Here is a 144,179-nt window from a genome sequence, read left to right as displayed (position 1 = left end):
AGCTCTGAGGATTAGGAGTGGGAGGCACTGTGTTTCAGTAGTTTGGCTCCTTCTTACAAGACTGATTCAAGAAACTGGCCATGGGAGACTGCCTTACAGTTATGCCATGGAGTGCCACAGAGTTCCAAATTGTCTCCAGTACTATTTATCACCCATATGAAGCCATTGGGAGTGGCCACTGGGCTATCTGGAGTGAGATGTCACCAATAAGAGGAGGGCACTTGATTATATTTCACTGTAACATATGAGTCCAATGAAGCTGTGCAGGTCCTAAACTGGTGCTTGGGTGCAGTATTGGGCAGGATGAGGGCAAACTGAAAATGAAGCCTAGTAATAATAATAATAATAATAATAATAATAATAATAATAATAATAATAATAATAATTTATTATTTATACCCCGCCCATCTGGCTGGGCTTCCCCAGCCACTCTGGGCGGCTTCCAAAAGAATATTAAAATACTATAATACATCAAACATTAAAAGCTTCCCAAAACAGGGCTGCCTTCAGATATCTTCTGAAAGCCTGGTAGTTGTTGTTCTCTTTAACATCTGGTGGGAGGGTGTTCCACAGGGAAGGCGCCACTACCGAGAAGGCCCTCTGCCTGGTTCCCTGTAACTTGGCTTCTCGCAGTGAGGGAACCGCCAGAAGGCCCTCGGTGCTGGACCTCAGTGTCCGGGTAGAACGATGGGGGTGGAGACGCTCCTTCAGACATACTGGACTGGATAGTTAGATGGAGCCCTTATGGCTGAGTGATTCCAGTGATTCCTTATGGGCTGAGTGATTCCTGAGTGATTCCTTATGGCCTGTTCTGGATGGGGTTGCCCTCCCTCTGAAGGAGTTATGTAGTCTATGAGTTCTCCTGGATTCATCATTCTTACTGGAGGTGAGAGAGAGAGAGAGGGTGGGAGGGGCAGGATAAATGACAGGTTCTTGGGTAGCTGCTACTTAGGTTTTAAAATCTAAAGACATCAGTTTCAATCTTGTCACACCTAGTTTGGCCCTTAGCTGGTGACCTGAGTAAGTTGCTTATTTTTCTAAGTTTAAAGGGTTGTGTCTGACCGGCAAAGCAACCCAGACTGCTTCTACACTGAGCTGGAGGGACAGGGTGGATTGAGTAGAGGTGTCCCTCCACCAGCCCTATCTTCCTCTGTTGGCCTCCCATTGGCCGCCACCTGATGACCAGTGCCACTATCATTCCACTGAAGTTCCCTCTTCTGCCCAACAAATGTGTAGATAGGAAGAAGTTGATGCCATCAGGCTTCTGCAGCTAAGCTGGCCTGGGATCTGTTGGGTCCCAAGCTGGCCTCACTGCCATCCCATCATGGCAGCAGGTTCCATTCAGCCATGATCATTGTGCCAGTTCCATGACTACCTGCAGTCCAGTCCCCCCCCCCCCATGGCTCTTTTCTATGTCTACTTTGAATACAGCCCAAAGTGCTTTTTTAAAGCATATTTAATGTCAATATCTAAATACTGAAGCACCAGTTTCATGCGCATGTTTGTCAGTCTCTTTCCATTCATCATTCCACTAAGAAGTTCGACACTGAGGAATTGTTTAAAATGGGAACGTTTTGCAAAGCGGAGATGACTAATTGTATTGCTACGAAATACAAGGTGGCTGTTCTTAGACTATAATACCTATTTGCATGAGAATTATGGCTGCCTTTGGCAGACTTGCTAAATATTACAGCTTAAATCTATTACTGGGAAGCACAATTTTCTGTAATTTAATTTACTAAGCTTAATGAACCTAGTAAATTTGTTCTCATGTCTTCCCAAGTTAATATGTTAAATCCAATTTATTTGGCAAAAAAGGGACAAATTTATTCTTAATTGAATTAATCTAGAAATGAAAATACATGTATTGTTATAGAAATCTGTGATTTATAATTCACAGATGTGGAAGTCCTTCATTGTTGGTTCAACGTCAACTTCAAAGTAGCTGCTTGAATTGGTTTGGTTCTTAGCACCTTTGAGAAGTTTGTTAAGAGGTGTGGTGCTATGTTTTAAGTGCTTCATGCTTTTATGAAATCTTGTAACCCAAATGACTAATGTGATCTTTCCTTCTGATGATGATGCATCACATTCTATTACACGGTACAAATTTAATACAACTCTATAGCACAGGGCTTTCTGTTTACTCTTAAGAGGCTATTGATCTGGCTCCCCCTCCTCACTTGAAAACTGTATCAAGTGCAATAACAGTCTTAAAACCTCATCCATGGAGCTCAGAAATAGAGTTTTTGACTGTTTCAATTTAACAAATGGAAACAAATGAAGTAAGATTCTATGATTCTAACCCAGTTAAAAAGATCATAGGTTAGAGGTCTGGAAAAGTTTACCAGCTCCATCTGGTACGCAGGCTGAGACCCTACCTGCCCGCAGACTGTCTCGCCAGAGTGCTGCATGCTCTGGTTATCTCCCGCTTGGACTACTGCAATACGCTCTATGTGGGGCTACCTTTGAAGGTGACCAGTAAACTACAACTAATCCAGAATGCGGCAGCTAGACTGGTGACTGAGAGCAGCCACTGAGACCACATAACACCTTGAAAGACCTACATTGGCTCCTAGTATGTTTCCGAGCACAATTCAAAGTACTGGTGCTGACCTTTAAAGCCCTAAACGGCCTCAGTCCAGTATACCTGAAGGAGCCACCCCCATCATTCTGCCTGGACACTGAGGTCCAGTGGCAAGGGCCTTCTGGCGGTTCCCTCTCTGTGAGAAGGCATGTTACAGGGAACCAGGCAGAGGGCCTTCTCAGTAGTGGCACCCGCCCTGTGGAATGCCCTCCCACCAGATGTCAAAGAGAACAACAACTACCAGACTCTTAGAAGACATCTGAAGGCAGCCCTGTTTAGGGAAGCTTTTAATGTTTGATGGACTATTGTTGGAAGCCGCCCAGAGTGGCTGGGGAAATCCAGCCAGATGGGCGGGGTATAAATAAATTATTATTATTATTATTATTATTATTATTATTATTATTATTATTAGAAAGCTAGTGCTGGATCAGGCTGATAGCCCATCTAGTCCATCATCCTGTTCTCCCAGTGGCCAACCATATGCCCAGGAGATGCCTGTAAGCAGGACCTGGTTGCAACCAGCACTGGATTTAGGGTGGTGGAGGTTGTTCCTCCCAACAGGGCGCTGAGCAGAGGGGGCACAAAATTACAAAGCCCCATAACTGAGAAATTCTGTTTGGAAGTGCCAGATTTTGGCCTCACAAGGGTGCCATATTGCAAAAGATTACTAAAGTCCTCTCCTGTGGTTTCCAGGAACTAGTGTTGAGTGGCGGTAGAACATAGCCATTGATCAACTTATCTTCCATGAATTTAGCTAATCCTTTTTTTAAAGCTGTCCAAGTTGGTGGCCGTCACTGCTTCTTGTTAGGGCAAATTCCATAGTTTAAGTGTGCACAAAAGAAAGCCTTTCTTTTGTCTGTCCTGAATCTTCAAACATTCAGCTTCATTGGATAAACATGAGTTTTATTGCTATAAGAGAAGGAGAAAAACTATTCTCTATTCACTTCATCCATGGCATGCATAATTTTATACTCTTCTATCATGTCTCCTCTTAGTCACCTTTTATCTGAACTAAAAAGTCCCCAAGTGCTGCAGCCTTTCCTCCCAGGGGAGGTTTTCCATTCCCTTGATCATTCTGGTTGCCCTTTTTCTCAACACTTTCCAACATCATAATATTCTTTTTGAGGTGAAGCAACAAAGGTCCGTATAGTAAAAACTATGGTTTTCCCAGTAGTGATGTATGGAAGTGAGAGCTGGACCATAAAGAAGGCTGATCGCCGAAGAATTGATGCCTTTGAAATATGGTGCTGGAGGAGACTCTTGAGAGTCCCATGGACTGCAAGAAGAGCAAACCTCTCCATTCTGAAGGAAATCAGCCCTGAGTGCTCACTGGAAGGACAGATTGTGAAGCTGAGACTCCAATAATTTGGCCACCTCATGAGAAGAGAAGACTCACTGGAAAAGACTCTGATGTTGGGAAAGATGGAGGGCACAAGGAGAAAGGGACGACAGAGGACGAGATGGTTGGACAGTGTTCTCGAAGCTACCAGCATGAGTTTGACCAAACTGCGGGAGGCAGCGGAAGACAGAAGTGCCTGGCATGCTCTGGTCCATGGGGTCACGAAGAGTCGGACATGACTAAATGACTAAACAACAACAACAAGAACAATACACAGTATTAAAAGTGAGGTCATGCCATAAATTTGTACAATGACATTATTATATTGGAAGTTTTATTTTCAATTCCTTTCCTAATGGTCCCTAGCATGGAATTTGCCATTTCCACAACTGTCACACACTGGATTGACATCATCATCAAGCTATCTACTACAGTCCCACGGTCGTGCTCCTGGTTAGTCTCTGTTTGCTCAGTTCCCACAAGCATATCTTTGAAATTAAGATGTTTTTGCCTCAACACTTACCACTTGTTTACACTGAATTGATTTTGCCATTTTACCACCTGATCCACTCATCCTGTAGAGGCCCTTTTGAAGCCCTTCACAATCATTTTTGTTTTAATGACCCTAAACAGTTTAGTATCATCAGCAGACCCTAATTCAGAAATGAGATCAAGCAAATAATAAATAAAGTGCTATACAGACATGCCCTTCGGGAAAAAGGACACAACCTTCTCCCATGTCACACCATTTGTGCATTTAGCACAGTTCTGGCTCATCTGACTGCAGTAGAGGCTGACTAGGGAAACTGAAAGTGTTGGTGCTGACCTTTAAAGCCCTAGTTACAGGTAGGTAGCCGTGTTGGTCTGCTGTAGTTGAAACAAAATAAAAAAATCCTTTGAGTAGCACCTTAGAGACCGACTAAGTTTGTCATTGGTATGAGCTTTCATGTACATGTACACTTCTTCAGATACCATCTGCACACTTCTTCAGATACCATCTGGAGAAGTGTGCATGCACACGAAAGGTGCTACTGGAAGGAATTTTTTTATTTTGTTTCGACTTTAAAGCCCTAAACGGCTTCAGCTCTGTATACCTGAAGGAGCATCTCCACCCCCGTGGTTCAGCCTTGATACTGAAGTCCAGCTCCAAGAGCCTTTTGACAGTTCCCTCACTGCTAGAAATGAAATTACAGGGAACCAGGAAAAGGGCCTTCTCAGTAGTGGCACCGACCCTGTGAAGGCCCTCCCATCAGATGTCAATGAGATAAAGAACTACACAACTTTTAGAACACATCTGAAGGCAGCCCTGTAGAGGGAGGTTTTTAGTGTTTTATGTTTTGGTGTATTCCTTTATACTTTGCTGGAAGCCGCCCAGAGTGGCTGGGGTACAAGAAATGCTGCTGCTGCTGTTGTTTTACTGAAGTGGAGGCTGGTCCATTAGGTGGATTCTCCTTCCTTGGAGGCTTTTAAATAGAGGTCGGATGGCCACCTGTCATGGATGATCTAACTGAGGTTCTACATTGCAGAGTTTGGGCTAGATGACTCTTCCAACTCTACAATTTTACAATTCTATGGTTCCATAACAAATGGGGTAGTTCCCCACCAATGTCAGCTAAACCAGCCCCTGCCTTCCCACATTCTTACTTACAACCAGAGCAGAGGGTGACCCTGGCTGTAGCTTCCTCCTGCTTGGTCTCACTCACTGTTGCCCTTGTAGCAGGGCAGGGAGGTTGATGGAAACAAAGGTAGAAGTTAGCTCCACCTGTTACTGGCTTTAGTGCAATCTGCTGTTGGTCTCCTTGTCTTCCGCCCTACCAGCTGCAATAGGCAACAGCTGCCACTGTCTGACTGCCAATGGCTCTTTTGGGTTTCAGGCAGGGTAGTTGATTTCCCTTCACCTGCTATCCGATTCTTTTCACTGGAGATTGATTCACAACCATTCTGTATGCAAAAGCATGTTTTCTCCCACTGCTCAATGGTCCATCCCCTTAGACTGCAATCCTCAATTTTTTCTCTCCAGACATGCCTCAATAATGTCACTGGAACTCATTTGAAGAGACTACAGGCATTCTAAACTGAGCCAAAGAAAACCGAATCCTCCGTTCTTGTTCTTAAATCTCACATTCCCTCCCACACACCCATCATTCCCATCCCGCTATCCTTCCAGAAGAGTAGCTCTAGATCAAATTATTTTAAGAGGTAATCCAGAACCAATAAAATGAAAGGTAAATGTCAGCTGGCTGTGGGCTGCAGCTCTGAGCTTTAATTTGAAACCAGGCTGGGACTATATAACCTGCAGGTCAATACAGAATCAAGATCTGAATATTTGGCACAGAAATTTTGTGGAAGTCATGCATTCAAAAGGCTATCAGCAGCAATTCTTGAGATCATTTAGGAACACACCAGGAGTTTCCCTCTTGCCAGCGCACGCCTAGATTTTATATATTTTCAGGAGAACAGCAATCGGAAGGAAACATGCAATATGAAGGTCAACAATTTTAATATTAAAATCAATTTATGTTTGCTTGATGTGTACATAAATTCAAAGATACACTATGTACAAACAGAATGGCTGATTCTAACAAGGCACTCCAATATAATTATAGCTATCCACCCTTGGTGACTGTGTGTGTGTCTCTTAAAGCTATATCTGTGCCTGGTGATGCAGCAGCAACGTATTTCTGCATGTGCCTGCAATTGATTGTAAAATGTTAAACCTAGCAAACATACATTGCTAACATATTTTAAAACTGTATAAATAAAATCAAATGGACTGTAGGGGGAAGCAGTGTTTTTCTTTTATATTTTGGCAGTAATACCATCCATCTCACAGTACCAAAACCCTGTTTGCCTTTTCTGGATTGGAAACCAATATCTCTCAAAGGTTGTGTTTCAAAATAGTAAATTACTAGTAGGCAATTACAGAAAATCATCAATTGGTGTTTCTTGCAAACACCTCATAAAACATTAAAACATTTATATGGCAGTGGAAGCCAAAAATATTGCCACATAATGTACCAATACAGGTACATGTCCTTTCTTTGAAAAGAGATATGTGTTTCCCATGTGAGATTACTACGTATACTGTTGTTGTGTTATGTTTTATGTTATGTTTTATGTTATGTTATATGTTATGTTATGTTATGTTATGTTATGTTATGTTGTTATGTTGTTGTTATGTTATGTTATGTTATGTTATGTTATGTTATGTTATGTTATGTTATGTTATGTGTTATGTTATGTTATGTTATGTTATGTTATGTTATGTTATGTTATGTTATGTTATGTTATGATGTTGTTATGTTATGTTATATTTTATGATTAACAGGGCATAAGCTTTGTCAAGCCATAGCCTACTGGAATTGGCTATAAATTATTGAAGTTTAGTTTAGTTTTCCATGCCATACCATATCATACCATACCATTAACTCTATGGATTTTCAGGGGCAAGCATAGGCTCAAAATGAGGGAAGGACTTAAGAACCCTCTTTCTAACCTTCTGCCTATACGGAATAGCAGTAATGGGCTGCCACAATCCGACTAAGATATCGGGGTGGGAGTAAGATACAGAGAGCTGTGCTAATCTTTCAAAGTTCAAAGTTGTCAAACTCACTTCCAGCAACATTCAGGCAGGCACCATTGCCATTCTAAGAGATCGAAGGAGGTGTTCATGGAGAGTTCCAGCACCTCTTTTTCTAGAAAAATAGCACAGGTCAAACAAAAGCCAAAGTTTAGCTTCATGGAAGGATTATGTGCACATTATCCACGGGGCCTTCTTATTATCCACATTAAGCAGTGAACCTACATTCCACTGAGCTTATACAAGTGAAGCTGGCAATGCAGCCAATCAGCATAAAAGCTAGAAACTAGAAAAAGAAGCCACAACCGAGAGTATTGTAGAAGATTCAGACTCCAGGGACAAAAGCTGAGTTTGAAAGCAAAAAACCACACCATTGCTGATAGAGCCTTTGGTGAGATGAAATTAGTTTTGTTGCAAGGTTTGTAAAACAACAACAACATCATCAATTTATTACTTATATCCCGCCCATCTGGCCTGGCCTTCGCAGCCACTCTGGGTGGCTCCCAACAGAATATTAAAAACACAATAAAACATCAAACATTAAAAACTTTTCTAAACAGGGCAGTCTACAGGTGTCTTCTAGAAGTCAGATAGTTGTTTATTTCCTTGCAATCTGATGGGAGGACGTTCCACAGGGTGGGTGCTACTACTAAGAAGTAGGGCAATATATTAGATTCAGATAGATGTGTTTCCCATGATGTTTTCATATCCTGCTAGCTCTTATGGTTAACTGCTGAAAGTGTTTTAAAAACTCCTTCCCCCTCTGACAACAATATCATTACAGTAGTGTTTTCTGCTTTGTTAAACCATTAGTAAAAAAAACAACATTTGTTGCTGGTTAAATCTTGTGCTGATGCCTTAGGTCTCATCCAGCTTCCATTTGTCTCATACCTTTTAGGCATAGGTCTTAGCAGTTTCCCCTTGCACAGAGAAAATTCGCTCTTTGTTGATAAATCAGAACAAACAGCAATCCACATTTGCTCTGATTGAATGCTAAAGAGTGATTTTCTCCAGGGGAGAGGGAAGTGGCAGGACAAGAGGAAGTTTGGATAAGCCCTTAGTTTTCACTCTGTGCCTCACTGCACTACTGGCGTCTCCAGTGCAGTGCATTGGCTAGGACAGTGACAAAATGAGAGAGGATCAAAGGCTGTTTTAGTTGAAGGAACGAGTAAAAGTGAAGATGCTCACTTGATGGCAGGGGCGAGGTAAAGGCCACAGGAGATGAAAACAAACAGGGATCTAAGTTAGCTAGTTAACCAGCCTGTTCTTTCACTCAAGGTGCAGGATATATACCCTGTGTCATCACAACAACAACACAGCAGGCAGAGAAGAGCCTCCAGCAATATGTGGTAGTAGAGGGGTGGAATTTTCAGGCAGAGATTTCTAGTGTTAGATGACACAAGACCGTCCCTCATTTTGCCTTTAAAAATTGGAGGTTATCTTCTACAACAGGGATGTGGAAGCTGTAGGCCTCCAGACTCTGCTGGAATACAAATACTATTACCCCTGAACATTGGCCATACTCCCTGAGGCTGATGAGAAATGTAACGAAACATCTACAGGGCTTCAGCTTAAAATACAAGTCAAACTGGCTTCCTGTGTTCAGGAAATTGTCCAGAGAAGGGGTTCAGTTGAATGTCTATTTTGATTGCCTGCCCCCCTTTCTAATTCCAGAAATGAGTGCAGCACATGAAATTAAAAAATGGTATCCCCCCCATAGCTTCCTTAGTTGTTGACGACTGTATGACAAAAGAACTGGAAATGTAACCTAATTCTGCAACGTTGTTTTTTTTTTTGCATTCATTCAGTAATAATACTTCTATTTTTATTTTAATAATAAAATAATTATTATTTTATTTATACTCCATCCATCTGGAAATATATTGTGTTCTGGCAATTTTTATCTTCAGCTTGTGATATATCCCAATCCTTCAGATGTTGCCGTAAATAAAGGATCAAGTTCTGTTCTGTGTTGATATCAGTGCAGGTTGGGAGTAAAATCACTGATATCTATAATGAAATGGAATATAAGGTTCAGTTCAATTTTTCGCCTCAGAATTCCTTTCAGATTGTTGTTTGAACACAATTATGTGAGAGAAAGGTAAAGTGGAACAGCAGACTTTCAAATTATATGCTTTTTATCTGTTTGTATCTTGGTATTAAAAAGGGGGGGATGTTAAAGTTTGAAGTTCTCTTTGTATTTTTATACCTTTTTCTTTTTACTCTGGTAGCCCCAATTTCTCATCTTAGTTGAAAGAGCACCATTATAGTGCTATTTAGAAAAAATGTCTTATTTGGACAGGCATTGTGGACGTTTTAATAATTGCAAAACTGTACCTGAAATTTTTGTCCCATTTCTGTGAGTTGGCAATGGCTGGTTCATACCTTTGCATATAACACTGGATTGCTTAGCAGGGAGCTAAGAAATAAATAGGATCATGAATTCTGTTGCACAACAATGTTGATGTGCATCCCAGTCCTATTCATGCTTAGGCCATGACAGATGTCCCACAATGTCCTATGGGGGTTGGATTGTAGGAGATGTGCTTAGGATTGCAGCTTTACTTTCTCAAACTACTCTTCTCTTTTCTTCTCCAGGAGAGGACCCAATATATATATAGGAAATGCTTTAGTAGCATCATTTCATCATATAGAAACTTTATTAATAGTGGGAGTTTTTCTTTTGAACTTGGGCGTGTGCATAACCAGGTACAGTACCACACTAAAGACATCCAGGATGATGGAAATACATAGGAAATTGTTCAGACCATTGAGTCATCTAGCCCAGTGTTTCCTGGCAAGAGAAACCTTTCTCAGTCCTACATGGAGATATTGAACCTGGGACCTTTTCCATGTGCAAACATCTGCTGTACTGCCAAGCTCCAGCCATCCAACAAGAATCTAAAGCATATCTTCTTCTTTTTTACAGAAGGTGGAATATCACTGATATTGGATAACTGCCCCCAAGCATCCACTCCCTATGAGAGCCAGTGTGGTGTAGTGGTTAAGAGCTGTAGTCTCGTAATCTGGGGAACCAGGTTCGCGTTTCTGCTCCTCCACATGCAGCTGCTGGGTGACCTTGGGCTAGTCACACTTCTCGGAAGTCTCTCAGCCCCACTCACCTCACAGGGTGTTTGTTGTGGGGGAGGAAGGGAAAGGAGAATGTTAGCCGCTTTGAGACTCCTTAAAGGGAGTGAAAGGCGGGATATCAAATCCAAACTCTTCTTCTTCTTCTTCTTCTTTTGGTACAAGAACTGATGGAATTTTCTGAAAATCTTGCTTTCGATCCTATCTGCATAGTTTTATTTTCTAATTCCCATCCCCTGATCTTGATGAAAAATTAGCTCTTTTTTACCAGGTTTGCTAAAAGACAAACAATTTTCACATATTATATTTGTTATAGTATTCATTATCATACATATAATATTTTATGCATATACACTCCAGCACATAAGCAAATACATGCAACAATGTATAATTAATATATATTCTGCAGTACTGCATGGGACCTGTGAATAATTTTGCATACAACTGAACTTTTTTAAAAAAAGAATGCACAAACAGCTGAACCATAAACAGGCCCTCAATGCAAGAGACATTCTAAAGCTCAGTCAGGTGAAAACCACCAAATTGTGTATATAAATCCATTTACAAGTGATTCTTCATCCCTAGCTATAGGCCTGTGTTAACCCCTGCAGGTGAATTGTCATTCAAACCATGAAAATAGTGCTTCTGTACTGTAGGAGGCTATAACAACATTCCAGATGCCTGTCTGCCTGTCTGCCTCTGTGTCCCGGAACTGCTTGGCTAGCCATTGGCAGGAGAGAACTGCCAGAAGAAAGCTGAGAGGGATGGGAAGGCAATAAGACTGCATTTGGGGGGATCTGTGCATTTCAACTGGGTGGTAGCCCTGAGATATTCCATTACTCTAGGAACAGCAGTAAGGAAAAGTCTGTCTCAACGCAGAGTTACAGGTTGTTGGGACATCGTGCAAGTTGGCCAACCATCCAGGCTAGTTGGGCCATTCTGCAGACATCACACATCATTGATCAGCATCTCATTGGTGAGAACAGCAATTTTCTCAGCTACAGTGAAACACCCATGGCTTGCCCAACAGAAACAATTTTATCCAGGCCTGTTTGTCGGATTCCGGACATTAAACAGACGTCTTCTGCTTCCTCTTCACTTGTTTATTTCTTTAAGTGGATAGCTTGAGCTACCAAAGGTTTTCGTTTACCAAATCTGTACCAGGAATATTGGGCCTCTCCATAATTTCTCTGGTTGGAAAAGAAGTCCTTTTTAAGCAACAACAACAACAACAACAACAACAACAACAACAACAACAACAACAAACAAACAAACAAACAAACAACAAAATGGTTTTATGGAGGGGATTCCAGCATGTTTTGCATGCTGTCTGACAGCAGCTGACCATCAGTACCTAAATCCACTAATCCTCTCTGTAATCATGCCTTGGCGTGCTGTGCAAACACTCAGAAATAATTTTCACAACCCACTTTGTATGGCTCGGAGCACGTATAGCAAAGGGCTGCATGATACAAAATGACTAACAAAATGTTAGGCTATTTATATGTCAGAGCTAGTAACAACTGTCTTTAGCTAGGTTTTTTTTTTTCCTTCTTCTCCTCCCTTCCGCCAGCCTCAGAGCAAAATGATGCAGACAATGAAATGCTGAAGAGGGAATGAATGGCATCCCATTGGAGAAATCTGTAGGGGTTTTTGACATTTGACTTTTCCACCATCATTTTTAAAGATTCTGCCTTCTGTTTACTTGTCAGTGAGTGGGTTTAATTCTTAGGTTCTGCAAGGAGTTTTTCCATGTTAAGATATTGATATAACAAATTGCTGGGAGATTTTTTATTTTAAAAAGATTGATTGTTGGGCTTTCAGTGAGGGGAAAAAACCCCCACGCTTTTCCTTATCACTACCCCAATCCCAGAAGACACCTGCTGAGAGACACATCTGACTGCCATATATGACTTCTAGCTAGCAATTTGCAGATCTTCTCAAAAGCGGATTCCCCCCACCCCATTCCCAATGAAAATTACATTAAGGGTTTAGTGGGATAACCTTGCATAAAACGGACTTGACTATCCACTGTCAAATGGTATATTAACATACTGATTGGCTGTTATTCCTGTCAGTCTTACTTCTGCAAAATCATGACAGGCCACACAGCAGGAAGCAAATGATCATTAATACCATATCCTCTGAGACACAATAAAATGCCTTTCACTTGCATACAAATAAAATACATGAAGCTTGTCAGGCAAGGTGATGGAAGGAGAAAGATGCTTTAAAAATGTATTTGGGATATGATCATTGATTTTGTCCAGAAATATGTAATCTTCCAAGCAGCAATCCTTAGTTTTTTTCTACTAATATATATACACACACACACACATATATATATATATTTAAAAATTCATTAAATACTGAGAATCGCTCTCTACTTTCAAAGTACATCTTGACAGTATGCATTTTTTCCCCTTCTGCAGAGGGAAAAAGAGAAATCTATAAGGATTAATGTCTTTTACCATAAATGCAGCAAAATGTTGGCCGATCCATCAGTTCAGGCTTCATTCTCAAGTACAACAAAATTGGGAAACCAAAAGTGAAACTGGAGACAATGCAAAAGCATAAAATAAAATGGAACAGACAAAAAAGGGAAACATCACAAACAGAAGAGGTAGCATATTTGGATTTATAGTCACTGTTCTCTGATTTTTCCTAATGCTAAACACATTGGATTAACAAGTCTCTTTCTTGTCTACTCCACTTTTTTGTTTTGTTTCCATGTACATATTGTTTAAAATTCTTAGAAAGAAAACCCTAAATTAGTTTTCTATCACTGGTGCTGTTCAAAAAGAGTTAAATCCTCACAAAGGATATTGTACCTCCCCTCTTTCAGTGTGATAGTAATTACTCTATATCCATAGTTTTGTGTTTTTTCTCTGTTTCAGGGAATCCTTTCCACACCATCTAGCTTCCAGAGAATTGTTGTCAGAAATATAGACTATGGGTGACTGGTGAGGTACAGTTGCTGAGAAGGAAGAGAGAACCAATGCATTTATGATAGAGAAGTTTTGCATACCCAATCCTTATACAAGAAGGGTGTGTGTGTGTGTGTGTGTGTGACACTCATGTGCAAAACCCCCCCCAGAAGAGCTTTTCATTTCAGAAAAAGCAAAGGAGGAAGATGATTAAAATGATGGAAGCAGCAAAAGGGACCCAACAGCTATAAAATATAGGCAGACAAACAAACGTTCTAACTGTGTCAACAAAAGGCATCTTGACGATGCAATCTTACTGAAGCTTACTCAGAAGCAAGTCCCACTGTGTTTAATGTGACTTAGTTCCAAGTAAGTGTGCATAGTATTGTACCCTTAATACACTCAATAGCTCATCAGAAGAGGTTGTATCTCTGTGTTGGGAGTTGTTATAGTTAAAGAAGATTTTGGAGATAAAAACTAATGGCTATTAAACTGCCGGCAAGATGAAATTCTGAAATCATAGCCCTGTGAGGAAAGAACCCCACTGGTTCCAAGACACCACATAGGAAGTATTTATCATCCCCTTTATTTCCAAGGTACATACAGTGGTACCTCAGGTTACATACGCTTCAGGTTACATACGCTTCAGGTTACAGACTCCGCTAACCCAGAAATAGTGCTTCAGGTTAAGAACTTTGCTTCAGTATAAGAACAGAAATTGTGCTCTGGCAGCGCGGCGGCAGCAGGAGGCCCCATTAGCTAAAGTGGTGCTTCAGGTTAAGAACAGTTTCAGGTTAAGAACGGACCTCTGGAACGAATTAAGTACTTAACCTGAGGTACGACTGTACAGGAGTGTGGATACTTATGCAGTCAAAACCACCACTACACAAGAAAGAGTAATCAGCAAGCTTGGTGGAAACTCCAAGGTTTGCAGAAGTACAAATATAATTTTGATTAAAAAATCCAAAATCAGGGGATAGGCTAAGCACAGCCCATTGAGAAATGATCATTCTCAGAGTCCAATGACACTGTTGTCATAGGGATATAAGAATCTGACAATTTGAGCTTCCCATGTTTTAATTATTATTATTTTATTATTTATTGAATTTATATACCACCCTATATCTGGAGGTCTCAGAGCGGTTCACAGAATAATTTTTTTCCATTCTTAAGTCCAGTTCTCTATATTTCCACATCAGTTTCTGATTAGTAAAAAAGAAAGTCCTCATGAAAATTAATCTGCATTTTAGTGTGAATTTCTCCAATCTTCACAATGTTCCACGCAACCTTGCCCAATCTACATCTTTTTGCAAAGTGCTTTTCCTTATTGTCTCCTGAACCCCTGACACTTATTATGACATTTTTGTATGTTTTTTTTTCCCATTAATACATGCATTTACACACACACTTTAGCATAGTAAAAGTGAAGAAACGCAATGTGCCCCTTCATGAAGAAAATGCAATATGAAATTCATTTGTCAAAGTCATCATTTGCAAGTCATCCCAAACATGGCAAAATTGTGGATTGAGTGATGGTTCCACCTGAACACAAGCTTATGGACAATGGGGAAAGATCCAGTGGCACAGCACATGCTTTACAGATTGATTCAACATAAAAAAAAATAGCTAGTTTCTCCACGCAGTCCCCATTCTCATGCATAGGAGTGCATGGCGAAGTATTTTGTACATTTTCAGAACTGCAGTGAGATATTTTGGAGAAGCTGGAGCCATTGGAATCTTCACAGTGTGAATGTGCACATCAACAGTGTGCGCAATAAATTTTCTTTGCACTATGCTACTCATGGGGAGTAGACACCATGAAAGGGGGGGAACCCCTAAACTACATGAGTTGGTCTGACTTGTAGATGGGTCTTTAAGAAACTCTGAAAACATGGCTTGTAAAAATATGTAGCTTGAACTGCAATAACCCATTAGGAAAATAGTGTTCTATTAGTCTGTTGAGCAACACTATATCCTGTTTTATGAGAAAGACAGAGACTTCTCATGAGAATGTTTAAAATGTCACGAGGTTCAGTGTTGAGTTGAGTGCAGGTGGTTCTACAAAGCATTCATTTGGAGGGATATGTGTTTATACAGTTGTTGCAGGGAAATGGAACTGATTGGCTGGACAACTACTAAAACAAGCAGGTCTGCTTTGATCTCCCTGCCTTCAATTCTTTCCGAAGATGGAAAAGATAGTTTTCATTGTTTATTCTTTTATTCTGCTTATTTTAATTTCTCATGCAACCACTTGCCTCTCCCCTTACTTTGCAGCCACAGAGACATCGCACTGTTAAGGAATAAAAAAATTCTTTGTAAATTTGCTGCTAGTCTACAGCTGTAATTGATCAGTAGAAGTCAGGATGTGCTGACACCTGATTCTTCAGAGATGGCATTTTGTCTTAAAGACAGGAGTTTTTAGAATAACATCACTGGCAATGCATCCATATGTGTTTGCCAAATAATGCTAGTCACTGGAACCCTCAATGTTTTGGAACAGGCAATAATATCCCAACAGCTTCTGTGGGTCACTTTGCCTTAAAGAGAAGGAAGCCCCTGACCTTTCTTATTGTATGATTCATGTGACTACAGTACTGAGATGTTTGTGTGGCAAGTTCCCACCTCCCACCAGTAGAAATAAAGACACACGACACCATTATTTTAGGTTGATGGGCTAAAATTGGCCACAACTTTATTGGTTACAGGTAAGGAGCGGTATTGGCTTAGGCATTGGTCCTATCCAACTATCCGGCTTCAGCCTGTTTGCTTGAAGACCGGGAAGGGTTAACACCAGCAGGAGGAGCCCTGCTGATGCACATCAACTAGGGACTCCCCCGGGGTCACCGCTCGGGGGCACACTGCTCAAACTTGTCAATATACCTCCTGGCGTGGACTGACCAAGGCAGAATGGAGTGGTTTTATTGGTTCCCTTGATCTGGACACTAGATGCATCCTAGAATAGTGTTAGCTTTCTTTGGCTGCTGCATCACACTGGTGACTCATATTAAGCTTGTGGCCTACTAAGATGCCTAGATTGTTTCCATATGTACTACTGGCAAGCCAGGTGTCCCCCATCTTTTAATAGTGCAGGTGGTTATTCCCGCCCAAGTGCAGAACCTTACATTTGTCTCTATTTAAATTTATTTTGTTAGTTTGGGCCCAGTTCTCCAACTTGTTAAGGTCATCTTGAATCCCAATACTGTCTTCAGCAGCGTTGGCTACCCCTCCCAGTTTAGTATCATCTGCAGATTTGATGAGCACCTCCTCAATACCTTCATCCAATTTGTTTATAAAGATGTTGAACAACAACAGACCCAGGACAGAACCCTGTGGCACCCCACCTGTCACTTCTTCCTAGGATAACGAGGAACCGTTAGTAAGCGCTATTTGGGTTCAGTCAGTCAAGAAGCTACAAATCCACCTAACAATTATCTCATCCAACCCACATTCCAGAAGAATATCATGACTTTGTCAAAAGTCTTTCTGAAATCAAAATACACTGTGGCCACAGCATTCCCCTGACCCACCAACCTTGGAACTCTATATAAAAAGACGAAGAAAAACACATTTTCTGGCATGACTTGTTTTTGAGAAGCCCATGCTGTGTCTTTGTAACCACACCATCCTTTTCTAAGTGCTCACAGACTGACTGCTTAGTGATCTGCTCTATGACTTTTCCTGGTATTGATTTCACGCTCACCAGTCAATAGGTACCCGGGTCTCCCTTTTCCCTCCTTTTTGAAGATGGGGACAATATTTGCTTATCTCCAGCCCAAAAGGACCTCAGCTGTTTGCTAATAATTCTCAAATATTCTAGACAGAGGCTCTAAAATTACATCCACACACTCCCTAAGTACCCTTAGGTGCAGCTCCTGAGGCCCTGGAGATTTACCTCCTGGATGTAGTCAGTCAGTCAGTCAAATTTATTGCTTATAGCCAAAGGCTTCACCACTGTTTGTTTACAGAAAGTCCTCCTAAAAAGAGCTGATCCTTATTGATACACAGTCCTCCAGAAAATAGTTGAAGAACATAGATGGAAGAAAACTGAGGACCTATACAGCTTATAAATATGCCATTATGCACAGATGGTAATACATTTTAGTTCCTTGCCTAAATATTGACCTTACTGTCTAAGAGCCCTCTGGGAAAAGGCAAAAATGAAACAAAAGAAAAAGAAAGATTGGAGCCTCCAAATACCTCAACTTTTGGCCCCAGGGATAAAAACCAAATGGGGAGGGGGCCTAGGAGATTTATTCCTGTTTCTGAAATGGCCAGATCTGGGGCTCACACATGCAATTCACTTGTGGCTATATCAGGTAAAAGTTAAGAAATATGTTCTGGGCTGAAGAGGAATGTTCAGCTGGATTGATAAAAGGAATGTGGACTAAGAAAAGCACAAGGTTTCAAAGGATGGTGAGAAAATTCTCCCTCCCTTAAAGAAGATTCTTTATATTCTAAACTGTGTAACCTTAAAAGTTTGGGAAATGTTATTAGTAGCAAACATAGCATAGGGAGCAGACATTTCTAATGTTGTTGTTGTTTTATTCATATACATGTTCACAATTTCCAGAAACGGGAAATAAAAATACTATTAAACCATAAAATCAAAAATGTCTTTTACTACATGGATAATGAGAAGTATGTGCTACTCCATTAACTTTCCCCTAGCTTTGAACTTTCAGGTGTGCATTTTCTATCTTAATATCTCTTCAAATAAATGTTATATGCCAAGAGAGGGAACGCCAGGGATGTGTGCTTGTGCAGTTGAAGTTCATGTTACTAAACAATGGTAAGAGAGCTTTAGGAGTTTTATAAAACTGATACCAAACTGGCTTTTTGTGGAATTTCTGATAATGCTGGCTGCAGAATCTGTGCTGAAACTATGTCGTACGGTTAATAAAATTCAGGTGCTGAACCACACTAAAAACCATTAATGGCGCATACCCAACCACTCACAGAGATTGTTTTCTGTCTCCCCAAATGGGAGAGGTCTGCTGCACATCTCGAACTCTCCTACCTACAAGGATATTTGCATTCTCTTCAATAGGATAGCAGCTCCATATGCAGGAGGTGATGTGTACACAAGGTTTTAAGAAAAGCCCTCCTGGATCAGATCAAAGGCCTATCTAGTTTAACATTCCATTTTCACAGTATCCAACCAGATGCCTATGGGAAGCCCACAAGCGGGACATGAGCACAATAGCATTGCTCATGATCCCCAACAACTGGTATTCAGAGACTGGAGATGCTATAGACATCACAACTACTAGCTCCCATTCAGTGAGGATGTTTGCTCATTTCAAAGTTCCAGGTACCCATATGGTCTTCTGAAAGGGAAGCCATGTTAGGTACGCACAAGGTAAGCACATATGAGCAAAGGTGGGAACCAGAGTCTTGCCTTGAAAAGCATCATTTCCTCCTGTTCTGCTCCAGTTTGATCAGAAAATATGAACAACACTTAGGAAGCGCTGCCTATTCATTTTATTCATTTATGCTTTACTCCATCCATCTTGAAGCTTTCTTTTATCTAATTCTTCTGCTGGCATCATGCAAATGATTAGTTGCATGCAAGAGGAACGAGTGCATCTGATTGCAGAAGAGACCCACGCTTCTCCATCTCTCAGAAAAATAGACTGAAACCCATGTAAATGAGGCATGCAGTTTATAATGAATCAGCCTGAACATCATGATCTATCTGTTCATGAGCATTTCATTAACTTTATGTACTATACAATAGAGAATTGTACCATGTCTACAATTAAAGCGTGATTTTTCAGATTTTTTGGGGGAAATACAGCAAAAACAAAAAAGACCAATGTTGCCCCAGATGCTAAATAAATAAATAATAAATAAATTGACAAAAGCCAGTCACCTAGTTCCTTGCAAAGGTTTACAAATTAATAGGACTCTTGATAAATTAATTTATTTTGTTTAGATTCTGCCGTATATAAAACATACCAAAATGTTTTTTTTAAAATATCATTTGTTTCACTGAAGCACCAAACACACACACACGTCTCTGTAGCACAGATAGAACAGGGACTTTTGTTTAAAGCTCCATAAATAATGAACAAATCTAGAGGAAAATATAGATTTATTTATTTTTTTAAAAAGAAAGAACACTCAATGTACTGACACCCAGCAACTTAAATGAGAGTAGATAGGACTTGAAACAATACTTGACCCTGTAGATGCTGCTACTACGACAGTAAAGGTTGAATGAGTGAGAGCAGCCCACAGTAGGCTCAGAATAATTCTAGGGTTAAGGCTTTGTTCTGCTTTGTGCTCAGTGCTTATTAACAAAGAAGTGGATGGAAATTGAAGAGATAAAGAGTATATATTGTGAGGCACCATGAGGCATTATATAGGAGATGTCATTTCTGAAGCTATAATCACTATTTGTTTGCCTACCCTGTGGTTCATTTTGTATACCCCTATGTATTAAGGAAGCAAAAGGAGACACTCTGACACATGCACTGGCGTACGAAGTTATATTTGTAGAAGAGTCTTAATTGAGAGAAGGGGAAATATATATGTGGATTGGGGAGAAGAATTTATTTTAAAGTCAAACTACAAACAGGTGGTCTGTACACTCAAACAAGGTTGTTGTTTGAATTTTAAAAGGTCTGATGAATTAATTGCTCAGGGTGGCTCATTAATGTATTGATCATTGATTCAAAAATAAGGTTTTCCATTGGAATAGCTCTTTGTGAAAGTGTGTTCAGCAAATACGCTGTTTTAGACAGCTTTTGATCTGCACATAACCTCATTCCAGAACCATCTGTGAACAGAGCCTGGGGTGCGGGTGGGGGGGGGAGAGAAAGAATATGACTGAAAGTGAGGATCATTTCCTTTACTGAAAGGTGAATGGTACAGCCCTTTTAGATCTGGAAATGCCATGTGTATACCAGAGATTTCATACCTGTGAGAAATAACTGTATCAGGAGGATGGGCTGTAAGGAAGAATATGTGTGCATCATGTTCAGTGGGAATATGGCTATCCCAGCCCCCTCAGGAGCAGTCAAAAACATAATATTCCAGTTCAAGTTACTTTTGAAGTCAGTGGAGTTCCCAAAGCACTTCAGATGCAACTTGACAGTGACTGGGAATTGCATTCTATGTAATGCATTCTATGTAATTTTTTCTGCACGTACAGTATCTAAAGGGTGTTGCTAGCTTGAGATACTACTTAAGGACCTACGAAGAATGCTGCTAGATCAGACATCATCATCCTTATCAACAACATCATCATATATTGCTTATTCCTCCCCCCCCCCATCTGAATGGGTTGACCCAGATGCTCTGGGCGTAATAAAAACACAGAAAAACATCAGACATTAAAAACTTCCCAATACAGGGCTGCCTTCAATCAAGTTCACCATTCAGTTATTATAGTGTCCAGCCAGATGCAACTGGAAGCCACAAGCAGAACATAAGAACAAGAACCTTTGCCCTCTCAAGATACCCAACAACTGGTATTCCGAGGCATACTGCCTCTGAGAGCCAGTGTGGTGTAGTGGTTAAGAGTGGTAGACTCGTAATCTGGGGGACTGGGTTCGCGTCTCTGCTCCTCCACATGCAGCTGCTGGGTGACCTTGGGCCAGTCACACTTCTCTGAAGTCTCTCAGCCCCACTCACCTCACAGAGTGTTTGTTGTGGGGGAGGAAGGGAAAGGAAAAAGTTAGTCGCTTTGAGACTTCTTCGGGTAGTGATAAAGTGGGATATCAAATCCAAACTCTTCTTCTGATATCAAAGGAACTATATAACCATTGTGACTAGTAGCCAGATTTCCTTATTGTCTTATCCCCCTGTAAAGCCAGCTAGTGTTCATGGTTTATATCTGATGTATCTTCAGCAGCTGCTTGAAACTTGGTTTCCTCCGCAATGGATCCATGTCTATAGAATTCCCTCTCTTAAGGACCCTGGCAAGTGCCTGCCCACCCTTCCCTAGGGATGGCAGGTTAAACAGTGCACTTCTACACATGTCTTCTCAAAAGTAAATTGCATTGAGTTCAGAGGGACTGTAGGAGGATCTAAGGCATTTTGTCTTCTCTAGTCATTGGCCAAGGACAATGAGCACCATTAAAGTTGGAAGGCGATGCACAAATACGGTAGGCATTGTTGTGGGGAGAAATATATATGCAACTCCATAGGGGAAGAGTGGAATAAATGTGTTCTCAGTAGAACACATGCGTTCATAAGTGTGCACACAAACACACACAGTGATCAGAAAAGTTAAAATGTGATTGCAAATGCACCTTTTCCATCAACTGATTTAGAAAACGGAAAGTGCATTTAAAATTGCATTTCTTTCTTTCACACATGCACACCAGCAGCAGGAGAGAGGCTCAAAAGTGTTTTAAGTGGCACGTGTGAAATCTGTCTAAAACAGGAGCATCTACAATAGTACTTTCTTAAAATGTCTGCCATTATATGGGATGCCAGGAGACCACCCCCTGCTGCTCCCTATACAAATGAATGGGAAACCCAAAGATAAATTACCACCCACAGCGCATGATAGCGGACATTGTAAGCAGCTGTCACGGCAACTCTATAATTATGCATGTATTCTTCCAATATTATACAATTAGATGGCCCCATCTCTCTTTCTTCCAGTTGATAATGTTTTCGTAGGTGTCAAGAGCACTGAACTATCTACTTGTTCACTCACTTATGGATTAGTGGAATACACCCAGTGTCTTGCGGGATCCTACCACTGCTGACAAAAAGGCTATTTGATGAGGGGAAGGGAGGGTGTTCACTCTCCCTTTACCAATGTCAAACAACAATTTAGAGAATGGCATTCCCTTACTAATTCATCTCTTTGAACATGTTTTATGTTCATTCTAGGGTGCAAATAATCGAGTCCAACAAAGACAGTCCCTTACTTTTTGTCCCCTCCCCACAAGCTGCTTGTTTAATATAATATAATATAATATAATATAATATAATATAATATAATATAATATAATATAATATAATAATATATCATGTTTTGCATTGAAAGCTAGGCAACAAACTGACTGTTCCATGGTTAGTCTTTGAGTCTGGTATAGTCAAGATTCGAGAAATGGAATTATCATAAACTGCATTTTAGACAGCCAAATTTCAACTTTATCACAGAGGGGGCAGGCACAAGTATGAATAACCACAGAAGAATAGCAGTGAACTATCATCTTGTGCTGACATTTTCTTGCCAAAAAGAGTCATGCAAACTCAGCCAAGCTCTGTTGGTGGGACTAAATAGGCTCAAAAGATATATAAGGCTCCTGAGCAGTAGAAAGGTAGCTCCTTGATGAATGTGAATTGAAGCTAACATGTTCGTACAGAGATCATCTGGGAGAAGACCAAGAGCTTGTCCATACCAAAGATTACTGCTGATTTAAAATAGCATGGGGTGTAGATTCAAGATGATCTATGAGCAGATACGTACTTTAGCACTAATCTGAAGGAGGAAATTTCTTTACAATTCAAGCACACAGAGAAAAATAGCCACTTGTGCATGCTCAAAGGGGATTAATAAAATGGAAGTCTGGTATTGGGCAGAAACATTAAAAAAGATGTGTGAGAGCAGGTAAGCAAAAGCCTACATGCACTCCCATTTTGTGCTGCAAGAGAAGGAGTGGAATTAACTAATGAGAAGGTGTGGCCAAACACACAAAGGGCAGACAGACAAGGAAACATTCATAGAGATGGGCAACAGTGGATTGGGTCACATTCAAATGTGCACGTATGGGGACTACTGTGGCCAAATATGAACCACAAAACTGGATTCTCAGAGAGCATACAGAAAGGATGAGCTCTATGGACCAGAAAATCAAATCTAAATATAATCAATGGTGCTTTTTGTGAGCATGCTCTGAACGTTTTCCTTGGCCATGCTAGACTTTGGAAGCCTTGAAAATAAGATTCAGTCACTACAATGGGTGTGTGAGAGAGAAATGGATTATTAAAAAAACACTATGGCCTCTTAATGCCCCATATGGTTTAAGATGGCATATACAGTATACAATTAGATCTGGCAACCACAGTATACTTTTTATATGTGTTGTGCTTTGACTCTTTTAAGTCAATCAAATTTATATGTCCTGCAAATCTATATGTCCTAGCATCCTGTCTACCTTAGCATTGTTAAGTTAAAATGCTCCATTGTTCCACTTGATCTCTGACGATATGATTTCTGGGCTTGAACCAAAGGACTAGCATAGTCCGCTCAACATGGTTACGTCAAAAAAATGCAAGCCCTTACTTCTACCCTGTTAATTCTCCTCCAACACAGCAGACATGATATCTTAAAGCAACCACTTGGTGGCATCATTTTGCTTAGGGAATGGAAACACAGCTGTATTTGACTGCAGAAATTCTAAAATTTCAAGACAAATTTCAAGCTTAGACATATTTGTATCTCAGGGCAGTCCAGAACAGGATACTGTTTTGTGCCTTACTCACATCTAGGTTTCCGCTCTTTCCTTTGTTTTTCCCCCATGTGCTCTGCCAATAAACAGTCTTGCCTTTCTTCGAAACTAAAATAAATAAATAAATAAAAATGGCAATATTTTGTATTCCTATATTGTCTGACAAAGCAGGGCGGCAGGTTGACTGGAGATAAAAATGGGCAGAGCTTCTGTACCTTTAAAAAGTCAATAGACAAGGGAAGGGTGAGATGGGGGCCACACAGTTGCACTGGTTGGACCTCTGCCGCCAACCTGGTACTCCAGCCAGTGCACCCTGCTCCACTCCAAAACCATCCAGGTAAGATGCCGAGAGGGCAGCCCTGCTCTATCACATGCAACACTACAGGGCAGCCTAGAGCAGTGTTTTTCACCCTTTTTTGGGCAAAGGCACACTTGTTTCATGAAAAAAATCACGAGGCCCACCACCACTGTGTGCGGAGAGGGAGATGTCAGAGCCCCGCTGCTCTCTATGGGGAATCGGATGAGAGCGGACCGCCTGTCCGCTCTCATCCGATCCCATCGGATCTGATCCCCACCCAGGATGAATGGAAAATAGGGTGGACACAGTCCGGCGCCTGCCTAGTGGGCGAAAATTTGACATTTTTTTAAAAAATCTTTCGAATTTTTCAATTTTTCCCACGGCACACCAGGCAACATCTCGCGGCGCACTAGTGTGCCGCGGAACAGTGGTTGAAAAACACTGGCCTAGAGCATTAAAATAGAGAATTCCGATGCAGCACTTTTAAGTACTGGGCCAATAGGATGTCTCTGTTTTCATCGGAGAAATGTTGGAGGGTATGCAAATACAAAGTGTTATAGCTTGGGACCAGTTCACTGAAGGTATCTCCTTACGTTACATGGGTGCATCCGATAGTTTCAGACTGTGGAACTGGCACGTTTACAATGTTCGTTCTGCACTTGCAAGTAATCGATCCTTGCATGTGGCAGCACCTGCTGTCTGAGATGTCCTGCCCATTCATATTAGACAGGTGCCTGCAATTCATTGCTTTTGGTAACTGTGAAAAACTTATTTGTGTAGACAAAGTCTTCCCAGACATATAATTTATTAATCTAGTTATTACTGTATTTTTTGTGTATAAGACAATGCTTTTTGCTAACAAAAATTGGGTGTTGTCTTATACACAGATAGTGAATGCAGATGAGGGACATGCAATTAATGGCAGCAGCAAGCAGGAGATTGGCGGCCTGTGATTGGTGGCTGCGGCAAGGCCTGCTGGCGATTGGCTGTGGCAGTTCGGAAGGCAATTGGCGGCTGCAGTGTCGAGTTACAGCTCGGCATCCAGAGAAAAATCAGTCTCACACCATGATAGGTTCCGAAATATGGCTGCTCCTAGGGAAATATGGCTGCTCCTAGGGAAATATGGCTGCTCCTAGGGAAATATGGCTGCTCCTAGGGCTAATGCAGCACAGCTTTTATTGTGTGAAATAGAAAGATACAAAAAATACAAGTCAAGCAATTTGTTCTAGCCAGCAGATAAAGACCTTGGTACTAGACCATGCGAGCGATCAGGCCATGCTACGTTAGCCAATCATATGGGACAGCACGAGCTGTTCACGCGCTATTCATGCTCCAAGGATGCTTCTAGCTATGAGATCACCCTGTAACAATAAGAACTTTGCTCATGCTCTCATGTACAAGCAATCATTTTCCCACATGTCCCCTTTTCTTGTTTATATTATTAGAGGAAAAGAGGGACCATTAGTCCAAATCGTACACTTCATTGCCTAAGCGTCTACACCTTGCAACATAAATTCCTCTTGTAACCCCTGTGGTGGGCCGTGGTCGGTACCACCATGCAGTGCATTGGGAAATCAAAGAGGGTATGCATTGAATGCAACAACACACCATAATAAAACCAACAATACATGCAATTACAATCAATAATATTTTTCTTAACCATACTCCATTGGGTAACCAAGAAGACAACCACTCCCATGGATCAAAACCTTCAGGTGGATTCAAAGGATTATGGGCTATCATTTGTTCCATATGATCAATAGTAGCAGAGATATTGGTCGATTGATCAGTTATATACATGCAGCAATGAGAATAAATTAAGGCACAAATTCCACCTTTAGAAGCAAGGATCACATCTAAAGCATAATGATGTTGAAGAACTACATTTCTTATTTCTGATATTTCTTTGTTAATCATTTTTAAAGCCAAAATGGTGGAATTAAACAAATTTTCTGTCCAATTTGCCAATTTATGCAAATCACGGTAATTCATGGCTGCACCTAAAGAAGGCAGAAGGGACCTAGAGATGACTGTCCCTGTATATTGAGAAATAGGTGATTGTACTTCCCTTCTGTTACGCAAACGGACCGCTGGGAGCTTATCTATTTTATACACCAAGGGTACTACTATACCTAACGTGCAGGTACCAGAAAAGGCAGAGGGGATTTCTTTGTAGGCACGTGTGCCACAAAATAACCATAAGTCAGATTGAAGCAAACATGTAGTTCTGCTGCTCTTTCTCATCCAGTCAAACCAAACATAAAAGTCTCTACACGCAGCTTGTTGTTCATAGGTCATGTAAGTTGTGACATTATTAATTAAAACCTTTGGTCTGCCACTCATGGTAGTAACATTAAGAAAACAAGAAGATCCATTAATGTATTCATATGTCCAATTACAATATGGATAATGACCTAAAAATTTTTTGCTATTGTGATTAAAATGAAAACAATAAGACACTATTTCTGCAAGCAACAAAACACAGGTGATAAACTTATACGATTGTCCTTCATATTATTGCTAATCTTATATGAAGCATTTACTGGAATGCTAGAATACCACCAAAAAAAGCTGAAAGCTTTGAGAAGCTTTTAAAAATCATTTTTCTCAGCAGCTAAATGGCACTAGCCAAGCATATTCCGCTTGCTGTAACTAAAAGATTGCAACAAGGTCGAGAACAGAGCCCAGTGTCTTCACGGGCCTTGCTAAAGAACCATATTGCAACTTGCTTTCTGTCCGGGAACCATGCCAAAGCAGAAGAATGAAACAACTGGAACACACTAAAATCCCTTCACCCCCTCCCTTGCCAAGAGTCCACAATAGTTCCAAGACAGCCCTCTGTACATGCTCAGGGGAACACATCATAAGGCAGGACTCCTGAGGGAGGAGAAAAAAAGAAGAGATCTGGGGGGTAAAATCCAAGTGATGCCAATAAGGATGAGAATGGTAAATTAGTCCAATGGCTGTTTCCGAGCAACCTGCGTGATATTTCATGGCTCGATTATTGGCATGTAAAAACCACAGTCCAGAAGAAGTCACACAACTATTTCTGCAGATACAGGAGCCCATTTGCTGTAAATAAGTCTGATGTATTGCTCCTTGTACTGCTGAGTCAAAAGTCCAAGCCCAATGAAACGTGGTGACACAGATGGGATGGTCGCTATTAGGAGGCAGCAAAACTGTAATGATGTTTGGTGGTTGAAGTGGCTTCCCAGGGAAAAGGGGGGCCAATGCAGTAGGGATGAAGATGGCCTTTCAGCGTGCCAGGAAACACTGGAACAGCTGTGGAAGAGCCTCTTCCATTGCAGAGGTGATTGTGATCTTGTCCGCTGGATTCTTGTGTCCTTTAAGGGCAGAAAATAGTGGAGACAAAGTGGAAGTGGGCAGGTCCAAATAACTCTTTATCCAATTCAGCTGTCCAAGAATTTGTTGTAAATCCACCAGTTTAAAATCAGGAAACTGTAGTTGAGGCGTGACTGGAATGGCTGCAGATGCTGTCAGCTTGTGTCCCAGGCACGCAATGGGTAAGGTCCGCTGGATTTTCTCCTTAGCCACTGTCAATCCAACAGGTTGTATCCTTTGCAGGATTTTGGGACACGGCGGAGGACAAGGCCGTGGCTAGCAGGCCGTGGCTAGCAGTGCCCACTGACTGGCAGGCTTTAAGCATATCAGCAATGGCTATATTTGATGTTGCCATCAAAGGGCGCAGCGCTTGCTCATGTGCATTATCAAACGCAAGCTGGCGTACAATCAGTTCTTGTGCTGCCAGGTCCTGAACTTGCCGCTTGAGGGTATTGTACAAGCGATCAACAAATTGACCATAGGGCTTTGCAGGACCCTGTCTGATGCTTCCCCATCGGCCATCTCGCTCATTCCTGTCATCAGGGACAGAGGCCAGAGCCTCTTGGGCTGAGGCTGAGGTGGCTGCCCAATACCGAGGGTCGAGAGTTGGCTGTTGGGCAATGGTAAGAAAATTGCCTCCTCCCGTCAGCCCATCGAGAACATCGGTTTGGGTCAGCATGACGGGGGCTGGGGGTGCAGGAGCAATCACAGGAAAGAGATGTGGAGTATCAGAATCAAAAGGCAACAACGGAGCGGCAGTACAAAGAGTCTCTTCTTGGAGAGGAGTGGTAGGAGCGGTGCCAAATGCCTTGGGCGGATGAGGTGGAAGAGCGGGGGGTGCTGCAGAATTTGAAGAATGCAGGGGAGTGACAGGATGAGCCGGAGAGAGAATGTCCGGCGGTTTAGGAGGTAGGTTTGAGGCAGGCAAAGCGGGAACCGGGGGGGCGTTTGAAGAAGCTGTTGCAGCAGCCAGAAGAATGTTTGAAGGAGTTAAGCACGACATAGCTTTGTAGACGTTACCCCAGGCGTGCAAAACCTTGACATCAATCTGAGGATGATTTTGAAAGAAGTGTCCAATTTTTTTCCAATCGTCTAACTCCCAATTTCCGTCCTGGGGGAACCACGGGCAGTGAGTGTCCAGGGCTTTTATAAGGGACTTAAGGTCAGCTTTCCGAACAGCAAGGTTGTTACTGGCCAGAAGGAATTTAAGGTCTTTAAAAAAATTTTTCTGTGGTGCAGAGAGAGATTTTCCCATGATTGCAAGAGTTGCAAAAAGAGCAGGGAGCACTTACCGAGGGATCCTTAGGAGGATGAGGGAGGCGCCTTTTTGCCCGGTCCGGGCGGAGATAAGTGCTGATAAGTCCGTAACGTAGTCCAGAATCACATTCACACGGGAGCTCTCACCGGGGATCCACTACGTGGATGAACGACGCGTCTGCAGCCCTTGCGGGGCGAGGTGAGAGCTGAACGTTGTACACACGGGAGCACTCACCAGGGATCCACTACGTGGATGAACGACGTGTAGGTGAGTGCTGAATAATGAAAAACAGGCAGTCACACGGGAGCACTCACCAGGGATCCACTACGTGGATGAACGACGTGTTGGTGAGTGCTGAATAATGAAAAACAACGTGAAGTCCGAAGGCAGTCACACGGGGCACCAATTGTCGAGTTACAGCTCGGCATCCAGAGAAAAATCAGTCTCACACCATGATAGGTTCCGAAATATGGCTGCTCCTAGGGAAATATGGCTGCTCCTAGGGAAATATGGCTGCTCCTAGGGAAATATGGCTGCTCCTAGGGCTAATGCAGCACAGCTTTTATTGTGTGAAATAGAAAGATACAAAAAATACAAGTCAAGCAATTTGTTCTAGCCAGCAGATAAAGACCTTGGTACTAGACCATGCGAGCGATCAGGCCATGCTACGTTAGCCAATCATATGGGACAGCACGAGCTGTTCACGCGCTATTCATGCTCCAAGGATGCTTCTAGCTATGAGATCACCCTGTAACAATAAGAACTTTGCTCATGCTCTCATGTACAAGCAATCATTTTCCCACACTGCAGCAAGTGGGTGGGTGGGCTGTTGGTGGAGGCGAGTGGGCAGACAATTGGCTATGGCAAGCAATCAGCAGTGGCGGGCAGGTAGGTGAGCGATTGGCGGAAGTGACCTCCCCCACCCCCCCAAAAAGCTAAACAACTTAATTTCTTAATTTGGTTGGCATTAAAAAAATTAGGGTTCGTCTTATACATGGGGACATCTTATACACGGAAAAATATGGTACGTTTGTTTTAAAATGGCTGTTTTTCTCTGTATCTTGATCAATTTTATTTGTCAACTTGTTTTCACAGGTTAGCTATGAATATTATGTATTGTCAATAATAATAATAATAATAATAATAATAATAATAATAATAATAATAATTTATTATTTGTACCCCGCCCATCTGGCTGGGTTTCCCCAGCCACTCTGGGCGGCTTCCATAGAAACCAAAAAACACTAAAATATCATACATTAAAAACTTCCCTGAACAGGGCTGCCTTAAGATGTCTTCTGAATGTCAGGTAGTTGTTTATCATTTTGACATCTGATGGGAGGGCGTTCCACAGGGCGGGCGCCACTACCGAAAAGGCCCTCTGCCTGGTTCCCTGTAGCTTTGCTTCTCGCAATGAGGGAACCGCCAGAAGGCCCTCGGCGCTGGACCTCAGCATCCGGGCAGAACGATGGGGGTGGAGACGCTCCTTCAGGTATACTGGGCCGAAGCCGTTTAGGGCTTTAAAGGTCAACACCAGCACTTTGAATTGTGCTCGGAAACGTACTGGGAGCCAATGTAGGTCTTTCAAGACCGGTGTTATGTGGTCTCGGCAGCCGCCCCCAGTCACCAGTCTAGCTGCTGCATTCTGGATTAGCTGTAGTTTATGAGTCACCTTCAAAGGTAGCCCCACGTAGAGCGCATTGCAGTAGTCCAAGCGGGAGATAACTAGAGCATGCACCACTCTGGCCAGACAGTCCGCGGGCAGGTAGGGTCTCAGCCTGCGTACCAGGTGGAGTTGGTAGACAGCTGCCCTGGATACAGAATTGACCTGCGCCTCCATGGACAGCTGTGAGTCCAAAATGACTCCCAGCTGTCGATATTTTTAGTTATAAATATTATATAATGTTGATGCAAATTGATTGCAGGTTTTTAAGCACTATTTAAATTTTGTTAAATAAAAGTAAATAAGTATCAGTGCAGTGTTTCGCAAGCCCTCAGTTTCTTGCCTCAAGGAGATGCTCTCTGCCAACAATGCCTTTCCCATCCATGTCAGTGCAATGAGAAGCTGAAAAGGAAGATGATGTGCAGAATCAGCACTTTTTTCCCATCTGGAACTCACTGAAACTCAGTTCCAGCCTCTCTCAGGTGGGTGCCATTGCCATTCTAAGAGAACGAGGGAGGTGTTCATGGTGAGTTTCAGTACCTCTTTTTCTCAGAAGACATCTTAAGGCAGCCCTGTTCAGGGAAGTTTTTAATATGTAACGCTGTACTGTTTTTAACACTGATTGGGAGCCGCCCAGAGTGGCTGGGGAAACTCAGCCAGATGGGCAGGGTATAAATTATTATTATTATTATTATTGTTGTTGTTGTTGTTGTTGTTGTTGTTATTATTATTATTATTATTATTATTATTATTATTATTATTATTTCTAGAAAACAGCACTGTGCAGAATTATTCTCTTCCTCTCACAAAATATCACACTACTTTGAGTGGTTGATGCAGTGATTGTAAACTGCCTTGATATCTTGTTTGATATCAGTGACGTATAAGGATGGGGGAGAAAGGTGAAGCCAGATTTATCAAATTTGCACTTTCCAGAACAAAGCACAACCATCCTTCAAAATAACACAAAAATGCATACTCTTGGGGGAAATTACACGCAAAAATGTGTACATTAGTCAACACTGCATATAGAAATGTGTTAATTTGGAGAATTTTTTTCTTAAAAATAAAGTAATAATTACTGCAAAATATGGAGAACTGAATTTAAGAATGGGAAAATGAGAAACTGAGGGAACCAAAACTAGCTGACATGCTAGTGTATGAACTAAATTAAATAAATCATCACATCCTTGTATATAGGTGCAGGAGCCTCAAAATACAAACACAAAACTGTGCTGCCTTTCATTCTCCTTTTACATCAATGGAGGGAGCAATACCATCCTATTGGTCCGCCATAGACCCCTCAGAGTGCCTATGGAGCTCCAGATCTGAGGAGGAGGAAAATGTCATATTAATATATTTGCATACCACCTAGGATTTCAAAGTTGCAAAAAAGCAGTTTCCATAGCTATAATGACAGAGATCCGAGATGAGTTGCGTGGTCAATGGGAGCCCTGAAGCTTATTTACTTTTTCATAATCTAGGAAGCTTCTTCAAAATCACGCCATTAGCTTTCTGAGGGTATTGCACAGCAGAACTAATAATGTAAAAAAAAAAAAAAGTTCATGTAGTTAAACATGCTATTGATATTTTTGTTTCCCAGGAGGCCTCCTTGTCTAGTAGCCATAATCATCTTCATTGTAAAACTGTATGGATTCAGCATTTCACTTAGAAGGAAATAAAATGGCACATAAATACCAAGGATGTTTCCCTAATGCTTTTGTAAATGCCTAGATTTAATAACCATTTTCCAAATGCTAGAGCCTATACAATCTATTGTTCTTTGGAATTTATATTTATGTCTGAATTATCCAAGTAAATCCAAATGTTATGACTGCTTTTGAATTGGATTGACGGGTGGTAGAATTTGGGCCATTCTTTGGTAAAAATGGGAGCTGCTCTCTTTTCTGATCATCACCTCTAAAAGTTAGCAGTCCTCTGCCAACTGCTTTGGATGCAAAACGAGCTCATTGAGAAGCAAGAAAGAGATTTCTGCATATCCAATGGAATCCTTAGGTATGCAGAAGTATATTTCTTTTAAAAATAATAATAATAATAATAATAAGAAGAAGAAGAAGAAGAAGAAGAAGAAGAAGAAGAAGAAGAAGAAGAAGAGGAGGAGGAGGAGGAGGAGAAGGAGGAGGAGGAAGAAGAGTTTGGATTTGATATCCCGCCTTTCACTCCCTTTAAGGAGTCTCAAAGCGGCTAACATTATCCTTTCCCTTCCTCCCCACAACAAACACTCTGTGAGGTGAGTAGGGCTGAGAGACTTCAAAGAAGTGTGACTAGCCCAAGGTCACGCAGCAGCTGCATGTGGAGGAGCGGAGACACGAACCCGGTTCCCCGGATTATGAGACTACCGCTCTTAACCACTACACCACACTGGCTCTCAATAAGCACACATGGAATTCTTCTTTTTTCTTTTTTTTTCTTTTTTCTTTTTGGAGTTTTATTTATTTATTAACGTTCTTATGTTACATTGGTAAACATTATCATATTACATCACAAGGCTTATAATAATATAATTTTCAGCATGTATACAAAGTTTATATACCTAAAGAAAATGACAAAAACTATTCCAAAATCATATATGTACCAACACTTTGGACTTCCTGTATATCACATTGTATATTCCTTTTTTACAAATGAATGTACTCTTATTATTGTATATTTCTTTACATTTTATCTAATACATTCCTATATCAATATGTACCCTTGGTCTTATTTCTCAACTCAGTCTCTCTCCAACGTCACACGAGCACACATACAATTCAATTTTTCACAAAAAGGAAGGTGTTAGAGAGGACTTTGACGTCATGGCTACACTCAACCACCTGATCTTTTCTGCATTGCTTAAGATACTACTAAAGATGTCATCATTTTCACACCATGTTTTCCCTGCAGGGTGTGTGTGTGTGTGTGTGTGTGTGTGTGTCCTGAGGATGGGGCAGAAAGGAAACTGATCATGACTGGCTATTAAGGGAGGATGCAGTGAGAAGGACACCTGTATGATTGGAGTCTAGCTGCCAGTGAGTGAGATTCTCCCACTCTCCCCACTAGCTTGGAAGCCAGTGGAGAAATCTCATTCACTGGACACTCTCAGGCAACTTGAGCATGCATCAGTAGAGGCTGGTTCCTATGGATAATAGGGCACTGCTGCACCAACCTTTGTTGTCCTCAGCCAGCCCCCATGTGCCTGCCTTCTTAAAAAGGTAAAGGTAAAGGACCCCTGACAGTTAAGTCCAATCACAGAGGAGTCTGGGGTTGCGATTTACAGGCTGAGGGAGCCGGGGTTTGTCCACAGACAGTTTTTCTGGGTCATGTGGCCAGCATGACTAAGCTGCTTCTGGTGCAGTGGAACACTGAAACCAGAGCAGCACACAGAAACGCTGTTTACTTTCCCGCTGGAGCGGTATCTATTTATCTACTTGCACTTTTGGCGTGCTTTCAAACTGCTAGGTTGGCAGGAGCTGGGACCGAGCAATGGGAGCTCACCCCGTTCCATTGCGGGGAATCGAACCGCTGACCTTCTGATCTGCAAGCCCAAGAGGCTCAGTGGTTTAGACCACAGCGCCACCCGCATCCCTTACTTACAAGCAAGTCCAGGAGGTGGCCCTGGCTGTGAGTCTCTGTGTTGCAACTTGCAGAATTCAGATGGGGACAAAACAAGAATTACCGTAGTTGGCTCTGCTGTCATTGGCTCTGGCGCCACCTACTGTTGTTCTGCCTGCCTTCCAATAGGCACAAGCCATTGCTGATGTTCATCCTGAACTCTGGAAATGGCATCAACTATTTAATGAACAATAATATTTGTTTGCGGGGACATTAGTGCTACTCCATGCTTTCCAGCACATGTCCCCATCACTTTCCTTATTGCAAATAGCCCAATCTTTGGGGAGAACTGAGTTTGTTGCACAGGAGATCCAAATCAACAACAACAGTTCATTTAACCACATTTGCAGTTATATGATTGAATCCCACCCAAAATAACAAAAGTCTAGAAGCGCCCACTGGCAGCACTCATTTCCCATATTATTTGTGAATGGGTTTATTCTGGAAGCAAGGAGCATGGAAATGAACCCTAAATTTGTAATATATGTCCGTTTGCATTTCTTAGTACAGAAAGTATTGATCTGATGTGTAGAGATCTTTCCTATTCTAATTAATTCAAAAGAGTTCTGGAAGCTTCTCCGTGTGAAAGAAACAAGCAGAAGGTTCGTGATGTTTGGGTTATTCCTTCAGAGAAGTTGAGTACAGCTGGCTTAAGCTGGTTCTCTCTTCTCTTTCTGTCAAGGTCATGCTGATTATAAAAGTAAGGCCAGAAGGAGCCTGGGTCTCACTTTATCTTTCTATCTCTTTTCCTTCTGGTGTGGTGTTCTGCACATAATGTACTTAGTGTTAAGGTTTAGAATTATTATAAGTTATTGTAAGTTTAAGTTAAGTCTGCTGCAACTGGATTTCTTATAGACAGTGCCAATCCTGAATGTATTGGATTTGTGGCCATTATGCACATTTCCCTTCAGCAGCAGTAAAGCTATGCTGGATGAAATACAATTGCCTCTGGGAATCCTGCAACATGTTTATCTGCTCTGGATCAATACTGAGTAGAATTCTACGACAATATATTCCATTATAGTTCCAGAAAAGGCTTTTACACCAGCTCAGTTATTATGTTAACAGTCAGGGGGGAAGTCATGGCAATGGAATAAACTGCCATGCGAATGCAGCCTTGTGTCGCTAGTGTGACATGGCAGCATGTGAAGGTTTTCTCTCTCGATGATGAATATAAAATTTGATCACGATTAAGTGTGGAGGATGGAAACGGGGCACAGAGGCCGGGTGAGGCCAGCCTTGGATGGTGCTTTTGGCTCACTTATAATTGATGGCATTGTTAGCAGATGGGCAGTGTAGAATTCCACTGAGCGCTGCTGTGAGAAATACAACACGCCAGATGAAGGCGAGGAAGAAAGTATTCTGCAGGTGCCATGGTGCACAAAGGCAATTCTTTTCCTCAGGGTTTGCTTTCCATCCTCGGCAACTTAATACACAGCACAGGTGCTGCAGCTACATATACCAGCACAGCAGGTATATAGGAACATAGGAAGCTGCCTTAAACTGAGTCAGGCCTTGGTCTGTCCAGTTCAGTACTTGTCTACACTGACTGACGGTAGTTCTATGAGGTTTCAGGCAGGACTCCCAGCTCAGCCCTCACTGGAGATGACAGGGCTGGAATGTAGAACCTTCTGCATGTAAAGCTTGTAGCTGGATTGAGGGACTAGATTGGGTTTTCTAAACTCTGGCTCTCCGGATTGACTCCAGCTCACATCATCTCTGATCATTGGACATGGTTTCGGAGGCAGATGGGAGTTGGAATCTAACAACATTGCAGGGTCACAGATTAGCCACTCCTGGAATAGATAGACAGGTTTTGACCTATCTAGACTTCTCTTAATGAGAGCTTCCCCTAAACCAGTGGTTCTCAGCCTTGGGTCCCCAGATGTTTTTGGCCTACAACTCCCATGATCCCTACCTCATAGGACCAGTGGTCAGGGATGATGGGAGTTGTAGGCCCAAAACATCTGGGGACCCAAGGTTGAGAAAGGCTGCCCTAAACAGACTTCTGCTTTCATGAGAGAATGGCATGAGAGAGAGTAGAGGTGCCTGCAGGGAGAAAGAATAATCAGCAATAAATTGCCTTTCCCACTTCCGCTGGAAGGATCCTCTTCTGTACCTCAGTCCATGCATGGAAGAACCCTTGTTTGCAGATGCCGAGTTAGGCTCCAAGCTTTACAAATCAGGTTGATGGCAGAAGAACTTAGGAGAACGACATTTCCCATAGTCTCCTGCACTTCATTACTCTCTGAGGAAGTCAGACAGGGCAATAGAGACTGGAGTGGATGGATCTTCCAGGCTTCTTTCTTCCGGTGGGTAGCAGGAACAGTTCTCGTGGGTGGGAGGGGGGAAAGATGCCAAAGGCAGGACGCATGGTCTAAAATGAGAAGCATGTCACATTCCAGAGACAGCAAGCAGAGGTTTGAAGAACCAGAGGCAGATCATACTGTCTATGGCTGGATCTAGACACATCAAAGAAGTGATTCAATTAAACACATTGTAAACTTCATACAGGGAAGCTACAATTCCCAGCATGTTTCACAAACTACAGTTCCCAGGATCCTTTGGGGGGAAGCCATGTGCTTTAAATTGCATACCCATGTTAGAGCATCAGACTAACAGCATAGTTGTCAATGTTTTCCTTTTTTTTAAGGGAAATTTCCTTATGCCGAATAGGATTCCTTGCAAGAAAAGGGAAAAGTTGACAGCTATGACTAACAGGCAATTTGGGGGGAACAAGTACAGCTACTTGCATCAGTGAATCAATGACATGGAAGAAAGAAGATGGTGGAAATGAATAGCCAACTAACACTACAATTTAAAATGGGGTGAAGAAGCTTTGACCCTCCAGACGTCACTGAACTACAACTCCCATCAGCCTCAGCAAATGTGATTATGGGTGCTGATTTTAAACAATATCTGGAGGGTTAAAGCTTTCCCACATCTATTTAAATACATCCCCCCAAATGGGATTCCCTTTCAACCCATACCTAACACACAAACACAGGCTCAAATTCAGAGAATTATTCAGAACAGTCTTCAGGACCACACTAATTTAAATGCCCCCTCCCAGAGATGCAACTTTTTCCCCATTTGGCAACTTAACCAGTTTTTCTCTTTCCAGTGGAGATTTCTTTCTGTGGAGATTATGCTCTTGGTCTGCCTATCAATGGCACTTGGATGAATTTTGTGCTGAAAACATCTCCGGCCTTCGGCAGCCCCATTGACAGCCCACCAAACTGGGGAGGTGTTTTCGTTGCACTCTGCAGAGACTTTGTTGGTAAAGCCTGATAAATAATCATGGGCAGAATCATAGGAGAAGCTGCTGTGTTTCAGCTTGGATGTTTGAAAATTACCAATCGCACTTGAAAATATCGCTGAGTACAGCAAGTATTCCCTGTGGGTTACACATGGGGAAAAGAAAAACTGGATGCATTCAAAGATAAATTAAGGAGATAGGCTTGCCTCTTGTGCATTGCACAGTATTTAATGGGCAAGCCTGCTCTGTGCATTTTTTTTTAAAAAAAAAAATGTTCTGGGATTTGTCCGGTAATTTATCAATTGCTTACTGACCACTGAATTTACCAGGTATCATCAGACGTAGAGAACATGCTGTGCAGGGAATGCATCTGCTTCATCCAAACCTGCTATTCATTCTAATGGAATGTTAATGGGAAACAGCCACTTGAGTTGATCAGTGCAAAAGGTTTTTTTAACAACCTTCTTTTTGGTTATCTATGTTAATAGCAAGGAAAACAATATGAAGAATGAACTGATTTGATGCCTAGCAGAAATAACGACTGCTGGGGGGGACAGAATAATGTCTGCATCCATGAGCAAGATATTCAAAAGGAATTAAGTACACACAAAAAACTTACATGAATTTTAAAAAAGATTACTCGGCAGCTATACTGAATAGCGTCTCTAAACATTGCTATTAAATGTAGAAAATAAATTGGATTGAGACCCTTACTTCCTTTTATTATTATTTTTTTAGGAGATGAAATGCTTTATTACAATTAAACTCATCTGAAACTTATTATTCTTTCAGTATGCTAATTAATAGAGTAAAAGCATGGATTTCTTAATTAAAATACGATACCTCAGGGAAACTGAAATTAATTTTGATGTCCTAATAGAGCTACCATTATGTGATTAAATCTTCCCCAATACTTTATGTTTGTGGATTGTTGTTTCTTTCTTTTTCTTTTTAAAGAGAGAGTAAATGTTTTTATTTAGTTTGCATTTGTAATAGATTTGTGGAATGACACCACTGCAATCTGTGCAAATGTGATGAGTCAGGAGAATTGCAAGAAAGGAAATCTGGATAATTCAGGAACCATAATCCACTCTTGGCAGATTCTTGTCCCATTGTTGCTTCATCTCCATGCTCCATATAGTGCCAATGTTTTAAGGAGCTTTCCCACTCAAGGATACTGGTTGGATAGATATAATCAATGCTATTTTTCTAGAAAAAGGGGTGCCAGAACTCACCATGAATGGCTCACTTGTTCTCTAAGAATGGCAATGGTGCCCACCTGAGAGGAGCTGGAAATGAAGAAGAAGAATATAATAATAATAATAATAATAATAATAATAATAATAATAATAATAATAATTTATTATTTGTACCCTGCCCATCTGGCTGGGTTTCCCCAGCCACTCTGGGCGGCTTCCATAGAAACAAAAAATACAGTAAAATATCACAGATTAAAAGCTTCCCTGAACAGGGCTGCCTTAAGATGTCTTCTAAATGTCAGGTAGTTATTCATCGCTTTGACATCTGATGGGAGGGCGTTCCACAGGGCAGGCGCCACTACCGAGAAGGCCCTCTGCCTGGTTCCCTGTAGCTTTGCTTCTCGCAATGAGGGAACCGCCAGAAGGCCCTCGGTGCTGGACCTCAGCGTCCGGACAGAACGATGGGGGTGGAGATGCTCCTTCAGGTATACTGGGCCGAGGCCGTTTAGGGCTTTAAAGGTCAACACCAGCACTTTGAATTGTGCTCGGAAACGTACTGGGAGCCAATGTAGGTCTTTCAAGACCGGTGTTATGTGGTCTCGGCGGCCGCCCCCAGTCACCAGTCTAGCTGCCGCATTCTGGATTAATTGTAGTTTCCGGGTCACCTTCAAAGGTAGCCCCACGTAGAGCGCATTGCAGTAGTCCAAGCGGGAGATAACTAGAGCATGCACCACTCTGGCGAGACAGTCCGCGGGCAGGTAGGGTCTCAGCCTGCGTACCAGGTAGAGTTGGTAGACAGCTGCCCTGGATACAGAATTGACCTGCGCCTCCATGGACAGCTGTGAGTCCAAAATGACTCCCAGGCTGCGCACCTGGTCCTTCTGGGGCACAGTTACCCTATTCAGGACCAGGGAGTCCTCCACACCAGCCCTCCCCCTGTCCCCCAAAAATAATACTTCTGTCTTGTCAGGATTCCACTTCAATCCATTAGCCGCCATCCATCCTCCAACCGCCTCCAGGCACTCACACAGGGCCTTCACCGCCTTCACTGGTTCTGATTTGAAAGAGAGGTAGAGCTGGGTATCATCTGCATATTGATGGACACCCAGTCCAAATCCCCTGATGATCTCTCCCAGCGGCTTCATATAGAAGAAGAAGAAGAAGAGTTTGGATTTGATATCCTGCTTTATCACTACCCTAAGGAGTCTCAAAGTGGCTAACATTCTCCTTTCCCTTCCTCCCCCACAACAAACATTCTGTGAGGTGAGTGGGGCTGAGACTTCAAAGAAGTGTGACTAGCCCAAGGTCACCCAGCAGCTGCATGTGGAGGAGTGGAGACGCGAACCCGGTTCCCCAGATTACGAATCTACCGCTCTTAACCACTACACCATGAGTTACAGTAAGTTCCATCTTAAAAAAACAACACCCTGGATATAAATCAAGTTCTGACAGGTCTTGAGGTGGAAACAGCTCATGGAAAGCTGTCACGCTCTTTGCCCACCATTTGTCAGACTGTTTCCCCTCTAGCCCAGTAAACTCTACTTTGACAAGCAGCAGCTCTCCAGAATCTGTCAGGTGGTGCCACAATATTAAAAACTGCTTAAAAACCACAAAAAAGCAAGGTGGTTCCTAATAACGTATACTCCAGGTATCCACAGCAAAGAGGTGCATCTTCAGCGTTCACCAGAAGCTGTGGAGAGGGATTTCCACAGCGTAGGGGCTGCCACAGAGAATGCCCTCTCCTGGGCCACCAACCCCCAGGCTTTGAGGGTGGAGGAACTATCAAGGGGAGGCCTCTCTGCCCATCTCAGCACCCAAGAGGGTCTGCAGAAAAGGAAACAGTATTTCAGATATTTGGGGCCTGGATTGTTTAAGGCTCTCATGTGAGCGCCTTGAATTGGGCCTGGAAATGACCTGGCAACCAGTGCAGTTTTTTAAAAAATAAAATAAAATAGTGGTTATATGAGAATATGAGGACTAGTCGCCGGAAACCACAAGAGGAGAGAGTGCAGTTGTGCTTAGGTCTTGCCTGTGGGCTTCCCAAAGTGTAATGGCTTGGCTCTCCCACAGAAGCGAGACACCGGCGGTAATTATCTCAGGTTTATTGCTCAAACACATAAATCACTCTGGAGCTCCTTCACTCCGTGTCTGACTCCAAGTTAGCAGTTGCCGAGTCTAAACTCCACCCCTTCCTCTTCTTTCAACAGAGGAAAAAACCCTTTCGCTTCTGCTCTTTTCCCCTCCTCTCACTGACCTTTTCGCACCTTCGAGTTTTTGGGCTGGCTCTTCCCGGCCTCTCCCCTTCTATCTCTGAGCTATATTTTGCTTGCTCTCTGAATTTTTCTGAAGCTATGCCACTCGGCTTCCCCTCCTCCCTCTCACATTCCAGTTCACATTCCAGTGTCCTTATCTCCCTTGGCTTGCTTAGATTCCCAGCCTCTGTCAGCTCCGGAACGAAGCTGACACAAAGGTATTTGGGTGGCCAGTGTGAGTAAAGGACTAGATGGACCCTTGTTCTGACCCAACAGGTTTTTCTTATGTTCTTATGATAACTAGGTTTCTTAGGCTCCTGGAATGTCCTCATCCACCAAGGCTGGTCATTGGCTCCCCCTAGACAGCACAGAAAGCAAGTGGGTGTCCTCTTCCAACTAAAACTTGCTTGAGGCAATAAGGCCTTCCTGAGATCTGGCAGGCACCTGCATCCTTTGGTTCTGGCTGCCATCTTGCTCCTTAATTCTGCTTCCTGGTTTGTCATCTGGTCCTGACTCTTGCTCATCATCCCTGACTTGTGGCTCACTTCCTCCTCTTAGTTTCTCCTCAGTTGGCAACTTAGTGGATTCTGAATATAAAGGAGAAGTTGCTACAACACAACAGAGGGCTTTCTTGTGGTCAGTGCTAATCTGCTGTGCTGGTAGAATAGTGCTGGTGTTTAACTGGATGAAGGGGGAAAGTGAGGAGATTTCACCCCTCCCATTCCAAGAATCTGCTGATGTTCTCTGCTGATTTTCCAGAGAGGAGGGGGCAGTTTCTGCTCTCTACTTATTCCGCTCCAGCCTCACATCAAAGAGAGAGAGAGAGAGAGAGAGAGAGACTGAGTGTTAGAGAGAGACTGTGTGTGATCTCTGTAGATAAGGTTGCTGCTAAGAGCAGCTGCAGACACTCAGTGCAGTTCAGCATTTTCGTTTAGACCTCATTTAGCTCTGTATATAGTTTGTATTATAGTTGTAGATAGAATAAAGAAGATATTCTACAGATCTGCTCTGCTATACTCTGCTGTGCGACGTCTGTCTTCTTGTGGAAGTGAATCTGGTGCTCACAACTCTAAGCTGTGAGTCCACAGCACTTTGACCTGTTCCTGTGCAGAAGGTGGTCTCTGGAAGTGCTACCCAGCTCGCCTAGCCCAGTCGGGGCTAAAGTGGATGAGTCCAGTTGGTGGCACTGGCTCAGGGGTGATGCTGACAGAAAGGCCCTTTTCACTTCTGCAAGAACTGGACGCAAGGTGGGCACCTCGTTTGGCAGGGACCCCATCAGAGTGCCCCCCTTCCTCCCCTTACCTTACTATCCTCAGGCATGCACAGCAGCAGCAAAAAAGACTCGTCTAGACAACCAGTGCTACCCGTGTCACCCACCATTTTAATACTCCCACAATGCCTATGGAGTCGCTCCAGAGTGACACTAGTTTAGGGCCCCAAAGGAAAGTAAAAGAGTGTGTATCAACCACATGACCACATGGAGAAAAAGTCTATCAATGGTTACTAGCCACGATGACTATGTCCTTCCTTCAGCATCAGAGGTGGCATCCCTCTGAATACAAGTTGCTGAGAATAACAAGTGAGGAGTGTGTTGTTGCACTCAGATCCTGTTTGCAGTGGTTTGCCACTGTAAGAACAGGATTCTGGAGAAAATGGGTCTTTGGCCTTCTTGTGTTCACAGCTGCCCAGCCTCCAGGGAAAGTATTGCTGACAAGCTCAGGTGACCTAGGTTTGTGACCTCACTCAGGGCTTGAGTCATTGACCATAGCCTGATCATTCCAACCCCTGGCGCCAGGTCTGATTTGCTGGGTATTCTGTGTGGAATAAAAGTAAATGGACAATTGATAAATTGCCCTGGAAACTCTAGAAGCTCTGACAAAGCCATTTTCAGTTTTCAACCCTCCCGGGCCATTACAGAAGATGGAAAACAAAGCTTGCAAAAAGTTTCCCTTATCTAAAACTCATTACTATAGGATATAGGATTTAAACATTTGCTCTCGCTCTCTCTTTTTCCTGCCTTGCCATTTGAAATCTATGGTTAAATTATCGTCATGACCTAGTTCTTCATTTCAGTTAATTGCTAACATAAATAGTGAATTAGCTACTGAGAAAATTTGCAATAAACTGTTAATTGTTATTTTAAAGATTTTCTGCTTTATGTTTTGCAAAAACTCCTGATTTCAGTGCCAAAGAAGAGCAAGGCAGACTTTTTCTCCCCGTGATGAACTACCCAGGACTTGCTGCACAAGCAGTGTGTGTGACTTGTGTAGTTGAAATGCAGCTGAAGGAGAGTCAGCATAGCGGTGCCGCATCTTTAGCTATTACTGGGCTAACTGCAGTATCTCTGCAAACAGGCTCACATCAGTGGAGTTACTGTGTGGGTACCAGCTGTAGCAAGACACATCAGACAAACCAAAATTCAAGGTGAGTCACAAAAGCAAATGTCACGTTTTTGGTACATTGATGTTTTTGACAGAAAGACGAGGATTAGATGCAGAGGGAGGGGAGGTTGTTTAAGATCTCTAGGAATAAAAGAAAGAAGCTTCCAACTTGCGTGTTGATTCTTAGATTCAGTTCGTACTCTGCATTTTCAGCAGCAGAGAAGCCTTTAAAATGAGATGACTATAATGTGGCATATGGGTAGGTGATGCCTCTTGAGCTGATCTTATATCTTTATTTGCTTGACTCAGATATTAGTGGATGCATTCCTTCTTCCCCGTGTCCTGGAAAGCCAAAGAGTTGTGTTTCCAGATAGTGGTTGGTCTCACTGATGTTCACGTCTGCATGCCCAAAACATTCATGATCAGGCCTTGTGAAGCAGGGTAAGTGGGGTGTTGGTTGCTAGGCCTGCAGATCGATATGAATGGAAGCTGGGGATTGGAGCATTTCTTGCTAATATGACTTAGGAATTGATGGCACTCTAAAGCAGAGTTGTTAGGGGGAAGGAAGAACTGGGGAGGTCCTCTCCCAAGCATAAGACTATACATTTTCTAAACAGATACTCCTCTCAGTTTTCAGTTTTTCCTTTGGCATTGGCAAGGCAAATTGTGAACTGACAGCAAAGCTTTGTTAACTGGTCTGAACAAACCCCAGTTTGCCAAGTTTGGACATGACAGCAAACTATGGATGGAATGAAATGTCAGACTAATACAGTTGTCCCACCAATGCAAGTGTTTCTGCTTGCCAGATGGAACAACCTCCCTTCTCTCCCCTATGCATGCCATTCTGGAGTTCTCCCAGCCCTCCAGAGCAGAACTGTGGGGGTGCAGGGGGCACATGAGGAGACAAAGCACCACAGCACTAGCAAGAATCCTTGCACTAACCCCATGTGTTAGCTGAATCTGGCCCTATGATTCTTACAAAACAGAAATGGTGAGCTAAAAAAAACTTCCATTAGGAGGATGGGTGGTGTGGCTTCCCCAAAATGGCCTCATGGGCCAAACTGGGAGGCCTAGCAGGCCAAGTTTAGCCTGTGGGCCAGAGGTTCCCCATCCATGGTCCAGGCCAACGGCATTTCCTCTTGCCAACATTCATGCCTGTGGCAGAGAGGTTCATCCAGAAGCCCTGCATCCCAGGCACCAAGGAGCAAACTCCTCCCATCAGTTCACTAAGATCTGAGGCATTGTTCCCATCTGTGAAGTTTGTGTCATTTTTGACCTGCCCTCTCTCTAGAGGTAGCTGTTGCCCTTGAAAGCTGTATCATTATTGTCATCACACAGAGCTTCTTGGATTGTTTTGGCCTTAGGTATTTCCCCCAGCATATCATCTTCATGATTTACAAAATAACTAAGTGCACGGTTCTGTTATATTCCACAGATTTCAGAGGGACACTGGTCCAGACCATTTAAATTAATCAAATAACAAAATAACTGATCCGTCTGTAATCAGTTTCATGAACAATGGCAAGTCATTGGCCACTAGTTCTAGCTTACTAAATATGATAATATTTGGCATGACTATAAAAGTAAATTCTGGGGAAACTGACATCATTGTCAATAAAAATAATTATCTTCCACAAAAGAAAATTCAAGTAGGTTTTGAGGGGGGCTTTTTAAATAGAAGAAATATTGTAATTTTATACCAAGTCATATTTTCTTGCAGAATATTATGATTTAAAGTATTTCCCCCTGTTTATTATTGTTAATAATTATCAAAGGATATAATAATAATAATAATAATAATAATAATAATAATAATAATAATAATAATAATAATAATAAACAAACTGCAACACACACACACCAGCAATGTTTGGCTTGTCATTCATCAAAATCAATGCAATTAACTACTAGGGTAACAAAGTGTATAGAAATTAGTTATATTATTTTGTGTGTGCAAGTACAAATTGACCAAACTGCCCTTACTGTAAGAACAGAATTTGCTTTAGCGGATAAACATCCTGTGCACATTGTTCCAGTATGAAGGACTATGTGCTATGTATTAATCTCATGCTGTTTCTACTGTTTATAAGGAGCATGGGGGAAAAGCAGCAGGAGATAAAAAGAGATGTGGCATTCTTTGATGACCACGAGAAAGACCTGAGGAAAAGGAAAAGGTTCTTACACAGGGCAGCCAAGGATTTCCAGTCTGGTCAATCCAAAGGCCTATCTGATTCACCAAAGTCCTATTTAGCCAAATATTTTGTCTCCAATGCTACCAATCCTGATTGCTCTGGAAAGTCCACAAGCAAGGCATGATGGCAATAGCCTTTTCTTGTTCCAAACATGTCTTTCTTTGAACACAGCCATTCCATTTAACTACCATGCCAGATAGCCCTTGTCTGCTCTGTCCTCTGTGATGCTGGCTACTTTTGTGTTTAGAAAGGATATTAATCTCATAGCCATAATAACCTTTCTCCCCGAGTGAATTCCATAAATGAATTGTGTATCCTGTGCAGAACTATGTGAAACATACCCAGAAAACTGCCTTGTAGATAGTCAGATAATTTGTTGACCCAGCCCTTGTCTGACTGACAGCAGCTCTCTGGGACTTCAGTCAGAGATCTTTCCCATCACCTGCTACCTGAATCACAGAATCATAGAAGTGTAGAGTTGGAAGGGACAACAAGGATCATCTAGTCCAACCTCCTGCATTGCAGAAATCCTTTGCCCAGTGTGGGTCTTAAACCCACAAAGCTGAACCTACAATCTCTGGCTCTACCTGAAGATGCCAGGGGTTAAATATGGGACCTTCTGCATGCTCGCCAACTGAGCAATGGTCACTTCATTCATTCATTCATTTTATTTGTACAGTGGTACCTCGGGTTAAGAACTTAATTCATTCTGGAGGTCTGTTCTTAACCTGAAACTGTTCTTAACCTGAAGCACCACTTTAGCTAATGGGGCCTGCTGCTGCTGCTGCGCTGCCGGAGCACGATTTCTGTTCTCATCCTGAAGCAAAGTTCTTAACCTGAGGTAATATTTCTGGGTTAGTGCAGTCCGTAACCTGAAGCGTATGTAACCCGAGGTACCACTGTATGTCACTTTCCCACCAAAAAAAAGAAAGAAAAAGAAACATTTGCAAAGTGGGCTTATAACAAGGAAACACAGATGCAATTCAAACAAACATTATACAATTTCATAATAACAGCAAAACCAAAATATAATAGCATAAAGCCCACATTTCAATACTGTAAGTTTAACATGCATCATCCAATGACAAAAATTACAAGGGAGCTTCACAGTTTCACCTTAATCCTAGAAACACCCCTCCAACAATGTTGCTCACAGTCTCTCGCCTGCAGTAGCTTCTTATAACGCTTCCGAGGGCAAAGGGTGGGGTAGCTAAAACATCCCTCCCATGATGTTGTAGCTACATGCAAAGCAGACGTTCTTCCCATTGTACTTCCTGTGCTCTTGCTCACATGAAAAACAGCATGCTTTATCATTAACAGAGTCCCATTATGGGACCTGGAATCCTTTCCTATTAATACAACCATGAGCACAGAGGTAGAACCTAGTGATCAGCCACAAATGCATAGAAATCTGCCACTTGGATATTGCTTGGCTTGTGGGCGTCATGGTTTTTACATCAGAGAACTATTCCACATCCTCTGTTGCTTTTTCAGGATCAAGCCTAAAGGTAAAGGGACCCCTGACCATTAGGTCCAGTCGCAGACAACTCTGGGGTTGCGGCGGTCATCTCACTTTATTGGCCGAGGGAGCCGGCGTGCAGCTTCCGGGTCATGTGGCCAGCATGACTAAGCCGCTTCTGGTGAACCAGTGCAGTGCATGGAAACTCCACTTACCTTCCCGCTGGAGTAGCACCTATTTATCTACTTGCACTTTGACATGCTTTCAAACTGCTAGGTTGGCAGGAGCAGGGACCGAGCAACGGGAGCTCACCCCATCCCGGAGATTCGAACTGCCGACATTCTGATCGGCAAGTCCTAGGCTCTGTGGTTTAACCCACAGCGCCACCCCTGTCCTTTTTAAGATCAAGCCTAGTATGGTGGTAATGTGAGCATTAAGGAAGAAAATAAGCACATTTTGTAGGAAAGAATGAGCATCCAGTGCTTCAAATTTTGCTTACTAAAATAATGCAAAAATATGCAAAAGCTAAATTCTTATTACTCTTTTCCATGCTGGCTTTCATTTTTACATTATTTTTTTGCTGGGAAAAAAGAAACCAAGTTTCCAAACAATCAAATGAACATTAGCCACGAATGATAACAAATCATATTGACACTTCAAGAGCAAATCATTCCATTAGTAAAACATGTTTGAACTGCAAATTTTGTAGATATAAGTATTCTGTGTCAGTGCCGAATGGTTTGATAGCTGAAAGGCCTTAGCAACAAAGCTTACCAAACTTACTGATGTTCCTTGAATTATAATAACGAAACTAAGGTCGGATTTTGAACTGAGTGTTTTTGTTAAGCCTATACAAGTTCATATACAACTTCTTGTTTGATGAAGCCACTTTATCAAAGTCACCGTGATTTTATTCCATGGATGGCATTGCGTTGTGCAGGAAGTGAAGTTCTGGGGCATTTTCCCCATTTGAGAATTTTCTTCATAAAGAACTTCCATTTTAAAAAAAAGAACTCTTGCTTTATACAACTTCCTTAACTCAGCTGCATAACTACAATGATACCATCTGAGATATGCTGATATCCTTCCTAATCTGCAGTATACATTCTAGCTCTCTTACTCCAATAAATCATAGAATTGTAGAGTTGAAAGGGACCCCAAGGGTAATCTAGTCCAGCCCCTTGCAATGTAGGAATCACAACTAAATAATCACTGACAGATGGCCATCTGATAAAAGCCTCAAATGAAAGAGAGTTCACCACTTACCAAGGGAGTCTGCTCCATGATTGTACAGCTCTGTCTCAGCCAGCATGGCCAATGGTCAAGGGGATGGAGGTTGCAATCCAACAGAAAGGCTGAAAGTTTCTAGCTAATCTTCTGTTACTAAGGCTTCAGTTAAATGATATTGAAACATCTTTGAATGGGTTGACGTGGGTCAGCAACAGAGTCCTTGAATCCCCATGACGGGGTGAGCTCCCATTGCTCTGTCCCAGCTCCTGCCAACCTAGCAGTTCGAAAGCATGCCAGTGCAAGTAAATAAATAGGTACCACTCCGGTGGGAAGGTAAATGGCATTTCTGTGCACTCTGGTTTCTGTCACAGTGTTCCGTTCCATATTTTTGCACAGTACGTCCTGAGATCAAGGAGCAAGTTTTAATCTATATTGTGACACAACTGGGTGCCATTTTGAATCATGATGGCAGCATGAACATTTCAAAACTGCACTGATTTTGTTTATTTGTTTCTTTCTTAGAATGGTGAATAATAATAAAAAAAGGAATGTGCCACCCTGTTATCCTAAGCTAGCGGGCATCTTGTGCCAATGAGTTCAGTAGGTTAAATAAATTACACACTGGACTGGGAAAAAGATGAATTCCATACTATTTTATGAATAAACAGGAAGAGGGGAGAGCAATATGAGCTTGCCATATCATCTGCAATGGGACTTCAGTTTAGATATAATGACCTTGAGAGGGAACTAAAGGTACAAAGAGATATGAGGATAGATAACTATGAATGATAATTACTGTGGCTCTCAGTCTGCCAGGTATTACATGACAGCCTTTTCCTGCGTTGCCCTTTTTGTGGTCACTTAACAGTTGTGAATCATGCCTGTGTGATTCACACACAGATACGATACAATCTCCATGGCAACTTGGTTACTTGAGTTAGAAATACGAGCTGGCACAACTCAAGGTTACTCTCTTCCAATGCTTTTAGAGCTACCATTAGCTTTTTGATTTGGTCTCTATTGTGAAGCCAGATCTCCATACTTAAATGCCATTTCTATAGCAGTTTCTTGAATTCCAGTGTGCAGGGCATTTTACCTTGGAAAACAATTTCATTCCGTAAAGGATGACAGGAGGATGAAACCTCCCATCTTGCACATATGTGCCACATGCTTCTGTACTATTGAAAACATTGTGTTTAGCTTTGGGTAGACATCAAGTCACCAACCATGCTTCTTTTGCTGATGCTCCTTCTGGAGCTAGACTACTGAGAGCTAAAAACAAACAACACACGGAATCAAAAGGTTGGTTTGAATTCCAGGCGAATAAAAGCACAGAATCGGCCAATTTAATTTCCTTATGTGCTCTGTTTATTTTTCTTGCTCCTGTGTGTGTGTGTGTGTGTGTGTGTGTGTGTCTTGATTGCAAGCATCGTCTCCCCCTGTTGTCCATACCCATAAAATGCAGTGATCAGAAATACGAGAAAGGCAATGTGTTTCTTTGCCGTTCTTTTGTAACCTGACATGAAGTAGACAGACACCTTCTGAAGTTTGTGCATGCTGTGCTTTCCCCCCTCCCTTGCTGCAACAAGAAAAGCCTTTTCTTTTAACCTGGCTTCCTTTGAAGAAGTGAATCAGGCAGCTTCATGGCCTCTCAAGGTAAGTGATTATATATAACCCATAAAGGGATGTTTACTAAAAAAAGGGGGGGAGAAATAAAAAAGAAACCCACCCCTAATGGTATATAGCAATCAGCCATCTGATTAAATGGGAAAGTGACAACTCCAAGGAGTGGTAATTTCTGCTCTGACTATGCTGCAACTGAGGCGGAATAAAATCGAATGTCAGCTATAATATATAAACTTCAGCTTGCATTTCTTCACAGATGTGCAATGTTAGTTGTATCCTTACACCGGCACCTGTCTGCTTTTGCATACATGCTATTTATTAAACAATAGGAAACATAGAAAGGTCATGCTTCCATTCAAAGTTTCACATCCTTCAAGCACACTTCACCGGAGAATTATTGCGTCAGCAAGTACTGATCATTTGGAACATGGTTGACAAAATCCCCACTAACAAGCGTCTGAAGGACAATTGAGTGCAATCAGACTGAAGGGGCTAGTTTGTGCCATGTCTTCCCTTTAGTTTGAGACAGCTAACTCCTCATTAAAGGTGAAAATTGCCAGCAACTGGAAATCCTTTCAAACCGTTTCCCTTTAAAAAGAATAAAAATGAAATGTTATACTTAAAAATGAAGTCAAATTCTTCTCTCACATCTACCAGCCCGTCTCTTCAAATAGCACAGGTGTTAAAAAATTTGGCACGAGGGTTCTCTGGAAGTACTAACAAGATCACACGCCAAAAAATTATACATGAAATGCTATTTTAATATGGATAGTTTTAATTTCTCGGTAATTTTTATGGCACTTCTTGGCACATGCAATTAAGTAGATTGTAATCTTGGGGTGTGTGGATGTAGGTACTTTCTGATGCAGTAAAAAAGGTCAGTTGTCCCATCTGTAAAATGGGAGGGGGGAATGCATTGTTATTGTGAAGACAACAGGAAAACACTGTGCAAAATGTAATGTTCTGTTTAAATGCTAAGGAGTAGAATGGTGCTTAATGGAGTTAGCAAAATCATTTGGCGCAAAGTATCCCAAAAGAAAAGGAACATAAAGCATAAATCTACATCTAATCAGCAGCCAGTGGTTTAAAATATTGCAATTTATATGCTTTATCTACAGCATAGATAAGTGTGTGGAAAACTACTGGAATAGGGATCCCTTCATGTACCACCTTTGCAGATGCACAAAATAATGTATACCACTCCTCAAATTGCCTTAGATTTCCATGAATATTTAGTGCACCTGCTGCTTGATTTTCTCTAGCTTAAGTCTGAGTGACAGGGCAGACTTCGCTTTCCCCCACCAGCCCCTACTTTAAAAATGACACCTGTACTTGGCCAATAAAACTTCACGGCATTTCAGGAAACACAAGTTTGGCCAACGACAGGATTCTGTGAGGTAAAATGATGCAGGAGAGCATATGAAATATTTATGCCCCGGTTATGCATTTTTCAAAAGCCAGATAGAAATTCAAAGGGATTCCTCCTTCTTCCTGGGGTCTCGAGCTTTTGAAGGAAAGCTGTGGCTGCAATGATAAATTAAGATCAAAATACAATTACACGATGAAACAGGCATGCTCACAATGGAAAATAACGTAAAGGGGCCTCTTCTAAACCCACAACAGCCGAAAACTGTAACTTGGTGGTTTATGTCCAAATTGTAAAAGACACATCATTGTCACACAAGGTTTCTTCAGATGGGCTACCTTCCTTCTCTAAAAAACGAGCTGAGCATGATCAGAGAAGGCAGAGATGAAGCTTCCTCTGACATGAAAGGAGATAGAAGAGAGTTGGTCAAACCGTGAAAATAGAATGAAGCAGGACTGGCAAAGATAAAGATCCTTTACAGGCTATGCAGGTTGTATTCAGCACCATCTGCACTATACAATTAAAACAGTATCATACGACTTTGATGACTCCCCCCAAAGAATTCTGGGTACTGTAGCATGTTCCCAGAGTTGTTAGGAAACCCCTATTTCCTCCAAGAGCTACAATCCTCATAGTGGTTTAACAGTAAACGCCAGACCCACCCAGTGTCCCTATTTTCCATGGGCAATCCCAGATTTAGAGAAGCTGTCCTGGTTTCTGATATGACCCCGGAATGGCCCGCTTTTCCTCAGGACATCCCTATTTTCATGGGAGAAATGTTAGAAGGTATGGAGTTATCCAACCGTGGAACCAAAGGCAGTGGCGTAGCTAGCTGCTTGGGTGTCCGGGGCAGCGCACGCGCCCTGCAGCTGGGGGTGGAACAAACCACCCATGGGGAAAGGCCAAGCCAAGGCAGGGCGTGCTGCATGGAGCCTCTCCACAGCCTCCCCCTCAGCTGTAGGGCAGCTGAGGCGGTGGGCAGTATGCAATGCCTTTTCCCAGGGAACACTGGGATTCCCAGGATTCTTTGCCTGTATGGCAGAAGGCAGAAAGGCCAAAGGCAGATGGAGCAAAAGCCAATGACAGGCAGAGTCAAATAATTTTTGGTTTTGTCCCCATCCTCTTCCTTGCTAAGTTCAATGTGGTCAACAGTGAGACTAAGGAGAAGGAGGTTGACTGCTGTACATCCTGGAGTGGATGTAAGTAAGAAGGCAGGCAGTTGGGGGTTGGCTGAGGTTTGCGGAGCAGTGCCCCTTTCGCCCTAATGGACCAGTCTGCACGATTGACCATGCTCCCTGCTCCAGACTTTTCAGCAACAAAGCTACAATGTGGTGTGAGGTGAATTGAACAGAAGGGCATTGAAGATGTCACAGAGGGTGTGTGATCTGTGAGTCTCACATGATGTACGTGGAGTGTCTCAATCAGGTTGCTGTTGTTAACCAAACTAGGACCTATTTTCATTAAAAACTGTTATAACGTTTTCATGCAGCTATTTCAGGCCAAATTCAGAAACCAATGCAAGATCCTCTTCCTGGTTCTCCAGAGCCTCCAGCTCAAACAAAGACTTCAGAAACTACCGCTGTCTGGAAACAAGCCCAGCCTCCTGCCGGTTTGCCTCCTGGTCTGGAATACCTCAGCCAGGTCCTGTTCCACTTCCAACTACTGTAACTGTAAAATTATATATTAGATGTGTTTGAAGGGCCCCCTTTTAGATTTACTTCCACCTTTCCAAAATGATCTGTTGTGCCTTTATCTTTTTGTGCTTCCGTAAAATGCAGCAACAGATTATAATAATTTTCACTTTGGGATTCCCTGAGATGATCTGTCTTCCCTTGAATTTACTCCACATTTCACTACAGATCTGCTCAAAACATTTTTTTCTCTCCTCAGAAGCATAGCAATTCCAGATGGTGCATTTTCCCCCCTTTGGGGTAGTTATGAATTACCTTTGCAAGTGCCTCAGGGATGCCACACATCAACACAGCATGAACACTGTGTTGGCCGGTGTTGCTTCCTCCACTGGGGATGGAGTGGTGTTTTTGCTATTGGACAATTCCATCCTCTGCTTGACCTTTCCTCTACAGTAGGTAACTAAACACTCGCTCTCATTTCTTGGTATGATGAAGTATCATAGGTAGGTCGCTCAGATGCATGCAAAATTTTTGTTTTATTTCTTTTCTGAAATACGACTTTTTCTAGAGTTGCCAAACCAGGGACAGAGGAACTGTGGCTCTCCAGATTCCCATCTGCTGAAGCCAGCACAGCCAGTGGTCAAGTATGATGGGAAATAAGAACTGATGGGAATTATCCATCAATGTCTGGAGGGGCACAGATTCCCTATCCCTCTCCCCACCTCACAAACACCCCAAGACCTGGATTGCTCTTGAAGCTTGTCTGTAAGCCTTCTGCTATCCACCTGCAGACTTTTGAGGTATAGATTGTGCCGTTTTTTCTCTCTCCCCAATTTTGCTGAACAGCTAGTCTGATGAAGAACTCTGAATAAACTGAAAGCTCTTCATTGATCTAATAGAGATATTACTATCCTGTAGATTTTGGGATTCGCCCCTCCCCTAATGAACCAACATCACTACCTACATTTGTGTCTTTTTGCTTGATGTTTTGAGTTGAGCAAACGTTTAGGGAACCATCTTTCTTAGGTAGTTTGCTGTTGTCTAGCTAGTCTTGCAAAGGACCCACTTATTCCATCTGATATTCTGCTGCAGGCTCAGATTTGTAGAATGAAAGAAGTCAGCTTTGAGGTTTTCTGAAAAGCAAAACTTTTGATTTCTAGCTGGACCCTAACTCTGGTGAAATCAAATCTAAATTACAGAGCCTTAGAACTCCTGTCACACCATCACTGTCCTTAGATCTGAGGCTTCTTGCCTGGAAATATCATATGTGATCAAACACTTCCAAATACTCCATGAAAATTGTTAATAGAAAGCCTATTCGACAACAAGGGCAAGAGCTGCTTCAGAGAGCAAATTTTAAGAATTGCAATTGGAGGTTGCCTTGCCCCAATTTTTCTCCTGCCTTTTCTGTAGCATGAAACAGGGGGTGAACCTAGAGACAACAAAAGGCACAAACTTGCATCTTGTCAAAAGTGCTTGTGCCAAGGGCATTACTGGAAAAGGAATTGCTATTCTTTGCAACCATGTGTTTGATTCTGATGTGGTTCTGATGTGGACATACAGTGGGACCTCGGGTTAAGAACTTAATTTGTTCCGGAGGTCAGTTCTTAACCTGAAACTGCTCTTAACCTGAAGCGCCACTTTAGCTAATGGGGCCTCCCGCTGCCACCGCGCGATTTCTGTTCTCATCCTGAAGCAAAGTTCTTAACCCAAGGTACTATTTGTCTGTAACCTGAAGTGACTGTAACCAGAAGCGTATGTAACCCGAGGTACCACTGTACATCAAATTCCTTATTTGTGTGGTGTTGTTTTTTGCAATGCTCATATGTCCCATATGTGGTTAGAATGGGATAGAATTCAGTTCCCTGCTTCTCAGACTGCATTGAGGAAGAACTTCAGGTCTTAAGGCAGGAGTGGGGAACATGCTTCAGCCTGAAGACCACATTCCCTTCTGGGCAACATTACTGGAGTCAAGTGCCAATGGTGGGCAGGGCGAGAGGCAAAAGTATATTTTAATTAGACAAGGAATGTAAATTTTCAAAGCACTTTTTAAAGGAACAGCTTGCTGGATCATCCCAGTAGCCCATCTAATCCAACACCCTACTCTCACAATGACCAGCCAGATTCCTGTGGAAAGCCCACAAGTAGGACAAAAGCATACGTTCTAACTTTTTTCAATCTGAAACCAGGACTTGCGTCTTCTGGGACGTGCTCCAAGGCGAGTCATGTAGACATGCGCCTCGCTCCTGCCCCGAAAAACTGCTTTTGGGGGGCAAGAACTTGCACAGCACCCACAAATGCCCATTTGTGTTTTGGGCACCGCACAAGATCGTGGTTCCAACAAAGCACTTTTTAAAGGGAAGAGTGTCGCGCAAGAGAGCATGAGACCGTGGCACCCAAGACAGCTGCTAAGATCCTGGGACTTCTCATTTTTTCCCAGGGGACTTTGGAAATATGCATAAGTGGAAGAGCACTCTGCCCACCTGCTATTTCCAGAAGGTGGCATCCAGGGCTAAACTGCCTCTGGCAGAGGAGGCAGAACATAGGCATCATGGGCAATAGCCTAGTCCTTCCTGAATTTATATAATCCTTTTAAAAAGCCATTCAAGTTGGTGGCCATCACTGCCTCTTTTGAGGAGCAAATTCCACAGCACATGAAGAAGTGCTTTGTTTTATCTGTCCGGAATCTTCCAACATTCAGCTTCATGGGATGCCCACAAGTTGTAGTGTTATGAGGGAAGGAGAAAAACTCTACCCACTATCTCTATGAGAGGCATAGGATGCCCTGCTTCCATGTGAACTTGCCTGGACTTTAGGATTGGCCTCAGGGGCACTACTCTAGGTCAGTTCGCTCCAGTTGCAGCTTCTCTGTGCTCCTTAGCTGTGGTGCATTCTCCATGCCGTGTAGTATTGTATGAACTTCTATCATGTCCCCTCTTACTCTCCTTTCATCTAAACTAAGAATATCCCAATTGACCATCCTTTCCTGGTAGCAGAGTTATTCCATTTCCTTGATCATTTTGGTTGTTGTTTTTTTTAAAAAAAACTTTTATGCAGTAGGCCAGTTTACACACACACACACACACACACACACACACACACACACACACCCCTCTATTCTCCACCCCTGCTTGAGCAAACTGTAATATTACCCTACAAGCACTTTCAGCCCAAATATAAAAGCAGAAACCCAACATGAATGAGATTGAGTTAAGCAACACTGCAGCCATATGTAGAGTTTATTATGGTTTTACACTGCTGATGTATGCACTGGTTATACTCATTGGTTTCCATTGTGACTGTTTAAGTTTTGCTTGTCTTTGAATTTGGTTGGGTTTTTTAAATTAAATACATAAAGGTATTAACAGCCCAGAGGACATACTGTGGTTTAATTGGGTGCTGTATAAATGCCAGATACAAATAAATACTATACTGTACTGCATCTAGTATTTTATGCAACACACTATTATTTGTTAGTGTTTGATGCTGTTGAGAGTATGAAAATCTCCAGATATTTTCAATGTTCCACAATTCTCACGTTTTCTTATTTATTTTCATTTCTGAACAGTTGGACCAGATCATTATTCACCAGCAAGTGGAGCTTCTCCAAGGTACTGCACATTCCAGCTCAGCCCTTGTTAGAGATGCCAGATCCATTTACTTCTAACCCATCTCACTTTTGCTTACGTTGACCCATCCACCTGGTCCCTCATTTTTGCACCAAGATGCAATGTCTATTTCTACCTCTATAAAAACCGCATGTAACAATATTTTTGAAGACATTCTCTCTCAAAACAACACACCTTATAAAACGTATTTTCTGTTGTTGTTGTTTTAAAAAATAAAAATAAAAATCTAATCCGGAAGGAATTAGCCTTGGATCAAATTCAAATGAATCAAAACGGTCATCAAAAATATCTCTTTTTTAGGCTAAATGCATTTCTACCTGTTTGGCTTTATTTAGTTATACTTGGGACTGAAACCTGCAGCAAGTATGAGATTAAAAACCACCTGGGACAAAGAGTTTACTTTGCAGTGGAAGAAAATGGTTGCTTTGATCGTAACTTCTGCTCGCCGCTGAGGTCTTTTACCATAAGGATTACAGACAACACAGGTCAAGAGGTGATCACAGTCAACAGACCTTTAAGGTGTAATAGCTGCTGCTTTCCATGTTACCTGCAAAAGGTCAGTTAATCCTAGTAGCAACCCTTTTTATCAGTTTGCACATTTCCTTTACATCTGTATGCGCATTCTGATGGCAACGATTTAGAACTGCGCCTGAGTGTGCATTCATCTGAAAGACGGAATGTGGTTCAGAATAAGCACCCCATTTATTCCCTTTATATTGCATTTGCCCTTCTTTAAAGGAATCCTGCAGAAGGGGGATCGTGCACAGAGAATGGGTGCATGAGATTGTGCTTTTACTGGGTGCGCTTTTTTCTTCCTCCGTGGTCTTTCAGACTGAGAAGGGGCAGCTTGACTTGCAGTTTCCGGGTTCCTTTGGTGTTGGTGACAGAATTCAGGTCCAAACTAGGCATAGCTTCAATTGCATAGCTAGGAAGCACACCAATATTTCCTTCCTTTAATTATGGGCATGGGGAGGGGTGATTTGCATTGAGACCAGAACAGGGGGCTGGGAGAGCTAACCCAGGGGTAGCCATCCCTGGGATAGCCAGATATTGCTGGACTAAGCTCCCACAATCCCTGAGTATTGGCCATGCTGGCAGAGGCTTATGGGAGTTGTAGTCCAACAACATCTATAGGGCACCATATTGGTTGCCCCTGCACTAACCCATCAAGTGTCATTTTCTTAAAACCTTCAGCAATTATCTCCGAAAGCCACTGGTTAGATTGACTTTTTTATTTTCACTGTCCAATAGTTAGAAGTTCAGTCTCCTCCTGGGACTACAGTTGGCTACGTGGTGCAGAAATGGGACCCTCTCCTGCCCAAGTTCACTATCAGGAATGAAAGCAATGAAGATGTGTTGAAGATAATTGGCCCTTGTGCAACATGCGGTTGTTTTGGAGATGTTGACTTTGAGGTACTTTTGATAACAGTGTGATTTTTGTGTGTTTTCAGTTTGCAAAATACAGGGAGAGGTGGAATGAATTAAAATGACAGCCCTCACTAAACCAATTTATTCATCTTGTGTGCTGCATTTTCAGAGGGAGGGGGGAAATGTCCACGTCAAAATAATGTAATTTATTTATTTAATGATTTTCTAGTCCACCTTTTAGGACTATAAAAGCAGTTCACAAAAGTTAGTAAGACTTCAGTCCTGTGCCTGGGAGGAAGCCCCACTGAACTCCGAACGTGCTGTAAGAGACATATTTCAAAAAAGCATTAAAAATAAGACCAGTAAATTAAGAACTAAAGCAGCAGCAATTAACATCATGAAAGCTATCAATCAAGTGCCAAGCAGAACAAAAACACGTTTAAAATCTGCTATAAAGCTATCTATGAGGTTTGCTTTTTTTAATGTTCACATTTTCAAAATATTTAAACTAAGCTGACTGCAGTTTGCAGCCTCTGAATGTCACTTAAATTATTGGCTTGTGCTTCACTCCCTTGTATGCCTTGTTTTCTACTGCTTCCATAAGCGGCTCTTGCAGGAGGGGATGTATGGGGTGGTGGTTGTGGTGACAACTGCATAAGGGTTCCATGGTATTCACACCACAAATGCATTACATGATCAGTGCCATCAGCTCTGTCAATAAAAAAGAATTTTGTGCATTGATTTGAAGAAAGCAGATAGAAGGAAGTTTTTCTTCCTCTCTCTCTCTCTCTCTCGAACTAGAATCAATGTATTTATTGTATTAAATGGCTATGTCAGTTTCAGCCCAGATTAAAATGTGGTTTGTATTACTTGATAAGGTTTCATTGGAGATAAAATACCTATATTGAATTTAAGCCAGCTGGTGATTAAACACTAGATATTTAACTGAACTCTCCTTTTCTGATGTTCAGTTATACGCAGCTTCTCATTTCTGAAATTCATTTGCTCTCTTAAATAGCTCCTATGTCATAGTTAACCACCACTTAATCCCACTCACCCACACTTCCAAATATTTGAGGAATGTTCTCCATGCATTCGTTTCAGTTCTCATATGTTCTTTTCCTTTCCTGCAGGTAAAATCTCTAAACGGAATGTCAACTATTGGCAAGATTTCAAAGTATTGGTCTGGATTTGTCAATAACATCTTTACCAATACAGCCAACTTTGGTATTCAGGTTCCTGTAGACCTTGACGTAAAAATCAAGGCTGTAATGATTGGTGCTTGTTTCCTCCTAGTAAGTATACCAGCAAAGGCAAAGTCCTCTCTTTCCTCAGTCCAATCCTTCTTTCCTTAAATGCCTACATTTTAGAAGCAGTCCTGGGAGACTGGGCTGAACGGATACTTGAATCTGGGTTCCCTGCACCTAAACCCAACACACTATGCACCATGCCACATTTGTTTATGATTCATCATATTCTCTACCCCCACAGGCAATTCTGTGTATGGTACACAACTGCATTGAAAAAACAATTATTTTAATCCTATAGCCCACCGCTCCTCCCAAAGGAGCCCAGGGCAGCAAAATGCAACACATTTATTTAGATACTAAATGCATTAAATACATCTAAAACCAGTCAAGTATCTTCCTAGCTAATCATTTCAAAGTTGCTGGGAACAGTATCTGTTAGCTATCAAAGTCTGGTTGAACAGGAATGCTCTTAAATCCCCCCTGAATGCTAGTAATGGAGACACCAAGGAGGGCATTTCATAAATGGGGAGCCAACACCAAAAAGGCCTTGTCATGAGTCAATGCTCTCTGGGTAGTTCCCATAAGTGGCACCACCACACATCTGGAACCTACTGAAAGCCTAAGGCAACACTCACCTGCTTTTAGTATGTCGTATAATTTGCCAAGGATTTTCATTATCTTAAATTCAGATTTTACATCATTCTGGATAGCGTTGGGTAGTCATAGTATCCTTTGATCTAAAGAATCGTATGAGGCAGAAGCAGCTTGCTGAGGGAGGCATAGCATCATTTGCCCTTCACCAACACGGGTGGCGCTGTGGGTTAAACCACAGAGCCTAGGGCTTGCCGATCAGAAGGTTGGCGGTTCGAATCCTCGCAACGGGGTGAGCTCCCGTTGCTTGGTCCCTGCTCCTGCCAACCTAGCAGTTCGAAAGCACGTTCGAAAGTGTAAGTAGATAAATAGGTACCGCTCCGGCGGGAAGGTAAATGGTGTTTCTCTGCACTGCTCTGGTTCACCAGAAGTGGCTTAGTCATGCTTGCCACATGACCCAAAAGCTGTACATCGGCTCCCTTGGCCAGTAAAGCAAGATAAGCGCCGCAACCCCAGAGTCGTCCACAACTGGACTTAATGGTCAGGGGTCCCTTTACCTTTAACCTCCCCATTGCCTTTGCTCTTCCTTCTGATAAACAACCACAGCCCACCTGCTTAGAAGCTAGCATAGTGGCTCCAGACCATATATTAGGCCACTTCTGATGAGAACGTACAGTCCACTGGAGTTAGTTCTCACATGCATGTTTGTACAGGTTTGCCCTAAATGTGAACCCTTCATACATGAACTCACAAGTACCCAATCAGTGCTTGAGCTGGCAATGGGACCATGCTAGTTAGCCATGCCTCCATGTTCCACACCATGCTACCCTGACTTCCATTTCCATGTATTGACCCAAACATCTGCAAAGGGGAGTCTTCTTGTATGTACAGGAAGGCTTCCCCTTTGTGGACATCCTCTGCTCCAATTTGGGAGGAAGGGTATAAGCACATCCAATGATAAGCAAAAGCACCAGCAATATAAACCACGCATTAATCTCAAAACCAGCATAAAATGGATGCTGGATTCAACATAGTGATAAACAGATAGTTGCATCAGTGTGAAAATTCCCCCTTGCGCAACAGAAACAATCTCCCCCTCTTCTCCCCCTGCACAGCCCTTAATTCTGTTTTGGGGTAATTCCCCCAACCCTCTAGAACAGATTTGGGGGCATGTGTGTGGGGAGGAGAGGGAAAATTCAACTGAAATGTTGTTGAGGTTCACCCAATTTATTTATCTGACAAAATTTATAGACTGCTTAATAAATAAATCTCTAACTACCCTCATGTATACTCCATGCAACATTAAAAGCCTTAGATAAAACACATGCTTTTAAAACGTTGCTTTAAAAAAAGGTAAAGGACCCCTGTACTTAACTGTCCAGGCAAAGGCGACTATGGGGTTGTGGTGCTCATCTCGCTTCAGGCCGAGGGAGCTGGCATTTGTCCACAGACAGCTTTCCGGGTCATGTTGCTAGCATGACTAAACCGCTTCTGGTGAGAACAGCGTGACAGAAGCCAGAGCACACGGAAATGCCGTTTACCCTCCCGCCACAGTGGTACCTATTTATCTACTTGCACTGGTGTGCTTTTGAACTGCTAGGTTGGCAGGAACTGGGACAGAGCAACGGGAGCTCACCCTGTCATGGCGATTCAAACTGCTGACCTTCTGATCGGCAAGCCCAAGAGGCTCAGTGGTTTGTTCAATTGCTTTCACTGACCACTCCTGAAACAAGCCCCCTGAACTAGATCTTAAGGTACAGGGAGGACTATATGAGTGCAGATGGTACCAAGCCATTCAGTGCTTTAAAGGTATAAACTAACTAGCATGTTATAAAAATTGTAAAGGTGCTTAATGATTCAGTTGTTAGCCTAACCCTTTAGTCCGACAAGGCAAGAAATAAAATTATCTCCATACTTTAAAGCCGTCTGATTTCTTCTGATGCAAAACTGTCTTTCCTCAGAAGAACTGCTTTAAAAAGGCTTTAATGAAACCCTACAAGTCAGCCTTTTGATATTAATTGTTGCCTTTTTGTATCTTCCTCGTCATTCACAGTTTATTTATTTGTAGGACTTAATGTTCTTTGAGAACTCCTTGGATGGATTGTAACAAGGAAGATGATAGGAACAATAAAATATGCAAACTACAGTTCAGTAAGTAAGAACGAAACATAAATTGGTCGCCTTTGCTTTGAAGACTTATACATAAGACACTTTCTAATTCTTTTTCATTTTCTTCCAGCAGTCCCTTGAGCTCTGGATATTACTTTTGAACTGTACAATCCTATGTTTTGTTTTGGGGGATTTTTTCTAAGAAGAAAAAAAGCGGGGGAGGCAATGACCAATGTTTATTAAACTATACGTTACGTAAATAATTATTTTCTCATTTTTATTGTGTAGATGATTGCTAAATATACTGTTTACAGAGAGAGAAAGAGGGCGCGCACACTCAACATTGCTTTGGAGTATTGCAGTTCTCTTTGGACTCGTTTGATGTCTTTGCGTCAGAAAGCATGAAAGATTAGAACTAAGACTTGCAGTGCCACTGATGAAAAGTCTTTACTTACAGAGCCCTTTGAAGTTTGGGAAACGCTGGCCCCAGCTATTAGCTGAAAAGGAAAAAGCAAAAGAACAAGGTATATTATTATATCCCAAGAAGCTTTCAGATTTAGAGTTCAATTAACAGTAACTAACAGAGACATCATCCACTGGGAAAGCTAAAGAGAGATGTCTGAAGGGACGCTTGTGGGTGATGGTGTTAATTGTTCAGATTTAAGAGGTACTTAAACAACATAGTTAAAATTTATGGGCTCACTGATGGCAATTGTCTGTTTCCTGCAACAGGTGATGTATCAGAACATACCAAGCCAAATCCTTTGAAATGCATACGGCCGGCCGTGATTGATTTTAAAGCTGGGAGTCTGAAATAAGCTTCCACTTGCATCCATGGACTACCTGCACGTGATATTTATGACTGGATTAAGCCCTCTAAAGTTAGGGGAGCAGCTCTTCCCTCATTATGAAAGAGGTTAGCTATGGTTAATGGCTAGCTGGGCTTTACAGATTTTCTTCTAGTGACTATGGCAAAGGCATTAAAGTTTTGCTAAAGGAGAATAAGGAGACTGCAGAAAAGCTGAGTGATAATAATATAACAATAATCATCAGTGCTTTTATCTTTTTAAAAAAATGTTTAGCCGTACTCTCATTAAACGCTCTCTTCCATGTGAGACTCAGGAAACACCGTCACAGGAAATGAGGTCGAAATTGGGGGTAGCAACAGAACTGACGATTCACTGTGCTAAAAAAGAAATTTTATTTTTTTTAGTTTCTTCTCCCATTAGATTCACAAAATGTTTAGGTGTATGCGTACCCCTGCATCCCCCCCAGAAAAAGCACTGATGGTCATAATAATTTATTATTTATACCCCGCCCATCTGGCTGGGTAAATTCCTTCCATTGTGGAAGATGCACGCTAGATCCCTGGGCCTGAACCTCCTCAGAAAGGGAGTTTGAAGAACAGAGATATATAGTGATAACAAGTGACCAAATTCTAAACCGTATTATGTAGACAGCAGACCTCTGAATTACCAGTCAGTGGACAGTGATGGTGGGAGAGGGATTTTGCCCTCACATCCTTCTTGTGCACTCCCCGTAGGCATGTATTTCCTTTCTGAGAATACAAGCAGAGTTTAAAATGGGGAGGGGGGGGAATGCCTGGCTCCAGAAAGATTGAACTGCAGGTGATCTGCTTTAGGGGAGGTCTTCTATATATGAGGCTCGAGTACTTAAAAACAAACGAACCCCTCTCCCTTGTGATTGAATTAGGGATGGGCAAATTGGTCAATTATGGTTTTTCTCAGTCTCTCATTTCTGCATCAGTTCTCCACATTTCTGCATCAGTTTTATTTTTCTTTAAAAAAAAAAAAAGAAAGTGCTCCTGAAAATCATTTCAGTGAAAATTTCTCCTCGTATGACATACATCCACAGATAAATATATATTGACAGGGAATTTCCCTAATACACACATTTTTGCACCTCTCTAATGTAATGTATTTTGTATGGTATTTTCAATGGTATATGCATTTTTATGTATACTTTTGTATATATATGCATATCTGGATGCATTACTTGACTGGCGAACTACATTACAAAATTCACATCTGTATGAATTTCAAAGGCTGAATTTCACTTCCCATTTTGTTTCAGAAAGGTGAACTACACCAAATTTCTCCCTCAGCCCTAGACTAAATAGCACACTGCTGATAAAGAGACTACCCAGATAAAGGCCTCAGAAGATTTTAAATATGTACTGTATAAAAAATATTGGACATGGTTTGCATGCCAAATAATTATTGTCCCATTACCTCAAAAACTAAAATGCAGCTTGAAACAGTATGTCTGACATTTTCAACAAGCCTTAAAATAGTCAAGGCATTTATTGATTTAACAATGACTTCTGAAAACATGACAGAGAATTGTCCTTGCAAATAAACACACAGAAACAACCCAAAGGTTCAAAGCTATAACCATATGTTTATCTAACAGTGTGGTGTGCATTTCTGAGCATGACCACCAGGCGGCAGCTTACCTTCATGACTGCAATATTGTCTATGTACACTTGGATCTCTGCTAGTAGTGTTAAGAAACAGCAGCAAAAACCCAGTGTCAACCTAAATTTAGTTCTTATCAATATGGGGTCCCAAATTCATACAAAGCTGGCGGGAAAATGTGAAATTGTTTTGTCACTGCTTTATACTGAATATTTGGCACAGGTTTTGGAGTGTCTGAAAAGTTCTTCCTGGTTCATCAATTATCATTGTGTAGACCTGACCTTTGCACAATTCCACTGTTTGCTGAAGAAAAGGAGATCCAGCCAACAGTTAGCCAAGTGACCTTAGCCTTTTCCTAAGGCAGTGCTTAGGCACAGAACATTTGCTACGATAGCTGATGAAAGTCCTTCTCCAGAGCCAACTAGTTGCATGTACTTCTCCAACACAGCAACAGTCACAAAGAAGAGAAGAGCAGGACAGAAAGGTAGACAAAGCGGAGAACCAACAAATGAACAAAGAGAGCTGTGATGGCTTATGACTGCTATAGATCAGGGGTGGGGGAACCTGTGACCCCCTAGATGTTGTTGGACTGCAATTCCCATCAGCCTCAGACAGTATGGCCAACGGTCAGGGTGAGAGGAGCCAGAGTCCAGCCCTCTTTCAGGGCTTATGCCAGCTTAAGATGCAGAATGAGGGAGGTATGCCAGCGTAGCCTGGCTGAACCAGGAACCTCCCAGTTCAGCCACTAAGTGCACTGTGTGTGTATGTGGTATGTACTGTAGCTGGCTGCTTTTCCTCTGAAGATGCTAAACAATTCGTTGTTGTTTTTCATCCCTCCATGAACACGATGGAAATATGGACCGGGTAACTGGAGGCCCTGTGGTTTCTATAGTTATCCCTGCAGTTCGAAAGCACGTCAGAGTGCAAGTAGATAAATAGGCACCGCTCCGGCAGAAAGGTAAATGGCGTTTCTGTGCGCTGCTCTGGTTCTCCAGAAGAGGCTTAGTCATGCTGGCCACATGACCCGGAAGCTGTACACTGGCTTCCTCGGCCAATAAAGCGAGATGAGCGCAGCAAACCCAGAGTCGGCCACGACTGGACCTAATGGTCAGGGGTCCCTTTACCTTTACCTTACAGAAAAAAGTATTTGAGCTGACCGGCTGGGGCTGGTTGGCAAAGGGAAATGTACAGGGGACCTGCTCACTGAGCATTCATCCTAATTTGTTTTCAGGGAGATTAGATGGTTTGGGCTGTTTCATGCACATCCACTTTGATTTGTCTGGAGGGGAGTTAGATGACGTTGTCTCGAAGCAAGTGTCACCCCACAATTTCCAGTCCCCCCCCATTACTTCCATTACCATGCAAAGCTCATTCTTTTGGAAGGAAGGAAGTCTGCTGCTCAAGGCCTCCCAATTCACTATAAATGTGGGACCTGAATTTGCTGGTGTCTGACTGAACCCCACTCGAAAATGGCAAACAGTCTGGAACTGCCCAAGGCTGTGTTACAAAACATATCTAGGCTGCAATCCTAGGCATTCACTTACGTGGGAGTATGCATCATTTAACTCACTGGGTTATTTACCAACTGAGTAGATGTGTGTAGTGGCCTTGGAGTAGACTGTAAGTGGCCTTGAATGAAAGCTTTGAAGTGCCAAAGGAATGTAAAACATGAGAAATAGCTTAAAGGCACCACGAGGTGGCAGTGTAAGAGTATTAAATAGGAATACTTCCACACATTTCCAACAAACTGTGGATACCAGATCCACCCAGCAGTTGAAAACAGGATGGGGTGGGCTGTCATTGGGCTGTAAGATTTTTACATAATTTGTTGTGTATATTCTTGAAGTTTGAATAGGCTGTGGAAAAGACAGTGTTTTAGCTCATTCTCATGCTTCACACCGAGCTTAAAATATAATGTTGCATTTAAGGAAACTCCCCCCCCCCGTAACTTTTCACACCTTTGCCTTCTATTCAAAAGGGCCTTCACTGTGCTACTTGCGAGCCTCCTCGTTCATTTCCCCCCAAAAAATATAGTCCGGCCCCCCACAAGGTCTGAGGGACAGTGGACCGGCCCACGGCTGAAAAAGTTTGCTGGCCCTACTGCAAACAATTCTTTCTGCATATTTGTTTACTGAGGATGCGTCTCATGAGGCCAATTCCCATTATTGCAGTGTCCTCCAGGATTGCCAGATTAAAACTTGGAAAGGAGACTTATTATGTACCCAGTAGTGGGTGGTATTATTTAAAGGAGGGAGCCCAACATAGATTTTATTGGACACCACTTCCTCTCACTCCAGGCAATGGTCATGGATTACAGGAGTTGTAATCCAGCAACCTATGGGGGACCACAGGTTCGTCTTCTGTGCTCTAAGGGGAAGTGGTTTGTGGTGCAAACAGATGACTAGTCATGGGAGCAAAGTCCCATGATTGGGGGGGGGGCAGAGAAAAGAAGGGGAAACCCCCATGACCAGGTTTAAAAGCCAGTAAATGGAAGAACCTCTCTCAACTGGGAATGGCAAGGGCATGGCTCCAAAAATTTCCACCAGAGAGGCAGTTGAAATGCTATATGAGTACATTTTGCAAGTTTTGTTTGCTTCCAACTGTAGCCAGTCTCCATTCCTCCTTCCTATGTGTGCACTTTCCCTTCATTCCTTTCTTCATCTCTTCCCTTTCTAGTTCTCCTTTTCCTTCTCCGTCTCTCTCCCTCCCTCCTTCTCATTCCTCATACTCTCCCTGGAGTGAACCACCCAACCTGGGTTGTGTTGGAGTCTTTCCTTGCAAGTGGGGCTCCTCTGCTGCTCAAATCCCACCCCAAAAAAGGTGTTTGGGGCAGTCATGGAGCATTTTGCAAAAGACTCTAGAGAAGACATAACTTTTGCCTTCTGTTTCATTGCTCTTTGTCAGAAGTGGCAACGGGGGGGGGGGAGTGGGCAAAGTTTAGTCTAGAGCAGGCATAGGCAAACTCCGGCCCTACAGATGTTTCAGACTACAATTCCCATCTTCCCTAGCTAACAGGACCAGTGGTCGGGGATGATGGGAACTGTAGTTCCAAACATCTGGAGGGCCGGAGTTTGCCTGTGCCTGGTCTAGAGGGTTTTTCTGTAATGGTTGTTTTTATTTTAATACTGATACTGATAATAATTGATGGTTGATCCTTTTGGAATCTGCTGGTAATTTTCTTGGAACTTCCACTAGTTGCCGTGTACATGCTGTTTTTCTAACCTGATTTGCAGCATAAAGAACAGAAATAGGGCAGGTGGGGATGAAGGAATGGGTTTCCCAAACCCCAAAACTGACTGTGCAGGCAGTTTTTAAACTGCACCAAAATCCCCATTTCTCCTTAGCTAAAATACATAAACTTTAGCCATTGAGCAAATGCAAAACAAGAACACAGCTCGCTACCTTATCAGTTTGACGGCAAGACTGGCCTTGACTATACCAGTAGAACAGACACAGGCATATCTTATGTCCTGGCCACAAATGACGCAGAGACCCAAGTCTGGGACTAACGCCAGAGCATGTTCTTGGAAGTAGTGACCTCTTGCTCCAAGATAGGAGTAGGAACAGGAATATCCTTTATGGTCAGGAGTGCAGGAAGGAAATCCCTTTTATGGTTGAGAGTACCAGAGCAGGAACATATGTGATGTCAACCTACGTATACAAGCTGACGTGGTTGGAAGGAGGGAGAGGGTGCCTGGAGGGTATATATACTGCATGAAACTTGTCATTTCTTTGGACTTGCTGTGGACTCACCACACAAGTGCCTTCTGCTATCCGGAGAGCAGAATAAACTCTTTCTTTGAACCAACTCGGTGTCATTTTGACTTCCTTCCTCCTGTCACGGAGCAACGCAGATCCAATCGGTGAACTCCAATAAGGCTACAGGGAAATTTATAGTCTGTGTACCTTTGCTGGCTTTGGATCCTGGCACTTTAATAGATGGGTCTCTGGCAAAACCGAGTTGGCTATCTCTTCCCAGTCAGGCTTCCACGTATGGTGGTGTGGTCCTGTCTCACCCTTAATCCGCCCAGCAGGGCATAAACTTCCCAGGCTAAAAAAAGGTGTGGGGTAAACAATTGAACGGCAGGAAGATGTACAACCTCTGCACAGGCAAATCCAGATGGATGCTCTTGGTTGTATCACATCCCCACAAACAGTTCAGAATGAAGGCTCACTTAAGAATGGGGACCATACAGCTTTCACATAAGCTGTGGGCAAGCAAATCTGGATAAATGCCCAGATAAACATGTTTAATGGCTGTTACGGCTTGGTCTCTCCTACAAACGCGAGATGGCTCTGGCTGTTAATTATTTCAAATTTATTGCTAAAACAACAAACTAAGACGGAGCTTCTCGACTCATCGTCTCTGCCACTTTTGAAATCCTACAAGATTTGGCAGAGTGTATTTCCTGCATTCCAGCGTCTTGCCCACTATCGTAGTTCTCAACATCTGTCTGTCCCCTTCGTCAGAGCTCAGATTACAGCTGCCCTCCCCCTTCTCTCTGTTTTCTGCTGTTAACTGTTCTCTCCCTGTGCCTGCTTCTTCTCCTCCTGTCAGCATCTGAGCTTCACTGAAAATGGCATAGGAGATAGAATAGACCCTTGTAGGACCCAACAACTTAAAAGCCACAGGGCCCAGCAACCATCTACTACTTTGTGATGACAACCCTCCCATTAGGAGTGGAACCACTCCAGCTCCCATCCCTCTTGAGTTATTCCAGACATGATCAAGGGGGTCAAAAGCTTCTGAGAGACTGAGGATAATCTACTGGGTCACACATCCTTTCTCTCTCCCAACAACCAGGGCTGTATATGATTCCCCCCACCTCTTTCTTTTTTCCTGTAAGTCCTGTTCTCTCTTTATAATTTAAAATTCAATAAAAACTATCTGGGCGAGAACCCCTCAAATGTCTGATTTTTGCAGGGGAAGTAGGTTTCTTGCACAAGAGTGGCAAGTCAACTTTAATTGTGCAGCCTGAATTTGCTGGTAAATATTCATTAAAGGTATCCAACCCCAAAAAGTGTTGGTCTGGAAGTGATGGCTGTCAGAGACCCAGCCATCTTTTGATTTCCTTTTCTGAGTTTTGGATTTGATATCCCGCTTTATCACTACCCGAATGAGTCTCAAAGCGGCTAACAATCTCCTTTCCCTTCCTCCCCCACAACAAACACTCTGTGAGGTGAGTGGGGCTGAGAGACTTCAAAGAAGTGTGACTGGCCCAAGGTCACCCAGCAGTTGCATGTGGAGGAGCGGGGAATCGAACCCAGTTCACCAGATTACGAGCCCACTGCTTTTAACCACTACACCACACTGGCTGTCCTGGCAGGTCTTCTGTGATATTTCCCTCTGAGTTGCTGCACAAGTAATGGCCACTGTCCTTGGTCCCCATGGGACGGACAGTTTCCCTCCCACACACAGTTAAGAACTTTGAGGAAGAAAAGAATTTCATCAGTTTGGGCCTTCAAGAACTTGACTTCCCCTTGTAAGTAAATGTTCTTTTATCAGTACACGCCTACATGGAAGAGATTGTAAAGTTATATCATGGGCTGTACTGGCTCAGACCAAAGGTCCATCTCAGGCCTGGTGCCAGCATGCAGTATACTAGGACAACAGCTGATCTGAGTGCCACTGCCATAGGGCCCAACACCATCACTGTCCCTGCAGCTGGCCACCTCTGGAAGCTAGGACATGAAGTTAAAAGAACAGAGATGCTGACTGAACACCAGGAAGAACATTCTGACAGTAAGAGCTGTTCAACAGCGGAACAGACTCCCATGAGACTCCCCTCCCTTGGAGGTTTTTAAGAAGAGGTTGGATGGCCATCTGTCATGTATGATCTAACTGAGATCCCTGCCTGGCAGGGGCTTGGACTAGATCCCCCTGGGTCGCTTCCAACTTTACAGTTCTATGATTCTATGAAACATGAGTTGTGGTAGAAGAATAAATAATGCTCATCATGACTCAGAGTTGCATGAAGGTCACGTTACTCTTAATAGGTTGATAGCCACAATAAAAGCTCAACGCGATGCTGCTGACATCATATTTTCCTCTCAGTTCTTTGCGTGCTTTCGTTGCACCTTGTAAGATAAGGGAGCTGTATGTTCCAGGGACAGCTGCGGGTGTGGTTCCATGCTGGAGCCCTTGAGCACAGCTGATAAGCTGCTTTTCTGCAGCTAGGTTGAAATGGAAGAGGCCCATGCTGTCCACTCCAGATAGGGTGCATGGATATCTTCACCCGATGTGCATTACCTGCTTGGTTTCCGCAAGCCTGCAACTCCCCAAACTCCTATTCATGAAGCTGTTGTCTGCACATTCACTATCTGCACATGTGCAATGGCTTTCTTAAATGTACACACCTCAGCTTAACTGCAAAGTGAATGTGGCTTACAATTTCAAATCAGATAGAAGCTGATTTGAGGGAACATGCATCAAACAGCGTTATTTCTCAAGAACCTACAGGATCCATATGGATTGTGGCTAAGATCATGTATACACAGCTGCAAACATGAGCAGTGGGAGCACACTAGAGCCACAGTAAATGGCAATGTGTACGCAACCACAGACCCCCAGAGAGCTGAAGGCCCATTGAAAGAAGCGTTGTTGCTTGCGGGTTGCATGTTCACCTCTCTTTGGCCTCTTGTAATAGGGACACGGGTGGCGCTGTGGTCTAAACCACTGAGCCTAGGGCTTGCCAATCAGAAGGTCAGCGGTTCGAATCCCCGCAACGGGGTGAGCTCCTGTTGCTCGGTGCCAGCTCCTGCCAACCTAGCAGTTCGAAAGCACATCAAAGTGCAAGTAGATAAATAGGTACCACTCCTGCGGGAAGGTAAACGGCGTTTCCGTGCACTGCTCTGGTTTCACCAGTCATGCTGGTCACATGACCTGGAAAAACTGTCTGAGGACAAACGTTGGCTCCCTCAGCCAGTAAAGTGAGATGAGCACCGCAACCCCAGAGTCAGGGGGTCCTTCACCTTTAATATGGTCTTATAGTCTCATTTCTATTGCTTACAAAGCTTGAGAAACTTGCTTGAATGGGGCAAGGGTGGGAGCTGAACAAATCAGGTTCTGTTTACACTGACTGCAGAAAGGAAGTGAGACCTATGAAAGCAAGGTCAGAGGCAGTAATACTTCTGAACAGCCATGTCTGGAAACCAGGAGGGGTAAGTGCCTTTGTGCTTGGGTTTCCCAAAGGCATCAGGTTGTCCTCTTTGAGAACAGGATACTGGAGGAGATGATCGGGGATGGTGGTGGGAGTTGATGCTCCAGTACTTTGGCCACCTCATGAGAAGAGAAGACTCCCTGGAAAAGACCCTGATGTTGGGAAAGATAGAGGGCACAAGGAGAAGGGGACGACAGAGGACGAGATGGTTGGATAGTGTTCGGGATGCTACCAGCATGAGTTTGAGGAAACTGTAGGAGGCAGTGGAGGACAGAAGTGCCTGGCGTGCTCTGGTCCATGGGGTCACAAAGAGTCAGACACGACTAAACGACTAAATAACAACAATATATCAGGTGGTGTTTTCTCCTACCCAAAGCCTGCATGAAAAACACCTATATGCATAATAGCTACACTGATTCAATGTCAGCCTTTCTTTTTTTTAAAAAAAGACACAGAATACCTAGAGTGACTTTGGTAAGTTTTCAATTGCTCAATTTTAGCAATATCCTGTTTTTAATGAGGTTCTTGACTTCCAGTCACAATGATGCAAGTTAAGTTTCTTCTTTTATCTTCCTCCTTCTACAGGTGTGGGTATTTAACTAAGCACAAAGGGGCACACTGCCATTACATCCTGTGAGTCAGCTTTATGGCACAACTAAGCATTTGTCCTCAGATGTAAGCCCCACAGCATTCAATGGGACTTACCCTCTAGTAGTTGTGATTAGGGATGCAGATTTAATGGACTAACTTGGATTTATGAATGAATTCTTTACTAGATCTGGAGCTAAGGTGGCTGGGTGAAAGAGAGGACAGGTCCTGAGGACAGTGGTTGCGTAGTAGAAGTGGGAACTGTAGCAGGTTTCGTTCACATGAAATGAACTGTTAACCAGTGCAGATCTCTTTGAACTTGTGAGACAATATCAAAATGGCATAGACTTATCAAAACTCTGGCCGCTGCTGTATCCTGTGTCTTATTTGAATGAGAATGTCCCTCTTTAGATGCTGCTGGATAGACAAGTTGCTAGAAATTGCAGGGAGGGAGAATCCTGTTGCACTATGGTCTTTGCAGGATTCCCATGGGCACCTGGTTGTCCCTTGTGAGAACAGGATGGACTGATCCGGCAGGGCTATGCTTATGGTCTTATGATGTTAATGTGCGTTACTTCACTTACTTCAAAATGTGGTAAGCCAAACTTGCTGCATTTTCAGGCCCTCTTACACATTCTGCTGAGTGGGGCTCTGGATCTCTGCCCTAAAATTCTGCCCTATTTCTGTATGGGGGGGTGGTGTCTTCAGCGATCACTCGTAGCTGAGTAAGATTGCCTTCCATAAACACAGTTTTAACAGTCAGTCTGTTAGTGACTGTGGAGGCCAATTCCACACATCCTTCCGCAGTGGGGACATTGGTTTCCAGGTGGGAGTTGATCACAGTGAGGATTTGCCAAGTGTGCCTTCCTCTTAGCATGTTTCTCCCTTGCGTCCTGAGTTCGAGTGTCTTCAAAGCCCATGACACCTTTGGTAAAGGCTGTTCTCCAACTGGAGTGCTTGAAGGCCAGTGTTTCCCAGTTGTCAGTGTGTATACTACATTTTTTAAGAGTTGCCTTGAGACAGTCTTTAAACCTCTTTTGTTGACCACCAGCATTACGCTTTCCATTTTTAAGTTCGGAATAGAGTAGTTGCTTTGGAAGACGATTATCGGGCATCCGCACAACATGACCAGTCCAACGAAGCTGATGTTAAAGAATCATTGCTTCAATACTTTGCTTTGCTTCTTCCAGTACACTGATATTAGTTCGCCTGTCTTCCCAAGTGATGTGTAAAATTTTTCGGAGACACCATTGATGGAATCTTTCGAGAAGCTGGAGATGGCGTTTATAAGTGGTCCATGTTTCACAAGCATATAGTAAGGTTGGCAGTACAATAGCTTTGTAAGCAAGCATTTTGGTTTCCCTGCGAATGTCCTGGTCCTCAAACACTTTGCACTTCAATTGGGAGAAAGCCGCACTCGCAGAGCTCAGGCAGTGCTGGATTTTGCCATCAATGTTGGTCCTTGTGGAAAGTTAACTGCCTAGGTAGGAGAAGTGATCAACATTTTCCAACTTTACACCATTGAGTACACCATTACCTTGTGTAGCAGTTACCACCCTGACCTGAGTATCTAATGCAAAACCCCAATCTAACCACTCTTTAAGGGAGAATACAACCTAGTCCAGAGCAGGGTGTTGTTTACTGTCACTGTTCTATTGAAACAGCTTTCAATAGCATTCTTGTTTGAATGTTAGTTTTTCCACCTTTACCCAGCCTGTTACAGCTTCCTGGCACCTGTTCAGCACTTCCACTGCCACACCTGGTTTAAACATCAAGGTGAAACAGAGCTGAGTGTCAGCAGGTGCAATGCAAACAGGTGAAAACTTGATGAAAAGAAAGGGGGAGGATTCACTTTCTGAGAATATTGTTGTTGTGGTCCTTTGTTACAGGGACACTGATGCAAACAGAAGTTGGCAATAGCCTTGTGTTTTTCAGCCCAAGAATTTGATCCAGCAACCAATATGAAAAAAAATGGGGAAGGCGAGAGAGGGAAATGGCAACTGAAAGCAGAAATACAGACAGGTGGAACGTGCAGCAAAACGTTACCATGTGAAGTTCAGGAATTCAGCCACATTGTTTCATTCTCTTTCCCAATTTGCAATTTTCCATGTCCAACCCCACATCCCCATCCAGCAGATATTATTCTTGCACCAAAGAGCACACACAGTCTTTATTAGGCTATTTTGGGGGGTACTTGTGGACTTTTAATGGTGGACTTCCTTCCCTCCCCCAAGGCCTGTTGATACCTCCCTCTTGTCTATGAGTGGCTCTAGTGACAACAACCAGTCGGAAGAACTGAGATAGCCATCTGAATATGAAAGTACTATTTGTTCAGGATTCCAGTGCTCCATTCCATGCACCATCTCCACCAACCACATGCACCACACAACAGCATTCTGTCCCCTTCACCCATTCTTTGTCTTGTTTTGTTTTTACTTTTGAGTTTTGGGGAATGGGAAGGGGGATAAACTTGGGCTCAGCCACAGCTACATTAAATGCTTCAATTTCTCCAGTGATGTATATGGGCAGCTGTCTCTTCCATCTCTGAGTATACTGAAATATACATATTCTGTAGCTCTTCAGACATGGATACAAGTACAAGCTATTTCTACACAACAACAAGTGTTGGTGCAAAAGAATGTGGCACATGTTCATCTGTACAACTATTGTGCACAGATGCACACTTGTTGAACTTTACATGTGAATAACTGTATGAATATACAGGTATATGGATGCACAGACTGTTAAATGCTGTGTGTGAACACTCATGTTGTGAAACCAGGAAGTGACCTATGGAGGCAATGAGATGCCTATTTCTCCACCTTTATAAGCATTTAGCTGTTGCTCTACTACAACAAATATGTTCAATTCCTCTTTCCTACTGAGCTGTCAATATTCTTTCTCCTCTCCAGTACTCTTCAGGCATTCAATATTTGTGTGAACATAGCATGGGTGTGTGGAGGGGTGAGTCAGCTGTGTCCATCATATCTATTCCGTCTGCCATCCAAATTCCTGAAGTAGGGCACTTCCTGTACTTATGGGACCCCTTAGCATTTATTTTCCCCCTTCAGATTTTGTGTACCTGAGTCAGCTGATCTCCCTCTCTCATGTATAGGTGGTGTGGTTTTCGCTATGTAAACATGGTAAAGGTAAAGGACCCCTGACTGTTAAGTCCAGTCACGAACGACTCTGGGGTTGCAGCGCTCATCTCACTTTACTGGCTGAGGGAGCCGGTGTTTGACCGCAGACAGCTTTTCTGGGTCATGTGGCCAGCATGACTAAGCCACTTCTGATGAAACCAGAGCAGCACATAGAAATGTCATTTACCTTCCTGCCGGAGCGGTACCTATTTATCTGCTTGCACTGGTGTGCTTTCGAACTGCTAGGTTGGCAGGAGCTGGGACCGAACAATGGGAGCTCACCCCATCACAGGGATTCGAACCACTGACTTTCCAATCGGCAAGCCCTAAGCTCAGTGGTTTAGATCACAGCACCACCCACATCCCTTATGTAAACATGGACATAGCCTCAAATCTGTATTGGTAGGTAGATCTCTATTGCCAGTCACTCTTTTTTGTTGTTTTTAATGTTCCTCTTCCTGTGCTTTTAAACAGCAAATCATAATACTTTCTTTGTAGAAAATGATGCTTCCTATTTCCATGCATGCAAAGCCTCTCCTTACTGTTTTGGTTTATTTGTTTTGCATAGCAAATTGTTAAAGCCAGAGGGGAAGGAGGGCGGGCTGGTTTTGTTGCATTTCTGGTCAGTTGACAACATCGGTGTGCAGTGCCTGCTAGCTGAAAACATTTTACTTCAAGGTTACCTCACATCAGCCAAATTTTCCAGACATTAGTTACTAGAAACAACCTGGATAGCCTCTGACCTTTTTACATACTCACTGAGGAATTCAAATGATGTACACATCTTCCCTGAGCAGATAGCAGAACAAAGACAAAATCTCATTCCAATATTCCCCTCCATGAAGAGCAAATGTGTAGAGACAGAAACAGGACTGCCCTGTCCCTGATGTTCCTGTGCCCCACTGATGCAACTCCAAAATCCAAAAGTCTGAAAATGGGCATCTGCATTCATGTATCCATTCACTGAATGCCTTGCTGAATGAAGGTTCAAAAGACTGCACATCTGTGCCTTTTCATTTTCATTTCATTCCATTCATCATCCTTGTTACTGCTAAGCTTAGCAGTATCATTAAGGCCCTTCTTTACATGGTGTTCAGTGTTTTGTTGTGTTCTGGAACAGTGAATGAGGTGTGTATTGACCCTCTCGAGAGCAGCTGAGCCATGAGATAGGATGACCGTATGTCCTATTTTACAGAGGAGAGTCCTCTGTTTGAAGGACTGCCTTGGTCCCAGTCCACATTAAGGATGTAGCACCCTAAGAAGGGAATTCGGGGGACCTGAAGATGCCCACCAGCAGTTTGCATCGGGGCAGCAAACTGAGGGCAGCATTCAACTAAAGTTATGCTAGTGCAATGCTTTAGCAGGAAAATGTAATTTTCCTGTTGTCTCCTCTCCCCACCCGTCCCTGAAACCTGCTCCGTCTGTTCCCCCAACCCTCCAGAGCAGATTGGGGAGAGGAGAAGGTGGGAAAGTCAAACTGCACAACTTAAATTTGCTGAGTTAGCACAACTCCATTAGTTGAATATTGTTCTGAGCAGCCCCACAAAGTCACTTGGTTATGATCCTTCCTTGCTGTGGGGAGAGAGAGAAAATGAGAGGGGAGAGAGGGGGTTATTGCAGTACCTGCTGATATGGAGTACTGACACCTCTTCTTTTGCCACCCATGGTAGCCACTTTGTGCTGGCACCCATGCCATTTTTGTCAATATATGATTGCTGGCAATACTATCTATCCAATATACAGTACATTGTTGTTGTTTAGTCGTTTAGTCATGTCTGACTCTTTGTGACCCCATGGACCAGAGCATGCCAGGCACTTCTGTCTTCCACTGCCTCTCGCAGTTTGGTCAAACTCATGTTCGTAGCTTCGAGAACACTGTCCAACAGTACATTAGATATACATATAAAGTAGCACGTGTAATTTTTATGCAAAACGGTGTCATCTTTGCCCTATCTTTTGTGATATATTTCTTCTCTTTGTCCAGGCATAGGCAAACTTGGCCCTCCAGATGTTTTGGGACGACAACTCACATCATCCCTAGCTAACAGGACCAGTGGTCAGGGATGATGGGAATTGTAGTCTCAAAACATCTGGAGAGCTGAGTTTGCCTATGCCTGTCTTTGACAGTACATAACTGGACTCCTTGTCTTTAGATTCCCCGCCTTCCTTTCTTCCCATAAATGAGAAGAAACCCTGCTGCAGGTCTGTATGAAGAGTCCTTCCAGGAATCTGTAACTACCTACCTATTTAATAAATGTATCCTATAACCCACACCTGTATGGGCATGAATGAATATTCAGGTTTCAAGAGATTACACAGGTATAAGGAAATAAGCTATATACTGATGGAACTTAACAGTTAGAGCTGAAGGCAACCAGCCACATATTGAGAACTCTGGATAAAAATTGAGCCCACAATAGTACAGACTTTTTACGTCATTTCTGTATCTTGGCAGACCACTTATCGATTGCTACATTCTTTCCCAATCTTCCTTTTCAGATTATTGCTTGTATTGGATGTATAACACAAAAATGGGGGGGGGAGAGCGAAAAAGTGAGAGAGAAACAGAGTTAAACATGAGAAAAATGATTTAACAAAATGAAGTGTTCTTCCAAGAAGTATATTTAATCCTACATTGTATACATATATGAAACATATTACAAAGAATTTGGGGGTGCCACTAAAAATGGCAACCTCAGGTTAGCTTCCCTGAGCTGTAAAGAAACTCACTAATTACAATCCTTGGGATACCATACTTTGGGAACAAATGGGGAAGAGAACCATGTGTACCTTGTTGAGCTCCTTGTAGGAAAAAGTGGAATGTAAATATGACAAATAAAGCAAACAACCAACCCCTATTGTAGGCTTGTTTTCACCCTGCCAGATGCTGGTAGCCCCACATATACTGTAAGTTACCCAAGTGTAAATTATGCTGGCAGCTTCCTACAGAAAATGAACATTTTGTTCATATGCGAACAAAAAGGAACACATTGGCCAAAGTAATAAAAGCTGGCAGTAAGGTACACACAACTCAATATAATAGATGCATTATACAAATACTGTGGTTATGTCATCATTATATACACAGTATACCCTGCTTAAGCACACAATATCTGAACTGCACTTATTTTGGCAACTGGCACACCCAATTGGCACACCCAATTACAACGCTACAATACTATATCATACAAACTATCAGGAAAATATACATTTTTGAAAACAGTTTATTGTAATGGATGATCCAACCCTGTTTAAATTAACATCTGTACTGAATATATAGGGACGCGGGTGGCGCTGTGGGTTAAACCACAGTGTCTAGGGCTTGTCGATCAGAAGGTCGGCGGTTTGAATCCCCGCAGTGGGGTGAACACCTGTTGCTCGGTCCCTGCTGCTGCCAGCCTAGCAGTTCAAAAGCACATCAAAAGTGCAAGTAGATAAATAGGTACCACTCTGGTGGGAAGGTAAATGGTGTTTCTGTTTGCTGCTCTGGTTTGCCAGAGGCGGCTTAGTCATGCTGGCCACATGACCTCGACCAATAAAGCGAGAAGAGTGCCACAATCCCAGAGTCATCCGCGACTGGACCTAATAGTCAGGTGTCCCTTTACCTTTACTGAGTATATATTATGGTTGGATGCCACAGTATTTGTTTGTTGACGTCTGTGTTTCATTATGTTTTTGTATTGGTGTTGTAACTGTACAAGTATTATCCTGGAAATGATTTTACAGAAGCTTTTCTGTTGAAAAATAATTTATTTTAGAATAGGAACAACAGCCATCTCTCTGTTTTGTTTTTTGTTTCTCTCTCCCTATGGTCCTCTCTTGTTCTGTTCACTTCACTTTTCACTTACATACTGCTGCTCTTCATCTGAAGATCACATACAAAATACCCCACCCCTCAAAAAGGTAGGAGCAAACTAGGTATACAAATCACTCTTTATTTGCAAACCTAGCGGCTGGGGGAAATCTCCATTCCGAAGGCGCGTATTTGGCATAGAAAATAAAAAGCCAAGCCCCCAGACCTCATGGCACGTGGCTCCCTCTCCATAGCCATTGCAAGGTACAACCTAATTTTCAGTTCCTTTACATTTGAACCCCGCTTAGCCCCGGAGGCGGGCGGGCAAGGGAAGGTGTTCTGAGCAGAGGCGCTCCCCGGTACAATTTCCCCCACTTTTGGGCGTCGGCCGGAGTTGCGGTTCCGCTTCCTCCTCGCCAGGGGCTGTTCGCTTTGCTATCGCCGCTGCTGACGTCGCCACTCCCGGCCGACCGCCGCCCCTTCCCGGAGCCCCGCTCTCGCTTTTATCCCCACCCCCAGGTCCGCCCTGCCAGTCCAGAGCGGCTGGGATACGATTTGTTAGGCAACAGCGAGAGGCGATCAGCTGCGAAGGGACGCGTCCGGCACGCCAGGCTGCTAATCCAGGTAAGTCAGGCGCTTCCTGCGTTAGAGACGCGGGGCTGAATAAAGACAGGAGCGCGGGGGAGGCAGAGAGAATTACGGCCGCTTAAGAAAAGACCCATCCTCGGGTGCTGTTGACTCGTGGGCGGCCAGCCCCACAGGTGTGCGGCTGCGGCTAAACCTGGGGAATTGTTCTAGGGGGAAACTGCGGGGAGACGAGAGCTGCGTAGCTCCCACTGTGGTTTCGCTTTCGTTTCCGACGGGCTTGCTCTTCGTGTTCTTGGCGGAGGTCGTTTTGGAGCTCTGGTCTTAATGGTCCTCTTTCTGTCGTCCTTGTTTCTTCCTGCTTCAAATGCTCCTCTCGTTCGACAGGGATGTGTATTTCTTCCCTTCCCTCGGTAAAGATGTTTGTTCCTGTGCGGCTAGGTAGTGCTGTTTTTGACCGTGCGCGGCGCGTTCTGCCCAGATAGCACCGCTATGAGGATCTTAATTTCAGGGTCGAGGGTTCGAGCCTCATATTGGACAAGGAGTTGGACTAGATGACTCGCAGGGTCCCTTCCAACACTACAATGCTGTGATTCTACGTAACACTCCCCTTCCCGCTGCCATCTTTCATTTTGGCTGCCTTTGCAAGTCTCCACCTGTGACCCTCTGAACTGCAGCTGTATTGATTCCTTCACCTTTCTTCCAAAGATCTCATGGCCCTGCCAGTGGTTCAAAATGTAAATGGTTCACCCTCCATTTTATCATCACAACAACCAGTGCTATTTTTCTAGAAAAAGAGGTGTGGGTACTCAGTATGAACGCCTCCTTTGCGCTCTTAAAATGGCAATGGCGCCCATCTGAGAGGTGCCGGAACTGAGTTCTGGCAAAAAGAAAGAAAGAAAACAGCCTTGCAAGGTAGGTTAGGCTGAGAAGCAGTGATTGGCCCAAGGTAACCCAGGGAGCTTCGTGGCTGTGTGGATTTGAACCTAAGTCTGGAGTCTAAGCACCACCTTTGTGTTATCCCTCACCCTTGGTCTTGCTGGTTGGGGCTAATGGGAGTTGCAGTCCATCAACGGCTGGAGTGCTACAGGTTCCTCATCCCTGCTCTACGCCTTCAAATGCATTGAAACCGCTTTCAGAACTTCTGTTGAAATTGCCAAGATCAGGAGGGGGTGGGCAGTGAGTACGATCCTGCTCTGCCCTTGACCAGTTCACCCCAATGGTGGGTGGTGGCGACACATGTGGAGCACACCAATCCCACTCCTAACCTGCATGGGGGCTTTTTGGAGTAGCTTTGACACCTGTATGCAGATAGGAACAAATATCTTTCAGACACTGCGCTGAACATGAAGAAGTCGGGGTGGAAAATCTTGACAAGTCACAAGAGGTTGTGAGATGCCTTCCAAATTGGACAGTATTCATAATTTTTCTATACCACTACATCAGTGCACATTCTCTGCTTATTAGCCCTGTCTTGTGCAGGAGGGTTCTCCTATACTTTGAGCGGTTCACAAGGGCACAGGGAAGTTGGGAAAGTAGGAGACTTGTCTGCTATGGACTTGCAAAGGTAACTAACCTTAGGATCTAAGTCACCTACTTGCTGATTTCTGCCCAGACACTGAGGTCCAGCGCCGAGGGCCTTCTGGTGGTTCCCTCACTGCGAGAAGCTAAGCTACAGGGAACCAGGCAGAGGGCCTTCTCGGTAGTGGCGCCCGCCCTGTGGTACGCCCTCCCAGCAGATGTCAAAGAGATAAACAACTACCTGACATTTAGAAGACCTCTGAAGGCAGCCCTGTTCAGGGAAGTTTTTAATGTGTGACATTTTAATATATTTTTAATCTTTGTCGGAAGCTTCCAAGAGTGGCTAGGGAAACCCAGCCAGATGGGCGGGGTACAAATAATAAATTACTATTACTATTACCACAGTTGTGGGGTTATTCTAGTTGGTGAATATTGCAGATTTTGTAGTTGCAACAGCCCTACAGCAAAATCAGCATCATGATAGCTTGTGTTCATAGAATCAGGCTGATGTGGTCAGCCTTGTTGCTGTGTTTGAAATCTCCTCCCTCCCTAAAATGCAGTCTAGATGAGAGTTGCCTTAGTAGCACTGACGTAATTGATGCCAGGAAAACGTGGGGAAGGCTGAAGAGTTCAAAAAAGAACTAGAAAAATACTCCCTTTCACCTTTTGACCTTTATCTTGCATCAGTGTTCCTTGGTTCATTGTACAATGTAGGAAATGCTTTCTGTCATTTAAGTAAAAGGAAGGAAAACTAGCAGAAAGTATTTCCTACATTGTACAAAGAAAAAGGTGACGCAATTTCTAAACTTCGTGTAATCTAGATCATGTTAGTGTGAAACACACTTTTGCTCTGCTTTGGTTTTCTAGAGCAAAACAGAACAAATTAGGCAGACCCCCCCCCTTCACTGATATATAATCTTAGATTGCATGATCAATAAATGCCCAGTGTTTTGTAGCCTGGAGAAAAGTTGGAAGTCAGTTTTAGGCATCCATGAGCAAGTGGGAACTTCTTTTTTCAAGAAAGCTCAAAACAAAGTCTGCAGCCCAACCCCCCTTTGGTGCCTCTGCCCAGCCCTGCCAGGAAAAAAAACTCTTTTGGATATCAGATTGCAAATTCCCATTAACTTCAGTGGTACTTACTCAGTAAGAGCAGGCTCAGGATAGCAGACTTACTTGTGTGTTTTCCAACGTTTTAAAAGATTATAATAAATTTACTTGGGATTGTGCTAAAAATCAGAGCGCACAAGGCAGCCAACAAATAAAAAAAATATGAGTTCATCATAGTAACAAAGAAATGAAGAATATGGTAACAAACAAGAACTGATCGAGTCCTGGGTTTACAAGACGATTCAGTACTAATTAATATTGCATCATTTAGATCTCCCGATGGACATTGGGTAACTGCAATCCTGCCAGCAGTTTCCCACAGTGTCTGGGCAGGACCCAAGTAAATGCAAGTCCTAGGGAAACCAGTAGGAATGCCAAGCACGTTCTTAACCCTTCCCACTGGAATCCATGGAGCTTATTTTTTTTAAGGTGGATCCCGTTAGGATTTGTTTTGGCATTTTGTTGAACGAGGAAGCTGTTGCGGTTTGGAGGGGTTTACAAATTTGTGGCTTTTTCTTTTCAGCCTGTTTCTGTGAGTAGGTGACACCTCATTGCAGGATACTTTGCTGAAACTTGTTAGTCCTCAGCATTCTCAAATACCTCCTCCCCTGGCCAGGCTCTCTGCCTTGAGGACCACGTTGTCTTGGGTGCTGCTAGCATCTTCCATCAGTGACCGTCAACACAGCCCTGCAAAAGCATCAGGTTGAGTGACGGGATGGAGCACTGGTGCTTGGATGTGCATCTTCCAGCCACAGCATACAAGCATGCCTGTCTGCCATTCTGGCTATGGGGCAGGAAAAGCTGGCAGGTGTGTTGGGCAGTGGTCCATTAGGGCAAATGGGGGCACTACCCCACCCACCTGAGTCTGCCTTCAAGCAAGCCTTCACCTGCCTAGCATCTTACTTGCAACCAGTAAGGTTTGCCTGTCACTGACCCTGCCTCCATCTATTGCTTGTCTCCTTGCCTTCTGCCCTACAGTTCTAATGGTACCAGCCACCATTTTTGTGTTGTGTGGGCTTTTTCTGGGAGGGAGTGCAGTTTATCTCTGTATTGCAAAGGCTCTCTAGGTACCTCGGTCATACACCTGCCAAATGACATCTATCCTTCCTCCCAGTTCAGCAGCATGTATCTCCATTTGTAACAAAAGATTTAAAAATTGTATAAAGTAAATTCAGTTTGTAATTATTGTCTGAATAAACTATACTTGAATATACTAAAAACGATAATTTCATGGCAGTCCATTTGGTGAAACTACATGTTAAGTAAGGAGCACGAAAACTGCAATTCTACTTCTTTCAGAATTGCTGCTGAACATAATCTCATACATAAAAAGCAAAGGTAGTCATGTTTGTCCATAAGAAAACACTTCAAAGTTGGTCCAAACATTTATTAAAAGGTAAAGGGACCCCTGACCATTAGGTCCAGTCGTGGCCGACTCTGGGGTTGCGGCACTCATCTCGCTTTATTGGCCGAGGGAGATGGCGTACAGCTTCCGGGTCATGTGGCCAGCATGACTGAGCCGCTTCTGGCGAGCCAGAGCAGCGCATGGAAACGCTGTTTACCTTCCCGCTGGAGCAGTACTTTTTATCTACTTGCACTTTGACATGCTTTCGAACTGCTAGGTTGGCATGAGCAGGGACTGAGCAACGGGAGCTCACCCCGTCGCGGGGATTCAAACCGCGACCTTCCGATCGGCAAGTCCGAGGCTCTGTGGTTTAACCCACAGCACCACCTGCGTCCCTAAACATTTATTAGGCCAATCAAAATGTAACAAAATTTGTGTTCTCCAGAACTATTTTGTGACATTAAAGGTATGACCCAATTGTGGATTGGGGAGTTCCATGCAGGCTTTAAAACAGGAAATTTCTTCGTGAGCTAAGAGGAAAACCTTCCATACCATGAAATTCACTTGAAAGTGGGTTTTCATGAAACCACAGTAGATCTTGATGGAAAGTTTGCCAATATAGAACTTGGCCTTGAACAAACACAAAAGCAGGAAGATTGATGGTAAACTCTGGACTACAAAAGGGCCTCCCAAAGTAAATAAAAGTTTCTGTGTGTTCGTGGGCAGCTGTTGCACTGCAGCTTTTGATTAAGAGAAAAATGACCTGGTAGATTTGTGTTTGGTTGTAAACCTATATCACCCGATACAATGCGTAAACCCCATTGAACAAGATGGGACTCGCTTCTGTGTAGGCACGCATTGGATTGCACGGTAAAAGAATCAGAGCAAATATTCAATAGAACTAATATTGTATATCACTTCCTGGGGTCCAAGTTCTCTCTGTTTTTCTCCTCCAGAGGTAGGAACATTTTTGTTGCATTGATTTTCATCTGACTCTGAATCTGAATCTGCACTTTCTTGTACATACCGTATTTTTCGCCCTATAGGACGCAGATTTTCCCCTCCAAAAATGAAGGGGAAATGTGTGTGCGTCCAATGGGGTGAATGCAGGCTTTCACTGAAGCCTGGAGAGCGAGAGGGGTCGGTGCGCACCGACCCCTCTCGCTCTCCAGGCTTCAAGAGAGCCCCACCGCCAGACCCACAAGCTCGGGGGACAGCGGGGAGGTGCAGCGCGCCTCTCCCGCTGTCCCCCGAGCTTGGTTGGAAGGCTGGGGGGGGGGGAGAAGCCTGCTCCTCCCCGTCGCCAGCCCCGCAAACTCGGGGGACAGCGGGAGGCGCAGCGCGCCTTTCCCGCTGTCCCCCGACTTGGTTAGAAGGCTGGCGGAGGGCTTCCCCCTCCTCCAGCCCCGCAAGCTCCCAGAGCCATGCCAAAGCTGCACACAGCTTCGGCATCGCTCTGGGTCCTGTTCTGGGGGCCCCGTGCCTGGGGGAGGGGGAAATAAAAAAAAATTCCTTTATTTCCCCTCCCCCCCAAATCTAGGTGCGTCCTATGGGCCGGTGCGTCCTATAGGGCGAAAAATATGGTAAGTATTTGGTTTTCATTTGAATTCATGCATTTGCACCTTCAACGTTTTTTATGCCATGTACTGGAAAGACCTGGGGGAGTTGGGATATTGAAACTGGTGAGGTCTAGAATGATGAAGTGGCTGAGCTTATTTTAAAGCGACTGTGCTTTAAAATAAAGAAAATAAAAAAGATTCCTGTGGTGATTTCTTGGAGGGTTAAAGTGGATTTGTGTTGGGTTTTTTAAAAGGTTGAAGTCAAATAGTGGACAGTATATGAAGTTCTAGGGCTGATCAACATATTTAAGTTTAATAAGCTACTGAGGTCCCTACATCTGTAGGTCTTTAAATACCTCAAATATCAAATGCAAAATATATAACTTATCACTAAAATGGAGACTGGAAAAAGCCAACATGATACAGGTTTTTTTAAAGGGGCTTGTACAATATTAGAACCCAGATAGCCCAATATCTGTTCTGAATAGATTGGTGTAAAGCATTGTTAAAGACAGACTTGCTAAGAACAAGGAAGTATCCATGTGGTTTCTGCAAAGGGAAGTCCTTCCTTGCCAACCTTTTGGAGGTATTGAGAGTGTAATCAATCCTATTCATGTGCTTGGTTTTTTCTCAAACCGAAAGCCTCCACAGAAAAGGTCTGTTTTTGTGTTGGCACCCCCTAAATCTCTTGTGGGGTAGGTACCTGAAGAAGGGCCTCAGATTATGATTTCAGGGTCTGGGTCGGTTCCTATGAGGAGAGAAGTGGTATTGTGGTCCAAAGGCTTAGTAAATATTTGATTGGATCCCAACTTGCTCTTCCATTTGCAGAAGAACTCCTGCCATTCAAGAAAAGGACTGGAATCCCTTCCCTGTTCTCCAGTAGCAGTTCCCAATGAGCAGAGCTCTACCCACAGAAACTTTGGATCCAACCCATTATTTAACTGTTTCCAGAAAGATTTTTGACAGCAGCCCCTTCATATGTTCAAAGAGTGTGTAGAGGAAGAAGTACCACTTTTCTTTCTGCCTCCAGTTCCAAGGGGGGCAGTCCCTGGTGCCTCCATCCTCCCCACCTCCAAGACAAAAGTCCTAAGGGGAAGCCTATGTTTGCTAGGTTGTGAGCAGCCAGAAAAGAGACCATGATAAATAGCTGAATGGACATGTCGACTTGATGTGCAGTAATGATGTAAAAGGCAAATTCCATGCGAGGAATTGTTAGGAAAGAACCATTTCGTTTTCAAAAATTATAATGCCTTGATATAAATATGGTATTGCCTTCATATAAATCTGTAGCACAGCTACATTTTGTAATGCAGAAAGGAGCAACCAGATTGCCCTCAGGCCCTGTATTTGAGCTTCCTCAGCCATTTTATGGGCCACTGTGAGAACAGGATACTGGACTAGATGGGCCACTGGTCTGATCCAGCAGGCCTATTCTGATATTCTTAATCAGTGAGGTCAGACCATCTTCCTACCAGGACTAGTGAAATCATTTTGAGCCTTTTAGTTCAGGCAAAAAATGAAGTGGTTACTGTGACTGTTCTTACAAGTGGACACATTGAGGCAAACTCAGTAATTTATAATAATATATTTGCTAAGGAGCCAGGCTCCAATCATGAATGGGGAGGAGCTGGGATTTATAACTTTGGTAATGCCAAAGTGAATAATACAAAATTAGGAGGGAGAGAGGAGGATATGGCAATGTTGCTTTTTATTTGAAAACAACAGCAACCATCCTATTTTGTTTTTTCAGAAACGAGTATACAAAGATTCATGGAACCCCAGGGTGAGTAATATCTTTCTGCTTTAATTCTGCGAATGTTCATTTTTGACACGGACCATCTATAAAGCGTTGTTTGTCTATTTGCCTACTGTGTGCCTGTTTTGGCTGCTCTTGTTGGACACGAGAGGTGGTAAAATAGGGTACCTGCAGAAACAGGAACCTTGTGGCTGGTATGTTCTTGTGAAGTAGAAGTACAACTAGACTTCACTTTCATCTCCATGAGCCCTCAACATTTGCTGCAAAGGGTTGCAGATTGTGGGTGTGTGCTGGTGGCTGCAGGAAGCAGAAAACGAAGTCCACTCAGACATACACTTCAGGTTACATATGCTTCAGGTTACAGACTCCACTAACCCAGAAATAGTGCTTCAGGTTAAGAACTTTGCTTCAGGATGAGAACAGAAATCTTGCTCCGGTGGCGTGGCGGCAGCAGGATGCCCCATTAGCTAAAGTGGTGCTTCAGGTTAAGAACAGTTTCAGGTTAAGTACGGACCTCCGGAACGAATTAAGTACTTAACCTGAGGTACCACTGTACCTTTTAGGATTGTGTTGAAATCATGTTAGTTCTTGTTGAACAATAAGGTGTATGCAGGATTCCAAGCTTTTAAAGATATACTGTATTTTTCGCTCTATAAGATGCACCAGACCACAAGACGCACCTAGTTTTGGGAGGAGGAAAAAAGAAAAAAAATATTCTGAATCTCAGAAGCCAGAACAGAAAGAGGGATCGCTGCACAGTGAAAGCAGCAATCCCTTTTGCTATTCTGGCTTCTGTGATAGCTGCGCAGCCTGCATTCGCTCCATAAGACGCACACACATTTCCCCTTACTTTTTAGGAGGGAAAAAGTGAGTCTTATAGAGCAAAAAATATGGTATTTCCTGCCAGAGTTCCATGGCTGTAGAAACTGAAAGACAGGCAGAAATTCAGAAGGTGTACTGTTCCCCTCACTGTATTGCTGTGGTGGTAGAAGTTTTGCCTATTTAGTTTTCTTCTCCATGCATTTCAGCTGTTGAAGGGTGTGGAACCTATGACTCTCCAGCTGCTTTTGGACTCTGGAGGCCAATGCTTAGGGATTATGGGAGTTACAGGTTCCCCGCCCCTGTGCCAAAAGCACATAACCTCTGGCAGGAAAAGAAAGCAGCATCCCTAGTAAGTGAAAATAGCACTCCAAAGGGTATTACTTTTGGAAATTATACAATTTATATGATTCAGACCTAGGAAGCTGCCTTATACCAATTTAGACCATTGGTCTACCTAAAGCATTGACTGCTGACAGATCTCCATGATTTCAGACAGGGGCCTTCCCTAGCCCAATCTGTTTGCACATATTTTATACAAGTAGATATTCTGGTCGCATTCTGCAAGTGCTATACTTTTTAAGAGAGAAATCTCAGAATAGGGAATCTGGTAAACTCTCCACTTGAGAATTCTTATCAAGAGAGTAAGGTTGTATTCACTGGGTTTATGGAAATGTTGGTGTAGGAATATTGCCACTTACCTGGCAGGTACATTGGCTTGATGCATTGATGCTGTTTTTACCACCCAGCATAATGCAGCAACATCAGGAGGGTGGCTGCACCCCAATACGTTGGCTTTTGTAAAATAATCTGGTGGTTGCCCGTTTTGTTTTGTCTTTTAAATAGAATTTGCCTAAAAGTAAAGCTGAATTAGTGGGACGCGGGTGGCGCTGTGGGTTAAACCACAAAGCCTAGGACTTGCCAATCAGAAGGTTGGCGGTTCGAATCCCCGTGACGGGGTGACTGGTCCTAATGGTAAGGGGTCCCTTTACCTTTACTTAAAGCTGAATCAAGGGACAAATCCTATACACAAGAAACTGCCATAGAGCAAACCTGGCATAAATTAAGCTGGCATAAAGTTCACCAGATCCAAACTTCATTCAGGAGCAGGGCAACTGCTGGTTGAGTTGGTCTAAGCCTGGCAAGGGGGAAACAAGCCTTTGAAAAAGCTTTTGCCAGGTTTCCAGGTCATGTGGTCAAGCTGAATGGACTTGGGATCTGGCCTAAATCTCTCCCCCACCCCCGTTCTGGTTTTGCTCTCCACCACACTCCCAGAACACCCTTTTATCAGGGCTTACATGGGTTTAAGATCCAGGATGGGGGAGATGGATTGGCATATCTGGCTGAACTGCAGATAAAGCAGTTGAGCCATCTTAGCCTGACGGTGCCAGGAACCTCCCATCTCAGCCAGAGTTCATCTGAATCCTAACCCCACTAAATCCTGGAAGATCTTGCCAGTGGCGTAGCATGGGTTGTCAGCACCCGGGGCAAGGCAAGTAATTTGTGCCCCCTAACCCGTGGATTTGCGCCCCCTAACCCTAACCCCCAGATGTTGCGCCCGGTGTGGCCGGGCCCCCCTGCACCCCCCACCCTACGCCACTGGATCTTGCAGACAGGATTGATCCCTAAATAAGGAGTGAAACTCAAGCAGTATAATGCCATGTTTTGCCTTTATGTTTTCTGCTCTCTGCATAAATGTAAATGATATATATATTTGCAAGTGTTCAAGAAGTGAGGCTTTGTAATCTCTTTCCATTCTTCCGACAGATAAATCTGCACCTGTCCCACCAGCTCCTGGGTACCCTGGTTCTGCTCCTGGGTACCCTGGCGCACAGCCACCTTATGGATACCCTCAGTACCCTCCTGGGCCTGGTCAGTATGCCCCAGGGCCTGGCCAATATCCTGCTGGTTTTCCAGGTAAGCAGTTATTATGCACATAAACTTGTATTTTACATTGTTGTGACACTTCCCAACATCACTTGCACTGATGCACTGTATGTAAATTTTATACATTAAAAAAAATATCTATATATTTATTCTAATGAATAAATTTTTATACAAGCCTTCATATGAGGACCACAAGGCAGCTCACAATCAAAAGTACATGACATAACAGGCAAAACAATATCCTCCAGTTTAAAAGGCCATAAAGGTAAAGGGACCCCTGACCATTAGGTCCAGTTGTGACTGACTCTGGGGTTGTGGCACTCATCTCGCTTTATTGGCCGAGGGAGCCGGTGTACAGCTTCCAGGTTATGTGGCCAGCATGACTAAGCCGCTTCTGGTGAACCAGAGCAGCACACGGAAATGCCGTTTACTTTCCCGCCTGAGCGGTACCTATTTATCTGCTTGCACTTTGACGTGCTTTTGAACTGCTAGGTTGGCAGGAGCAGGGACTGAGCAACAGGAGCTCACCCCATCACGGGGATTCGAACCATCGACCTTCTGATCAGCAAGTCCTAGGCTCTGTGGTTTAACCCACAGCGCCACCCGGGTCCTTAAAAGGCCATAGATTTGTTTAATAAGCCAAAGGCCTGTGAAAAGAGGAATGTTTTTGCTGTGCTCCTAAAGATATATCACAAAGCCTCCCAGGCTAGCACTCCACAAATGGAAAGACACCACACAAAAGGCCCGTTCCTGTGTTTCTACCCTCCAGACCTCTCGTGGAGGGTGGCACCTCAGATGTTGATCAGAGGGTCCAGGTCAGGACGAAAGGGGAAAACATGCTAAGAGGAAGGCACGCTTGGCAAATCCACACCATGATCAACTCCCGCCCGGAAACCAATGTCCCCACTGTGGAATGACATGTGGGTCCAGAATTGGCCTCCACAGTCACTTATGGACTCATTGTTAAAACTGTGTTTATGGAAGACAATCTTACTCGGCTACGAGTGATCGCCAAAGAAGAAGAAGATATGGGAAGAGGCGATCTTTGAAATATTGCAGTCCTGAGCTGGCTTTATAGGTCAAAACCAGCACCTTGAATTGGGCCCAGAAACTGTTGGCAGTCAGGCCAGGGTTGGTGTTATGTGCTCAAACCGTCTTGCCCCAGAGAGCAACTGGCAACTGAATTCTGCACCAGCTGAAGTTTCTGAACCATCTTCAGAGGCAGCCCCTTGTATAATGTATTGCAGAAATCTAACCTAGAGGTGACCACAATATAGACAGCAGGTGTTAGGCTATCCCTGTCCAGATAAGGGCCAAAGCTGATGGGAAGCACTCTGCAACATCAAGGCCACCTGAGTGTCAGGCAACAGCAATGGACCCAGAAGTACCTGCAAGCTACGGACCTGTTCTTTCAGAGGGAGTATAACCCTATCAAGAGCAGGCCACCTTCCATCCATTTGGTTAAGGGAACCACCTACTAACAGTACCTCATGAGCCTCGCCGATCAGAAGGTTGGCGGTTCAAATCCCCATGATGGGGTGAGCTCCCATTGCTCTGTCCCAGCTCCTGCCAACCTAGCAGTTCAAAAGCACATCAAAGTGCAAGTGGATAAATAGGTACCACTGCGGCGGGAAGGTAAACGGCGTTTCCATGCATTCTGGCTTCCGTCCTGTTGTCCTGTTATGCCAGAAGCAGTTTAGTCATGCTAGCCACATGACGTGGAAAGCTGTCTGTGGACAAACGCCGGCTCCCTCGGCCTGAAAGCGAGATGAGCGTCTCAACTCCATAGTCGCCTTAGACTGGACTTAACCATCCAGGGTCCTTTACCTTTTTACTTTTACCTCTCGGCAAGTCATTACTGAGACAGAACAACGATCCAGCACAACCACTGCCTCATCTGCAGATGTAACAGAGAAGCAAAGCTTGACCATAGAAATGTAGACCATTTGAAGAAAGGTCCATATTCTGTTCAGCTTCATATTCTGGTCTCAGTTCAGGATTTCTTTTGGTGGACCTGTTCTGGGTCTCCATACAGTGTTGCTACGTATGCATAAAATGAAACAGAAAGCATTTCTCCACCAGCAGAAAATATATTCTGCCCAAAGTCCTGTATTTGTAAGAAGCCTCCTCTCAGAAGCAAAATGTTCCTGTATTGAAATGAATCTAAATTATGGGCTCATTAAGCTTTTGAATGGAAACTGGTGAGGGGTATATTGGTTTGTGTTTGCCATGCATACAAAGCAACAGCAGGTGCTTTTTTTAAAAAAAGGAAAGAGATTGTTCATCTATTTTCCCAGTCTGCATGTGCCCTGCAAATGCTCTGTGCAGGCTCTAGTAGTAGATCATTAGCTTCCTTGTGTTCAAGCTAATCCTAAAATCTGTGGACACACTTGATAACTATTCCCATTGAATTTACCTCTCTGGGGTAACCGCAAGACATTTTGGTGGTTGAAGCTGAAAATACAAATTACACTTATTAATATAGGACACCACCTGTATGGTTCTGTAGTTCTTTAACATCAGTCTCATCAAAGCAAGTGGGGTGGGGTGTTGCTGATTGTTCTAGATGTTCTATATTGTCAGAAAAGAGACTTTTCTTTTTAATTTTGAAATTATGGTTGAATTAAAGGGCAGCTCTTTCAGTGCTGTAGCCTGTGTCCATTTCTTGCTTACAAAAATGCCCACAAAGGAGAACGCAAATGAATGGTAGAACCTCATGGCTTCTCAGATATTCTACCAATACTGTACAGAGGGAGTGGAAAATCAGAAGCATATAAGAAAATCAGTTCTTGGGCATATAGAGTTGTAATGTTATCACCTGAAGTCTTTCAGTCTGTCCATACACCGTGGCTGGCTATTTTTAAATTTATCTTCAGACTAATTTCTTCTTCTACTTCTTCTTCTTCTTCTCCTCCTCCTCCTCCTCCTCCTCCTCCTCCTCCTTCCCCTCAACTACATGGACTTTATGTTTGCTAACCTAATTTAATAAATCTAAAGCTGCTTTAATGCATTCAATGCTGTCTGAACATATTTCTTATTTGTTTGTTTGTGTGATTTGATTTACATACTGCCCTCCATCAGAATATTTCAGGTGGGTTCACATGGCTAAGTTGCAGAGTTCAGGCCCTGTGCAGCAGTGCTATTTAAGTAAGAACAGCAATAGCAGCAGTGGGAGAGGTACTCTTTTGCCTCTAACATAGCTCTTCCGAATCCCATTAATTTCGCTGGCACAGTGCGTAATGCAAGATGACGTTAATGTGAATGATGGTCCATTCTGATGCAGGCCTTTAAATTAAAACAATGAAAGGGATGTGTTTATCCCTTGGAACATGCGTGCATCCAGCTTACGCATCCATTAGATCATTTGAACTTGAGAAGCCATGCTGGGAAGGCAGGACACAATTGCTTCCCTGATTGCAGTTGCAGAAAGGTCACCTTGTGCAATCCGAAGGATGATGCTCGTGGGGCGGGGTATGTTGGGCGTGGGATGGGGCAAAGACTGCTGATCAGGCAGGGTTGTAAGGGCCGTAGTTCAGCCATCAATTGCATGTTTTGCTTGCACAAAGTCCATAGTCGAGGCACTTTTGGCTTTTAGATTGATTTTCATTATAAACTTTAAGAAAGGTTTTGTGCTAGGGTAGATTTGATTTAACTCAAATCGATTTAAATCTCTAGTCAGTAAGACTTGATTTAAATCATTATTATTATTACAGAAAGACCCATTCTTGCTGGTATAATCTTAATATTTACAACCAGATGAAGGTTTCATTTTTGGAATAATAAATTTTCAAAGCAGTTTTTACAATTATATCAAAAATTATTGATTTGGTTATACTATTAGCAATACATAGACAGATAATTATTAAATTGTTGTGAGGTGTAATAAGTTAACTGGACAACTTTTCTGCTGTACTTTATTGGAAGAAGAAAAATAGTCATTTCCTTAATAACAATGTATACAATTTATTTAACTAAAGCAATAACATTATAGCATATGTATCCATGTTTGTTAACTGATGTGGTTAAATCTTTAAAAAAACAACAGACTTGAGTTTTAGCACACATGAAAAACTTAAAACAAATGCTTATTTCCTGATGAATAGCCTTTGGAATGTAATGTAACCTACATAGAAAACTATCTTTAGAAAGATTTTCCCTCCAAAATGATGTTGTTTTTTTTAAAAAAATCCAATTTAAATCAAAACAATCCAATTTAAATTTAAAAAAATCCAATTTAAATAAAAGAAAACTGATTTTTTTAAAAAAAATATATTTATTTTTATCCCCCTGTTTTGTACTTTTATTATATGGTTCTTATCTTTTAAATGTTGTAAACCATGTTGATGTACTTTTAGTATTTAGTGGTACATTAATATTGTAATAATAAATATGCCTTGGTGTTTCCCATCCACACTAGTAGGAGGCCCTTTGTGGGATGTATTTGCTGCCTGTATTGCTGTCCCTTCCCTTCTATTAACACCTTCCTGCCCAGCATATGTTCCTGAAACCTGAGATACATTGGGGGCATGCAGGAAGGTATCTGTTTACTCTGCCTCTCTCCCTCCTTCTATGTGTGTATGAAATACACGTTTCTTTTTATAGACCAGATTTGCAGAAAAGTGCAGGGCTTGGTTGTTTCTTAAAAAGCTGTATCACTCCAAGCCCAGCAAGGATTTGGAGCATGGGCAGGCAAACTAAGGCCTGGGGGCCAGATCCAGCCCAATCACCTTCTCAATCCGGCCCATGGACAGTCTGGGAATCAGCGTGTTTTTACATGTGTAGAATGTGTCCTTTTATTTAAAATGCATCTCTGGGTTATTTGTGGGGCATAGGAATTCGTTCTCCCCGCCCCCTCCCAAAAAATATGTAGTCCGGCCCCCCACAAGGTCTGAGGGACCGTGGACTGGCCCCTGCTGAAAATGTTTGCTGACCCCTGATTTGGAGTAACTTGCATGAAAGGCTGCTGCTTCCTTTCCTCTCTTTTATTTTCCGTCCCACCTCCAGTACCAGCAAGGGCCAATTGTATTTAAATTTTCAACAACAACAACAACAACAATAATAATAATAATAATAATTTTGTATTATTTATACCCCGCCCATCTGGCTGGGTTTCCCCAGTCACTCTGGGCGGCTTCCAACAGAATATTAAAATACAATAAAATACAATTAAACATTAAAAGCTTCCCTAAACAGGGCTGCATTCAGATGGTGGGAGGGCGTTCCACAGGGAGGGCGCCACTACCAAGAAGGCCCTCTGCCTGGTTCCCTGTAACTTGGCTTCTCGCAGCGAGGGAACTGCCAGAAGGCCCTTGGCACTGGACCTCAGTGTCCGGGCAGAACGATGGGGGTGGAGACGCTCTTTCAGGTATACTGTACCGAGGCCGTTTAGGGCTTTAAAGGTCAGCACCAACACTTTGAATTGTGCTTGGAAACGTACTGGGAGCCAGTGTAGGTCTTTCAAGACCGGTTATATGGTCTTAGTAGCTGCTCCCAGTCACCAGTCTAGCTGCCGCATTCCCCACATTAAATGGGGAGCGCCCTTTGTGTGGTCACACGCAGCCCCCTGGACCCTATGCAGCACCATTAGCACAGGCTTGGCTTCGCCTTCCCCAGGTGGGATACCTGGAGGTCTCCGCCTACCTCAGCCAATTGCCCAATCCCACCAGGGGAGGCGTTGCCAAGGTGATCAGGCCAGGTAGGGGGAGGGACCACCCTGCCCACACAATAGGGGGAGGATCTTACCTGGGAATCCTCAGTTGGCTCCAGAGCTTCTCCCACCCTACCCACCCTCAGTTAAGACTTCTTTTGCAGGTTAACCTTTTCTCCACAGGTATGTGGGGCGCTGCTACGTCAAGGTCACTGTTGAAGGGCCGGAAAGGAATTATCCTGCATTGGCAGGTTTGCCTTTCCGGTAGCAAAACATCACAACTTTGGCGGTATCAGACCTTGGGCGGAATCCTTTAGTCTATCTTCCCTAAATGGGGGTGGGCGTGTAGCTGTGATCCACGTCCCCTTCTCTTTGTGGTGGCGATCCCAGGGTTCCCTCTTAAAGGGGTTGTTTTGAGGGAAGGCTTTGGCCATATGCCTAGAGGTTGTCATTGCTCTCCCCTGTGACGGGGGCATGATGGGGGCGGGCTCTCTCTGCTTGAACATATGTTCTCCAGAACTAGCCCATCCCCCCCCCACTCTAGATAACCCTGATGTTCCCCAGATCCCCGGCGGGGGACTAGGAGGGATAAACACCCAATGTCTGAGCCAAGGTCTACCCACATCTGAAACATAATAAAGTTGTGACCAATTCTTAATCCCATAGCACATTGTCTTGAGTCGTTATTCCACACGGAGGCCACCCAGGGTTTGGGGGACTCTGACTGTCCATGCAGTAAAGCACAGCTGGCTTGTATGAATGCAATTCTGCGCAAAAGAGCTGTTATAAAAATATAAGATACCACAAATGTGCCTTCAACAACAAATGGCGGGACCAGAGCATTGCAGGACTACCTGCTTTCAGACTGCTTCTGAGTAGACACCTACTCACAGAACTGTGAGTCCAGTATGCCCCAACATGTGGCTCTTGCCAGGAAAAAAAATGCATTGCATTGCCAATGGTGCAATCGCATGCACATGTTTTCTAATTTCTGTGTAATGCTGCAGAGGGAGAGCATTTTCTTTTACTTGTTTGTTATATTCACACCCTACGTTTTCATTTAAAAAATGCCATGGTTGGAATTTAATGTAAATTATTGCACCAAATCTGTTAGTGTAGGGGTTTGTTTTTTTAAAAGATTTTTATAATACAAAAGGTAAAAATTGTCATTTTGCATTCCCCTTCCAAGGTGCTCCTGGACAGCCACCCTACGGATTCCAGCCTGTTCAGCAAGCTTATGGAGCTCCTCCAGTTCCAGGCCAGCCCAATGGACCTCCTGGTGCTATGTGGATGCCAGCGCCACCTTCAATTCCCAACTGCCCTCCTGGATTGGAATATTTAAGCCAGGTACTTCTCTTTATGTTCAACTTCTTCAGGAAAGCAAACGAGTAATACTTCAGTGACGCTACACGGTTTTTTCTCCCCCATAGATCCAATCGCATGTAGGGGAGATGCGGAAGCATTCGGGATCCATTTAATAACCATTGAAATTGCTCCTAAATGTTGAAATATATATTTGAAGCGGTACAAAGGGGAAGCTTTTTTCTAACAGGTGGTGGTGGTATTTGCCACTGCCGTTGCCCGTCACCCGAATCATCAGGGTGCGAAAATGAAACTTGAGACTCAAAAGGCACACATACTTCACATGTGTGCAGCCACGTGTACATCTCTCCCCCTCACGCACACACATTTCTCTCACACACAGACCACACACACACGTGCAAAACTCATCACACTCTCACTCACACATGTACCCGGTTCTTCTCTTCCCAGGTGTATTTCTCCCTCTGTCCCTCGCTCTCTGGCCATATGCATTTTTCTCCATTGCACACGCATGGAGCATGCTCGAGCAACTCCCAGAGATTCAGAAAAGCCCCTCCACGGGTGAAGGAAGCCCTTTCCAAACAAACAACAACAAAACCCCACAAAAATCAGTTGTTCAGATATTAAGTCCCCCAAAATACAAGGGCCACCAGCCCTAATTTAGAGACTTTCCTCCATATGGAGGATTACCTGACCACATGAAGGGGCTTATGAATTCCATTTGCTGATTTGTGAAATTTCTTAGCAGCATTATATTTGCTCTATAACTATAAGCAACTATAGTTACTTTCCAGATACAAATTTTGGCACATTTACCAGGAAGCAAATTATATTGATTGGTTTTTGCTTTTCTTCATTAAAGAGGCTTCTAAATTTATGTGTTTCGAAATGCAAGGAATGCCTAAAAGAGCAGTCCCTTGGGTTTTGTGAATAATGTAAACAGGTTGCAAGATAAATACTTGTGTAATTTTATTATTTTTTGCCAGTTTTAACACGTTGGTTTTTTTTAATCCCTGTCATAGATTGATCAGATATTAGTTCATCAGCAGATTGAGCTCCTGGAAGGTACATATCTTATGCTACTTAATATTGTTCGTGCATTGAAAGATATTTCAGATAATTATGCCTCAACTGAAGTTGATGTTCAGTGTGTTTACTACAGGGTGAGGATTGGATGGTTGGACTTTATTTTATGGTGTTGCTGGAGAAACACCTGTTTTTAAAAGCATGTGACTTCTGAAATTCAATTTGTAATTAACCAAACATACATGTATATAAAAGAGAATGTGATTTATAGCCAATTAGGATTGTAAAGTTAAAAGGGATCCCAAGGGTCATCTAATCCAATGCAGGAATCACAGCTAAAGAATCCCTGATTGCTTTGGTGGTTATATGTATTAAGGTATCGTTCTGACAGGGATCAGTTTACTGCAGGGGTGGCTAACCTGTGCCCTTCCTGCAAGATGTTGTTGGATTCCAATTCCCACCAGACCCAGCATGACCAGTAGTAGTAGTAGTAACAACAACAACAACAACAACAACAATAATAATTTATTATTTATACGCCGCCCATCTGGCTGGATTTCCCCAGCCACTCTAGGCGGCTTCCAACCGAATATTAAAAGCAATACAGCGTCAGGCATTAAAAACTTCCCTAAAGAGGGCTGCCTTCAGTTGTCTTTTAAAAGTAAAATAGTTGTTTATTGCCTTGACATCTGCTGAGAGGGCGTTCCACAGGACAGGTGCCACTACCGAGAAGGCCCTCTGCCTTGTTCCCTGTAACCTCACTTCTCACAGTGAGGGAACCACCAGAAGGCCCTCAGCGCTGGACCTCAGTGTCCGGGCTGGATGATGGGGGTGGAGACGCTCCTTCAGGTATACAGGACCGAGACCATTTAGGGCTTTAAAGGTCAGCACCAACACTTTGAATTGTGCTCGGAAATGTCAGTAAGTTGTGGGACTTGCAGTCCAGCAACATCTGCAGAGCCCTAAGTTCCGCATCCCTGGCTTATGCTACACAGAAATAGCCAACAGTGTGGTTTTTGAGGGTTGGGGGTGGGAATAACTATTGCTTTCATGTCAGTCCCTTTCTGTTAAAGACTTAAGTCCACACCAATACACGTTTCACACTTGATTTGTTCAAATGGACAAAAAATTCATTGTTTTAAGATCTCCTCAGGCATTACAAGAATGAGGAAGTTACCACATAGGAGATTGAGCAGTGGAGAGTGCCCAGGAAACCTCTGTGGCTCTGGGTGGCATCCTGCTGCACTTAGAGAAGCTGTTTACACAGGTCTGGCTGACCATACTGTTTAGCCAGGGCCAGTGGGTGCACCTCTGCTCCCTCTTCCTGGTACCTCATTCACTGAATCTGAATAAGTAAACTGAGCTTTTGTGTCTTCAGGGTGGGAAAAGCACAGGATCTTCTGGAGGGCCAAAGTGGTGACATGCAGCTGTCATCACGCGGGGCTGCTTTGCATCCAGTAGAACTGGTATCTTCCCTTTGTAATTCTTGGTAGAACTTGCCTAATGTTGTGACGTCATGAAGTTCTTCAGGTTTTTCTTGCCCCACAACATCGCTGGAATTGGGAAGGGGGCCGTAGCTCAGTGGGGAATGCATTCAGATCAAAAGAACTGGACTTCTCTTCCTTCTCTTTCAGCACTCACAGGCTTTGAAACGGCCAACAAATATGAAATAAAAAATGCAATGGGGCAAAGGGTGTACTTTGCAGCTGAGGAAAATGACTGCTGTACGCTGAACTGCTGTGGAACATCCCGGCCATTTACAATGAAAATCCTTGACAACGTGGGTCAGGAAGTCATTGAGCTCAGGCGACCTCTCAGGTGCTCCAGTTGTTGCTGTCCTTGCTGTTTGCAAGAGGTAAATGGCTTCTTGTTCCTTGAGTCCTTTGGCTTGTCTCAGTTTAAAACCACCAAGATGTGGATATTTCCTTGGGGTGCTTTCTCATTTCTCTGACCGTGTGAGATGCCCCTCCTTAAATTCTTACACTGGCTTCCTGTCCAGCTCAGGTGAGAAGAAAATCCCTGCTGGTTCAGGCCAGTAGCCCATCCTTCTCTCACAGTGGCCAGCCAGAAGACCATGGAAAGCCCCAAATCCAAGACCTGAGTGCAACATTTGAAATCCCCAGCAACTGGAATTCAGAGGCAAAGGGCGTCTGACAGCCATTGCCACTAGTAGCCGCTGATAGCCCTTCTCCTCCATGAATTTGTCCAATCCTCTTTTAATGTCTTCAGAGTTGGTAGTTAGTGATACACTGTGAGAAGGAAGTGCTTTCTTAAGTTCTCACCCTTATTATCAGTTGCATTTGTTGGTTGCTTTGTACAAAAACAACAACGTGTGGAAGTAACTCAACAAATATAAAATGAACAGATGAAATAACTTAAAACCCATAAAATTTAAAAAGTCATGTACCTTTGAGGCTAACCTAACCACTAAAAACTTGGGTTAATAAAAAATGTCTTTGCCTGGCACCAGGAAACTATGGGGCCAGACATATTGTCCTGGGGAGAGGATTCCACATATGGCAGGGTTTGGGGGTGGGAGGGAGGAGACACTACTGAAAAAGGAATGCTCTTATAGTCACCCTTGGATGATGATGAAGAAGAAGAGTTTGGATTTGATATCCCGCCTTTCACTCCCCTTCAGAAGTCTCAAAGCGGCTAACATTCTCCTTTCTCTTCCTCCCCCACAACAAACACTCTGTGAGGTGAGTGGGGCTGAGAGACTTCAAAGAAGTGTGACTGGCCCAAGGTCACCCAGCAGCTGCATGTGGAGGAGCGGAGACGCGAACCCGGTTCCCCAGATTACGAGACTACCGCTCTTAACCACTGCACCACACTGGCTCTCACCAGAGAGAAGGGCCTCTAATGAAGGCTGCAGCGTTTGGGGTGGTTTTTATGGGGAGAGGGGTTCCTTGAGGTACTGAGCTTCCTGAGCAACATAAGCCTTTGTACGTTAAAACCGACTCTTTGAACGGAGCCCAGACATTAATTGGTAGCCAGAGCAGTTGTTTTGCTTTAACATGTCTTTTTCACAGATTTTGCGACTTGGCTTAAAAAAACTGAAGCACCTCCTTATGACTCAGCTCTGTTTGTTCCTTGTTTTTTTAAGCTGGAAGTTCATGCCCCACCAGGCACACCGGTTGGTTATATTAAACAGCTCTGGGATCCCTGTCTACCTAAATTTGCTATCCAAAATGAAGCCCAAGAAGAAATACTGAGAGTCGTCGGGCCCTGCATAGTATGCAGCTGCTGTGAAGATATTAACTTTGAGGCAAGTTAACAATAGGACCGTGTCCTGTGAAATTTTATCACGTTGGTCAGGGGCCTGCATCATGGCACAAGCCATCGTGTCTACTTGTTGTTTAGCATTGGGAGAAATCTAGTAATCTGTAATCTGGTGTTGCCAGTTCATGGAGAAGCAAGTTAACCTGTAGTGTTAACTTGTTTTCTGTATTTTTTACCCTGAGGCTGTAGAGAAGTGGGGTCTGGCCTCCACCATTGGCCGGGAGACCAAAAAAAACCCAAAAACACTGGGAGGCTGCACACTCTGTCTCCCTTCAACAAGTTATATAAAATGTTGACATATGTTGACAAGTTATATAAAATGTTGACAAATGTTGGCATCATGCCTTTTAAATACTTTGCAAATGTGAAGATTTAAAATGTCTTAAATTTCCAATTATAATGATCTCTTTTTTAAAAACAACAACTAGGTCAAGTCAAAAGATGAGAAAAACAACGTCGGAAGAATTTCCAAGCAGTGGACTGGCTTTGTGAGGGAGGCCTTTACAGATGCAGACAACTTTGGAATCCAGTTCCCACAAGACCTCGATGTTAAAATGAAAGCCGTCATGATTGGGGCTTGCTTCCTCATAGTGAGTCTGATAGTCTCAAATGTTGTGCCATTGGGAATCTTGGAGTCTAATTTAATGGACTTTATATATATATGTATGCTCCTTACAAGGCACTTTGAGTCCTGTAGGACTTTCTGGTTGCTTTTGGCTGATAAGGACAGTCATGTAAACTTCCCAAGTGCCTTATGTTAATTAAAGAGCTGCAGAGATTTGCTGGCACTTCTTGGAATGATTATTGGCAATTTTAGCTTTGGCGCAAGTCGTTGTTTTCATTGCTGCAGCACTGAGTGGCATGCATCCAGGAGGTAGATGGAGGAAGGAAAGCCATGCTGAATCAAATTAAATATTTAAGGTGATGGAATCTACCAGATTGTTCAATCTACTCAGGTCACTTCCAGGTCGTTGCGTTTTTCAGGTGGGATTCAGTCACATACTTGCAGATTTGGGTTGTGCAATTAAAGTAGATTTGGAGTTATTGCACAACAAACCTGCCCCCCCCCTCAAAAAAAAAAATTTTCCTCCCTGTGAACAGATCAGGATGAATGCCAAACAGACAGGTTGTCTGGAAGCAACCTAAATTTCAGCTTAATGACACAGTGCCAATTTTTACAAACATGGAAGCAGGAACATGATGAACATAAAAAGAGCCCAGTTGGATCAGACCAAAGGTCTAACTTGTCCAGGTTTATGTTCTCACCTATGTGAAGCCCATAAGCAGCACATGAGTGCAATAGCATTGTCTCTCATTTATATTCCCCAATGGCTAGTATTTGGGATCTCTTTGATCCTGGAGGTAATAAAGGCCTATCTTGATTAGTAACCATTCCTTCTAATGACTTTCCTCATTAAAATGGCATTGGTTTTCAAAAACTTCTGTAAAATGGAATAAGTAGAAAAGTGTCTAAATATTGGTTTGCAGTTGCCTAACTGCTGTCTGTTTTGTTTGGTCTCTGTCCCCTCCCCCCCCTCCTTTGTAGGATTTCATGTTTTTTGAACACACTGGACAAAATCGGCAGCAGCGAGCTGGGGTCTGGTAGCAGAGCAGATTTCTGGATTATAAATACTTCCAGCAAAGCCCTCATCCTCATGTCACTTCTAGTCTTGCCTCGCTATCATTGTCAAGCCTGCTTTGAAGGATTCCCCCACCACACACACACACATTAAAACTACTTATTTTTGTATTGTGATTGCTGCTTTCACACCTATGTTGGAATAGTTCCATTTATTAGAGGCTGCTCAATTCTTGAAATATATACTGATTTTATTTTTTTAGGTTTTGATATATAAAAAGTGTATACTTTTGGTGCGAGATCCTTCGTTGTGTATGTGCCAGTGCTCAGAGAGTAAACTGCATTTTGTGTGAAGAAAGGGGCGGTATCTGTAACTTGTGGCTATTAATTAAGGCAGGGATTCATATCTGTTCTTTGTATGTAGGGCTAATATACTGCTAAACTTTTGTTTTGAGCCAAGAATACTGGACTGCAACTCCCATCATCCCTGACCATTGGTCATGCTGACTGGTGCTCTTGGGAGTTGTGAATCCACAACATCTGGAGGGTTTCCATCCCTTCCCTAGTAACTAAGGAGCTGATGCCATACCTCCCAAGTGCCTGGGGTTTTCCCTGTTGTTGTTCAGTGCTCCCAGTGCAAATGCAAAAATTGTATGTATTGCTTCTACAATCTCCAGTCCAACATTGGGACTCATGAACCTGCATCTGGAAATTTAGATGCAGCACCCACGAACCAGTGCCTGGAACTTAAACGCATGCCTTGCTCCCACAGCTTGTATATTTGCTGTAGAAAACACCAAAGCATTCACTCAGCAATCATAACATATAGTGCTGCCAACATGAGTTACTGAGGGAAATGGGGGCGTGAAGGAAAGATGGATTTACCAATCAGAGGGTGCTATTTAACCAAGTCACACTTGGAACAGACCCAGCAAAATCATTGACCTTACGTTATGACTGTTGTTGAATATCAATCAGAATGTATGTAAGAAACTGTATTAAGTGGTCCAATGTTTTAGGGGTAGCAAATAGCTCCTTCCAAAAACAAACTCTTGCTATGTTATGGTGCCTATATAGCCAAAGAGGGGCTACGAAAGGAGAAGAGAGGGAGATATTAAAGGTTTGCAGATATAGAAAAAATCATGAGGGGGGGGGAATACCCTAAGAGAACACCCCCCCCCATTTGATTTCTTCTTTAAAAAAGCACTATGCTCTGTAGTCAGAAAATGCCAAGTGCCTGTATGGGGGGGGGGTGTGAAAGAATTATCCTGACAGAAGGCAAAGCTATATGGCTGGAGCACTCAATACTGCAACAATTGGTTGCAGATTGTACCTCACACAGAAGTAGATGATGCTGTTGTATTTTTGACTGAATTTTGAAAAGGAAAGGGAAAAAATGTGTTAGCCTTTATATGTATGTGTGAAAAATTAAATTATAAAGACACATAAAAAGGAATCTGGCTCTTTGTACTTCTTCTTTTTTAAGTCAGTTTCTGAGGAGTTGTTGTGTCCTGTTTGTGGGCTTCCCCTAGGCATTTGGCTGGCCACTGCCAGATCAAGAAGCTGGACTATTTGAGCCTTTGGCCAGATGCAGCAGGTCTTTCTTAAATTCTCAGGGGTTAACCACTGAGATCCTTCCAGGAAACCACCGAAAAAATGTGCAATAACTTCCCATAACTGTCATGGTCTGCGGTTGAAGTACACGGAAATACTCGGGTGTGTGTGCAGAAGGGATTGATTTCTGCAGGCGCTCAGGCAAGAGCCTCTTGGCCATCAGCCCTGACAACATCGACGTACCCTTGAGCAAGCAAGAGAGGTCGCTTCCCTCATCACTGAGCAACTGCCCACAGCCCACCCTGGGAAGAAGGGGCCTTCAAGCGGACCCCAAATCCCCGGTCTCCTAATTTTAGACGCCTGACGACCGCTTTTAAAGATGCGTCGGGAAATGGATTAAACTGGACGAGAGGCAAAGGGAGAAATCGAGACAGCAGAGGGCGCAGGGGCGGCCCTTCCTTGCTTCGTCCGTGCTGCCCCGAGCTTGGCTGTCTTTTATCTCTGGCTGTTGTTTTCCATCCGGCTATTGTCCTTCTGGCTGTCGTCCTTCACGATCCGCTCCTTTCCTCCCCTTGCAGAGCAAGGGCGGCTCTCTACACAACTTCCCCCGATTTTCTCTCCAGCCTGCGAAACTCCAGCGGATTCAGAAGCGGGCAAGACGGTGCGAAGGGGTTCTTCGTGTCTTTTAACTCGCTGGCGGGCATCTTTTCTGGCTGCCAGCTGCAAGTTCGCTCCTCCCAGAAAGTTGGGAGGAGACATTGGGTGCAAATCAGCAGCCTCAGTATTTCACAGAGAGCGGATCCCATCCCCTTTGCAAGACTGGCAAGCAAAACGAGGAGAGCCGACTGACGAAGCTCTCCCGTTTCCTTGCATGGTGGGATGCTATTTTAGATAGATAGACAGACAGACAGACAGACAGACAGACAGACAGACAGATATAAAATTAAATTTTCATTTTTATCCTTTGTCACATTCATATCGATTCATATCCTCACATTATAATTATATAATTATAAATATATAATTATAATTAATTAATTATATTTTTATTTATACCCCCACCCTTCCCAGCCAAGACCAGGCTCAGGGCAGCTGACACCAGGTAAAAACAATTGATTAAAATACAACTTAAAAGCAAGATTAAGTACAACATTAAAATGCAGCCTCATTTCAGTAGAAACTCAAATCAAAAACTTTTTGGGGATGAAAACGTCAAATCTTCACCAAGGCCAGCTATCCAGACTGGTCCTACGTGGGCCAGAAAAAAGCCAGGGAAGTCCCCAACTTTGCTCATACCAAGCATCGACTCCCCGCCCTCCCTGGCTTTCTTAAGTAATCACAACCATCTTAGCATTTCTATATCGCCCTATTTACCATCTTTATATATTTCGTAAAATTTACTTTAGTATTTGTAAAACAGTTTCAAAAATGAACACTGCAAAATATTTAAGTCAAACCTGCAGATGTTTTCAAACGTTTACAATGTTCTTTCTTGTATTGTATAAATTTACTCCAGTCCTTCTCAAAACAGTTCTTCACACTGGTTTCAGATTCTCCCTGTCAGCTTTCCCACTTCTGCATATTCAATCATTTTTGTCTGCCATTCTTCCAAAGTTGGAAGTTCCTGCTGCTTCCATTTCTGGGCTAAAAGTGTCCTTGCAGCTGTAGTGGCATACATAAACAAGTTTATATCTGCTTTTGGAATTTCCTCTCCTATAATACCCAATAAGAAAGCCTCCGGTTTTTTAAATAAATGTATTTTTGAAAATTCTTTTCAATTCATTGTATATCATATCCCAGTAGGCTTTGACTGTCCACCACATATGGAAGAAATTCCCTTCATTCTCCTTGAGTTTTCAACATGCCTTATCTTGAGTTCTATACATATTAGCAAGTTTAGTCGGCGTCAAATACCATCTATATATCATTAAATTTTCCTTAAGTCCCATACATGCAGTAAATTTAATTGTTTTTGTCCATAATGTATCATGTATCAGATTCAATATTATGACCAAGATCTTGAGCCCATTTAATCATAACCGACTTAACTTCTTCATCCTTTGTATGCCATTCTAATAATAACATACACTTTTGACAAAACTTTACTGGATGCTATCGAGACGTTCGCTGTAAAGCGCAGCTCACCCATCTCTAGGACGGGGTGGAAACAGCAGCAAAGAAGGACCACCATAGTTCTGGTTTCTTTCATAGTACAGGTAAAGGGACCCCTGACCATTAGGTCCAGTCGTGGCCGACTCGGGTTGCAGCGCTCATCTCACTTTATTGGCCGAGGGAGCCGGTGTACAGCTTCCAGGACATGTAGCCAGCATGACTAAGCCACTTCTGGCGAACCAGAGCAGCACACGGAAATGCCATTTACCTTCCCGCAGGAGCGGTACCTATTTATCTACTTGCACTTTGACGTGCTTTCGAACTGCTAGATTGGCAGGAGCAGGGACCAGGCAATGGGAGCTCACCCCGTCACAGGGATTCGAACTGCCAACCTTCTGATCGGCAAGTCCTAGGCTCTGTGGTTTAACCCACAGCGCCACCCGCGTCCCGGTTTCTTTCAAAGCCAGATATTAATGGTTAAAAAATGACAACAAATCATTGGCTTGGCTCCTGAGGTAAATACACTTCAGGAAGCTCGTGGAAGGAAAGTTCGCCTTTCCTCCTGCTGCCCTTCCTGGTTTTCATATTTAGTTTCACATGCTTTTTGGAAGGTCTCTCCCCCCCCCCCTTCTCATTACGCTTCGAGACACTTTGATATAAAGTGTGACAAATAAATAGATATTAATACTAATAAAATAACAATGACCCCCGCCCTGGTGTCCTATCCCAGTTGCTTAGGAGGGCCCCCAACCTGCCCCACAGACTTCTGGGGGTCTGAGAGAGGCACTACAGGCAGCGGAGGGGAAGCTTCCCCTCCATGAACTTCCTTGAGGTGAGTTATATCAGGATCCAAGCCAGTTGCTTTTCTTCAAGAGAGAGATACTGTATAGCAGGGACATCCAACAGGTAGATCGTGATCTACTGGTAGATCGTGGGGGGAGGGGTCCGTGGTAGATTGCGGTAGATCATGGAACACACATCCCACCCCAAAATTTTGGAAAAAAAGAAAAGAAAAGCTCAACAACTTTGGCTTCCTAAAAAAAAAGCTCACTGCCAGTTATTTTATAGTGGGAGTAGATCTCAGTCTCTTGAAAGTTGGACATGCCTGCTGTATAGCAAAACAAAACAAGGCAGCCTGCTTTGTTTCCTCCGAGGGCATTGGCTTTGAACAGAAAAGCGAAGAAGGAAAGGATTAAACACACACAAATCCCTGAAATCTATGGCAGCTGTTGAGTCACAATAAAGGCTTTCCATGGGATGTGTGCAGACAGATCCTTCTTTCAGAGGAAGGGTAGGTAGAATGGAAATTATATCTGTATGTGTGTGGAGAGTGAGAGAGAGTGCTGGAAGCAGCCAAGATGGGCAGGGTGTAAGTAATAAAAAGATTAAAATTATATATATTTTTTAATCTTAGCTCAGATGTAGGGCTCATTTGGGTGGCTCAAACCTAAGTACCGCGCGTGTGTGTGTGTGTGTGTAAGAGCCACCTTCTCTATATGCTGATGGACTACAATTCCTAGGATTTTTCCTGATACAAAATGGAAAAATATATAGCTGGTTGTAGATAAATACAGGAACAATATAGTACAGTTGTACCTTGGTTGACGAACAGAATGCTTTCCGGAAACGACTCCCGGAACTGTTCGAAAACTAAGGCGCGGCTTCCGATTGGCTGCAGGAGGTTCCTGCAGCCAATCAGAAGCTGCGTAAGCCTCGCCGGACATTTATAATAATAATAATAATAATTTATTATTTATACCCATCTGGCTGGGCCTCCCCAGCCACTCTGGGCGGCTTCCAAAAGAATATTAAAATACTATAATACATCAAACATTAAAAGCTTCCCGAAACAGGGCTGCCTTCAGATGTCTTCTAAAAGCCTGGTAGTTGTTGTTCTCTTTGACATCTGGTAGGAGGGTGTTCCACAGGGAAGGCGCCACTACCGAGAAGGCCCTCTGCCTGGTTCCCTCTAACTTGGCTTCTCGCAAGTGAGGGAACCACCAGAAGGCCCTCAGTGCTGGCCCTCAGTGTCCGGGTAGAACAATGGGGGTGGAGATGCTCCTTCAGATATACTGGACCAAGGCCGTTTAGGGCTTTAAAGGTCAGCACCAGCACTTTGAATTGTGCTCGGAAACGTACTGGGAGCCAATGTAGGTCTTTCAAGACCGGTGTTATGTGGTCTCTGCGGCCGCTCCCAGTCACCAGTCTAGCTGCCGCATTCTGGATTAGTTGTAGTTTCCGGGTCACCTTCAAAGGTAGCCCCACGTAGAGCGCATTGCAGTAATCCAAGCGGGAGATAACCAGAGCATGCACCACTCTGGCGAGGCAGTCCGCAGGCAGATAGGGTCTCAGCCTGCATACCAGATGGAGCTGGTAAACAGCTGCCCTGGACACAGATTTGACCTGTGCCTCCATGGACAGCTGTGAGTCCAAAATGACTCCCAGGCTGCGCACCTGGTCCTTCAGGGGCACAGTTACCCCATTCAGGACCAGGGAATCCTCCAAACCTGCCCGCCTCCTGTCCCCCCAAAACAGTACTTCTGTCTTGTCAGGATTCAACCGCAATCTGTTAGCCGCCATCCAACCTCCAACCACCTCCAGGCACTCACACAGGACCTTCACTGCCTTCACTGGTTCTGATTTGAAAGAGAGGTAGAGCTGGGTATCATCCGCATACTGATGAACACCCAGCCCAAATCCCCTGATGATCTCTCCCAGCGGCTTCATATAGATGTTGAAAAGCATGGGGGAGAGGACAAAACCCTGAGGCACCCCACAAGTGAGGGCCCAGGGGTCTGAACACTCATCCCCCCCCACCACTTTCTGAACACGGCCCAGGAGGAAGGAGCGGAACCACTGTATAACAGTGTCCCCAGCTCCCAGCCCCTCAAGACGGTCCAGAAGGATGTTATGGTCGATGGTATCAAACGCCGCTGAGAGATCCAGCAGAACTAGGAAACAGCTCTCACCTTTGTCCCTAGCCCACTGGAGATCATCAACCAGTGCGACCAAGGCAGTTTCAGTCCCATGATGAGGCCTGAATCCCGACTGGAAGGGATCCAAATGGTCCGCTTCTTCCAGGCGTGCCTGGAGTTGTTCAGCAACCACTCGCTCAATCACCTTGCCCAAGAATGGAAGATTTGAGACTGGGCGATAGTTGGCTATCATGGCCACATCTAAAAATGGTTTTTTAAGAAGCGGTTTAATAACCGCCTCTTTCAGCGAGTCTAGGAAGGCTCCCTCACGGAGGGAAGCATTCACCACCCCACGAAGCCCATCGTCCAGTCCTTCCCGGCTAGCTTTTATAAGCCAGGATGGGCAAGGATCAAGGAGACAAGTGGTTGGTTTCACTTGTCCAAGCAGCCTGTCCACATCCTCGGGGGTAACAGATTGGAATTGATCCCACACAACTTGACTAGACAGGACTCTAGCACTCTCCCGCCCCGGCCCTACTCCCACAGTGGAGTCTACCTCTTCTCGAATCTGAGCGACTTTATCTGCAAAAAACTTTGCAAAGTCATTGCAGGAGATCATGTGGCCCCTACTGGGCCCTGATGGAGCAGGTGGTTCCGCTAAATTGCGAACCACCTGAAAGAGTCTCCTGCTGCTGTTTTCCGCAGATGCAATAGAGGCGGTGAAGAAAGTCTTCTTCGCCATCGCTGTCGCCACTTGGTAGGCTCAACATTGAGCTCTAACCCATGTCCGGTCTGATTCAGAATGGGTTATCCACCACCAGCGCTCTAGCCGTCTCAACGATTGTTTCATTGCCCTCAGATCTGTGGAAAACCATGGGACTGTCCGGGCTCCATGCAATCGGAGAGGGCGCTTTGGAGCCAAACAGTCAATAGCCCTGGTTAACTCCACATTCCAGCGGGCCACCAGGGAATCAGCTGAAAGGCCATCAACATGGGATAAAGCATCCCCTACCACTCTCTGGAAACCATTCGGATCCATTAAGTGGTGGGGGCAGTCCATCTGAATTGGTCCTGCCTCCCTGCAGAGGGGAAGGGTCGCGGAGAAGTCCAGTTGCACCAGGAAGTGATCTGACCATGGCACTTCTTTGGTTTCGCTTTTACTTTGTGTCAGATTACCAACATCCATAGAGGTGAACACCAGGTCTAAGGCATGCCCGTGGCTATGAGTTGGGCCAGACTTATTCAGAGACAGCCCCATGGAGGCCATGCTTTCCACGAAGTCCCGAGTGGCCCCTTGTAAGGTCGTGTCGGCATGGATGTTAAAATCCCCTAGGACAACCAAACTAAGTGTCTCCAGGAGGACCTCCGCCACGACCTGAAGCAGCTCGGGCAGGGAATCCTTGGTGCAGCGGGGAGGTCGGTACACCAATAGGAATCCTGTACTGCCCCTATTGCCCAACTTCCAGAATATGCACTCAGAGAACTGGGTCTTCCCAATAGGACGCCTAGTGCAAACTAATGACTTCCTAAAAATCACAGCAACCCCCCCTCCCCGCCCACAAGGCCTGGGTTGCTGTGCGTAAGAGAAACCTAGTGGACAAGCAGCGGCAAGGATGGGCCCATCTGCTTCATCCAACCAGGTCTCTGTCACACATGCCAGGCCAAATCCTCCATCCACAATCAGGTCGTGGATGGCAGTGGTTTTATTCATCATTGACCTGGCATTGCACAGCAACACTTTCAGGACATGTGGGTTTCCCTTGTTGATTCCAGTATCCTTCCGGTCTGGACCAGACCTGGAGGCAGGGATAGTCCTCAGACAACGACTAAGCCTGCTTCCTCGGTAATGACATGGTCTGGTCTTAGCGTAACTCCTCCTCCTACCCATGATCACTGAGATCGGTTGTCCGAGTGCATCCCCCCCTGTGGAACCTGCCCCAGCCATTTTGTTTGCTGGGACCCACTCCCAGGCAGCCCTGACCCCTCCCCTTAAAATCAAATTAAAGCCTGTACAAAAAACAAACTAACAGAACAATAAAACTATAAAAACAAAAAACAAAATTACAAACACAACATAATTAAATTAAACAAATTCCCACACCCAACTAAACACCCACCTCACCCCACACACCCGAGGCCTCCCTGGAGCCCCATAAGCTGCGGAGGTGAGTATGGGGCCCACCCCCAGGCCCAAGGTGGAGAATGGGCTTGCAGGGTGATCGGTCCTCCCCACAAACTCACGGCAGAGTGGCAGCAGAAATGTCCCGAGACCTCCTTGGAGCCTTATATGCTGTGGTGGAGTATGGGGCCCGCCCCCAGGCCCAAGGTGGAAAAAGGGCTTCAGGGGGGAGCGGTCCACCCCACAAACTGATGGCAGTTTTGTCTTCCAAAAATCGTTCGAAAACCGGAACACACTTTCGGTTTTCGATTGTTCGGGAGCCAAAATGTTCGGCAACTAAGCTGTTCGTCAACCAAGGTATGACTGTACTTAATATTGTTTTCTCAGAGGGCTGATAGCATTGTTGTGGGGAGGGACTATTTTGGAATGGAAACATTTCTCTCCATGAGAGTTGGGATTGAACTGAACACAAAAGCTGCCTTGGTCCTTCCAGCTCAATAAGATCTGCATCGGGGATCCACTTCCACCAAATGTTTCTGCACTACAGGATCCATCATCCCTGCCCATTGGTCATGCTGGCTGGGGCTGACCAGAGCTGGAAGCAACAACATATGGAGAACTACAGGTTTTCCCACCTTTACCTTGGACGTTGTCACCTGATCCCCCCCCCGACCTACCCTATTCCTGTGGCTCTAGCATGTTTTAAACTGATTTTAATATTGAGTTTTAAATTGCTGTAACTCTGGGACACTAAAGTGACAGGTGAGTATGTAAACAATTGAACTGATGATGATAAATCCTTAGTATAGGGTTGCAGACTTCTTGATGAGGACTGGGGCCCTTATGTTTTTCCTGTGGCTCTGGATGAGGACTTCAGTACTGAAGTCTCAGAGTAGACCTATTAGCTAGCAAAGATGTTTAAACCATTGGTCAATGAGACCTCTTAACATGGAGCAAGGTGGTACAAGTGTTGCTGCCTTTATATTAAACAGCGTATTTTAGATGGAGCAGCTTTCCATGCACTAATAAGAACTGCTGCACTGTTTGAATCTTACAAATGCATGGGTGCATTAGTGCTGTGGAGTGGGTTCACTTTTGGCACCCTTGAGCAGCTGCCATGGTAGGTAATGACTCACCTGATCCCTCCTTTAGAAAAGCTTCCAGCCAAGCACTACAAGCACCACCTGGAAGCTGGGTTTACCTGCCCATTAAATTCCCCACCATGTTTGTGGTGTAAATGGGCATTGTTGTCTTGGAAGATGTTTAGTAGGGCCAATTCTGGGGTGATTTCTAATACTTGCTTAGATATTTTACATATTTCTCGAATGGCTGTTGTCCAGAATAGTTGGATTTGGGGGCACTCCCACCACATGTGGAGGTATGTGCCTGTGGAGGTGCACCCTCTCCAGCATTTGGATGAGGTTCCTGGGCGTATTAGCGCTAGTTTTCTTGGTGTTAGGTACATAACCCACCTACTTTCAGCAGCTAGAAACAGCATAACCAGACACTGGGGAGACCTGTCAGGAGTAAGCATGGACCAATGGTACCAAATAGTATGGGAAACAACCCAACTAGAAAAATTAACAATAAACTTAAACTGACACTGGGACAAACAGAAGAAGACGCCTTTACCCCGATATGGCTCCCCTTTATCACACACACAGCCCAACAAGTCAAGGACAATAATCCACCTGGATTATTCAATATGGCTAACCTGATCCAAAACACCCACCCACCCCACTCACACATGAAAACAAAGATCACCACAGCCAATCACAAGCAAACAACCACACCCTAGGCCAACCCCAACCTCTCTCACCACCAAAGGAACACAAGTGAATAGCAAAGAACCTGCACAAGAAAAGCTGACACCAAACCCTACATACATTAAGCAAAATAGAAACATTGCCACCTGACCCCACCCCCACCCATCTTCCCCCCTCCACCCCTCTCCCCCTTTTTTTCCTAATGTATCAACAAATGAAACTGATTTGTAAAAATGTTACATGGAAAAAATATGAGAGACATTACACATACTTCTGTAGATCAAGAAAATATTTAATAAAAATAAATAAATCCCCACCATCTCATATAGGAGACACTATTCCCTTTAGAGAGTTGTAATTCCTATAGTGATAGAAGGATCACTCCCTCTCTCTGGGAACTGTAGCTCTGTGAGGGGAATAGGGATTTCCCAACAACTCCCAGCACTCTAAAAACAAAACAAAAAACTGCAGTTCCCAGGATTCTGAATGAAAAGCCATGACAGTTAGAAGTGGTATGATACTGCTTTAAAAGTATAGCGCAGATGGAACCATAGTCCTGGTTTCCTTCCAGATTTTCTGCCTAGCCACATAGAATACAAGATAATTTGTCAGAAAAGCAAGGGTTGGTGAGAATCCCAAAGTAAGAAGAAAATGGACACTTGAGGCCTGAATGTAATCCATTGGTTTCTCCAAGAAGATCATTTGCACTCACTTGCAGGTATGGAAATGGACTGCATGGGGCTACTGAGAGTAGTTTCATATGAAAGCAATTTGACTTGATTTTTGCTATTCTGTCTAAAAAACCTTTTTCACTGAGAATATGACTTCATGCAGCAGCAGTGGCTGGCTTAGTATTGTAATGGATTTGTGGGTGCCCACGTTTCAGGGTTCCCTGCCTCCTCTTCGATTCCTAGGTGTCGAGGTTCAAGCGGTGTTTAGACGATTAAGGTGAGCTTACTGACATTAAAATTAGCAGTGTAAAAATGCAACCTATGCTGGTTTATTATTATTATTCCTGTTCAGGAAATTGGCTGATAGAGGTGCCATTGATTAAGAAACAAAGCGAGCAGTAGAGGACCAGGCCATTAAGAGCAATTGGCAATGCAAATACTGCCCCTCCTTGCCCCTCTCTGAGCAATGGACAGAGACAGAATAATTGGGAAGGGGAGGTTGCCAGGGTTACAGCATGCATGCATGCATGCATGCATGCATGCATGCATGATGATAATAAAATAATAATAAATAATAAATAACAATAATAGTTTGCCCCAGTCACTTCAGGAAAAAGTGTCCTTTTGCAGGAGAGCCTCTGCTTATTTATTGAAGAGCCAGCCAACACCTTTGTTTTCAGAATGTTTGCCCTTAAAGGCCTCTACATAAACTATACACAGGTCAATGGGAAATGGGAAATTTAGCAAACATTTGTTCTTGGAGGTACCCTTCCTTCCATTTACTAAACAAACAGAACTTTGTCCCTTCAAATTGGAAATGTACTCTGTATTTTCCTATACTGAGTGAAACACTATCATTTTACTCCAAATAATGAACCTAATAACCACATTCCTCTGGAAACACATATTTTGGAAACAGAACCATTTCTATTGGGTATCATGCGGTTCAGAGACAGAGCCGCTTTGGATGGAGGACATTTTGATCAAAGAAATCAGCATGAATCCTCAAAATGCAAATCAATTTAATGGCAACCTATATAACTGCAAAAAGAAGTCATACAGAATCCATTTTATTTTGATACAGGTTTTCTGCAGATCCGGGGAAGGAGGAGTGAGGGAAGATCTACACCAGGAGCAGGGGAGGGAAGAAAGGTCAACATTGGGATCTGTTGTCCCATTGGATTCTGCCACCTGAGGTGGTTGTCTCACTTTGCCTCATGTGTGGGCCAACCCTGTCTCTGAACATGCTTAGTTTCTCATTAGTATGTGTCTCAGTGGGTCATTTCATGATTTGATGATATTCCTTTTGAACGCAAAAAGTATTTGCTGACTACATTCTTTTTACAAAAGCACTGTTCCAAGGTAAAACTTTGGTTTTTGCCAGTGATTCCAGAGGACCTCAATGCTCTTTCTTTGGCTGTTATTGCCAGTGTAAAATAGGAGGGCACTAAACTTTACCCTTTTCAAGAAAGAAGGAAGCAACATGCAGTGGGCTCAGCTAGCCTGAAGGACCAAGCCCAAGATGGGAGAACTGGGTTTCTCTGAAATGTGGATGGCAACCTGATGTAGATGGGAAATCTGGGCTTTGGTGCTTGGATATGCATCTGAGCCCATCCAATATGAAATTAATCACAAATGCTCAACGATGCAAACAACCTTGTTTATTGTAGAAATATCTATTCCACCCTTCAAGCAAGCTCACAGCCTCAGGAACAAAAGAATGTATAAATACAGCTGAAATGTGAAAACAACATACGGTCAAACCTCGGTTCCCAAACGCCTCTGTTTTGGAACGTTTCGGCTCCTGAACGTTGAAAACCAGGAAGTATGTGCTCCGGTTTTCAATCGTTTTTCAGAAACTGAATGTCTGACATGGCTTCCACCTGAGTGCAGGAAGCTCCTGCAACCAACCGGAAACCACGCCTCGGTTGTCAAACATTTTGGAAGCCAACATTTTGGGCTTCCAGAATGGATTACGTTCAACAGCCAAGGTTTGACTGTAGTAAAATCTGCAAAATTCTAAAAGAGTAGCATAAAACAATAAGCAGAGATTAGAAGATTGAACCAAGTGATTGAAGATCCTGGTGTCTTGTAAGACAGAAGTGTCGAAATAGGTGCCAGTTGAGCTTTATTGGGGAGAATATTCCTTGCAAGAACATAAAGAGCCCATCTTGCCTAGCATCCTTCTCACTGTGTCCTGTGTGAAACCCACAAGCAGGATTTGACCACAATAGCATTCTCCCCTTCCTGTGGTTTCCAGGACATTCAGAAGCATTGCTGCTTGTAGCTGTGAAGGAAGAGCATCACCATCTTAACTACCGGTAGTTGCCCTCAATAGCCCTCTCCTCCATGAATTTGCCTAATATTCTTTTAAAGCCATCCAGGTTGCTAGCCATCACTGCCTCCTCGGGGAGCAAGTTCCTTAGTTCTGCTATGCACTGAATGAAGAAGTTTTCTTTCTTTTTCTTTAATCTGTCTTGAATCTCCCAACATTCAGCTTCATTGGATGTAGTGCTATGAGAGAGAAAGAAAACCTTTTTCTCTATCCAATTTTTTTTAAAAAATAATATTTATTAATAATTTCAAAATTACAGAAAAGAAAGAAAAAAATTAAAAACAACACTACAATACATAGGGGGGGGGGAACAAGAAAAAAAGACATAAAAACCAATGCAACAATACAGCGAAAAGATAAAAAAAGAAGGGGGAAAAAGACACAAATCCCATATTACATATCTTTAACTTCCATTTGCTTGTTTCATTGACCTCCTCACACCTCCCTTTTTGTATTCTAGTTTGATTGATTATTTCAGCAAATTCTTTCCATCTTTCTCAATTTTTACTAAATAATTTATCTTGACAATTTAACCTATTAATTAACTCAACAAATCCTTTCCATCCTTTCCCCATATTCTGTTAATCAAATTACCTTAAGTTATTTAACCTTATCTTACCAAAAAATACTTTAGAGCTTAACGCTTAATACTCGATTATACATAACTCCTGATATCTTTTCTACTAGAGTCATATAGTTTCATTCCAACATTTTCCCTAATGTTCATTAATTTTAGGCTAATTCCCTAGAAAAAAATTTCTTTATAAATTTTCTTCCAATCTTCATCCAACGTCTCTTCTTCCTGGTCTCGGGTCATATCAGTCCTTACTGTCCATTCCATCTAGTCCATCAACCTGGTAATCTAATGTCCGAGGCCCTTAAGTCTCTTCCATGCCCATTCTGCAGATCTTCTTCTTCTTGTTTATACTTGCACTTTTCCTTGTCTTTTGTTGGTCTCTTTCTTAGTTTCTTTCCTTTCTCGTTGGGGAGTAGGTCTCTGGGGGATTCCAACCCAAAATTATCTTCGTCTCCCTTCATCCAACCAGCCCATTCCCCAGAGTCCCACTCCCCACAATCATCAATGTAGTCCAAAAATATTTTAAAACATATTTTGAGGTCTCTCCAAAGTTAAGAACCTCGTTAGCTCCAGACTCCCCCTGGCCGACTCCAACTTCAATCTTCAAAGACAGCGGCTTATACTCCTGTAGGGCCTCGGGTCTCTCCATTTGTATTATTTGAGGTGCAACCGCAACCTCCTACATTGTCTTCTGCACTTGCCCAATCAGTACAGGTTCCTGAGTTGGCCCCTGAATAGTTTCTGTATCAATATTCCCTGTTTGTCCACAGTTATTAACCACAACAGTCATCAAATCCATTTTCTCATTCATCAAATCCATCTTCTCATGCATCTGTTCCAGCAAGGCACTTGTCTTGCATAAAGAAAGCACCAAAACTTCCTCCCAGCTCATATTTAGTCAAGGTCAAAAAGGACTGGTCCCACGATCTTAATCTGATAGCTGTAGAGTCCTCAAGTAGACGCAGCAACAATTTAGCAAGCTCCCTCTAGAGGAGACAATTTCTATTTGTATCCATTTTTTTTTTAAGGCAAGTCCAACAAAGGAAAATTACTTTCATTTTTCAGATATTTTGTTTCTTTAGAATGCAGAAGGCAACATTGGAATCAATTTATTTCTCTTCTTTAGCTATCTGTCAAAGTATTCCATTCACAGTCAATGTGAAACTTTTTTAACGACTTTCCAGACTTTAGCTTACAAGGTTTTTGCTTCAGTCTATGTACAAAAAGCGGAAGGCGGACTTCCTGTTTTGAACCTTCCCGCTTCGGTGCCAAATTAAGATATTTCTTGATCCAATTTTCCGTTTCTACTCACGGGTACTTGTTTTAAATCCAATTGTCCACAGGAAAAAGTCAGCGCTCTCCGGCAATGGCTGTGCGGCTTCACTCCGTGAAAGTAGCAATCAGTTCGCAGCACTGCGCCGCTCACCCCACTTCACTCCGGAGCCCCAAAATGGGGTTCCCGGTGCGTAGGGGGTGCGCTCCTGGTGCCCTGCCAAACCCCACGTTCCCAGGCTTCCTCCGCCTGTGATTTCTAGCGGGTCCCCACCTTCGTCGCGGCAGGAAGACCCAGTTTCCACGGAGCCAGTTCCTCCAGTTGGAGGAACTCCGCCATTCGCCGATGGCGCTAACCCGGAAGTCTCTTCTCTATCCACTTTCTCCATGCTATGCATAGTTTTTTTTTTAAAAAAAAACCTCTATTAAGTTGCTGCTTACTTGCCTTTTCTCTAAACGAAATATTCTTAAACACTGCAACCTTTCCTCATAGGAGAGTTGTTCCACCCCCTAGCTTGTCTGCTGGGCCTCCAATGGCAGGACACCTGGACAAGGAAGAGCCTCTGTTGAAATCTTGACATGTGGACCAGTACATTTAATTGAGCCCAGAAACAGACCAGGATCCCATGCAATTGACAAAACACTGGTGCAATGTGATCAGTTGGTATTCTAGCAGCTGTATTCTTAGTTTATGAACCATCTTCAGAAGAAGTCCAACATATAACATATTAGCATAGCTAATAAGGACAACTCAGGCTACATCTCTGTCCAGGCAGGGTCACAGCTACCACACTAACGTAAACTGGTAGGAAACAAAGATGGATTAAGGAGGACCCTGAGGTGGTATGCCTGTTCGATCAAGGGGACTGCAACCCAGTCCAATACAGAGTAAACACCACTAATCCAGACAGATGAGCCACCCACCAACATTTCTGTCTTGTCTGGATGTAGCTTCAGTTGATGGGCCCTCATCCAGTTTGGTAATTGCCATCAATTAATTGAGCTTTGATTGAGATTTAAGTACATACACTCTCAATGTGGTTTGATAGTGGTAGAACAGGCATAGGCAAACTCGGCCCTCCACATGTTTTGAGACTACAATTCCCATCATCCTTGACCACTGGTCCTGTTAGCTAGGGAAGATGGGAGTTGTAGTCCCAAAACATCTGGAGGGCCGAGCTTGCCTATGCCTGTGGTAGAAGGTAGCAGGGCTGTACTTAGATGCATCATAGCAAGCAAGCAAATTAGCTGCCTAATAACTCTTATGTCCTGGAGCTGTAAGTAGCTCTTTCCTAGCAGAAGGAAATATGTAGTGTCTAGAGTTTGTGGGTCACTGTGCTTTGACCTCAGTTGCTAGCTGTATACTCAAGTTTGCCTAAAGGAGTTCTGGTCTACCTTGCAGTAGCTATTTCTAAACTGCCCTTATTCTGCTCTCTGTTGCTTCTTGCTTCCTTCCATAAAGCAGATTATTTAAATTCTTTATTTCTTTAACCATCTTTTCATCTGTTGCTAAATGGAACAATAAACCTTTTATTAGAGGCTTTTCAGATTGGCCTAAAACACTGTAGCCTTAGGCAGCGCTTTTTTCCGGGGGGATGCAGGGGTACATATACCCCTAAACATTTTGTGAATCCAAGTTTGGCTTCATTGAGGGGCAGTATTTCAGTATGAGTAGGGAAATGAGAGTACCCCTAAGCAATTTTTTTAGAAAAAAGCACTGGCCTTAGGAGAGGAAAGAACTGCACTCTTTGAGTGAATGATGCTCTTTATAAAAGTACATAAAAGGAAAAGGGTGGTAGTTGTGTATGGGAACAGCTGCTTTTCCGTCAATCTTTATTGCTGTTGCTTCAGCGGGGAGCATCTAGGCCTCTCAGAAAGATAGCAGAGAGAACAAGAAAACATTTGAGAATGATGGACAGCGGTCACAACTGCAACAGATAATAGAATCATAGACTTGTAGAATTGGAAGTGACCCACCTCCTGCAATAGTGGGGCTCTTTCGCCCACTGTGGAACTTGAACCCATAGCTATGAGATTAAGAGACTCCTCCTCTACTGACTGAGCCGTCCCAGATGCCATATTGTAAAGACTCCTGTGGGTGGCAGAACAAGCAGTTCAGGAGAAAAAAAAGTAGAGAGCAAGCAAGTAGGCTAGTGATCGCTTTGGACATTATCACGCACTGTTTATACCATTATGTTGCAACATTAAGAAGAGTTTTTCTGGACCAGGCCATCTACGTAATCCAACATCCGGTTTCTTTCGCCACCCCTTTTTTTATTGACTTAAGAAAATTATACAGACAGCAAAACGAAGAAGCCTAAACTAACATAGCCTTCTACCGATAAGAAATAATAACTACTATTACAATAATGAAAATACTAAAAATACATTTACTTCCCCTTTTGAACTTCTATTCTGGTTACCATATATTACTATTCTAGAAGAATCTATTATATCCTTTGCTGTCCCATATATTATTTTATTTCCCAAATTCAACCTAACCCTCCCCTCCTCCCCACTGCTTCCCTTCACTTGTGTGAGATCTTCCCATCATCATATTTTTTCTAGTTGCTTTAATAAAATAGAATAACATGAAAACTGCTAAATTATAATTACTTCTTTTGTCCTGTTTCTTTAGGCAAGCCTATGGGCATGAACCCAATATGACTCTTTCACTTGGCTTTCTAGCAAATAATATTCATGCGCCTCCAGAGCTGGAGGTTGCCAGGATTTCAAACTCCGCATTCCAGCACCAGAATACACTGCGAAACCCAGTAAACTCAAGCGCCAAAATGCACTGGGGGTGACAACTGTTGACGCCCGCACAAAAAGTAGTAGCAGTTCTGAATTTCAAAGTTCTGCATTCCGGGTTGTAGAAAAAGGTATCTGCTTCGCTAATTAGTATAAACACGTTCGCTATTCTGGAAGAAGCACACCCGTTTTCCTCTGCCGCTTGGCTGCGTGACTCTCTTCGCTTAGGGGCAAAGTTTGCAGGCGTACAGCTCCGAAACTCTCTCTTTCGATCCTAAGGATCAGCCCTTGAACATGGTGAGGAGTAATAACAATGGGCAGACTCCTGTGCACGCGCAGAGTTCCTTTCCGCCGAGCCGCGACAGCCGGCTTTTGGACGTCCTGGCAACGCTTATTTCCTGATCCTCTAATATGGAGACGGACTGGACAGCTCCTACAACTGCATGTAAATGCGCTTTGTCGAGGGAGCGATATCGAGAGGGCAGCCTTGGCCAGCGAGCGTCAGCTTTGGCTTCCGCTTGCTGCGTCCAGCTCCGCCTTCCGTTCACTCTTGTTTTGACTCTCACTCTCCCCTCCCTCTGCCGGCTCCATTTTATCTCCTTCGTCCCACTGCGCTGCATTGCAAGGGCGGGTCTCTAAAGAGACGTCCTCGTCTGTGGCTATTCTGAGCCTGCGGCGCGTGGAGAAGCAACGAATAGAGACCCACCGGCAAGGTATTGGCTTTCACCTCGGGGTAGAAAGCAAATATGGGCACCGGAGGAGAGAGCATGTGAAGACTGTTGCAAAGCAACCCCTAAGGGTGTTTATTTCGAATTAGTAGCTGCCTAGTGAGTTTGTTTCGAGTTTGCAACCTTCCAGACTAGGCGCGTTAAAAAGAGGCCTCCGCCCGGGGCCCCGATTAGGCGGCGCGGGGAGCGGGGCATCAACCTCTCTTTCCTTCGACGCCCCGTTAAGTAAGTTACAGTTAGGTAGCCGTGCTGGTCTGCCGTAGTCAAAACAAAATAAAAAAAATTCCTTCCATTATCATCTTAGAGACCAACTAAGTTTGCTGTTGATGTGAGCTTTCGTGTGCAGCTGAAGAAGTGTGCATGCAGACGAAAGCTCATACCGATAACAAACTTAGTTGGTCTCTAAGGTGCTACTGGAAGGAATTTTTTTATTTTGCCGTTAAGTAAGGGCAGGCTGAGGGGAATTAAACAGGAAACGCGAAATCAGGTTTCCAGGGATGGCATTGCCCAACACCATCGGTGAAACTTCCCCTTTAGTACAGTGGTACCTCGCGTTAAGAACTTAATTCATTCTGGAGGGCAGTTCTTAACCTGAAACTGTTCTTAACCTGAAGTACCACTTTAGCTAACGGGGCCTCCCGCTGCCGCTGTGCGATATCTGTTCTCATCTTGAAGCAAAGTTCTTCACCCAAGGTAGTGTTTCTGGGTTAGCGGAGTCTGTAACCTGAAGCATCTGTAACCCGAGGTACCACTGTATTGTATATCCATGCCAAGAAAAGCGAAACTTAAATTTTAGATGTTGATCCCTGCATTGCAGGGGGTTGGACTAGATGACCCGTTGGTTCCCAACTCCATGATTCTGTGCTTATCCAGCCTTGCTAGATATCAATCCTGGCTGTCTACAACAAGGTGCCAAGTGGCGAATTTTGAATTATAATGCTGTGGTGGTGGTAGTGATGTTTTTGTTTTTAAAAAATCATACATTTAATTAGAACGTTAAACCTTTACTAACTAATGTGAATTGGTGGATTACATAATCAAAAACCACAGTAATTTAACCCTTGACTCTCCTGATGTTGTTGGACTACAACTCCCATCAGCCTCACCCAGCTTGGCTAATCATGATAGGAGTTGGATGTCAACAACCCCTTGCAGAGTCAAAGTTTCCAGACCCTGGAGTCCAGTTCCTGTTTTTCCATGGCATGCTGACAAGAGCAGCTCCTGAGTGGGAATCCAAGAATGCATCCAGATAATTGTTATTTCTGAATGGGATTTGATCCAATTAGGGATTCCACTTGGGAGGGATTGTTGCTCAGTTGCAGAACATCTGCACTGCATGCAGAAGGACTCAGGTTCAATCTCCAGGGATGGGTGGGAGAGAACCCTGCCTGAAACCTTGGAGAGCCATCAGCAGTCTAGTGGTGGTCAAACTCGGCCCTCCAGCTGTGTTGGGACTACAATTCCCATCACCCCTAGCTAACAGGACCAGTGGTCTGGGATGATGGGAAATGTAGTCCCAAAACAGCTGGAGGACCGAGTTTGGCCACCTCTGGTGTAGACAGTACTGTGCTATATAGACTGAATCATTGCAAAGCAGCTTCCATGTTCTTGTAGCCATGCTAGCAAACTAAGCTACGCAACCGTTGCTGATTTGGAGCTCTTTTGCAAGAAAAAGCACAAACTCTCTTAAAAGAATGTTTCATTTTGTTTGTGGTAAGTGATGGGGAAACGCTCTCAAAGTGGTGGGGTAACATTTGCCCAATCAAACATCATCTCCCATCCAACCCCCCCCCCCCTATTAAAATACAGTACAATTAACTGGTGTCTCTATGAAAACAAGTCAAGAAGAAAGCTCCATGAACAAGTTGCCTGGAAGCAACACATCAACTTCGGGAAGGCAGAGATTTCCTGAAACCATACCTGTTGAAATTATACCCTGAAACTATACCCCTTTGATTCTCCCTGTGCTGCGATCAGATAAAGGCACTGCAAGTTGTCGGGAGGAGAGGCTGTTTAACCTTTACATCCCCAGCTCTTTGCTCCAAAAGCCCCAGCTATTGCTTTCCCCCCAGGCGGTGTACACAAGGCAGTTTAAAGTGGATTTGATACATCCCATGTCTACATGGGGTTTTTGCGTGTGTGCCGGCAATGTGACATTGGTCCTCATCCAAATGTTAGCCTGCACTTTCCCCCACATTGAATCAAAATGCGTGGTTAATGCGTTAAAGGGGGGAAAATGTATGTTACCCAGCTGTTGACATACTGGAGCCCATCGTGTGCCACTACTCCAACCCCCCCTGTGTGGGCGATGACATTTCTCAGGGTGCCATCTGTTACCATGCCCTCTGCTCTGCTTCCATTGGTGAGGTGCTCCTTAGTGGATGGCTGGTGGGCCTAGGTACAGCATGGTTTTTGTTTTGTTTTGTATGCACTTTTGTGGAAGTTGGTATATTGGAAAACTTGTATATCAACCTTTTAAAAAAAACTTGTGAAAAATCAAATGTTCCCAGCCATTCTGATCATTTTTTTAAGGCATGTGTGCCCGTACTTAGAATGAAACAAGCAGGGTGGATGGGACAGGAGGAAATATATACTGCCTGAAAAGCACTGCCGACTGGGGGTGAATGGCAGGTGGTCTATATTGCCCAACCTTGTAAGATTCCATTTTAGAAAGTTGCAAAACCAGGTTGCCAGGTGTACCTCTGCACCACACCCATGCCATAGACTTTACCATCCTTGGCTGTGTGGGATTTCCAGCTACGTCTTGTTTAAGCAGCATTTTTGTGTTTTTTTGTCTGGCTGCAAATTGTCCAAGCTGGGTGGGATTTTTTTTGCCCACTCCATAGTGTATTCAGGGGATGTTGTGATTTAGGGGTGGAAATCACAGGTTGATTTGGTTGCATGTTTTATTTGGGTCACATTATCGGCGAGAAGGTGTGGGAAAGGTTACGGTTAGATAAAGGAAGAGACAGTCTTAGAAACTCAAATATTTAAGCTAGGCATCAAATGGCTCCATAAACCAAGGTTGCAGGTTGAACAGTGGGAACACCCTTAGGCTCCTTTGAAGGTGACAGGTGTGTCTGGAGGCCAGCTAATATAGGTTGTGGGGCCCTTAGCTTGGATCTGGAACATTCTTGAGCCTCACCTGCACACCTGCCTGGAATTGTGGGGCCTGGGAGGGTGTAGGGCACAAAGGCCTCCCTACTTACCATAAGGCCCAAGCTTTGTCATGCCACTTGAAATGGGCAAGGTTGAGCTTGCTCAAGGTTTTGGTTAATAATAAAATGTGGCCCTATTTCAACCCATCACTTGTGCCTTGCCTCTTTATTTCTGGGTCTGGTCACAAATAGCAGATGAATATGGTTGGAAAACAAGGTGTGTAGATATTTGCATGCTCATTGCTCACAGCCAGGCATAGGTAAACCCAGCCCTCCAGATGTTTGGGGACTACAGTTCCCATCATCCATGACCACTGGTCCTGTTAGCTAGGGATGATGGGAGTTGTAGTCCCAAAACATCTGGAGGGCCGAGTTTGCCTATGCCTGGCTCACACAGAAATATTGGATCTCAATGTCTTGTTTGTGAGATAATGTTCCTGCCTGGAAGCACCCTCAGGGCCAGGTGAATTCCAGAATCATGGCACCACCACTGAAGAGGGCCTCGCTTCAGTCCTTACCCATCTAACTTTTGAAGGCAAAGGGATGTGAAAAAGGTTTTCCAGTACATAGCTCCATAACTGGACAGGCCCATGTGGAAGATGGTGGCCCTTACGTTAATCTGGCTCATTGTTCTGCCAGCAAACTGCATCTTATTAAACAGAAGCTGCAGTGTCTATTGATGAGGAGAACATTTGCCCAGAGACTAGGTCCCAATCTGTAATTATAATTGTTTATATTCAGTTGTAATCCAGAGCGAGGCTACCTCTTGATACCAGCATTTCTGCTTCTTCCCTTAGTGAAACTGGAGAGAAGCAACAACAAGGTCAGGGCCACATGGTTGCACCAAGCTCCTGCCACTGCAACCACACAGCCCTGACCTCACCACCACCCTGTCCAGGTCAACAACAGTGGTGATGGCATTGTTAGGTGGCTCTGCCCCACCACACATGCCACTTCTGATATAGGACAAATGCTGTCAGTTGTGCGATGGGATTCACCTGATGAACCCCATCAGAGGAAGACCTTCATAAGGGCTTCCACTTGTGTCATGCAGCTTCTCCCATCTCCTTCCCCCATGCACCCCCCCCCCCAAATTGGCTCAGGGGAACCCACAGAATAGCACACAGGGAGAGGGGAAGGAGGTCATTCCACCAGGCAAGCTGATGGAACATTTGCTAATAACATGCCATAGAATTCCAACCATGGGAATCTGCCCTCAATATACCCTGCCTACCCACCCCATCTTTCCACACCACCAAGTCTAGCAAATGATCCTTCAACACAAACAAGGAAGGAAATTCATGTCTCAAGGATTGTTTTTTCTCATTTTAACTCTGTCACCCCCTGAGGAATTGAATTGTGTTTCAATTGGCTGTTAGAATGAATAACTCATTTCAGACTATACAAAGTGGTGGTAAGTGAACTAGTTTATTATCTGAACCCTACATGCTGCACTGGCTGGGTCCCGTAGCACAGGCTTCCTGCAGGATTTCCCTAGGGCAGGCATAGGGAACTTGTAGTTCCAAACCCCATCAGCTGCAGCCAACATTGCCGATAGACAATTAGAGTTGGAGTCCAATGATATCCAGAGGCCACAGATTCTTCATTCCTGCTCCAGACATCTTGAGTATGTGTTAGAATAACCCTTCCGAGTGGCCTATTGCGTAAAAGAACTTTAACATTGCAAACAGCGGTTGCACAAAAGAAATTTTTGTTGTGCTGTAGGATTTCCAAAATGTTTTCTAACTCCCCCTCAATTTTGAGAAATACTGTGTGTGCATTGGTAAGATTAGAAAGCCCCTGATGTATTGTGACTTCAACTGAAAGATTATATTCATGCTCTTGAAGGAATTGCATAGTTGATAACATTGCAGAGGGGGGCGGGGAATGGTAGTGCAAATACAACTGAACAAACCTTGGAACAGGCAGGGGGGTTTTCTGTGGAAATCTATGATTTGCAACCAAGAAACCTGGAACCAAAATGGAATTCTGTCTGCAGTTTTGTACAGTTCAGTCCAGTACATATATATTCAGAGAAGCAAGTTCAATGGGACTTACTTCATAGTGAGTGTGTTTAGGATTGTAGCATCCATAGCTGTATATTTCATGTCTCCACAAGGGTGCCATGAAAACAAACATGGACTATGTTACCTTTTCATAATAGCTGGTCAGATGTAACATTTGTTTTTGTCAATCATCCCAAAGAGCAAGCAAACTGAAGTGGGGAGAAATGATCATACTGTAAAATAAATATATTATTTTTTTCAGACAGGATTGTATGCAAAATCATGGAAATGTCATGTGAGTAAAACAACAAAAAGCAGTTCGTGTGTGTGACTTATTTGCTTTTGAGCTTGGAATATGCACATTCCTTGGTTTTGCTTGCATGAATGCCTCTTTGCTTCTGCTTCTGCCCTTATGTCCAGTCTGATGTGGGAGGGGGCTCAAGTTTCCAATTTAAGAGCAAGACTTAAAATAATGCTACAGAAGCAGGGATCTCTTCTGTTAGGTAGAGTTGGGAGAGAAATTTGATTCAGGTTACATTTGAAGGCAAAGTTACATAATTCTCACTTCCTGAAATAACATACAAAACCAAAATACAGCAGACGTTTGAAATTCACACTTATCTGAATTTTGCAATGCAATTCTCCAGCCGAGTAATCTGTAAAATATGTATATTAACTAGAGTAAAGTGTGGGTTTAAATATGTATATTTAAGGGCAAAAACCATACAAAAATGCATTATATTAGGAAAATAGGAGGCTGCAGCGGATTGAAAATGCTGCAGATAGGCTGTCAGTGGGACAGTCTATGTATTGGCAACATATAAATCCGGTGCTGAAAAGTCTGCACTGACTGATGAACCTGGTGGTAATAATAATAATAATAATAATAATAATAATAATAATAATAATATTTATAATCCGCCCATCTGCCTAGGCTTCCCCAGCCACTGGGCGGCTTCCAACAAAAGATTAAAAATACATTAAAACATCAGTCATTAAAAACTTCCCTGCCTTCAGATGTCTTTTAAAAGTCAGATAGTTGTTTATTTCTTTAACATCTGATGGGAGGGTGTTCCACAGGGTGGGCGCCACTACCAAGAAGGCCCTCGATCCGGTTCCCTGTAACTTCACTCTCACAGTGAGGGAACTGCCAGAAGGCTCTCAGAGCTGGACCTCAGTGTCCAGGCTGAATGATGGATGTGGAGATGCTCTTTTTGGTATACTGGGCCAAGGGTGTTTAGGGCATTAAAGGTCAGCAACAACACTTTGAATTGTGCTTGGAAACGTACTGGAAGCCAGTGTAGATCTTTCTTTGTGGTCTCGGCGGCTGCTCCCATTCACCAGTCTAGCTGTCGCATTCTGGATTAGTTGTAGTTTCTGGGTCACCTTCAAGGTAGCCCCACGTAGAGTGCATTGCAGTAGTCCAAGCGGGAGATAACTAGAGCATGCACCACTCTGGCAAGACAGTCTGCGGGCAGGTAGGGTCTCAGTCTTCGTACTAGATGGAGCTGATAAACAGCTGCCCTGGACACAGAATTGACCTGCGCCTCCATGGACAGCTGTGAGTCCCAGGCTGCGCACCTGGTCCTTCAGAGGCACAGTTACCCCATTCAGGATCAGGGAGTCCTCCACACCTGCCTGCCCCCTGTCCCCCAAGAACAGTACTTCTGTCTTGTCAGGATTCAACCTCAATCCATTAGCCACCATCCATCCTCCAACTGCCTCCAGGCACCCAATGGCATTGAGGTCAAAGGAAATGAAACTCAGAAGTTGCAGATTGACAACTTTTGGTGTTTTGCATCCCTCTTGACCTCACAGCCTACGTTTTTCTCTCTCTACAACCAGCTGACTTCCAAATTAAAATGGCAATGTGTTTATTAATATTTTAAAGAAATGATTTTATAAAATGTTTATAAACATTTATAAATGTTTTTAGAAATGGTAAACCTAACACATTTTAATATAAATATTGCAACAAACTAGCATTTCTAAAAAGGCTAAAATAGGGGTGTAAGGATCCCTAGCAATTGGCAATTGAATTTTAATCCATAATCTTTTGTCCTCACCTCTCTCATGTATTTTTTATTTTATTTTAATTTATGGAATTTGTATTCCTCCACAGATCTCAGGGCACTTCACATAAAAAAATACACAATACAAAACACAAAATGCATAATTAAAACAAAAACAAACCAATAACCCACCCCCCAAAAGCATTAACAGGCTTCAAGATGTTTCACATGCACAGTATGTAGGTATGGATAATGGAGATGCAGGGCACAAGCGTAATAACAACAACAACAACAACAACAACAACAACAACAATAATAATAATAATAATTTATTATTTATACCCTGCCCATCTGGCTGAGTTTCCCCAGCCACTCTGGGCGGCTCCCAATCAAGTGTTAAAAACAGTACAGTGTTACATATTAAAAACTTCCCTGAACAGGGCTGCTTTAAGATGTCTTCTGAATGTCAGGTAGTTGTTTATCTCTTTGACATCTGATGGGGGGGGGGGCGTTCCACAGGGCGGGTGCCACTGCTGAGAAGGCCTTCTGTCTGGTTCCCTGTAGCCTCACTTCTCGCAATGAGGGAACCGCTAGAAGGCTGGATCTCAGTGTCTGGGCTGAACGATGGGGGTGGAGACACTCCTTCAGGTATACAGGACCGAAGCCGTTTAGGGCTTTAAAGGTCAGCACCAACACTTTGAATTGTGCTCAGAAATGTACTGGGAGCCAATGCAGTAATGCACCATACACCTGACTGTCTTTCTCTTCTTCCAGCAAAGGAATCTGAGCCTACCCCACCACCTCCACAATATTCAGGCCCAGGATATCCACCTGGTCAAGCCCAATATGGATATCCTCCAAATGCACCTGGACCTGCAGTCCCAGGTAAGCAGTTGGGTCTATGCAGGCTTTCTTAGTTTGCTTGCAAAATGATGTTTAGATAGGTGAAATATTCAGAATGTGACTGACTATTCATTTAAATCTTCATTTATTACATTTGTATCCTGCCTTTCCTCCAAGATCCACCTCCGGCCCATATTCCCCCCCCCCATAAAACCAAAAAGTTAGTCTAAGCTTACTGGCTTCCTGGGGATTTGAAAGTCTGTTTGCTATCCTTAATCACAACTCAGTTGCTGTTATCTGTTCAGAATTTTGTAGTACAATGTTAAGGCACACAGCATAAAACTTGAGTTGTTGCATCACCACATTGCACAGTAAGCCAAAAACCATGGTTTACTGTGTGAGGGTGAACTCACACCCACTGTGGATGATGGACGTGTCACTGCTGGGAGAAACAGACCATGAACCTTGGTTTAGTGCCGTGTCCATGGCAGGGATTGTGGTTTGTTTTGCCACTAACAAAGCACAACTCGTAGCCAAAGTTTGTTCTTGGCTTGCACATGATAGCTTGCTTCCTCCCAACGTGAGCAGGGAGAAGTGGGCGGCAAAGAAACTTTTGCTTGAAGTTAAATTATGTTTTGAACTGGAATTCAGGTGAATTGAAGCTGGAGAGCGCATTGTCCCCATATCCCTTACAGGCCTCCAACACATCTATCAACAATGAGGTGGTGGAAATCGTTTGTATAAAGTAGTGTACAGTGTTTTGATTTTTCATTTTCCACCCCTGTGTGTATGGTGAATACTCTGTGCGCCCTCTAGTGGATTTTTCAGCCATTTATGACAAGTTTGTGAAACCTTGCGTTTGTGAAACCTTGCATTTGAAATGCGTTTTCTTTCCTGTAACACAGCCAACTTAAAAAAGAAAAGAAAAGAAAAGAAAAAAAGAAAGGCTTGTGATCTTGACTGAGATTATTGCAGAATTTAATTGGAACATGATGAATTTAATTGGAACATGATGAACATTGAACATGATTAACACTGAATTTATTTTCAGTAGTTATAAATCACATTTGTGAAATTATCCAAAATGATTTGCCACAATGAAAGGAATCCATGATCAAATATAATACAGCAAGGCTGTAGTTTGGAGGTATAGTGACCCTTCCACCTTAATGAATGCCCTTATGGGCTCCTACTGATGGGTGAAAGCGAAGGGTTGTTGTTGAAACATACAGTACAACCACGAACCCTTCTGAAGCTGCTCAGTTTGCTTTCAGTTGTTTCTGATTTGCAGTGCATGTCGACTTGGAACCAAGTCCTATTGAATTCAGTGGATCTTCCTCCCAGGTAAATGGGAGTTAGGATTGCAGCTTTAGGGTCTTCAAGAATTCTAGAAGTTAAAATAATGTTTTAATTAGGTTTTGATCTTTCAAAACACTCCTGGATAACTTTCTTCAAATTTCCTAGGTGTGCCAGCAACTTACAGTGCTGTCCCGGTTCAGTATCAGCCTAATGCGCCTGTGATTTGGATGCCGCCACCTCCTGCAATTCCAAAATGCCCTCCAGGATTGGAATATTTAAGCCAGGTATCTCCCTCCATTTATCCCTATGTCTCATCATTTAGCAAGCACAGCAGTCTCCACAAATATGGTCACCACAGTTGCCATGGTGTACCCTGCCTTGATCCTGGCAATCATAATTGGGAAGCCACGGACAAGAACCAGCTGTGGTTTTTCCTTCTTTTCTTTTCTTTTCTTTTCTTTTCTTTTCTTACCACCCAAACTTTCAAAATCACATTCTCTTGATTTGAGTAGATGGATAGGTGTCTACCATCTCCCTCCCCCATTCTCTGCAGACACCCACCATGGCAATAAAAATAAAATAAAAAGAATAATTAGCTGTTTTCTGCCCTTTCATACCATTCAAAAGGAGCTGCATTGCTTTGCCTTCCTCATTGAGGAGGAGCTGGCTAATGCAGAAGTTTGGCTTCATCCCTGGAGGCATACTCCATTGTCTCTCGAGACAGATGACTATCAACAGTGGATATAAGCACCTTTAAGCAAGTGTGCAGAAAACGAAAATGGTGGCAGTGTAAATGACCACAGTCGTGACCGACTCTGGGGTTGCGTGCTCATCTCGCTTAAGAGGCCGGGAGCCAGCGCTGTCCGAAGACACTTCCGGGTCACGTGGCCAGTGTGACGAAGCTGCTCTGGCGAGCCAGCACCAGCACAGTGCATGGAAACGCCGTGACCTTCCCGCTATAAAGCGGTACCTATTTATCTACTTGCACTTAGGGGTGCTTTCGAACTGCTAGGTGGGCAGGAGCTGGGACCGAACGACGGGCGCTCACCCCGTCGCGGGGATTCGAACCGCCGACCATACGATCGGCAAGTCCTAGGCACTGAGGTTTTACCCACAGCGCCACCTGCGTCCCGTAAATGACCATAAATATTACCAAAAATGTACAACGTTACATTAAAATAATTGCACCTATATAATCGTTTTGTAATGCATTTCTGTGTTAACATGTATGCTCTTGTCTTTTGCCTTTTATCTTTGCAACAGCTTGATCACCTATCAATTCAACAGCAGATTGAGCTCATGGAAAGTATGATCTTGCTATCTTACTTAAACTCTAATTGAGCATTGAGAGTGATTTTCAAATTGATGGCTGTGCTTTTTTTAAATCCAGGATGTTCTCATGGGTGGCAAATTAATATATATCTATTACTAAAGCTATGCATTAGCCACCTTCCCTATATTAGAGGTGGTGTGTGATAAACAACAACTCAGAATAAAACAAATTGGGAAAAACAGCAAAAATGGGATGGGGTGAAACAGCATGCTTGTAAAAGCAAATTAGCCAGCTGACCTAAAGATCAAAAATAATAATAAATAGTAGTAGTAAAAAAAAAAAATGCATTGTGCAAAAAAGACTGAGAATCTAAGTGAGAGCATTCTTTTCCTTTTCTTCCCTTATTTGTACAAACTGATTTTCACATCCTGAAACATGACTGCATGTAATGTTAATGACATGATGAGCAATCACATTGTACCTTAAAAAACATTAAGGACCAGGTTGTTACCTAGACATGAGTGGAGTGGAGGCTTCATCTTTTCTCTAGGCCCATTTCAGTTGAAATCATGCCCCACCCTGCAGCTGTTAACATTAGGGGAAAAGTTCTCATTGGCACCAAGAGGAACTTTCCTCCAGTGCTAATTACTGTCCATGAAGGTGTTAGATTTTGTGGAAACAGCAGCTGGAGAGGCAGGTTTAAACATCTCCGCCTGCTGAAATCTTTAACCATCCCCTCTGAACCTAGTATATTAACATTTACAAATACATGTTGCTAATCATGTCCTTAATGTCACCTGTAGTGAGGCCCGGCAGCCTCACTGTGGTACTTGCTCAACTGGTTCAGTGCATAGCTGTCAACTTACAGATTTGAAAATAAGGGTCCAGCAGCCTCGAAAATAAGGGATCAGCAGCCAAAATAAGGGATTTTCCGAACACAGGTATGTTCAACTTCTGAGCCCCTCAGAGCCAAAGGCAGAAAGCCCAGCCAGCAGCCAAACGAAGCCTCAAGCGGTGGTTCCCACAGCGCAGCAACCCGGCAAAGGGGATGCAGCAAGGAAAACCACCGTCACCTCTCCACTGGGAAGCGTTGAGCAAAGGCAACACAGCCGATTTGATTGGCACAAGGCATGCAAGCTCCACCCCCGAGTCGTTCTTAGATTGCTTATTGGGTGAGCAACGCAGCCAAGCAACACAGTTGGAGCCTCCCTCCTCCCTGGCCGGCAGGCAGGGAGGGAGAGGAACTACTTCCTTTGAAACCCGGGAAATTTAAGGGACAGCAGCAGGACACAGCGTTGGGATAAGGGACTTTCCCACCAAATAAGGGACGGTTGACAGCTATGGTTCAGTATTTGGACAGACAATAAGGCAGCATAATACCTACATGTTGTCTTATTTTACTAGACAGGCAAGAAGCTGAATATTCTTCTAAGGCATGGGTAGCCAAACTAAGGCCCGCGGGCCAGATCCGGCCCAATCACCTTCTAAATCTGGCAAGCGGACGGTCCGGGAATCTGCATGTTTTTACATGAGTAGAATGTGTTCTTTTATTTAAAATGCGTCTCTGAGTTATTTGTGGGGCATAGGAATTCATTCATATTTTTTTCCAAAATACCTGTATAGTCCAGTCCCCCACAAGGTCTGAGGGATAGTGGACTGGCCCCCTGCTGAAAAAGTTTGCTGACCCCTGTTCTAAGGCTTTAGTACTGTAGATCTGAGGCTAAAGTTGATGGCTCTAATTTGTCTTCATAATGTTCATGACAAGCATTTGGATCAACTACGTAAGCACTCAAACTGATGTTGCTTCCTTTTCAGTGATAAGTGGCTTTGAATCTTGCAACAGATATGAAGTCAGAAACTCTGTGGGGCAGATGGTGTATTTTGTAGCTGAGGAAAATGACGACTACACCCTGAATTGTTATGGGGCAATACGCCCCTTCACCATTAAGTTCTATGACAGTGCAAGCCAGCCAATCATGCAGCTGACAAGAGATTTCCAGTGTTCCATTTGCTGCTGTCCTTGTATTTGCTGCTTGCAAGAGGTAAACTTGCACTTTTCCTAGGAGCCCATCTTCTGACTTTCTTCCTCTAATTAGGCTTTCCAACTTTCAAGATGATAACTCTTTAGGGATACCTACTTATTAATTCTCAAGATTTCTTTGTGGCTCTTTTCAGGTGGCTCCCATCATTTCAGTTCATATTTTTAATTGCAGAGATTCATTTCATTAGAATTATGAAACTTTCCATTATAGTAGGGGCAGGGACCTTGCTTTTTCTGAAGCCACAGTGACAATTTTAAGTGGCTCTCTCTCTACCATTAGCAAGAGTGTGTGCGTTTATTTTAGACCTCTTCAGGCTTATGTCTCTGCAAATACCCATTTATGCCAGCATATACCTTTACATCTCTTTCCCCAAGAAAATACATACCATGTATGTGAGGACACACTATACCTTTGGTTAACCTATTTCCCCCCATGTATTTTCATCTTGGGCATGCTCCAGCTTGTATTATAAACCTTGTATTATAAATTCTTATTTGTGTATTTCTGCACTAGACAAAAGTGCAAGGTCCTGTTCTTACTGTGCTGTTTTTCCTTTGAAGCTTGAAGTTCAGGCCCCACTAGGCACAGTCATTGGTTATGTTAAACAGAAGTGGCATCCCTTTCTCCCTAAATTTGTTCTTCAAAACGAGGCCAGAGAAAGCGTACTTCAAATGACTGGGCCATGTGTGCCATGCCGCTGTTTACAGGATATTCATTTCGAGGTAAGTCAATCCTTAAAAAGCTAAATTCCTAGGTTTCCCTGCCAGATCATTGTTATTGAGGTATCTTGTATCAGAATGCTAATTGCATTCATGATTGGGGCATTGAATTTACTCATAGGAGCAGGTGTTAGTATCTCAGGGCTAGGGGTGTTGGATAATTCTGTTCAAAGCGTTTTGTTGAAGGTGAGGAATGGAAATCATAAAAGCAAATATGATGGGCATTTCATAGAATCATAGAATCTCTTTTTCATAGAATCATAGAATCTCTTTTTCATAGAATCATGGAATCTCTTTTTCATAGAATCATAGAATGATAGAGTTGGAAGAGACCACAAGGGCTATCGAGTCCAACCCCCTGCCAAGCAGGAAACACCATCAGAGCACCATCAGAGCATTTGCTGTCTGCAAATGTTGTGCACACAGCAGATATTTTCTATTTGTTTTTGATATTTCCCTTCCATTGAAATGCATTGACGCTGATCACATAATTAATTATGTTAATTTTGCTCACCGTGGGATAGCAAGACGAACTGTGTAGGTTTTAGTGGAAGCCAAACTGTATTGGAATGGGGAAGGCGCTGATAATGACATATACAGTACAGAGCAGAATTGGCTGCTTCCTTGCATCCCCATACTCTGCTTTCTTCCAGTCTGGCAAGTGTGTTGTGTTGGGGGGACCTTGCATCAGGTCCTGCACCAGGCCTGGGTTGTGGCAGGGCTGTGGATGGAAGGAACATGTGATTTTGGGGGCAATCCTAAAGCAAGAACAATAAATGTTATAGCCACTTAGAAGCATCAGACTGCTGAACCATTGCAAGCACAACATAAGGTTGAGCAAAAACCTGTACACAGGAACATAGGGAGCTGACTTATATTGAGTGGGAACATGGATCCATTTAGCTTAAGTAATGTCTGGACTGACTCTCTAGGGTTTCAGGCAGACTCTTCCAGCAACAGCAACAATTTTTTTGTACCCCACCCATCTGACTGGGTTGCCCCAGCCACACCGGGCGGCTTCCAACAGAATATAAAAATACAATGAAACATCAGATATTACAAGCTTCCTGAGTGCCACTACCGAGAAGGTCCTCTGCCTGGTTCCCTGTAGCTTCAGTTCTCGCAATAAGGGAACTCCCAAAAGGCTCTCGGAGCTGAATCTCTGTCCGGGCTGGATGATGGGGGTAGAGATGCTCCTTCAGGTATACAAGGCCAAGGCCATTTAGGGCTTTAAATCTCAGCACCAACACTTTGAATAGTGCTCAGAAACGTACTGGAAGCCAATGAAGATCCTTTAGGACCAGTGTTATATGGTCCCGGCAGCTGCTCCCAGTCACCAGTCTAGCTGCAAAAAAGAGATAACCAGAGCATGTACCACTTCAGTGAGACAGTGCTCAGGCAGGCAGGGTCTCATCTTACGTACCAGTGGAGCTGGTAGACAGACGGCTTGGACACAGAATTGACGTGTGATCCCAAGGCTGCACACCTGGTTCTTTAGTGGGACAGTTACCCCATTCAGGACCAGGGAGTCTCCACACCTGCTCACCCCCTGTCACCCAGAAACAATACTTCTGCCTTGTTGAGATGCAGCCTCAATCTGCTGACCTACCTGGAAATGCTGGGGAGTGAATCTGCAAAGCAAAAGCTCTTCCGCTAAGCTACAGGCTTACGCCTGTGATATGCTGGCAGAGAAACTGCAAGGGGACAGATGAGGGTGGGATTAATCCTAAGTATGGGAAGCTAATGTGAAGTATGCCAACTTAAATTAAACCAGCATAAGGTACACCGGTTCCAAACTCCATTTGGGAGCAGGGTTACTGCTGGCTAAACCAGCCTAATCCTGGCAGAGGGAAAACAATCCTTTAACAAAGGTTTGGAGTTATACCATTTTTTGCTGGCTTAACTTATGCCGAATTTACCAGGTCATGTGGCTTGAGCTGAATAGGCTTAGGATCCAGCCCGAGGTTCCCCCCCGCCCCGGTCTCACCCCTGGAATTCCCTGCTTTCAAGGTTTACGCCACCTTAAGATCTGCCATGCTCAGCTCAGGCTGGCTAGGGGTGTTCCAGCTGAGGGAGTTTCACCAGTGTAGATCAGCTTGAACCAGGAACCTCATGGCTCAGCCAGAGATCCACTGGACCCTTTTAAATGACTATAGCATTTATTGTTATTAAGATGTGTAATTTTTAATTGATGTTGAAGTTGATGTATATTTATTGATAGGTTATGTCTGATGATGAACTATCTATACTTAGGACCATTTCATAATTTTAATTATTAGTACTGTGCCTTATTTTGTGCTTTATGTTGTACTGTGTGCTTATTTTATTGAATGCACTGTATAAATGTAGTTAAATGAAAACAAAAAACACCTTGCAAATAAAATAATTTTTTCTGTTCATATTAAAAACCAGGTGAAGACACTGGATGGGAGGTCTACAGTCGGAACAATCAATAGGAAGTGGGCAGGCATGGCAAGAGAGGCTGCCACAGATGCAAGCAACTTTGATGTCCAATTCCCCATGGACCTTGATATCAAAATGAAAGCAATCACCATGGGGGCCTGCATGCTTCTGGTAAGCCTTATACTGTACCTCAGACTCTACAGTATGATATTAAGGTCCATTGCACTGGAGCAGTGGTTCAAGGGAACTGGCACAAGGACCTTTATTTTAATGTTACACCGCTCTTCCTCACAATTGGATGCCCAGGGCCACGTGCAACACAATTAAACTGTCACCATAAAGGAAATTATTTACTAAATTCCTAATACCAAACAAGAATCCAGTTTGTTTGGTGTTAGGAGTATAGTAAATTATTTCCTTTACACTGATGGTTTAATTCATTTAAAATGAAGAAGCTACCATCTAAGACTGCAGCCCCACTCAACCTTCTAAGCAAACTTATAATGGAGAAGAGGGCTATTGATGGTTTTAGCCATGGTGGCTATTCTGCCATTGGAGGCAGCGATGATTCTGAATACCAGTTGCTGAAAACCATGGGAGGGAAGAGTGCTTTTGTGCTTGAATCTTGATTGTGGGTTTCTCACAGGCATCTGGCTGGCCGCTGTGAGAACAGGATGCTGGAATAGATGGGTCATTGGCCTGATCCAGCAGTCTCTTCTTATAAACAGTGCTATACTTCACAGCAGAGAAGATAAGGAGATGATATTGGATGGATGGAGAATGCAGCAAAAGTGGGCAAAGTAGACAGTGTGCTGAAGAAGAAGTATGTGCTGGTCCCGTGGGCTAACCGTGAGGCGAGATCCGAGTCCAGTCCGAGTTCGAGGGTACAGTATGGAAGCAGTCCGTCAAAGCTGAAGCTGGGTCCAAGGCAGGGAGTCGGGTGAGGTCAGGAGATCCAGCAGGACAGGTGCAGGCAGGAACTGGCTACCAACAATGTTGCTCCCGCAACTTGGGACTGGGCTGGCTGGCTTTTATCTGCCCCGAGGCATAGGGCGGCCCCAGTCCACAGGTGACTCGCCTCTCCTGGCCTGGAGGCGAGCACTCCTCCTGCGGGAACTTAGTTCCCTCCACCTCTCTGCCCTGAGCCTCTGCAGCTCAGGAGAGGCTGGAGGATTATGAGACCCAGAGGCAACCTCAGCTTCCTCTGATGGGGCTGAGAGTGGAGCACCTGCAGGCAATGGGTCCTCCATCACCTCAGGAGCCAGAGCAGACTCAGCTGGTGCCTGCAGCTGAGGATCCAGCACAGGTGAGGACCCTTCAGGCTCAAGCCTCAGCCCCAGCTCAGCTGGTTCTGGAGGCGGGGTCTCCTGTGCAGGCTGGGATCCCTCAGGTTCAGCCTCCGAGTTTGAATCCCAGGCCATCACAAAGTAGTTGAGAAAATGGATAATATAGACATTCCATTTCCGCTTGGATGTTGCTGAGACAGTGGGCCTATTCAGCTACAACCTCTTTATTTTCATCAGATGATTGCAACAATATCAAGTTTTTCATTCTTCTTACCTTGGAGGCCAGGCCATATTTTCTTTAGCCAGCAACAATTCTTCAAGTGTACAGTGGTACCTCGGGTTACAGATGCTTCAAGTTACATAAGCTTCAGGTTACAGACTCCACTAACCCAGAAATAGTACCTTGGGTTAAAAACTTTGCTTCAGGATGAGAACAGAAATTACACGGCGGCGGCAACGGGAGGCCCTATTAGCTAAAGTGGTACCTCAGGTTAAGAACAGTTTCAGGTTAAGAACCAACCTCTGGAACGAATTAAGTTCTTAACCCAAGGTACCACTGTATACTAAAAATTGAAATCTTAAGGAGAAAGTGACAAGGGCATTTATGAAGGGCAGGCAGGCAGACTATTATTGCAAAGTTTCGTGATTCTCAAGGGTAGAGAACCACCCACCATTATTTCTCCCAGCTACAGTGGTTTCAATTCCTAAAATTTCTGTCCAGAACATTTTCTTCTCCAACAATACAAATGGCAGAAAGGATTCTTTCAGTCATCAAAATTCAGTTGCTTTGGATGATTTGCTCTGACAAGTAAAAGAAAGCTTCTTTGCTCTAGAATTCTTTGCAGTCCATACTTATTCATAACTGCGCTTCTTGGATCTCCATACCTGCCAATTCCTTGGGCATTATACCAAGGGCATGAACTAAATGGTAATCTATTTCTGACAGAAGACAGAGAGGCTGGTACTAATAGGATAATGATGTGAGGAAGAAGGTGGCTTCTTCCTTCATGTGGAAGGAATTGCAGCTCAGTCGTAGCAGCAAAATTCATTGCTTATTCTGAGGTAGCTTAAGCTGTACACGAGGTCACATTGCCAGCTGCTATTACTGGAAGATAACTGGTCAAAACATGCATTGAATCCAGAGCTGTAGATATATGTGGAAAGAAAGCAGAGTAGCATTACTATGATTGTTTTATTTATTTGTCCCTTAATACAGTTCCAGGCAATGCAAAAACATAGAGTTTAAAGCATACCAATTACCAAGACACTTAACAAAGCAGCAGCAGCAACTTTAAAAACTCCAGCTGTATATTTTAGTTTAGTTTTTTACTTACTCCTAAAGAATTTATAAACTGCTTATTCACCAAATGCCTAGGGTAAGTATTAACCTGGAATTGAAAATATGTTGAGGCCACCCTCGCTGTGCAGAGTCTTCCATAGCTGGAAAAGAGGCCTTGGGGGGATGAATGTAGGGTCCAGGTAGCTTCGTGCTGGGAGAGATGCTGTGTCATATTTGGGCCTCAAGCAATATAGGGCTTTATAGGTCAATACTTTGAACTGGGCTCAGCCACTGCAGCTGTGGCAGAACCATAGTTATGTTGCTAGATTACTTTATTCTTTTTGTGTGATTAATGGATTTTATAACTGTGTTGAGAGCTTAAGAACAGCCCACCCATCAGGTCCCATGCTGTCCCGACTGAGCTACTCCTGACTTAGCAGCGAAGAAGCATCCACCCACAAAGTACGAACTTCCAAGCATGGAAACATTACCCCAACCCTCAAACAATAAGTTGCTTATGGCCTCATGGAGTTGCATTCAAGATACGAAGGAACCAGACCTAGGGACATGTGCTGCTACTGGATGCAAGTCCTTGGATTTAAAGCAAAATAAAAACAAGCTGGACATATTGTTGCCTGTGCCCAAGTCTTGCACACACGTTCGACCGCAGTGGGTTCAGTGAGCCATACTTTAGCGCAGAGATCAAAAAGGTGTGACTTTCCAGATGTTGTTGAACTAGAACGCCCATCATCCTCAAGCATGAGATCTACTGGCTGGGGGTCCTGGGAGTTGTAGCTCAGACACATCTAGAGGCTTACATGTTCCTTAATCTTGCTTGACATATTTTCTCCAGTAGTTCCATTTAAATAATTTTGTGTGATAGCTGTTGTAAAATATAAAGTAAATTATGGATTTGATTCCAGAGTTCATGTAATTGATAGTTATTTTTTCTGCTACTTAGGATTTCATGTTTTTCGAACGTGCGGGAAAGAGAAACCGTCATGACTGATACATCATCGTGCTGGGGTGCATCATGGGATACATCGACGTTAGTTCAGGCCAATTTTGCAACGAGAATATGAGTGTGATGTCCAAAATTGTGTTCTCCCATAACTTTACTAAAACAAGTTACCAATCCAACTTGTAAAAGGGATTTTAGTTTTTAATTTTGTTTTCCATTTAAAGTAGAAGTAGGAATAATACTTTTTAAAATCATTTATACCCCGCCCATCTGGCTGGGTTTCCCCAGCCACTCTGGGCAGCTCCCAACAGAATATTAAAAACACGATAAAACATCAAACATTAAAAACTTCCCTAAACAGGGCTGCCTTCAGATGTCTTCTAAAACTCAGATAGTTGCTTATTTCCTTGACATCTGATGGAAGGGCGTTCTACAGGGCGGGTGCCACTACTGAGAAGACCCTATGCCTGGTTCTGTGGCAACCTCATTTCTCGCAGTGAGGGAACCACCAGAAGGCCCTTTGGAGCTGAATGATGCAGGTGGAGATTTTATGACTCTGTTGAGAGCGTAAGAACAGTCCGCCAATGACCCATCAAGTCCACAGTCCTGTTCTCACAGTGGCCAACTCGGATGCCTGTGGGAAACCAGCAAGCAGGATTCAATCCGTCTGCCACCCTGTGGTTTCCAGTAGCCATCGCAGCCGCATGATGTCACTCTGCGGTATTATGTCTGATGAGTACTGAACGGTCAGTACTGTAGCTGGAGTGCCAGAAAAGATGGGCAGTCATGCCTAGTGATGTGTGTTAAAAAAAATAATCCAGAATTTTAAAAAGAAAAGGACCTAATGCAAATTTGCACAGGATAATGCGCATTGTACAATTTTCAGTTTGCATTTTAATTTTTTGATGCTCGGCCTAGTATCATAGAATCATAGAACTGCAGAGTTGGAAGGGACCAAGAGGATTATCTAACATGCTGCAAGGCAGGAATCTTTTGCCCAAAGTGGTGCTTGAACCCACGACCTTGAGATGAAGAGTCTGATGCTGTACTGACTGACCTACCCCTGACTTAGCATTTTTGATATAAAAGGAACAGTGAAAAAGCATCCACCGCCAAAGTACAAACTTCTAAGCATGGAAACATTTCCTCAACCCTCAAATGATAAATTGCTTATGGCCTCATGGAGTTGCATTCAAGATACAAAGGAACCAGACCTAGGGACATGTGCTGCTACTGGATGCAAGTCCTTGAATTTAAAGCAAAATGAAAACAAGCTGGACATATTGTTGCCCGTGCCCAAGTCTTGCACACACGTTCCACCACAGTGGGTTCAGTGAGCCATACTTTAGTGCAGAGATCGAAAAGGTGTGACTTTCCAGATGTTGCTGAACTAGAACGCCCATCATCCTCAAGCATGAGATCTTCTGGCTGGGACTCCTGGGAGTTGGAGCTCAGACACATCTAGAGGGTTACATGTTCCTTATTCTTGCTTGACATGTTTTCTCCAGTAGTTCCATTTAAATAATTGTGTGATAGCTGTTGTAAAATATAAAATAAATTATGGATTTGAGTCCAGAGTTCATATAATTAATAGTTCTTTTTTCTACTACTTAGGATTTCATGTTTTTTGAACGTGCGGGAAACAGAAACCGTCAACGTCGTTCTGGGGTGCATCATGGAGCACACCATGGTGCTGGGGTGCATCATGGGATACATCATCATGCAGGAATGCATCATGGGATGCATCATCATGCAGGAATGCATCATGGGAGACATCATCATGCAGGAATGCATCATGGGAGACATCGACGTTAGTTCAGGCCAATTTTGCAATGTGAAAATGGAAATATGAGTGTGAATCGCCAAAATTGTGTTCTCCCATATCTGTTTACTAAAATAAGTTACCTATCCAACTAGTAAAGGGGATTTTACTTTTTATTTTTGCTTTGCATTTGAAGTAATAGTAGTAATAATACTTTTAAAAATCATTTATACCCTGCCAATCTGACTGGGTTGCCATAGTAGCTTATTTTGGTAATTTGCAACTACCGCTGTAATCTTCATACCCTATAAACTATAATATTCCCTCTAGGTAACTCAAAATATTGCCAAAAAAATTTGCACTGCTTTAAAATACTATTTTGATTCAGCTAATAAATCACTGTATAAATATAAGTATTAATTATAAATAATAGTTAAAGTACTGCACATCCTTTCCAGATCACCAACAGGCTTAGTAGCAAAGCAACAGAAATCCAACCCTTTATTCACTGCTGCAGTTGAAAAGCCTAGAAAGTGAGCAAATTACTGCTCTTCAAGTGCCTTTTAAGGATTGTATTCTATATGATGGTCCTAATGTCTGCCTTTTTTATATTTTATACTGCAAGTGTAACAAAAAGAAAGATGTTTGCTATGATTTTGTACTGCATTATTTCACACTGTATTTTTGTGCAACTGTTTTGTTCAGTTGTATATTTTTGGGAAGCTACATTGAGCATGTCAATGGTAACACAGCTATCTAACCTACGAAATCACTAAATAACATAATTGACAATGAAGCTGAGTAGTGGCATGACTGTGCACTCAGTGTAGGACTGTGTGTGCAAAACTGGCTTAAAACACAACCAGCTTGTTCTTTTTCTCAATATGGATTAAACTGGCTCAAGGGGAAATGAATCAAGACACAGTATTTCCTAAGAAACGACAGGGCAAATACATATGGATTGTACACTACCAAAAGACAGTGTGGGACTGTCTGAGAGCCCCCTTGAAACAACTCTTTGGAATTCTCTTTTTATGTTGGCTGTTTGATAATTGTAATTTTTTTAAATCTGAAAAACTAAATAAATTTTTGTTTTAAAAAAGAAACAGCTCCATGGTGCTCTTTGTCGAGGCTGCCTGCTTTTCTGCCTTCTCACCTAACACCCCACTCCCTGACAGCTCTGGGTCACTCCAGGCAGCCCAACCTGGTAGAAGCCTGAATCTGCTTCAGTTTGTGATTCAAGCTTTGGCCAAATCTTGGGCATGGCCCTACTAGTTTCCTGTCAAATTTAGTCCAATCATTTCAGTTTCGAAAGGTTTAGCAGCCCATCCTCTTGATTCAGAATAGTGTCTGATGGTATCCAAAACCATCACCTCAGGGATCATCCTGCGAAACTGAGTGACCATAATATTGAAAGTTGTCCAATTCAGGGCAGTGACAGTTCACCAACTTGAATCGAAATGGCATTTGATGATTTCCAAACAGAGAGCAAAAGCTACTTCTCTTAATCAGTCATACCAACCACAGTGATGGTATCTACAGAAGTGTCCTAACTAGTGCAGTTTGGAATGTTTTGGTCCACCATCTCGATTCAAAATGATGTCCAAAGGTATCCAAACTAGCTCCTCCATCTCAGGAACTGTCATGCCAAGTTTTATGCCAATAGGCATCCAAATGCATAGAAAACAGATGGACAAACGCCACTTTCCAACATATATAGCAGAAGATTATGAAGAAAGCATACCTCACGAGTAACTGTGTGTTTCCCTTATTTTGAAGGACATATTGCTTTTTTTCGTGTGGGGGTGGGACTTCTTAAGCGCACTGAGGTTTAAAACAATGTCAGAAACACAGGAGATCTTTCTCTTATCTGCCAGGCAACAACAACACAGCTCAGTCTATTTCTCTGTTCATAAATCCGGGCTTTTGAAAATATTACAAGATTTTCAGCTTAGAATGTGTTATTTAATTCCTTCTGATTTAGATAAAACTATTACATAAAACATTCATAGTACGAGATTCCCAGATGGTTCTCTCTCTCTCTCTCTCTCTCTCTCAAAGTCAGCTGTGCTATTGCTATAAATTCTTGCTGCATATCGGCCAACATTATATACTTATTTAAACCTTAATATCT

The 144,179-nt window shown here is 43.4% G+C and overlaps 2 protein-coding genes and 1 long non-coding RNA gene across 11 annotated transcripts; 2 read left to right on the top strand and 1 right to left on the bottom strand.

Moving 5' to 3' along the window:
* Nucleotides 1-26,604: 26,604 nt before the first annotated feature.
* Nucleotides 26,605-27,893, bottom strand: LOC310707838. Its single transcript, XR_014526744.1, has 2 exons — nt 26,731-27,893; nt 26,605-26,658 (listed from the first exon to the last, which is right to left on the bottom strand). It is a non-coding gene; the product is annotated as an uncharacterized lncRNA (long non-coding RNA).
* A 14,717-nt stretch (nt 27,894-42,610) lies between these two features.
* On the top strand, nt 42,611-61,910 carry PLSCR5 (phospholipid scramblase family member 5). Of its 2 annotated transcripts, XM_083504527.1 has the most exons (10): nt 42,611-42,644; nt 43,000-43,239; nt 49,702-49,733; nt 52,559-52,710; nt 56,269-56,311; nt 56,665-56,885; nt 57,581-57,742; nt 58,831-58,992; nt 61,607-61,689; nt 61,778-61,910. In XM_083504527.1, the coding sequence occupies exons 2-9, from the start codon at nt 43,037-43,039 to the stop codon at nt 61,643-61,645; spliced, it is 1,014 nt and encodes a 337-aa protein (XP_083360653.1). In that variant the 5' UTR covers nt 42,611-42,644; nt 43,000-43,036; the 3' UTR covers nt 61,646-61,689; nt 61,778-61,910. The 2 variants fall into 2 exon arrangements, with proteins under 2 accessions (XP_083360653.1, XP_083360654.1); XM_083504528.1 differs by lacking the exon at nt 42,611-42,644 and having other exon boundaries at nt 43,167-43,239; nt 49,667-49,733.
* A 17,229-nt stretch (nt 61,911-79,139) lies between these two features.
* LOC310707367 (phospholipid scramblase 2-like) lies at nt 79,140-143,151 on the top strand. 8 transcript variants are annotated; one of them, XM_083504503.1, is made up of 10 exons: nt 79,216-79,390; nt 86,634-86,666; nt 89,226-89,375; nt 96,182-96,339; nt 97,338-97,380; nt 98,976-99,196; nt 100,448-100,609; nt 101,052-101,213; nt 140,284-140,370; nt 141,898-143,151. In XM_083504503.1, exons 2-9 carry the CDS (start codon nt 86,654-86,656, stop codon nt 140,329-140,331), a joined length of 957 nt encoding a protein of 318 aa, XP_083360629.1. In that variant the 5' UTR covers nt 79,216-79,390; nt 86,634-86,653; the 3' UTR covers nt 140,332-140,370; nt 141,898-143,151. The 8 variants fall into 8 exon arrangements, 7 of the variants coding, with proteins under 7 accessions (XP_083360628.1, XP_083360629.1, XP_083360630.1 ...); XM_083504504.1 differs by lacking the exons at nt 79,216-79,390; nt 86,634-86,666; nt 89,226-89,375; ... (3 more) ...; nt 100,448-100,609; nt 101,052-101,213 and adding exons at nt 120,556-120,987; nt 126,429-126,461; nt 128,953-129,063; ... (3 more) ...; nt 134,196-134,357; nt 136,767-136,928; XM_083504505.1 differs by lacking the exons at nt 79,216-79,390; nt 86,634-86,666; nt 89,226-89,375; ... (3 more) ...; nt 100,448-100,609; nt 101,052-101,213 and adding exons at nt 120,862-121,101; nt 126,429-126,461; nt 128,953-129,063; ... (3 more) ...; nt 134,196-134,357; nt 136,767-136,928.
* Nucleotides 143,152-144,179: the final 1,028 nt, after the last annotated feature.

Source organism: Podarcis liolepis (genome assembly GCF_965112155.1).
Source record: "Podarcis liolepis genome assembly, chromosome: 5".
In the NCBI taxonomy this organism is placed as follows: domain Eukaryota; kingdom Metazoa; phylum Chordata; class Lepidosauria; order Squamata; family Lacertidae; genus Podarcis; species Podarcis liolepis.
This window is presented reverse-complemented; position numbering and strand designations above follow the sequence as displayed.

Excerpts from the sequence above, each read along its gene's own strand:
- PLSCR5 (XM_083504527.1), top strand. The coding sequence starts at position 43,037 with ATGAACTACCCAGGACTTGCTGCACAAGCAGTGTGTGTGACTTGTGTA. Across the intron at positions 43,240-49,701 it reads CAGACAAACCAAAATTCAAG|AAGTGAATCAGGCAGCTTCA; the intron begins GTGAGTCACAAA and ends CTTCCTTTGAAG. Across the intron at positions 57,743-58,830 it reads TTGGAGATGTTGACTTTGAG|GTAAAATCTCTAAACGGAAT; the intron begins GTACTTTTGATA and ends CCTTTCCTGCAG.
- LOC310707367 (XM_083504500.1), top strand. Across the intron at positions 130,605-131,583 it reads GATTGGAATATTTAAGCCAG|CTTGATCACCTATCAATTCA; the intron begins GTATCTCCCTCC and ends TCTTTGCAACAG. Across the intron at positions 136,929-141,897 it reads TGGGGGCCTGCATGCTTCTG|GATTTCATGTTTTTTGAACG; the intron begins GTAAGCCTTATA and ends TCTACTACTTAG.